The sequence below is a fragment of the Capricornis sumatraensis genome, chromosome 2, assembly GCF_032405125.1.
Source record: "Capricornis sumatraensis isolate serow.1 chromosome 2, serow.2, whole genome shotgun sequence".
In the NCBI taxonomy this organism is placed as follows: domain Eukaryota; kingdom Metazoa; phylum Chordata; class Mammalia; order Artiodactyla; family Bovidae; genus Capricornis; species Capricornis sumatraensis.
This window is the reverse complement of record NC_091070.1, coordinates 98,226,819-98,370,997: the sequence shown is the minus strand read 5'-3', so window position 1 is coordinate 98,370,997 and position 144,179 is coordinate 98,226,819. Positions and strand designations below refer to the sequence as shown.

At 38.1% G+C, this 144,179-nt stretch overlaps 1 protein-coding gene across 2 annotated transcripts; it reads left to right on the top strand.

Annotated features, from left to right (window-relative positions):
- Positions 1-49,548: 49,548 nt before the first annotated feature.
- YTHDC2 (YTH N6-methyladenosine RNA binding protein C2) lies at positions 49,549-120,184 on the top strand. Of its 2 annotated transcripts, XM_068963694.1 has the most exons (30): positions 49,549-49,732; positions 51,503-51,593; positions 58,142-58,338; positions 59,644-59,843; positions 61,000-61,166; positions 65,827-65,929; positions 66,747-66,903; positions 71,110-71,217; positions 73,620-73,768; positions 76,081-76,216; positions 79,786-79,912; positions 80,299-80,364; positions 85,285-85,463; positions 85,707-85,803; positions 85,878-85,965; positions 86,052-86,132; positions 88,489-88,571; positions 91,447-91,552; positions 93,229-93,348; positions 93,667-93,939; positions 99,415-99,541; positions 100,589-100,794; positions 101,128-101,323; positions 101,906-102,015; positions 103,575-103,867; positions 108,052-108,229; positions 116,133-116,336; positions 117,060-117,242; positions 118,290-118,377; positions 118,489-120,184. In XM_068963694.1, exons 1-29 carry the CDS (start codon positions 49,549-49,551, stop codon positions 118,368-118,370), a joined length of 4,290 nt encoding a protein of 1,429 aa, XP_068819795.1. In that variant the 3' UTR covers positions 118,371-118,377; positions 118,489-120,184. The 2 variants fall into 2 exon arrangements, with proteins under 2 accessions (XP_068819795.1, XP_068819794.1); XM_068963693.1 differs by having other exon boundaries at positions 118,290-120,184.
- Positions 120,185-144,179: the final 23,995 nt, after the last annotated feature.

The window sequence follows — 144,179 nt, the reverse complement described above, 5'->3', positions numbered from 1 at the left end:
TGGGAAAAAGAGGCAGACTCCCCCAGCTTGGTGGCGGCAGTTTTCATAGGCAAGGAAGCTTACAGAAGAGGCTGGTCTCGGGCGCCTGTAAGACTAGTGCACTTCCCAACCTGGAGGCCTCACAGTCACATATACCTTCCGCATAATCTCTCGGGGCTGCATGCTGGAAAATGGCTCCAGCTGTGGGAACGGTGGGTGGGCAGAATGTATATTCCAAGGAGGGGAAAGGGATGGGGAGCCTCCATTTGCCTGGGTTCAACTTACAGGTCAACAGACAGTCATGTCCACTTGATGACGCTCTCCAATAATAATATCTAGTTTGAATATGTGTCAAGAAATCTGCTCCAAGGTATTAACAAGCTGAAAAGTTCTTAATAACCTTTGCCATAACTTGGAATGTTAGAAGTGCACTTTTTCCCAAATTTATTTAATTATATTCAAATAAGAGTTGAAATAATAGATTTTTTAAAACTGTAAGGCACTTGAAATATTCCTTATTACTTACCACCGTTACAGATGAGAAGACTGAAGCAAGAAGCATCTCACAGCTAGTTTGTGCAGAGCTGTTGTCTGCCAAAAATCCTGCCTCCTTCCTCTTCCCTCTGCTCTTGAGTGGTTCTCCTCCTTGGCCCCTAAAATTGTAGAATTTTTTTCTGACTGGTTGGGTGAACTTCCAATTGGTCAGATAGCCTTCTGGTAAAATGGACTGAAAACAAAGAGAAGATATACTTCCTAAATTTTCAGAGCACTATGTCCTGAGGGACAAGTAAAATTACCGCAGGCTTATCCATTTTACTTTTTATTGTATATAGAGCTAGAGAAAACCTAGAAGGGAAGAGGTAAGAATTGCTTTGTTTGCCTGCTACACTCTGGATACCCCCATTTTACCTCAAAATTTGGTTTGGAGAAGTAACAGTAAAATGTGATAATGATTCAATTTTAAAATCAACTGAGGGAAGTATTTCAGGAGAGGCAAATAAATTCGTTGTAGGGAAAGAAGCTTTCCAATGAAGTAGGGGGCTCGATGTTGGAAGAAATCAATTATAATTGAGTTACCCCTATGTCTAACTTGGCTGTACCTTGGCTTATGAGTGGGCTCTACTTGTATGGATGCCAGCTGGTAACTGGCAGTTAATGTTCAGTGAATGAATGACATTCTTGCCCTATAAAATGTCAACAAAAACTTTTAAGAGTATGGAGTGATATCTCATTTCAGTATGAAGAAGAATTTTCTTAAAATAGTCTTGTTTAAAAGTGGAAAAGGAAAACTTAAAATAAAAAAAAAAAGAATGGTGTACCTTGCAGAATATTTACTCTCGTATTCCTGTGCTAGCAGAGGCCAGAAAAGCACTGATAAGGAATCTAGTGGGTGGCATAAATATACAAAATCTAGGATCCCTTCCAACTCTAAGATTCAAAGATTCTATGGTAAATATGTTATCTTATATTGTCTCACATCTTTAAAATTATTCAAAATTTATTCTCTTGTTCAAAACTTTATTTATGTCTTCAATTTCTATCTTTCTTAAGATATTTAAATAACAAGATTTCATAAAAATATTGATGAAATTTGATGTAGCTATGCTATATGAATATATATTATCTCTATCTTATTTCTATCTGTCTATCCACTACTGCTGCTGCTAAGTCATTTCAGTCGTGTCTGACTCTGTGTGACCCCACAGACGGCAGCCCACAAGGCTCCCCCATCCCTGAGATTCTCCAGGCAAGAACACTGGAGTGGGTTGCCATTTCCTTCTCCAATGCATGAAAGTGAAAAGTGAAAGTGAAGTCACTCAGTTGTGTCTGACTCTTCGTGACCCCACGGATTGCAGCCCACCAGGCTCCTCTGCCCATGGGATTTTCCAGGCAAGAGTACTGGAGTGGGGTGCCATTGCCTTCTCCGATCTATCTATCTAAGCTAGGATAAATATTCATATATATGTCACATATATTCATGTACTCCTATGTATGAAATGATTTGAGAAACTCTAAGATCTCAATTATGTAATCAATTGATTTCGGTATCAATTGATTTCTTTCATCCACCATGAATGACAAGTGCCAAAGAGTGATATGTGGTTATTAACCTCAGCAAAATGCCCTAAGTGACTATCTCTTATTCCATTTACTACCATAAGGGATTGATTATTTGGTGATTCCATCTACAACTTGGCAATGATTCTATCCACCTTTTAAATTTATGTAAATATGCATCTATAAGCCTCAAGTATATTTCATATTTGAACATTTTTTCACATTAGCCTTTCTCTCAAGGATATAATAATGATAACATGATAAGTATTTGTAAAGGAATTTGGAGTTTTTAAAGAAATTCTACATACATATTTGATATAGTTCATTTTGTACCTTGTTACAGCCTGAATACAATCCTACTGTGATTGTGTGTATATGTGTGCTTAGCCATGTCTGACTCTTTGCAACCCCAAGAACTGTTGCCCTCCAGGCTCCTCTGTCCATGAGGATTATCCAGGCAAGAATAAAGGAGTGGGTTACCATGCCCTTCTCCAAGGGATCTTCCCAACCCAGGGGTCGAACCCAGGTCTCCTGTATTGCAGGTGGATTCTTTACTGTCTGAACCACCAGGGAAACCCTACTATGATTACCATTTTATAGATAAAGACACTTAGAGTCAGTGCAGTTGAGTGTCTTGCCCAAAGTTACCCAAATAGTAATGACTGAATTGGAACTGAAAAACCAGTTTCCATGATTCGACAATCCTTCCCCACTATACTAATATTGATAAATGTTCTCAGAAATTTCTTCAAATAGGTAATTGAGTTAAAATGGGGTTCTTTGATTACTGTTTGAATGCTCTTCATTGTACAATGTAGGAATGTGATAAATCTAAGTACTAGAGAAATAGGCCCTGCAGAAACAGACTGATTTATAGAATTTTTCAAAGCCCCTTTACAAAATTGTATAACTTTTTAATAAATATAATTAGGAAGCATTTAAACGTTGGCAAGATCTGCTACTATATAATGAAGTGACAATCAAACTGTGGTATAATCTCAAATAAGAATATATAATGACGCTATCTATATAATTCCAAAATAACTGCTTTTTTAGAAAATGACATTGCAGAGCCTAACTTTTCCATTCATTGGTCACATTTTTGACATAATAGAGGCAAAGTCTCTATTTAAAAATATAAATACTCGTATGAAAATTGAAGAATTCAGTCCAGCATATCTGGCTTTTCTTGCAGTCATTTTTATATTTGATTTCAGGGTCTGCTCTTTGATCTTAAGCTTCTTGAGCACAAACTGTATCTAGATTATATTTTTCTCAAGACACTGTTAGCAACAGAGGAGTGTTCTAATGAACGTGTACTGAGTTGAATAAAACATGAAACAGATGGGCTTCCCCAGTATTCTACTCTATGATCTGTGGAAAATTTCCAAAGCTGTTCAGGTTTCTCGTCAAAACGAGAACCATTGCTTTCAACATAGACAACCACTCCTTTCTTAAAATCATTTCACCCCATAATTTGAGAACGTTTCTCTCCTGGTTTCCAGCTCTCCCTTCTGCTTTGCCTTTCTCTTTAACGTTGGTGCTTCCCGGGGTCCTCTTTTCTACTTCCTTCCTTCTCTTTCCCCGTTATCCCTGGGGATCTTCATATACGAATACTCCCCAGATCTATATGAGCAACTCCTGTCTTTCAGTGGAGTTCTGGATCTATACATCTAGCCTCCCACTGGATAGCTTCACATCTGCACTTGAATACACAAGCATCTAAAACTGAGTTTATTCTCTTTCTTCACGGGGGCCTCCTCTTACCATGTCCATCGTTTACTTAGTCTTCCAAGCCAAAAACCCTAGAATCCCTGCCTCCCTCTGCCCCTCACTTCCCATCTTCTATGAGCCCCAATACCATGTCCATGACATATTCACAGGCTCTGGGGATTGGTATGCGGATATCTTGAGGGCCATCATTCTGCTTACCACATGATCCATCAGCTTAGCTTTACTAAACTGAAGTGGCTATATCTTTCTACCTTTGTCTCAATCATCCCATTGTATCCAACCCGTTGGAAGGATTGAAAGATTGTGACCTGGGTGAGCGCTCTGCAGCAGAGTTGGTTCCTGACAGGCTGATTGCTCAGGGTTGTCTGCTGACAGCACTCTTAGAAGCTGGGGCAACAAGCTCCTTTCTTGAGGGAAGAACTGTATGGTGTACTCCAAGTTCATCAGAGTTCACTCTTTGAGCCATTTGGATTCACTTCTTCAAAACTGCTTTGGAAACAGCTCCTCTTGGATTCTGGTGAGTCTTTCTGTCTGGGAGAGTTTCAGAACAAGAGGTGGGAAAAAGCACAATTCTGACCACTGCTGCAGGTCCCAACTGACACTCATCTTCTCCCTCCCCACTAGCAAGCCTAGACCCCTGTCAGCCCTGGCTCACCTCATGGCACAATGTAGATCCTGCTTTTTGATCAAAGCACTTGTTCATTTAATGTTATAACTGAACAAGGGAGTATGAAATTGGTGCCCACATGAATCACTCAACATATTCTTTGCCCCTGGTGTATACTTGTAGCCCTGCTTCTTCTGAATAACTGGGATCAATTACTTTAGCCAAGATGGTGACTTCTCTTCTTTCCTGCTGATATCTGTATCCCTTGGTGGAAGAGTTCTTCCACTGAAGATCAAGATTTCTAAGCCTGCAAAGCCAAGAGCCTTATGAACAGGAGGCACCCATTTCTCAAATGGGTCACTGATGTCAAGGTAAGTGTGGTCACTTCGGCTTCTACCCCTTGGCTGCTAGATCTTTTTAGTCTTCTGAATGAGGATGCCACACTAAATGAAGCCTTTGATTCAAGATATGTCCTGTGTCCTGGAGGGTGGTCCATCAGGCTCATGAAGTATCACCCTCCAGCTGGCATTTTAGCTGTATTTTCAGGAGGCTATCCTACTTTGTTCCCAGAAGCTTCTTAGTGTGGAGTATGAGATGGGAACAGTGAATCCCATGGTCATGGGTGCTTCCTGTGCTTCAGGTAACATGAGTTCACTGATTTGTCTTAATGTTTTATGGGGCTCCTGGGTCCATAGAACAAATACACTGCAAGCTCTTGGTTAATAACACTGGCTGAAGCCCTGCAGGTTGGAGAGGCAAGCCCACACCAGGAATATGTGTCTAGTATGATCATGAATCACTGGCCCTTTCAGACTAAAAGTGGCCCAATGTAGTCAGCTTGCCAGCAGATGGTCAGTTCACCTCCTCAAAGGATGGTGCCATATCGGAGTCGAAGCAGTAGTCTCTGTCCATGGCAGGCTGCACATCACGCAGCAGTCGCAGCAGTGCCAGCCTTTGTGGAGGGGGTGCCTGGCTGGCTGGGCCCGGGCATAGCCTCCGTGTCTGTCTTCATGACTGCTTCATGCATGTGTCTGCGGTGTTGGCAGTGGAGTGGCCGATGGCACAGCCTTGCTGGTGCTGCCAGGCTGAGTCATTGTGTCTACTTTGTGGCTGGCGCCTCTTCTGTGTCGCTGGCGCCCTTTGGTGGACTTTGCAGTGTGCTAGAATGCTCTGTTTTGCCCACTCCCTTGGGTGCTTTCATGTGTCTCCACCTAGTCCTCCTTGTCTCCTCGTTTTTCTAATCTTCCTGCTTTCATGCTCCTGGCCATCTGGCTGGGCCATTGGCCTCTACCTGCGAGCTGTGCATATATTCTAACTTGGGTCATTTCTCTCTATACAAAGTGGATGACCCCTTGAAGTTTTGGTTATTGGAAAGATTTTGGCTTGCCACAGTTTTGGTTCTCAGGAAAGGTGTGCAGGAAATCTATTAGGGAGTTTCCTTGATTTCCTTGCAAGGACTGTGGGAAAAAGAGAATGGAAGCAAGATTAGGTAGGGGGAGAAGGACAGCTTGTTATGGGCCTGATGGCAATCTGATAGGAAACTAAAATGAACTTTTAAAGTTGTGCTAGGCTGTTCTGTCATGGGTGGGGCTTCATATCTCTGTCTCAATTAGTCACCCGGTCTAGGCTGCTCTGAGAAAGGCATGATTCTGTCAAGGAGTTTCTGTGAGGCTGAGTCAAACTCTGAACAGTTAGACAGCTGAAGGTTGCAACTGCTGAGACTCCCAGAATCTGAACAAGTCTTCTTTTGTAGGGGGATCGGGTGGCACGTTTCTGTGTCCACACAGGATCAGAGAGCCTGGACTCAAATCCTGTCTGTCTCATTACTTCCTGGGTGATCTTGGATAAATTAATTAACTGTTCTGTATTTCAATTTCCTCATCTGTAAACTGGGAGTCACCGTGTTACTTATTTCCTAGGGATATTGTGAACTTCTAGGACATAATTCATGTAAAGCACATTATATGGGTCACTAGGAAGAGTCCAGTGAAACTCAACTATTATTTTTTTTAGTTAGAAGACTAGATCAGGCTGTGCATCATAGTGCTTCCAGAACCTTAATTGTTGGATAGCTAACATCAGACCTTCTCCTTTTAAAATGTGTTCTATTTTTCTTTGAGTTTAGATGTAGGGAGTTGTTTTTGTTCAGTTTCTCAGTCATGTCCGACTCTTTGTGACCCCATGGACTGCAGCATGCCAGGCTTTCCTGTCCTTCACCATTTCCTGCAGTTTGCTCAAACTCATGAATCAGTGACGCAATACAACCAGCTCATCCTCTTTCATCCCCTTCTCCTCCTGCCTTCAATCTTTCACAGTATCAGGGTCTTTTCCAATGAGTCGGCTCTTCACATCAGGTGGCCAAAGTATTAGAGCTTCAGCTTCAGCATCAGTCCTTTCAATGACTATTCAGAGTTGATTTTCTTTAGGACTGACTGATTTGATCTTCTTGCTGTCCAAGGAACTCTCAAGAGTCTTCTCCAGCACCATAGTTTGAAGGTATCAGTTTTTTGTCACTCAGCTTTTTTTATTGTCTGTTCTCACATCTGTATTTGACTACTAGAAAAACCTTAGCTTTGACTAGATGGACTTTTGTCAGCAAAATAATGTCTCTCCTTTTTAATATGCTGCCTAGGTTGGCCATAGCTTTTCTTCCAAAGAGCAAGCAACGTTTAATTCTATGGCTGCAGTCATCATCTGCAGTGATTTTGGAGCCCAACAATATAAAGTCTGTCCCTGCTTCCATTGTTTCCCCATCTATTTACCATGAAGTGATGGGACTGGATGCTATAATCTGTTTTTTGAATGTTGAGTTTTAAGTCAGCTTTTTCACTCTCCTCTTTCACTTTACAGAGGCTCTTTAGTTCCTCTTCATTTTCTGCCATAAGGGTGGTGTCATCTGCATATCTGAGGTTATTGATATTTCTCCCGAGAATCTTGATTTCAGCTTGTGCTTTATCCAGCCCAACATTTTGCAAGATGTACTCTGCATATTTGTCAAATAAGCAAGGCAACAATATATAGCCTTGACATACTCCTTTCCCAATTTTCAACCAGTATGTTGTTCAATGTCTGGTTCTAGCTGTTGCTTCCTGACCTGCATACAGGTTTCTCAAGAGGCAGGTTAGGTGGTCTGGTATTCCCATCTCTTTCAGAATTTTCCACATTTCTTGTGATCTACACAGTGCTCAAAACTCCCCAAGCCAGGCTTCAGCAGTACATGAACTATGAACTTCCAGATGTTCAAGCTGGTTTTAGAAAAGGCAGAGGACCCAGAGATCAAATTGCCAACATTCGCTGGATCATTGAAAAAGTAAGAGAGTTCCAGAAAAATATCTATTTCTGCTTTATTGACTATGCCAAAGCCTTTGACTATGTGGATCACAATAAACTGTGGAAAATTCTGAAAGAGATGGGAATACCAGACCACCTGACCTGCCTCTTAAGAAATCTGTATGCAGGTCAGGAAGCAACAGTTAGAACTGGACATGGAACAACAGACTGGTTCCAAATAGGAAAAGGAGTATGTCAAGGCTATATATTGTCACCCTGCTTATTTAACTTGTATGCAGAGTACCTTATGAGAAATGTTGGGCTGGAAGAAGGACAAGCTGGAATCAAGATTCTTGGGAGAAATATCAATAACCTCAGATATGCAGATGCCACCACCCTTATGGCAGAAAGTGAAGAAGAACTAAAGAGCCTCTTGGTGAAAGTGAAAGAGGAGAGTGAAAAAGTTGGCTTAAAGCTCAATATTCAGAAAACTAAGATCATGGCATCTGGTCCCATCTCTTCATGGCAAATAGATAGGGAAACAGTGGAAACAGTGGCTGACTTTATTTTTTTGGGCTCCAAAATCACTGCAGATTGTGATTGCAGCCATGAAATTAAAAGACACTCCTTCGAAGGAAAGTTATGACCAACTTAAACAGCATGTTAAAAAGCAGAGACATTACTTTACCAACAAAGGTCCATCTCGTTAAGGCTATGGTTTTTCCAGAGTCATGTATGGATGTGAGAGGTGGACTATAAGGAAAGCTGAGCACAGAAGAATTGATGCTTTTGAACTGTGGTGTTGGAGAAGACTCTTGAGAGTCTCCTGGACTACAAGGAGATCCAACCAGTCCATCCTAAAGAAAATCAGTCCTGGGTGTTCATTGGAAGGACTGATGTTAAAACTGAAACTCCAATATTTTGGCCACCTGAAGTGAAGAGCTGACTCATTTGAAAAGACCCTGATGTTGAGAAAAATTGAAGGCAGGAGGAGAAGGGGACAACAGAGAAGAGATGGTTGGATAGCATCACTGACTCAATGGACATGAATTTGGGTAAACCCTGGAGTTGGTGATGGGCAGGGAGGCCTGGCGTGCTGCAGACCATGGGGTCACAAAGAGTCATACACAACCGAGCGACTGAACTGAACTGGCACAGTCAAAGTCTTTAGCATAGTCAAGGAAGCTGAAGTAGACATTTTTCTGGAACTCTCTTGCTCTTTTGATGATCCAACAGATGTTGACAATTTGATCTCTGCTTCCTCTGCCTTTTCTAAATCCAGTTTGAACATCTGAAAGTTCTCGATTCCTGTACTATTGAAGCCTAGCTTGGAGAATTTCGAGGATTACTTTGATAGCATGTGAGATGAGTGCAATTGTACAGTAGTTTGAACATTTTTGGTGCTGAAATGAAAACTGACCTTTTCCAGTCCTTTGGCCGCTGCTGAGTTTTCCAAATTTGCTTACATATTGAGTGCAGCACTTTAACAGCATCTTTTAGGATTTGAAACAGCTCAGCTGGAATTCCACCACCTCCACTAGCGTTGTTCACAGTGATGCTTCCTAAAGCCCACTTAAGCTCACACTTCAGGATGTCTGGCTCTAGGTGAGTGATCACACCATGGTGGTTATCTGGGTCATGAGGATCTTTTTTTGTACAGTTCTTCCAGGTATTCTTACCACCTCTTCTTAATATCTTCTGCTTCTGTTAGGAGCATACCATTTCTGTCCTTTATTATTCATTATTCATCTTCCCATGAAATTTTCTCTTGATATCTCTGATTTTCCTGAAGAGATCCCTAGGCTTCCCGGTTCTGTTTTTTCCTCTATTTCTTTGCATTGTTCACTTAAAAAGGCTTTCTTATCTCTCCTTGCTGTTCTTTGGAACTCTGCATTCAAATGGGCATATCTTTCCTTTTCTCCTTTGCCTTTCACTTCTCTCCTTTCTTGGCTATTTGGAAGGCCTCCGCAGACAAACATTTTGCCTTTTCTGCAGTTCTTTTTCTTGGGATGGTTTTGATCACTGCCTCCTGTACAGTGTTATGAACCTCTGTCCTTAGTTCTTCAGGCACTCCAAGAGATCTAATCCCTTGAATCTATTTGTCACTTCCACTGTATAATCATAAGGCATTTGAATTGGGTCATACCTGAGTGGCCTAGTGGTTTCCCCTACATTCTTTAATTTAAGTCTGAATTTTACAATAAGGAGTTAGCTATACAGTATTTAGATTCACATCTCTGGAGCAGTCTTTTATTTTCCTTGCACACACGGCTTCTCTTATATGTAGGAGGCTTGCATTTCTTCTCACTTTCTCACTGTTAAAGGATATGGCAAACACAGTATAGAATCTTGGGGCAGGCTGAGTGTGGGGATGGCTGGACATCATTATTTTCTCATGACCCCAGATGATGACTGGCTCTCCAGCAACCTGCACCTCAGCTGTCTGTGAAGAGGAACCTTCTATTGGGCATGTACTCAATGTTGGTTGATTTTAAATAATCCCTAGCTAAATATCACCTTTTGTAAGGAGCCTAGGCACCTTAGATTTAAGCTGAGTAACCATAATTTGTTGAGGGATCAGACTGGCCCCTCGTGAAGGAAACAGTGAGGCCAACTGCCCCAGAGAGGAGCACGCCAATCCAGCATCTTAGGTAAAGTCCCTAGGGCAGCGGCTTTGGACTGCAACCCATAAAATGCAAAACCATTTTATTTATTTAAGTGGATGTGACCAGCTTTTTTTCCCCTTTGAATGAGCTAAAGAAATATAAAATATCTGAATGTATTAATGTGTAACTTAATAATCTTACATTCTTCTTACATAATCTTACTATTTCAGAAAACGTTTTCATTTGTTCATGTATTGTCTTTTTCTGGAATACAATGTAGAAAGAGTGTGTATTTGTTTGTGTGTCTGGTTGAAATACACAACCTTAGGGAGGAGAGACATAATAAAAACAATTACCCTGACACTCTTAGTCCAGAAGTAATTTTCTTTCTTTCTTTTTTTTTTTTTTTTTTTTTGAGGAAGGGTTTGGGACATTTATCTTAATCCTGTCCTTTTCATTCATCTTCTGTTCATCCTACTTGGGATAATCAAGGAAGAAAACATTTTCCTCTGCTCCTCCTATGCTCCTTCTCAATTTCAGGCAGTGCCCAGGCAGGTCTAGAAGGCTAGACTGCTCCATTTCTCTCTCCTCTGGGGCAAAGCAATCAAGAGTGAGGTGGACTGCTGGGTTCTGGAAAGGGGTTGGAGTAGCCTTCTTACCTGAGATAGATGACGTCAGTGAAAAAATTACAGAAAATCTCCTTTGGATCCTCAAACCTAGGTTGCTAGGCAGAAATCTGGAGCCAATGTGCAGAGACAAACAGTGTTTAAAGCAAAGTAGAGGAGGAAGGGTTGATATTGCAGTGTTGAAATGGGAAGAGGGGAGGTTAAGGGGAAGAATTCCCCAAATGAGAAACAGCCATAGTAATGCTTCATGATCTGAAAATGAGAAAAACTAAAAGTCTGTAAGCTCTTTCCTTATCTACATATTTACATATTTTAAATATGAACAGAAGAAGATGATGGAGGTGTGTGTTACATGGGCATATCCATTTCCAAATTATGTAGCTAACTGTGCATTTCAATGCATATACATTTTACTTAAAAAAAAAAAAAGTAGATCCCTCCCACCATGTGAGGGTACAGTGAGAAGGCTCCAGCTATGAACCAGGAAGGAGGTCTTCACCAGAGAAGGAGACCATGCTGGTACCTTGATCTTGAACTTTCAGCCTCCAGAACCATGAGAAATAAATTTCTGTTGTCATATATATGTCAAATTTATATATATATATGTCAAATTTATGTATATATATATATATATATATATATATAGAGAGAGAGAGAGAGAGAGAGAGACAGAGCAACAGAAATTTATTTCTCATGATTCTGGAGAGGACCATGAGAAATAAATTAGACATCAAGAGGTCCTCTTAATAAATTTAGACCTTGAGGTCCTCTGGTAAAGACGTCCTACATATATATATATGACAACAGGAATATATATGTAAAATTGAATGAGAATGGGAAGTGTATGGGCCTTCCCTGGTGGCTCAGATGATAAAGAATCTGCCTGCAATGAAGGAGACCTGGAAAGTGTATGGTGGTACATATGGGTCAAGAACGGTTGATTATAAGGGCTGGGTGATGAGTACGTGGGGATTCATGATATTATTCTGTTTACTGTGTGTTTGAAAATTTCCACAATATCTTGAAGCTGTTAGTAGTCTTCCTTGTTATTAATCCGTCCAAGGGCTGATATTATGTTTTTCTCCATAACCTCTAACCAACATGGAAGCAATGAATGGGCTACGCTTTTCCACATTCTTAACTGCTCCCAACAGCCAAGTCCTTGAGGTCAAGATGGACAAAGCTCTCCAGGAGAGGCATAGCTACCACATTTACACTGGACAATCAGAAGAGATCTAAAAGAGACAATAGATTTGTGTCTGAAAATTTATTACATCCAGCATTTCTCCATTGACTCTACAGATCTCTTTATGTATTTTAACTGGAGTCAGACACGACTGAGCGACTTCACGGAATTACTTTACAAAATTGTATTGATTTTGCCATACATTGACATGAATCAGCCATGGGTGTACATGTGTCCCCCATCCTGAACCCCCCCTCCCACCTCCCTTCCCATCCCATCCCTCAGGGTCATCCCAGTGCACCAGCCCTGAGCATCCTGTCTCATGCATGGAACCTGGACTGGCCTCTTTAAAGTCAGACCTTTCCAGAAGTCTGCGGAGGTAAGAAGAGACTTGTGCTTGTTATATCTGTTGTGCCTTGATAATTAAGGAGGCAATAAGACCTGTAGCTACCTAGCAAGTACCTGATGTTGTAAATGATGACAGAGAAGGTGGGATGGCAACACATGAGGTTTGCTCTAACAGGAAGCCACAAACTAATCCTTGAGACCCAACACAGCATGAAACTTGCAGAATTGCTTTCTCAGCGCTAAGAATATAAAGCCTTGCTCGTAGGGAAGTGGTCCCCCTCATCTACCTCCTCATTAACAGGTCCAGAGTAGGGTGTGCTGCCAGAGGCCGATCTGGATGTCTAATGACATGCAGCAGAACTGAAGCACTGGTGTGGAATGATGTAGCAGAAAGGCGTTCTAGTCTTGGGTCTTCTAGTAAATGTACACTGTTGGGCAATCCATTCAGCTAAGTTATACTTTCAGGAGGAAATATGGTTGTATTTTAACAGTCCCTTTTATTCTAAAATTCCATGATTCATTTGCCATAGTTAAAGTTTCGCTCACCCATTACATGGGTGAATTATCAATAAGGCAAAATCGTTCTCTGCTCATGTGTGACCTAATTTTTTTTGTTGAAGTATAGTTGATTTATCAGTTCAGTTCAGTTCAGTCGCTCAGTCGTGTCCGGCCCTTTGCGACCCCATGAATTGCAGCATGCCAGGCCTCCCTGTCCATCACCAACTCCTGGAGTTCACTCAGACTCATGTCCATCGAGTCCGTGATGCCATCCAGCCATCTCATCCTCTGTCATCCCGCCATCTCATCCTCTGTCATCCCCTTCTCCTCCTGTCCCCAATCCCTTCCAGCATCAGGGTCTTTTCCAATGAGTCAACTCTTTGCATGAGGTGGCCAAAGTACTGGAGTTTCAGCTTTAGCATCATTCCTTCCAAAGAAATCCCAGGGTTGATCTCCTTCAGAATGGACTGGGTGGATCTCCTTGCAGTCCAAGGGACTCTCAAGAGTCTTCTCCAACACCACACTTCAAAAGCATTGATTCTTCGGCACTCAGCCTTCTTCCCAGTCCAACTCTCACATCCATACATGACCACTGGAAAAACCATAGCCTTGACTAGACGGACCTTAGTTGGCAAAGTAATGTCTCTGCTTTTGAATATACTATCTAGGTTGGTCATAACTTTTCTTCCAAGGAGTAAGCTGATTTATACTACTTGTTAATTTCAGATAAGAGTCAATCTCACAAGGAGAGAAAATAATAATTACTTCTATGTGGTGATTTAGGGCACAATGAGATAGAATCTGAAGTTTGCAAATCCCCACTATCTCTAGCATTTCCTGATATTACATTAGATTTGTCTCTTTATACTTTGGAGATTCCTCAAGACTTTGTTATTAAACAGAAATGCACTTGGAAGAATATTCAGCCCTTAACACTGATTTAAAACTTTATGAGAGTAGTCTATTAGGTAGGTCTTTTGGGCAAGAGGAGAGGAAGGGGTGAAGAAGAGTAACACCAGTGTGAATCCAGTACACTTCCTGCACCCCACTACTCGGAAGGATGGATTAGTTGTTATAGGAAAGGGAATATAGGGGAATTAAGGTGAGATAGTTGTCTGGGGGTACTTGAACCAGCTGGAGTCAACATGAATTTTAGCACCCCACTCTCGAATTCCTTTCATTTCTGTTATGGACTGAATATCGGTGTCCCCTGAAATTCACATGTTGAAACTCTAACTTCTAATGCTATGGTATTTGGGAATGGGGCCTTTGGGAGGTCATTTGGGTTCAATGAGGCCATGTAGGATGGGGCCCTCATGATGAAATTAGGAGACTTGAAAGAGTTTACTCTCTCCCTCCATACACACAGTTTACTCTCTCTCTCTCCATACATATCAAGGAAAGGCCACGTAAGCGTACAGTGAGAAGGTGGAGGTCTGCAAACTGCAAAAACAGCTCTCACCAGAACTGGATCCTATTGGATATAGATTTTAGGCTTTCCAGCCTCCAGCACTATGAGAAACTAAATTTCTGGTTAAAGCCTCAGTCTGTGCCACTTTGTCTTGTCAGCATGAGCCAGCTAATAAAATCTCCTTATAATCATGTAGCCCCTTTCCCTTCCAATGTTAGCCAGAGTGCACATGAAAGAAATGGCCTTAAGACAACTGTCCAGGATTGTTCTCGAATGTTATTCCTCAAGCAGAGGTTGCCAGGCTCGTTTTCTTGTGGTACTGTTGCTGACATTGACTACTTTCAGATAGTCTATTCAAACATGGTGGTTGCATTTCTTAAAGAAACTTTTCTCTCTTAACCTGTCCCACATGTGAAGTGGGTTTATTAACTTGATATCTGTTGGAACTGAAAAGACTTACAATTATTTTGTTTAAAATCAGCATTTTCAAACATGTTCCAAAGTAAAGAGAATGGTACAAAGAGAACCCATATACCAATTACCCAAATTCAGTGATTACCAGGATTTTGCTGCTGAAGATTTTAAAGAAAAATACCAATGAGTGACAAAGGATTGTATTTATTTGTATTATATTTAAGCATGATATGGGGAAAGTAAGCTCAGTATTTTGTGGGATTTGAATATACTATCAAGTTAGAGAAAAAAGCATATATCTAATTCTTCTTCAACTATATGCAAGGATAAATTTGGCCTAAGCTCTAAAAACTTAGATGACCCTGTATGCAAGATAGCAAAAAAGACACAGATGTGTATAGCGGACTTTTGGACTCAGAGGGAGAGGGAGAGGGAGAGGGTGGGATGATTTGGGAGAATGGCATTGAAACATGTATACTATCATGCAAGAATCAAATCGCCAGTCTATGTCCGATGTAGGATACAGCATGCTTGGGGCTGGTGCACGGGGATGACCCAGAGAGATGTTACGAGGAGGGAGGTGGGAGGGGGGTTCATGTTTGGGAACGCATGTACACCTGTGGTGGATTCATGTCAATGTATGGCAAAACCAATACAGTATTATAAAGTAAAATAAAGTAAAAATAAAAATTTAATTAAAAAACACCTTAGATTCGTTAATAAAATGCAAACATTACAACTCAGTGATAAATCTTTTTTTTTTTCTTAGTCCCCTACCCTCAGCAGTGAAAGTGTGGAAGCATAACCACTGGGTCCCCAGGAAATTCCCAAGAAATCTTTTCTCCGTCAGTAGGTTCTTGATATTTTTTCCTCTTTAGAAGATCCTAGGAGAGGGTTTCCAGGAGAGGGTTGCACAAATAGATAGGTTCTCTCTCTTCATATCGGAGTTCATCTGAACACTCTTCTGAGGGAGAAACCTAGGGGCATTCATTCTCCGACTCTCTGTGACCCTGTGCACTGTAGCCTACCAGGCTCCTCCGTCCATGGGATTTTCCAGGCAAGAATAATGGAGTGGGTTGTCATTTCCTTCTCCAGGAGATCTTCTCGATCCAGGGATTGAACCTGGGTCTCCCACACTGTAGGCAGATGCTTTACCGTCTGAGCCACCTGGGAAGTCTCATTCTCCCCACCGTACTGCATTCTCTCATAGATTCTATCTGATTCTTTTTATAATCACAACTAAATCCTAGCTTGATTTTTACATTCTACTCTTACTGGCCCCCCTAACAGCATCATTTCCTTAAAATTCAACAAAGATGTGTGCCAAGGGACATATTTTTATCACTTCTATCTTCCGAACAGTATAGGGTTTCTACTTCCCAGTAAACTCGATTTCCTCTGCTTCAAGACCACAGATTGGACTCATATGTCTCCCCTTGGCTCACTGCTTTCTTCCTTGCTTCCTTCAACCTGCCTTGCTTTGTTCCCAGAGGGTAGTCTTCAGGGTTGTGACATGGTACTTTATCTTCAACACTCCTTTGCTTAGAAAGTTCTTCCCTGTGAGCTTTTCCATACCTCTTCTTCCCCTTTTACTGTGTGTCTCTTTAAAATTACAACTACTTAAAAAACTAGCAGTCATATATGGATGTAAGAGTTGGACCATAAAGAAAGCTGAATGCTGAAGAATTGATGCTTTTGAATTCTGGTATTGGAGAAGACTCTTGAGAGTCCCTTGGACAGCAAGGAGATCCAACCAGTCCATCCTTAAGGAAATCAGTCCTGAGTATTCATTGGAAGGCCTGATGCTGAAGCTCAGCCTGGGAGAGGTGATCTTCCTCTTCTCAGGCAGCCTCAGCATGAGATAGCATATGCTTTGTGAGGTATACAGTGCATTTGCTGGCCTAATGTGTTCACATTTTGGTGCTGAGCTTTAGTGTTTGGGAGAGGTTTAAGGGTGTCCTAGATATTTTGGAGGAATATCCTGTAAAATATTCATTTAAAATTTACACTCTGAGACCTAAAATGCCATGCATATTTCAATTTTCCTCCAAGTGCTAAATATATAGTGTTTGATATTTCAGGTAACAGTTGGGATATTCTACAGTACAGTGATATGATAGTAGATAAGAAAAAGAAGAAGAATACAAAATAGCTGCTATCAACTTTATAAGAAAAAGAACAAGAATATAAAATAATTGATAGCAGCTTTCATAGAGAGTTTATCTTTTTATTTTTAAGTATGAGCGTTGCCTCACATGAACTCAGTGGCTGCCATCTCAACCTCTGCTCTGATTACTGCAATTACAGTTGTTCACAGTTGTATTGATAGGTTGAAACTAATGATAGGCAAGGAGGGGCTAGGGCAAAAGATAGTTTTCTAGTACCACCTTGTGGCCAACTTATTGATATACATTTTAAGCTGATTGCTATGTAGGCAGGAAGGTAGATACATATAGAGAGAATTAGCAAAATAAATATTTGTGATGTATATGTAAATATACTTGTAATAAATGATAGAGCTGGAAGAAATTTCACAATTACTGAACACAGGTATTGGGGACAGATTTCATTACATCGATTTTGACATGCATTTTTAATTTCTTTTTAATTAACTTAATTTCAGTTAAGTCAGCAGCCCCTATTCCACCCCTAGGCTTGCTTTTAAACTATGGAGGACTTAAGGGGTGCCATGGCGTTAGAAAATGTGGGAACAGTTTCTGATCTTTTGTCGTCTTATTACTTGTTCTGAGCTGCACAATACCTGCAGGTCTGGTGTATATCTCAGCCAATTCTGGGCTCCTTTTGGACACCAGGTATCTGGTGTTCTGTGCCACATTGAGTCCCACCTGCCTGGATACCCTGTACCACCACTCTTTCCCAGGCTGCCTCCCTGGGGCTCCACCTGAGAAAGGAGCACAGGTCAGGCTCGTCTAGGGTCTCCCAGACCATGTGGAGTTTCTGTTTTGTCCTCCTCTAGGAGGATAGAGCTCAAGATCCTTTTTATTTCTTACTTTCTTATATTTTAAAATTAAAAAAATACTTTTGTCCGTGTTGCGCAGCATGCTGGATCTTACTTCCCAGACCAAGGATTGAGCCTGTGCCCGCTGCAGTGGAAGCATGTAGTCCTAACCACTGGAACTCCAGGGAATTCCTCCAGGATCCTTTTTAGTGATTCACTAGCATGTTAGTATGTGACTTCTTCCTCCCCCAAGTCTCCCCATTTCTTGCACCTCCCAGCCACTAACAACCACCTTTCCACTCTCTGTTTCATTGAGTTTGACCTTATTTTTTTAATGTCTTTAAAAAAAATCACCTTTAAGTGCTTATAATTCCACAAGCAATGTTTGTCTTTCTCTGTCTGGCTTGTTTCACTTAGCTTAACGTCCTCCATGTTCATCCATATTGTTGCAAATGATAGAATTTCCTTATTTTTTAAAAAAATTTTTCCTTGTTTTTTAAAAAATGTGAATGACATCCCATTTTGTATATGTATGTGTGTGTGTGTGTGTATATATGTATATATATATATATATATATATATGTACATATACACCATATTTTCTTAATCCATTCATCCATCGACAAACATTTAGGTTGTCTCCTATGATGAAGGATGTTTCAGTGAACATGGGAGTACAGATACTTTTCCACGTAATAGTTTTGTTTCCTTTGCATTTATACTTAGAAGTAGGACTGCTGGATCATCTGGTGTGAAAAGTGTGTGAAAGTGCTAGCTGCACAGTTGTGTCTGACTGCGGCCCCATGGACTGTAGCCTGCCAGGCTCCTGAGTCCATGGAATTGTCCAGCCAAGAGTACTGAGGTGGGTTGCCATTCCTTTCTCCAGGAGAACTTCCCAACCCAGGGATTGAACCTGGGTCTCCTGCAGTGCAGGCAGATTCTTTACCATCTGAGCCACAAGGGAAGCCAAATTGGTATTTCTGTTTTTAATTTTTGAGAGGCACCAATTGTCTTGTCCACAGTGACTGTACCAGTTTATATTTCCATCATTCATGTACCTGCTGGCTGTTTGTATGTCTTCATACAAATGAAGAAATGCTTTTTCAGGTCTTCTGCCCATTTTTTTTTTTTAATTTTAAAATCTTTAATTCTTACATGTGTTCCCAAACATGAACCCCCCTCCCACCTCCCTTCCCATAACATCTCTGTGGGTCATCCCCATGCACCAGCCCCAAGCATGCTGTATCCTGCGTCAGACATAGACTGGCGATTCAATTCTTACATGATAGTATACATGATAGAATGCCATTCTCCAAAATCATCCCACCCTCTCCCTCTCCCTCTGAGTCCAAAAGTCCGTTATACACAGCTGTGTCTTTTTTCCTGTCTTGCATACAGGGTCGTCATTGCCATCTTTCTAAATTCCATATATATGTATTAGTATACTGTATTGGTGTTTTTCTTTCTGGCTTACTTCACTCTGTATAGTCGGCTCCAGTTTCATCCATCTCATCAGAACTGATTCAAATGAATTCCTTTTAACGGCTGAGTAATACTCCATTGTGTACATGTACCACAGCTTTCTTATCCATTCATCTGCTGATGGACATCTAGGTTGTTTCCATGTCCTGGCTATTATAAACAGTGCTGCGATGAACATTGGGGTACATGTGTCTCTTTCAATTCTGGTTTCCTCGGTGTGTATGCTCAGCAGTGGGATTGCTGGATCATAAGGTAGTTCTATTTGCAATTTTTTAAGGAATCTCCACACTGTTCTCCATAGTGGCTGTACTAGTTTGCATTCCCACCAACAGTGTAGGAGGGTTCCCTTTTCTCCACACCCTCTCCAGCATTTATTGCTTGCAGATTTTTGGATCGCAGCCATTCTGACTGGTGTGAAGTGGTACCTCATTGTGGTTTTGATTTGCATTTCTCTGATAATGAGTGATGTTGAGCATCTTTTCATGTGTTTGTTAGCCATCCGTATGTCTTCTTTGGAGAAATGTCTATTTAGTTCTTTGGCCCATTTTTTGATTGGGTCGTTTGTTTTTCTGGAATTGAGCTGCATAAGTTGCTTGTATATTTTTGAGATTAGTAGTTTGTCAGTTGCTTCATTTGCTATTATTTTCTCCCATTCAGAAGGCTGTCTTTTCACCTTGCTTATATTTTCCTTTGTTGTGCAGAAGCTTTTAATTTTAATTAGATCCCATTTGTTTATTTTTGCTGTTATTTCCAGAGTTCTGGGAGGTGGATCATAGAGGATCCTGCTGTGATTTATGTCTGAGAGTGTTTTGCCTATGTTCTCCTCTAGGAGTTTTATAGTTTCTGGTCTTACATTTAGATCTTTAATCCATTTTTAGTTTATTTTTGTGTGCGGTGTTAGAAAGTGATCTAGTTTCATTCTTTTACAAGTGGTTGACCAGTTTTCCCAGCACCACTTGTTAAAGAGATTATCTTTACTCCATTGTATATTCTTGCCTCCTTTGTCAAAGATAAGGTGTCCATATGTGTGTGGATTTATCTCTGGGCTTTCTATTTTGTTCCATTGATCTATATGTCTGTCTTTGTGCCAGTACCATACTGTTTTGATGACTGTGGCTTTGTAGTAGAGCCTGAAGTCAGGCAAGTTGATTCCTCCAGTTCCATTCTTCTTTCTCAAGATTGCTTTGGCAATTCGAGGTTTTTTGTATTTCCATACAAATCTTGAAATTATTTGTTCTAGTTCTGTGAAAAATATGGCTGGTAGCTTGATAGGGATTGCATTGAATTTGTAAATTGCTTTGGGTAGTATACTCATTTTCACTATATTGATTCTTCCGATCCATGAACATGGTATATTTCTCCATCTATTAGTGTCCTCTTTGATTTCTTTCATCAGTGTTTTATAGTTTTCTATATATAGGTCTTTAGTTTCTTTGGGTAGATATATTCCTAAGTATTTTATTCTTTTCATTGCAATGGTGAATGGAATTGTTTCCTTAATTTCTTTTTCTACTTTCTCATTATTAGTGTATAGGAATGCAAGGGATTTCTGTGTATTGATTTTATATCCTGCAACTTTACTATATTCATTGATGAGCTCTAGTAATTTTCTGGTGGAGTCTTTAGGGTTTTCCATGTAGAGGATCATGTCATCTGCAAACAGTGAGAGTTTTACTTCTTCTTTTCCAATTTGGATTCCTTTTATTTCTTTTTCTGCTCTGATTGCTGTGGCCAAAACTTCCAGAACTATGTTGGATAGTAGTGGTGAAAGTGGACACCCTTGTCTTGTTCCTGACTTTAGGGGAAATGCTTTCACTTTTTCACCATTGAGGATAATGTTTGCTGTGGGTTTGTCATATATAGCTTTTATTATGTTGAGGTATGTTCCTTCTATTCCTGCTTTCTGGAGAGTTTTTATCATAAATGGATGTTGAATTTTGTCAAAGGCCTTCTCTGCATCTATTGAGATAATCATATGGTTTTTATTTTTCAATTTGTTAATGTGGTGAATTACATTGATCGATTTGCGGATATTGAAGAATCCTTGCATCCCTGGGATAAAGCCCACTTGGTCATGGTGTATGATCTTGTTAATGTGTTGTTGGATTCTGATTGCTAGAATTTTGTTAAGGATTTTTGCATCTATGTTCATCAGTGATATTGGCCTGTAGTTTTCTTTTTTTGTGACATCTTTGTCAGGTTTTGGTATTAGGGTGATGGTGGCCTCATAGAATGAGTTTGGAAGTTTACCTTCCTCTGCAATTTTCTGGAAGAGTTTGAGGAGGATAGGTGTTAGCTCTTCTCGAAATTTTTGGTAGAATTCAGCTGTGAAGCCATCTGGACCTGGGCTTTTGTTTGCTGGAAGATTTCTGATTACAGTTTCAATTTCTGCGCTTGTGATGGGTCTGTTAAGATTTTCTATTTCTTCCTGGTTCAGTTTTGAAAAATTGTACTTTTCTAAGAATTTGTCCATTTCTTCCACGTTGTCCATTTTATTGGCATACAACTGCTGATAGTAGTCTCTTATGATCCTTTGGATTTCTGTGTTGTCTGTTGTGATCTCTCCATTTTCATTTCTAATTTTATTGATTTGATTTTTCTCTCTTTGCTTCTTGATGAGTCTGGCTAGTGGTTTGTCAATTTTATTTATCCTTTCAAAGAACCAGCTTTTAGTTTTGTTGATTTTTGCTATGGTCTCTTTTGTTTCTTTTGCATTTATTTCTGCCCTAATTTTTAAGATTTCTTTCCTTCTACTAACTCTGGGGTTCTCCAATTCTTCCTTTTCTAGTTGCTTTAGTTGTAGAGTTAGGTTATTTATTTGACTTTTTTCTTGTTTCTTGAGGTATGCCTGTATTGCTATGAACTTTCCTCTTAGCACTGCTTTTATAGTGTCCCACAGGTTTTGGGTTGTTGTGTTTTCATTTTCATTAGTTTCTATGCATATTTTGATTTCTTTTTTGATTTCTTCTGTGATTTGCTGGTTATTCAGAAGTGTGTTGTTCAGTCTCCATATGTTGGAATTTTTAGTAGTTTTTCTCCTGTAATTGAGATCTAATCTTAATGCATTATGGTCAGAAAAGATGCTTGGAATGATTTCGATTTTTTTGAATTTATCAAGTTTAGATTTATGGCCCAGGATGTGATCTATCCTAGAGAAGGTTCCATGAGCACTTTAAAAAAAGGTGAAATTCATTGTTTTGGGGTGAAATGTCCTATAGATATCAATTAGGTCTAACTGATCTAATGTATCATTTAAAGTTTGCGTTTCTTTGTTAATTTTCTGTTTAGTTGATCTGTCCATAGGTGTGAGTGGGGTATTAAAGTCTTCCACTATTATTGTGTTATTGTTGATTTCCCCTTTCATACTTGTTAGCATTTGTCTTACATATTGTGGTGCTCCTATATTGGGTGCATATATATTTATAATTGTTATATCTTCTTCTTGGATTGATCCTTTGATCATTATGTAGTGGCCTTCTTTGTCTCTTTTCACAGCCTTTGTTTTAAAGTCTATTTTATCAGATATGAGTATTGCCACTCCTGCTTTCTTTTGGTCTCTATTTGCATGGTATATCTTTTTCCAGCCCTTCACTTTCAGTCTGTATGTGTCCCTTGTTTTGAGGTGGGTCTCTTGTAAGCAGCATATAGAGGGGTCTTGTTTTTGTATCCATTCGGCCAGTCTTTGCCTTTTGGTTGGGGCGTTCAACCCATTTACGTTTAAGGTAATTATTGATAAGTATGATCCAGTTACCATTTACTTTTTTGTTTTGGGTTCGGGTTTATACACCCTTTTCATGTTTCCTGTCTAGAGAATATCCTTTAGAATTTGTTGGAGAGCTGGTTTGGTGGTGCTGAATTCTCTCAGCTTTTGCTTGTCTGTAAAGCTTTTGATTTCTCCTTCGTATTTGAATGAGATCCTTGCTGGGTACAGTAATCTGGGCTGTAGGTTATTGTCTTTCATCACTTTAAGTATGTCTTGCCATTCCTTCCTGGCCTGAAGAGTTTCTATTGAAAGATCAGCTGTTATCCTTATGGGAATCCCCTTGTGTGTTATTTGTTGTTTTTCCCTTGCTGCTTTTAATATTTGTTCTTTGTGTTTGATCTTTGTTAATTTAATTAATATGTGTCTTGAGGTGTTTCGCCTTGAGTTTATCCTATTTGGAACTCACTGTGTTTCTTGGACTTGGGTGATTATTTCCTTCCCCATTTTAGGGAAGTTTTCAACAATTATCTCCTCAAGGATTTTCTTATGATCTTTCTTTCTGTCTTCTTCTTCTGGGACTCCTATAATTCGAATGTTGGAGCGTTTCAGATTGTCCTGGAGGTCTCTGAGATTGTCCTCGTTTCTTTTAATTCGTTTTTCTTGTTTCCTCTCTGATTCATGTATTTCTACCATTCTATCTTCTATTTCACTAATGCTATCTTCTGCCTCCGTTATTCTACTATTTGTTGCCTCCAGAGTGTTTCTGATCTCATTTATTGCGTTATTCATTATATTTTGACTCTTTTTTATTTCTAGGTCCTTGTTAAACCTTTCTTGCATCTTCTCAATCCTTGTCTCTAGGCTATTTATCTGTGATTCCATTTTGATTTCAAGATTTTGGATCATTTTCACTATCAATATTCAGAATTCCTTCTCAGGTAGATTCCCTACTTCTTCCTCTTTTGTTTAGTTTGGTGGGCAACTCTCCTGTTCCTTTACCTGCTGAGTATTCCTCTGTCTCTTCATCTTGGTTATATTGCTGCGTTTGGGGTGGCCTTTTTATATTCTGGTAATTTGTGGAGTTCTCTTTATTATGGAGCTTCCTCACTGTGGGTGGGGTTCTATCAGTGGTTTGTCAAGGTTTCCTGGTTAGGGAGGCTTGTGTTGGAGTTCTGGGGGTGGAGCTGGGTTTCTTCTCTCTGGAGTGCAGTGGAGTGACCAGTAATGGGTTATGAGACATCAAAGGTTTTGGAATAATTTTGAGCTGCCTGTATATTGAAGCTCAGGGGAGTGTTTCTGTGTTGCTGGAGAATTTGAGTGGTATGTCTTGTTTTGGAACTTGTTGGCCCTTAGGTGGAGCTTGGTTTCAGTGTAGGTATGAAGGCATTTGATGATCTCCTGTTGCTTAATGTTCCCTGAATTCAAGAGTTCTCTAATGTTTTCAGGCTTTGGATTTAAGCCTCCTGCTTCTGGTTTTCAGTTTTATTTTTACAGTAGCCTCTAGACTTCTCCATCTATACAGCACCGATGATAAAACATCTAGGTTAAAGATGAAAAGTTTCTCCACATTGAGGGACACTCAGAGAGGTTCACTGAGTTACAAGGAGAAGAGAAGATGGAGGGGGTAGTTAGAGGTAATGGAAATGAGATGCGGTGAGATCAAAAGAGGAGAGAGCAAGCTAGCCAGTAGTCACTTCCTAATGTGTGCTCTATAGTCTGGACTGCTCAGAGGTATTTACGGGTTTATACGGGGAAGAGGAGAGGGAGGAAGTAGACAGAGGTGACCAGGAGGATAAGAGAGAGGAATGAGAAGGAGAGAGACAAATCCTGCCAGTAACCAGTTCCTTAGGTGTTCGCCACCGTCTGGAACACACAGAGATTCACAGAGTTGGATAGAGAAGAGATGGGGGAGAAAAGAGACAGAGGCCACCTGGTGGAGAAAAAGGAGAGTCCATAGGAGAAGAGAGTGGTCAAGCCAGTAATCTCGCTCTCAGGTAAACTTGGGTAGTGAAGTTTGGGTTTTTAAATGTACAAAATTGACAACAAAAACCTAAGAGTAAAGATTAAAAATCTAGAGTAGAGGTTGGATTTTCAAAAATACAATATTAAAGAAAAGAAGCAGAAGGAAAAAGGAAGAAAGAAAAAAAAAACAAGAATTATTAAAAACAAACAAACAAACAAACAAAAAAGAAAAGAAAAACCACCAACAACCATCCAAAGGCTATATATGGTGTTTGCCTTAAAAAAAAAAAAGTCTTTTTTTTTTAAATAGTAATAGTAGGTTATAGCAATAAAAATTAAAGGAGAAATAGAAGACTTAACAATTAAAAAAAAGTTAGAAAAAAAAGAAAAAAGAAAAAAAAAAAAGGAATGATTTTAAAAATAGTAAAAATATATCTGGCCCTTCTCTGATGTTTTGGGCTGTGTGGGATCACTTCCAAGGTGGTTCCCTCTGTTTAACTTCTTCTGTTTGCTGGTTTTTTAGGTTCACTAGTTCAGTCGCGCTGTGGGGAGGGGGGATGCTGCAAACAAATAGCACTGTCGTGTGCACACAGTGTCTCAGCCCCGCTTGACCTGTCCCTTCTCGCGGCGCACTAACCGCTCCGGCTCTACGATGCTCAGCCGGGAACCGTCTGGGGCCGGCCCTAGGCTGCGTGCACTTCCCCGGTCCAAGCCGCTCAGGTTCGGCGCTCAGGCAGCCCTCAGAGGCACAGATTCGGCTGGGACTGCGCTTTGTGCCCTTCCCAGGTCCGAGTAGCTCAGGAGTTTGGCGAGCACGATCGCCGCGGCTTGTCACCTTTTTTGCCGCTGCTGCTCAGCTTTCTGGGGGGACCGCTGGCCTCCCCCGTGAGGCAGACTGTGACTGTCCAGCACCCCCAGAAGTCTTAGCAAAGAAGCCTGCTTGCAGTTAGGTAAGTAAAGTCTCTCCGGGTCTGCAATTGCCCCTTTCCAGTCCTTACGGCTCTGGCTGCCTGTCCCCGGCAGGGGATGGTCTGCAGCCGGCTTTTCCATTCCATCCTTTGTTCTGTGCTCGGTCCTGGCGGTGTCTTATGTTCGAGCTTTTCAGGCGGTAGCTATCACACAGTCTGGTTTGCTAGCCCAAGTTAGGTCGTTCTGGTTGCGCGTGGGGCGTTCCTGCCCGATTCTTACAAAGCACTGCAGCCCATGCCTCCCGCGCATCCCTGCCCTGCCCCCACTTCCCAATGGCGGATGCAGGCGTCTGTGCTGCTTTTCTGCTGGGGGAGTTACTGTTGGGCTTGTAATCTCTTGCTTTTAATTACTTCTTTATTTTTCCTTCCTGTTATGTTGCCCTCTGTGTTTCCAAGGCTCTCCACAGACTTGGCAGGGAGAGTGTTTCCTGGTGTTTGGAAACCTCTCTTCTTAAAATTCCCTTCCCGGGACGGGCTTCCCTTCCTGGGACGGAGCTCCCTCCCCACCTCCTTTGTCTCCTTTTTCCTCTTTTATATTTTTTCCTACCTGTTTTTGAAGACAATGGTCTGCTTTTCTGGTTGCCTGATGTCCTCTGCCAGCCTACAGAAGTTGTTTTGTGGAGTTTGCTCGGCGTTGAAATGTTCTTTTGAGGAATTTGTGAGGGAGAAAGTGGTCTTCCCGTCCTACTCCTCCGCCATCTTTATCGAGTCTCCCTTCTGCCCATTTTTACTTGGGTATTTGTTGTTTTGCTAATAAGCTATGTGAGCTTTTTATATATTTTGAATGTGAACCCCTTATGGAATATATGATTTGCAAATATTTTCTCCCATTCCATAGGTTGCCTTTTCATTTCATTGATTGTTTCCTTTGCAGAGAAGAAGATTTTTAGATTGATGTGGTTGCACTTATTTAATTATTATTTTTGCTTTTGTTACCTAATTCAAAAAATCATTGCCAAGGCCAATGTCAAAGAGATTAGTCCGTGTGTTTTATTCCAGGAGGTTTATAATTTCATGTCTTATGTTTAAATCTTTAATCCATTTTGAAATAGTTTTTCTGTATAGTATAAGATAGGAATTTAGTTTCTTTGTTTTGCTTGTGGTTGTCCAGTTTTCTCAACACCATTTATAATTAGAATACTCCTGTAAGGAAGAGCTGTCCTTTCCCTCATTTATTTATATATTCAATTATATATTAATATTACTTTGGGATAGCGGACGTTTATTTTATGGATTATATTCTAATACCATCATTATTTTATCAGTCAAATTATACCAGCACTCTTAGGAAGGAGCTCCTTGAGGTTGTCTCCTGCATTCTTTTGATAAGAACCCTGTTTTGAGCAATTCCTTACTTTCTGATACATAAAGATGTTTCAGGTGCATCTTGTTCTGTCCTTTCCATGCCCTAGAATCAAGCCTTTTTCTCTTAGGGAGCCTTGGTTCCTTTTATTGGAGAGTGGTATTTAGAAACTAGGATATGAGTGCTAGGTGCACTCAAAGGTATTGGGATGTCATTGCTTCTAGGCCATCTCAATGTTTACACTCACACACACACACACTTATTTTTGTCTATCTATCCCTCTGTGTACTCTTCCTGGAAAATCCCATGGACGCAGGAGACTGGAGGGGTGCAGTCCATGGGGTCGCTGAGGGTGGGACACAACTGAGTGACTTCACTTTGACTTTTCACTTTCATGCACTGGAGAAGGAAATGGCAACCCACTCCAGTGTTCTTGCCTGGAGAATCCCAGGGAGGGGGAGCCTGGTGGGCTGTCATCTATGGGGTCGCCCAGTCGGACATGACTGAAGTGACTTAGCAGCATCCCTCTGTGTATATATATTAAGAGCCAGATACTGCCAGTTTGAATCCAATACCACAGACCTCATTCTGATTTTCCCTCTTATTTGTAACTCCTTCTTCCAAAATCCAGCTGTAGATTAGAGAAGAGGGAAAATCACAAGAGAGAGAAGGTAAATCACTTCTGTAAACATTCCATTGGCTAGAACTTAGCCATATGGCTTCACAATTTCAAGACAAAAATAGAGGCAGACACATGAGAGGATAGGGGAGAAATAAGGTCTAGTGTTCTTAGAAAGAAGAGGAGAAACATGACAATTTATGAGCATGAACATTCTTTGCCATATACATGGTGCCACACAAATATTGTAATTTTCAAAGTGTGCTATGAAGTGGAAAAGTTTGGAAAGTACTAATCTAGAGAGACTCAATGATTTGTAAAAATTAAGGATCCACTAGATTTGTTCCAATTAAATGATGTTATCTAATTAGGGCTGAGCGCAACAATTTTACTATTCAGTTCAGTTCAGTTCAGTCGCTCATTCCTGTCCGCCTCTTTGCGACTCCATGAATCGCAGCACACCAGCCCTCCCTGTCCATCACCAACTCCCGAGTTCACTCAAACTCATGTCCATCGAGTCGGTGATGCCATCCAGCCATCTCATCCTATGTCATCCCCTTCTCCTCCTGCCCCCAATCCCTCCCAGCATCAGGGTCTTTTCCAATGAGTCAACTCTTCGCATGAAGTGGCCAAAGTATTGGAGTTTCAGCTTCAGCATCACTCCCTCCAATGAACACCCAGACTGATCTCCCTTAGGATGGACTGGTTGGATCTCCTTGCAGTCCAAGGGACTCTCAAGAGTCTTCTCCAACACCACAGTTCAAAAGCATCAATTCTTCAGCACTCAGCTTTCTCTAGAGTCCAACTCTCACATCCATACATGACCACTGGAAAAACCAGTGGTCATGTATGGATTATTATTATTATTTTTAGGGAATATTTTTGAAAACTAAATAATAGAGTTAGTGGAAAAACATCAAAACTTAAGTGTAATAAGTAGCTCAAAGTTTCATTTCAGAACACATATTTTTACCTTAATCTCTAAGACAAATAGAAATCTGAGTGTTTATGTATATAAGTCTATTTGTTGTGTTAGGTTTTTGGGTTTATTTTCTAAAGTATCATTATTTGTGACTCTGTGACAGCCTGTGAAATCTGTAAGAAAGTGACTAACATGGTAGAATAATAATTACTGTTTAACAGATACTGGGTTGCCAATTCAAATTCTATGTGGATGTATTAGGAGTTGTGTGGTCTTTTCTACTCTAGTGAAGGAGACAGTTACTTTCTGTGGCTTACTTTCTAATTTCTTATGAAGTCTTAATGCACCTTCTGGGAATTAAAATATTCTACCCTCAAAGATAGCTGTTCTTCCCCTTTTCGTGTGACCATATCTCTGTTATTTGCTTGTGGAAAATTGGACATATTTACTTGAGATAAATTAATTATCTGAACTAAACAGAGCTGCAAGTTAGTACCTGGTATAAGGGACTATGTAATTAATAAAGAATATTTGATCATTCAATTTGAACTGAAATTATATTTTATTTTAAAACATAAAAAAATCACGTAACAACTCTGTTTATCTGGAGGTCCAAGAATGATTTTTATGAAGAAGGAAAACCAGTATACCTATGCCTTCTGTTATTATGTAGGAAAAAATAGTATTACATTCTAAGTCTTGTAGGTTTTTTTTTAAAAAAAAACAAATTTACTGAGGTATAATTGACATACAATAGTACATATATTGACAGTGTATAATTTTAAAAGTTTTGATATATGTATACATAAGTGAAACCATCACCCAAATCAAGGTAATGAATATATCCATCACTCCAGAGTTTTCTCATGTCCCTTTGAAATTCATTCCTCTCTACGCTATCCCTAGGCAACAACTGATCTGCTTTCTGTCACTGTAGATTAGTTTACACTTTCTAGAGTGTTGCATGAATGAAATTATATAGCTGTACTCTTTTTGTCTGACTTCTTTTATTTGGTGTATTTATTTTGATGTTCATCCATGTTGCTGTGTGTAACAATAGCTCACTCTTTTTATAGTTGGGCAGTATTGCACCATATGCCTGTATCACTATTTCTTTATCCATACACCTGCAGATGAATGTTTGTATTCTTTCCAGTGTTTGGGCTATTATGAACAAAGCTGCTATGAACATTTGTGCTCTTGTCTTTGTACAGATACGTGCTTCTGTTTCTCTTGGGTAAATACCTAGGAATAGAATGGCTGGATTTTTTGGTAGCTATATGTTTTGTGTTCTAGTTAATTAACTTCTGGCTATGCTCAGGCTTTGTTGCTATGCATGGGTTTTCTCTAGTTGCAGAGAGTGGGGCTTCCTCTCTAGCTGTGGCATGCAGGCTTCTCACTGTGGCGCTTCAGGAGTTGGCGGCTCTCAGGCTCTAAAGCACAGGCTCAGCAACTGTGGCACCCAGGCTTAGCTGCTGCGCAGCATGTGGGATCTTCCTGGATCAGGGCTCGAACTCATGTCTCCTGCATTGGCAGGCAGATTCTTCACCACTGAGCCACCAGGAAAACCCTGTGTTTTATTTTTTAAAGAAACTGCCATACTGTTCCAAAGTGGTTTGTTTCCCATCTTAGAGTATGGAAATTCTAATTCCTTGGCTTGCTCTCTGATAATCTGTAAAATCAGTTAATTTTAGATTTAGACATACTGATCAGTATGTAGTGGCATCCCTTGGTGGATTTAAGATGCATTTTTTAAATGATTAATGATATTTAGCATTTTTATTGTATTTATTTGCCACCCATATAACTTCTTTGGTCAAGTGTCTATTCAAACTTTGACCAGTTTAAAATATTTGGTTGGCTGTTTTCTTATATGGTATTTGAGGGTTATTCATATATTCTGGACATATCTTTTATCAGATATATGATTTGTAAATAGTTTCCCCCAGTCTGTGTTTTATCTTTTAAAAATGTCTTTGAAAGAACAAAAGTTCTTAGCTTGGATAAAATCCAATTTAGCAGTTTTTTCCTTTAATGATTTGTGCTTTTTGGTGTTATATCTTTAAAAAATCTTTGTCTAACCCAAGATCACAAAGATATTCTTTGATGTATCCTTAGAGAAGTTCTATAGTTTTAGTTTTTATACTTAGGCAATGCCTATGACCCATTTTGAGTTAATTTTTTATATGGAGTGAGATAAGGTTTGGAATTATTTGCATTTGGTCATTCAGTTTCAGCACCATTTGTTGAAAAGCTCAGCTTCCCTCCAGTGTGTTAGCTTTTACCTTTGTCAAGAATCAGTTGTCCAAATATATATGGGTTTATTTTTAAACTCTATTTGGTAGCAATGATCTATTTGTTCACATTTAGATCAGCATCACACTATCTTGTTTTCACAAGATAGCTTATTGTAGCCTTTTAATAAGTCTGTAAATCAGATTGCGGTGGCCCTCAAACACTTTTTTCTACTTAAAGTTGTTTTGGATATTTAGTGCATTCCCATATGAAGCATCAGCTTGTTACTGTTTTAGAAAAAAATTATGCTGGGTTCCAGAAAAACATTTATTTCTGCTTTATTGACTGTGCCAAAGCCTTTGACTATGTGGATCACAACAAACTCTGAAAATTTTTGAAAGAGATAGGAATACCAGACCTCCTGACCTGCCTCCTGATAAATCTATATGTAGGTCAGGAAGCAACAGTTAGAACTGGACATGGAACAACAGACTGGTTCCAAACAGGGAAAAGAGTACATCAAGGCTGTATCTTGTCACTCTGCTTATTTAACTTATATGCAGAGTACACCATGAGAAATGCTGGGCTGGAAGAAGCAAAAGCTGGAATCAAGATTGCCAGGAGAAATATCAATAACCTCAGATATGCAGATGACACCACCCTTATGGCAGAAAGCAAAGAAGAACAAAAGAGCCTCTTGATGTAAGTGAAAGTGGAGAGTGAAAAAGTTGGCTTAAAGCTCAACCTTCAGAAAACTAAGATCATGGCATCTGGTCCCATCACTTCATGGCAAATAGATGGGGAAACAAGGCTGACTTTATTTTTGGGGGCTCCAAAATCACTGCAGATGGTGATTGCAGCCATGAAATTAAAAGATACTTACTCCTTGGAAGGAAAGTTATGACCAACCTAGACAGCATATTAAAAAGCAGAGACATTACTTTGCCAACAAAGGTCCATTTAGTCAAGGCTATGGTTTTTCCAGTGGTCATGTATGGATGTGAGAGTTGGACTATAAAGAAAAGTGAGTGCCAAAGAATTGATGCTTTTGACCTGTGGTGTTGGAGAAGACTCTTGAGAGTCCCTTGGACTGTGAGGAGATCCAACTAGTCCATCCTAAAGGAAATCAGTCCTGAATATTCATTGGAAGGATGGATGCTGAAACTGAAACTTCAATACTTTGGCCATCTGATGCAAAGCACTGACTCATTTGAAAAGACCCTGATGCTGGGAAAGATTGAAGGCAGGAGGAGAAGGGGATGACAGAGGGTGAGATGGTTGGATGGCATTACCGACTTGATGGACACGAGTTTGAGTAAACTCCAGGAGTTGGTGATGGACAGGGAGGCCTGGCGTGCTACAGTCCATGGGGTCGCAAAGAGTTGGACATGACTGAGCGACTGAAATGAGCTGAACTGAACTGATGCTGATAAGAGGAGAATTGCTATCTTATTTCTACTGAGTTTTCTCATTCCTGAACACAGTATATGTTTTCATTTGTTTAAGTGTTTAATTTTTCTCAGAAATATTCTTTTATAGTGTTAGGGTTTTTAAACAACTTGGAGTAGGATAATTTTCTTTCTTTCTTAGGCATGTTTTGTTAGTTGTTTGCAGCTAATTGCAGTGAAAAGTGAGGTCAAAATGAAAGTGAAACATAGCACTTCAACTCACCCCTCACTGGCCTGAACTAATCAAATGTTCCCAGCCAACTGCAACAGGGCCAGGGAGGACAGTTATGAGACATCCCTGGAAAGGAAGGAAACCAGAAGTATTTAATGAAATCATTGTTGACTGACATACTATCTTTTGTTGCCTACACAACAGTCATTCTCCACCCTTTTTTAGTTGCTACGAGAACATAAATTTAGTCCATTTTCTGCTAGGTGACCACCTTGTTCAACATGGACCAGACCTTCCACGCTCGTTGTTCAGTCGCTCAGTTGTGTCCTACTCTTGTGACCCCATGACTGCAGCACGCCAGGCTTCCCTGTCCTTCTTTATCTCCCAGCGCTTGCTCAAACGCATGTCTGTTGAATTGGTGATGCCATCCAACCATCTCATCCTTTGCCATGGTAATCCCATTTTTCTTTGCTGGTTATTGGTTTAGCCATGTTGTGACTAGGATACATAAGCATATATATTTCTGGAACTTCTAGGAAAGTTTATCTTAAAAAGAAACATCAGACAGGAGGCACTTATCTTGTCTTTATCTCGGGCTTTGTAATGATTTGCTTACTTGGACCTACAACCAAAACGGTAGTGTCAAGCCCTAAGGAGGCAGGCTGGTAAGGTGAACAGATTCTGCATGACTGACAACATTGGTATACAATGTTGAAATAATCAATCCTGGAATCACCCTATCCTGTGACTTTGTGCTACCTTAGATAAGAAATGTCCTTATTTGGGGCCTTTTTTTTTTCTTTTTAACTTGTGTTTCCTGTTACTTGAAGTTAAAAGCATCTAGCTGTTAGTGCTGACTGTTAAGGATAATCCAAGAATTGTACTAAGTACTTCATTTGCATAAAGGTAATGTAGTCTAACTGAATTTCTATAATATTAATAACAATGTGGATCAGGAAGATCCCCTGGAGAAGGAAATGGCAACCCACTCCACTATTCTTACCTGGAAAATCCCATGGACAGAGGAGCCTGGTGTGCTACAGTCCATGGGGTCACCGAAAGTTGGACATGACTGAGCAGGCGCACACATAGGGAAGTTTAGTCCTTCCACAGACCATAACTATACAACAGCAAAATCAAACACTAAAACTTTAGGTCTGTCTACACTAAGTTCAACTTGAAATCATTTGTAAATATTCCATATCTTCTCTAATTTTAACTTTTTTCACAAATCATATGTATAAAGTAGAATTGCAGTGTTTCACCCTAAGCAACAAAAATTTCTCAGTCAGTTCAGTTCAGTTCAGTTCAGTCACTCAGTCATGTCCGACTCTTTGTGACCCATGAATCGCACCATGCCAGGCCTCCCTGTCCATCACCAACTCCCAGAGTTCACTCAGACTCATGTCCATCGAGTCAGTGATGTCATCCAGCCATCTCATCCTCTGTCATCCCCTTCTCCTCCTGCCCCCAATCCCTCCCAGCATCAGAGTCTTTTCCAATGAGTCAACTCTTCGCATGAGGTGGCCAAAGTACTGGAGTTTCAGCTTTAGCATCATTCCCTCCAAAGAAATCCCAGGGCTGATCTCTTTCAAATGGACTGGTTGAATCTCTTTGCAGTCCAACGGACTCTCAAGAGTCTTCTCCAACACCACAATTCAAAAGTATCATTCTTCGGCGCTCAGCTTTCTTCACAGTCCAACTCTCATACCCATACATGACTACTGGAAAAACCATAGCCTTGACTAGATGGACCTTTGTTGGCAAAGTAATGTCTCTGGTTTTCAATATGCTGTCTAGGTTGGTCATAACTTTTCTTCGAAGGAGTAAGTGTCTTTTAATTTCATGGGTGCAGTCACCATCTGCAGTGATGTTGGAGCCCAGAAAAATAAAGTCAGCCACTGTTTCCACTGTTTCCCCATCTATTTGCCATGAAGTGATGGGACTGGATGCCATGATCTTTGTTTTCTGAAGGTTGAACTTTAAGCCAACTTTTTCACTCTCCACTTTCACTTACATCAAGAGGCTCTTTAGTTCTTCTTTACTTTCTGCCATAAGGGTGGTGTCATCTGCATATCTGAGGTTATTGATATTTCTCCTGGCAATCTTGATTCCAGCTTGTGTTTCTTCCAGCCCAGCGTTTCTCATGATGTACTCTGCATATAAGTTAAATAAGCAGGGTGACAATATACGGCCTTGACATACTCCTTTTCCTATTTGGAACCAGTCTGTTGTTCCATGTCCAGTTCTAACTGGATCTTAGTTTTCTGAGGGTTGAGCTTTAAGCCAGTTTTTTTTCTCTCCTCTTTCACTTTCATCAAAAGGCTCTTTAGTTCTTCTTTGCTTTCTGCCATAAGGGTGGTGTCATCTGCATATCTGAGGTTATTGATATTTCTCCTGGCAATCTTGTTTCCAGCTTGTGTTTCATCCAGCCCAGGGTTTCTCATGATGTACTCCACATATAAGTTATTTAAGCAGGGTGACATTATACAACTCCTTTCGCTATATGGAACCAGTCTGTTGTTCCATTACAGTTCTAACTGTTGCTTGCTGACCTGCATACAGATTTCTCAAGTTACTTTGCTAGTGTGTGAGATGAGTGCAACTGTGTGGTAGTTTGAGCATTCTTTGGCATTGCCTTTCTTAGGGATTGGAATGAAAACTGATCTTTTCCAGTCCTGTGGCCGCTGCTGAGATTTCCAAATTTGCTGGCATATTGAGTGCAGCACTTTCACAATATCATCTTTTAGGATTTGAAATAGCTCAGCTGGAATTCCATCATCTCCACTAGCTTTGTTCATAGTGATGCTTCCTAAGGCCCACTTGACTTTGCATTCCAGGATATCTAACTCTATGTGAGTGATCACACCATCGTGATTATCTGGGTCATGAAAATCTTTTTTGTATTTCTTCTGTGTATTCTTGCCACCTCTTCTTACTATCTTTTCTTCTGCTAGGTTCATACCACTTCTGTCCTTTATTGCACCCATCTTTGCATGAAATGCTCCCTTGATATCCCTAATTTTCTTGAAGAGATCTCTAGTTTTTCACATTTGTTTTCCCTATTGTTTTCCTCTATTTCTTTGCATTGATTGCTAAGGAAGGCTTTCTTATCTCTCCTTGTTATTCTTTGGAACTCTGCATTCAAATAGGTATATCTTTCCTTTTTTCCTTTGCCTTTTGCTTCTCTTCTATTCACAGCTATTTGTAAGGCCTCCTCACACAACCATTTTGCCCTTTTGCATGTCTTTTCCTTGGGGATGATCTTGCCTCCTATACAATGTCCTGTGTTCTATACAATATACCTGTGTTCTATTCCTGGGTTGGGAAGATCCCCTGGAGAAGGGAAAGGCTGCCCACTCCAGTATCCTGGCCTGGAGAATCCCATGGACTATATGTAGTCCATGGGGTCACAAAGAGTCAGATACAACTGAGTGACTTTCACTTCGTTATACAATGTCATGTACCTCTGTCCATAGTTCTTCAGGCACTCTGTCTATCAGATATAATCCCTTGAATCTATTCATCACTTCCACTGTACAATTGTAAGGGATTTGATTTAGATCACACCTGAATGGTCTAGTGGTTTTCCCTACTTTCTTCAATTTGAGTCTGAATTTGGCAATAAGGAGTTCATGATCTGAGCCACAGTCAGCTCCTGGTCTTGTTTTTGCTGACTGTATTGAACTTCTCCATCTTTGGCTGCAAAGAATGTAATCAATCTGATTTTGGTGTTGACCATCTGGTGATGCCCATGTGTAGAGTCTTCTCTTGTCTTGTTGGAAGAGGATGTTTGCTATGACCAGTGCATTCTCTTGGCAAGTCTGTTAGCCTTTGCCCTGCTTCATTCTATACTTCAGCCAAATTTGCCTGTCACCCCAGGTGTTTCTTGACTTTCTACTTTTGCATTCTAGACCCCTATAATGAAAAAGACATCTTTTGGGGGTGTTAGCTCTAGAAGTGTTGCAGGAAGGCAGACCCCTTCCAGGGCCCGGAACTGGGCTCTTATCTAACATTCGGAAATTAATTGTCTGAGGAGACACATCTGCTGACAAAGCAAGAGATTTTATTGGGAAAGGGCATCCGGGTAGAGAGCAGAAGGGTAAGGGAACCCAGGAAAACTGCTCTGCCACGTGGCTCGCAATGTCGGGTTTTATGGTGATGGGATTAGTTTCCGCGTGGTTTTTGACTAATCATTCTAATTCAGAATCTTTCCTGGTGGCGCACATATCGCTCAGCCAAGATGGATTCTAGCGAGAGGGATTCTGGGAAGTGGACGGACATGCAGTGTCTCCTTTAGACCTTTCCCGAACTCTTCCGGTTGGTGATGGCTTATTAATTCTGTATTCCTTATCAGGATCTCCTGTCATAAAACAACTGATGCAAATGGTTACTATGGTACCTGGCCAGGGTGGGCAGTTTCAATCAATGTGCTTCCCCTAACAACTCCCCCTTGAGAGACTTCATACTCAAGATACTTCTTGGGAATTGGGGTGAAGGTCTCTTTCTTCTGTAACCTCTTCCTGCTGTGCATGGGCATAGGCCTGCCTAGCAGAGCAGAAGTCTCTCTCTACCAGATCTCAGTCAAGGTATTTTTTTGCCTGAAACCAGCATTCACCCTTGTAATAACGGCAATTTAGTTAGAAACTGTTGGCCCCTCTCAGAGATGAAATAGACAGGGGCCAAACAGGAAACCTAACAGGATAGTCATCTCTGGTCCCCAAAAACAGAAGGCAATATTTGGGGTGAAGGTTGCAGGGTTTGTGACTTTTTTTGATTGGTTGGTGGTGAGGCAACAGAGCTGTGCTCCGGGGAATCTTGTCTTCAGTCTGAAGTTACCATCCTTTACCGGGGGGTGCGGGGGGGGGGGGGGGGGAGGAGTGAGGGGAGGACCCTCCAGTTCTGTAGAAGAACTCAAAGACATTGTTATGCATATTTCTTTGAGTAGGAACCAGGACTCTGTCTGGAGGTTGTACCAACCTTTGATTGTTTCTCCTGTTCCTGTATCCCCTCCCTTCCCTGATTAGCAGTTGTTTGAATCCACCCTTTGGAACTCAGGGAAGGTCAAGGAGGCTGAATGAAGCCTATATCCTACAGATAAGAAATGGAGAACGCAGAACAGCTCTCTACTCTAGAGCCCCACAGAGTCCCACTCAGTTTTAATTTAGGGAACTAGGCAGCTATGACTTGATAACTTCCTGTGAAAATGGAGCATAGGACTGCCTCAGCTTGGGGTGTAGACACTGAATTGGAAGTATTTCTGTGTTCCAAGTTCTACATCTGAGTCTTGTATGATTAAAATCTCAATCCCTTGGTCTGCCATTTTGGTGTAACAGACCCAATTAGAAGTAGTTGGAGGAGTGATAACTGGAATTTAGTAGACAAAATAAATCTCATTTATTTTTAGAAGAATAGGCCTGAAACCCAGTCTGAACCTGGCACTTCAGGGAGACTTGTAGCCAGGTAGCCAATTGCCTAGTTTTATAAAAAGTAAGGTTGTAGTTACTAGCTTCTAGCAGATATTGTTTTGAGAATGGTGGCATCCAAGCCTGACACGACTCAGAAAACTCAAGTGTTCAGCAATACAAGGTCTAATCTGAAAGTACACCCATAGCATCACCTAGTTATTTCCCAGGATATCTGAACCATAGCTATTCTATTTTGACTTTTAATTGTAAACTTTTCCTTAATAGCCAAAGCAGATTTCACCATTAATGACATCAGTTTCTCTAGGTATGAGAAGATGCAAGAATTGGGACTCATAACATCTTCTCCTGAAAGATCTAACTATCTGAAGGCCTGTTCTGCCAGTTTTTCCCAGAGCACAGAGTGCCTCATTCCTGATTTTCATCCTGAACTCCTTTCAGGGGTGTTGAAAGTCAACAGTTGCAGCAGCCATGATTTAATCTTTGTAGATGTAGACAGCAAGTGTCAGTCTTCAGTTGGCAGAGCCCCTTTTTGCTCATAAACTTGACCATGATTTTGAGGGGGGCATTTCATGACCATTTTATCCCATGGTGCTGAGAACGTCCATTCTCAGGTTTGGCAAAGATTTTGTTGACAGGCCACTCAATGTGCTGTTACTGGACTAGGCCATAAAACGGTATCCAAAATTCTCTGGACCACCTGTCTTACTAGCCTCTTGGTCCAGGAAAATATTCCCTCTTGTTGCTTCTTCCCATATCTAGAATTACACTGTTACCATCATCTGTCTCATATGGGACTATATATCATTCTATTAGAGGCCTCAGACACACATTTGACAGTGTAAGAAATAGCAGTTTTGTAAAACAAGTGAAATACAAATAACATAGCCAGGTGTATTAGTAAAGTCACAAGTAAAACTTAAGAGCTTCCATTAGATATAGCCCAGTCATCTTAGATGTATCTCAGGTCATCTGACTTAGTCAGCTCTGTAGAATCTATATCTTCCAGGGAAATTATATATTGGCACCACCATCTTTAAGGCACATAGCCCAGTTTTTTAGTGTTACTAGACTGATTATCCTTAGTATGATTTAATTGTTTCCAATACAGAGGAGACTTTAAACCTAAATTACCATAGCCTGGTGTTATCTATATAAATCCATCCCATAATTCTGGGAGATTTTTTCCCTCCTTTGCTGAAACTTTTCTTGTTGCTCTGACTGAGCTTGGATAATATGAAAAAAGCTCAAATTTATGGCCAGAGTCAGAGCAGGCATTACTAATTGGCCTGGTGAGGGGATCCCATCTAGTAATATCACAGTGACCCAAAAATGCCTGTAATTTTTTTTTAAAAGTAAATTTCCTCAGGGCCAACCAGTTAGAGTCTTGTAGTAGAGAAATTTACCAAGGTAACCCAGAACTAGACACAGGTAATTGGCCACAAACACACAACTGAATTGATTTCTAAAACTAGCATAGAATCAGGCCTATGATAGAAAAGCATTTGATTTATATGCAAAGGTCTAAGAAGTCAAGAAAACATAAATGATCATACAAATCAGGTCCAGCACCTTGGGCAAGCTGTCTACCTCTGATGTCGTCGTCTTCTCATCCTGGCGTAGTGTAGTTTCTCCTGATAAAAAAAGTCCTTCCATCCAAGTTGGAGACAATCCCTTAAATTATATCTTTTTCTAGTCCTGGTTGCAGATCATGAGACATCCTGATCTTCATCCAAAGACAGATTACTGAGATGAGTTTCAGAAACAAACTTAGGGTGTTTTTAAGAATTCAGTTGAATTTCACATTAATATCACATAACAGGAAAGAACTATCTAAGAGATGAGTCTTACTAGATGCAGACCTTCATTAACAAACTGGGATTTAACATTTTTTGAAATATCTTTTTCTCCCTAAAGTTACCCTCATTTTTATCAAATATAACCAAATTAAGGCTAGTTTGTTTGCAAAATAGGTCTGTTCTCACTGATTTTGGTCTGATGATTTATATAACCATAATTGATTATAGACTTTTTATTTTGCTGAAACATTTATAAAGTCTCAGACTGAACTTTTAGAATAAAACAGGGCTGGGAAACTCACACCAAAGGCTTATCACAGATTTTGCCTAACAAATTTAGGTGAATTCTTCCCTTTTTAAGGTCTCAAAAGTTCTTGAGATTTTTGAACCCGTGAGATAATCTTCCTAACTCATTTGATAAACTTACTGGAAACCTAAGAATTTCCAATTTTTGGAGGAGTCAGAGAGAAAATATAATTGTTTTGTTTATAGCTTTTAATTTTACCAAAGTATTGTCATAATTAGTTTGAGAGGAAGGTTTTCCCTACTCCCTGAAAACCTAAGATTCAAACCCATGATTTTTCAGATAGAAACCATGAAAATTATAAGCACATTTGCTGGTTCATTCAGTCCTTTTGTTAACTTTTGTGAAGTCATCAGGTTTTCCATTGGAATACCAGGACATACCAGAATGTTAAGAACTCCATATAATTTCTAGGATATCTGTATTAGTAATTTTACCATACATTATAACATGAGCAGATTTATTACTCATTTCATAATCTTTTTCATGTAATTTAACCAACCAAATAAACACAGTTTAATATCCCTCTTTGGGATGTTTCAGGGGCACCCTGAAACATCTGAACCCTCTGAAGCACCCTAAAGTTAGCTAGAGGTAAAAGGAACTTCAAAAGAATTCGATTTAGGAAGTTTTATCAAAAAGATCAATTAAAAGCATTCAGAACATTTGGTCAGATTTAGTCAATGTTGATGGGTGTATCATTTAGCTTGTTGATATGTCACAATAATACCAAGGCTCAAGGTCTAGTGAAAGTCAGCTCCGCCATCTTGGACCTAGTTGACTCTAACCAGTTTTCTTATGGCTATGTCATTCCTAACAAAATCCATTTATCTAACTAATTGTAATCCAATTTTAGAAAATCTTGATCATGCATAACTCTTTAGTATTTTCCACAACTTTTTCTTTCTTTTTTTTTAATACTGAAAACACACTTCCTACTTTCCTTTAGCAACCAAGAACTAACTTTTATATTAGCATTTTATAGATTGGTGAGCATAAATACCACTGATAATTTCTAAAACCCTTGTTTTCTTAGAACATTTTAGGATGGCACCAAACATTATTCATTTATAGTCCAAAAACTCTTTAGTTTCGCTGTAAAAGGAAATTAGCGTTTAGTAGTAAATGTTTCAAAATCTTATTTTATTTGGAAATGACCTAACTATTCAATAGACTTCCAACACTTAGCACACTTAGCACAACCCTTAGAAATTTAAGTTATGCCAATCTGGAGAGACTATTTTAGACAAATATTTCTAAAGAATAACTATTCTTAATAGAGTTTATATAAAAGCTCTTATCTCATTTATATTTTTTTAGAAATTTCTTCACTTGAGGTAATTTCCTTGTTGACAAACTTGTAAAAGATATATTTCAGTTCAGTTCAGTTCAGTTGCTCAGTCGTGTCCGACTCTTTGCGACCCCATGAATCTCAGCATGCCAGGCCTCCCTGTCCATCACCAACTCCCAGAGTTCACTCAGACCCACGTCCATCGAGTCAGTGATGCCATCCAGCCATCTCATCCTCTGTCATCCCCTTCTCCTCCTGCCCCCAATCCCTCCCAGCATCAGAGTCTTCTCCAATGAGTCAACTCTTCACAGGAGGTGGCCAAAGTACTGGAGTTTCAGCTTTAGCATCAGTCCTTCCAAAGAAATCCCATGGCTGATCTCCTTCTGAATGGACTGGTTGGATCTCCTTGCAGTCCAAGGGACTCTCAAGAGTCTTCTCCAACACCACAGTTCAAAAGCATCAATTCTTTGGTGCTCAGCCTTCTTCACAACTTATATTAAACCTAGGTACAATGAAAATATTCTATTTAGTGTTAATTACTCTAAGACATGTCTGTATTAGATAGGTCAACAAACAAACATTAATATCAAGTATTTAATACTGAATATTTCCTAGTTCACATGAACCTGGAATTTATTGTTTACTTCAGAATTATTTGATTTGTAAGTGCTCACCTGACTTGCCTCTTGAGAAATCTGTATGCAGGTCAGGAAGCAACAGTTAGAACTGGACATGAAACAACAGACTGGTTCCAAATAGGAAAAGGAGTCCGTCAAGGCTGTATATTGTCACCCTGCTTATTTAACTTACATGCAGAGTACATCATGAGAAATGCTGGACTGGAAGAAACACAAGCTGGAATCAAGATTGCCGGGAGAAATATCAATAACCTCAGATATGCAGATGACACCACCCTTATGGCAGAAAGTGAAGAGGAGCTAAAAAGCCTCTTGATAAAAGTGAAAGTGGAGAGTGAAAAGGTTGGCTTAAAGCTCAACATTCAGAAAACGAAGATCATGGCATCCGGTCCCATCACTTCATGGGAAATAGATGGGGAAACAGTGGAAACAGTGTCAGACTTTATTTTTTTAGGCTCCAAAATCACTGCAGATGGTGACTGCAGCCATGAAATTAAAAGACACCTACTGCTTGGAAGTAAAGTTATGACCAACCTAGATAGTATATTCAAAAGCAGAAACATTACTTTGCCGACTAAGGTCTGTCTAGTCAAGGCTATGGTTTTTCCTGTGGTTGTGTATGGATGTGAGAGTTGGACTGTGAAGAAGGCTAAGTGCTGAAGAATTGATGCTTTTGAACTGTGGTGTTGGAGAAGACTCTTGAGAGTCCCTTGGACTGCAAGGAGATCCAACCAGTCTATTCAGGAGATCAGCCATGGGATTTCTTTGGAAGGAATGATGCTAAAGCTGAAACTCCAGTACTTTGGCCACCTCCTGTGAAGAGTTGACTCATTGGAGAAGACTCTGATGCTGGGAGGGATTGGGGGCAGGAGGAGAATGGGATGACAGAGGATGAGATGGCTGGATGGCATCACTGACTCGATGGACGTGGGTCTGGGTGAAATCCGGGAGTTGGTGATGGACAGGGAGGCCTGGCGTGCTGAGATTCATGGGGTCACAAAGAGTCAGACACGACTGAGCAACTGAACTGAACTGGACCTTTTTTTAAGCCAAATAAATAGAGCTCATTTACAAATTAACCTCAAAAATATTACCCAGAGACAAAGACATACCAAGACATATTTAGACAGACACTGCAAAATCTAGATTCAAGTCTTTTTTCCCTTTTTCCTCAGTGTCAGGAGTTAGAGATGGTCTAGATAAGTGTTCCTGAAAGCCCTGGTCTCAAGGCACAGGCAAAGAAAATCAAGTTCTAACAAAATGGCGGCAGGTCTAAACCAAATGGTGGCCAAACGAAGCAAAATGGCCATCAAAAATCACAACACAGAACACAGAGTTAACACACGCACATATAAACTTGGCAGTCCTCATCAACGTGAAAGTGAAAGTGAAGTCGTTCAGTCGTGTCCGACTCTTTGTGACCCGTGGACTGTAGCCCACCAAGCTCCTCCATCCATGGGATTCTCCAGGCAAGAATACTGGAGTGGGTTACCATTTTTCCTTCTCCAGGGGATCTTCCCGACCCAGGGATCGAAACCATGTCTTCCACATTGCAGCCAGACCCTTTAACCTCTGCGCCACCAGGGAAGCCCTTAAATACAAGAATACAGTCTCTCAGAAGACCTCAAAGATTTCAAGGAAGGAAAGGAAGCCAGGTTGAAAGAAGAAGGGGGAGGAAGCGGGAGAGGGGGGTGAAAGGGGTGGCCTTACAGATGTCTCCTGCCACCTACAGATACCCAGGAGTTATGGGACTTTCCCCTGGGCCTCCAGAGAAGGGAGGACTGGAACTTGGCCCTACCAGAAATCAGACCAGACCAGAACCAGAATTCGAGTTCTCTGCCAAGAGGAGGTGATCAGTCTCCAATCCTTAGGTCAGGCTGAAGGCCCTTCAACCAGATTCCTGGTTCCAGGACCAGGGGGCTAGAAAAACAGGGAAGGATAGGAAGGGTTAAGGAGAGGAAAGAGAGAGGGAAGGGGAGAGAGGTCAATAAAGTCTTTTGTTCCTTACCCGTTTCAGGCACTCTGGCCAGTTGTCCATGTCAGGAGGAGACCAGGGACAAAAGGGTCCCAGTTGCGGCCGCTAGGTCTGGTCCATTGGCAGGCAAGCTTGCTCCTTAGTACCCCGAGTGGTCAGGATGTCAGTTTCAGTGAAGATGAGTCCCCACCAGAGTCGCCATTTGTTGCAGAAAGGTGGACCCCTTCCAAGGCCTGAAACTGGGCTCTTGTCTAACACTTGGAAATGAATTGTCCAAGGAGACACATCTGCTGACAAAGCAAGAGATTTTATTGGGAAAGGGCACCCGGGTGGAGAGCAGAAGGGTAAGGGAACCCAGGAGAACTGCTCTGCCACGTGGCTCGCAATGTCGGGTTTTATGGTGATGGGATTAGTTTCCGGGTAGTCTTTGACCAATCATTCTAATTCAGAGTCTTTCCTGGTGGCGCACATATTGCTCAGCCAAGATGGATGCTTGCGATAGGGATTCTGGGAAGTGGATGGACATGCAGTGTCTCCTTTAGACCTTTCCCGAACTCTTCTGGTTGGTGATGGCTTATTAATTCTGTATTCCTTATCAGGATCTCCTGTCATAAAACAACTGATGCAAATGGTTACAATGGTTCCTGGCCAGGGTGGGCAGTTTCAATCAGTGTGCTTCCCCTAACAGAAGGTCTTGTAGATCTTCATAGAACCGTTCAACTTCAGCTTCTTCAGCGTTACTGATCTGGTCATAGACTTGGTTTAGTGTGACACTGAGTGGTTTGTCTTGTAAATGAACAGCAATCATTCTGTCATTTTTGAGACTGCATCCAAGTACTGCATTTCGGACTCTTGTTGACTATGATGGCTACTCCATTTCTTATAAGGGTTCCATGAATCAAGGCAAATTGGAAGTGTTTAAACAAGAGATGGCAAGGGTGAACTTCGACATTCTAGGAATCAGGGAACACAAATGGACTGGAATGGGTGAATTTAACTCAGATGACCATTATATCTACTACTGCGGGCAGGAATCCCTCAGAAGAAATGGAGTAGCCATCATAGTCAATAAAAGAGTCTGAAATGCAGTACTTGGATGCAATCTCCAAAACGACAGAATGATCTCTGTTCGTCTCCAAGGCAAACCATTCAATATCACAGTTATCCAAGTCTCTGCCCCAACCAGTAACGCTGAAGAAACTGAAGTTGAACGGTTTTATGAAGACCTACAAGACCTTTTAGAACTAACACCCAAAAAAGATGTCCTTTTCATTATAGGGGACTGGAATGCAAAAGTAGGAAGTCAATAAACACCTGGAGTAACAGGCAAATTTGGCCTTGGAATGCGGAATGAAGCAGGGCAAAGACTAATAGAGTTTTGCCAAGAAAATGCACTGGTCATAGCAAACACCCTCTTCCAACAACACAAGAGAAGACTCTACACATGGACATCACCAGATGGTCAACACTGAAATCAGATTGATTATATTCTTTTCAGCCAAAGATGAAGAAGCTCTAAACAGTCAACAAAAACAAGACCAGGAGCTGACTGTGGCTCAGATCATGAGCTCCTTATTACCAAATTCAGACTCAAATTGAAGAAAGTAGGGAAAACCACTAGACCATTCAGGTATGACCTAAATCAAATCCCTTATGATTATACAGTGGAAGTGAGAAATAGATTTAAGGGCCTAGATCTGATAGATAGAGTGCCTGATGAACTATGGAATGAGGTTCGTGACATTTTACAGGAGACAGGGATCAAGACCATCCCCATGGAAAAGAAATGCAAAAAAGCAAAATGGCTGTCTGGGAAGGCCTTACAAATAGCTGTGAAAAGAAGAGAAGTGAAAAGCAAAGGAGAAAAGGAGAGATATAAGCATCTGAATGCAGAGTTCCAAAGAATAGCAAGAAGAGATAAGAAAGCCTTCCTCAGTGATCAATGCAAAGAAATAGAGGAAACAACAGAATGGGAAAGACTAGAGATCTCTTCAAGAAAATTAGAGATACCAAGGGAACATTTCATGCAAAGATGGGCTCGATAAAGGACAGAGAGGTCTGGACCTAACAGAAGCAGCAGATATTAAGAAGAGGTGGCAAGAATACATGGAAGAACTGTACAAAAAAGATCTTCACGACCCAGATAATCATGATGATGTGATCACTAATCTAGAGCCAGACATCTTGGAATGTGAAATCAAGTGGGCCTTAGAAATCATCACTACGAACAAAGCTAGTGGAGGTGATGGAATTTCAGTTGAGCTGTTTCAAATCCTGAAGGATGATGCTGTGAAAGTGCTGCACTCAATATGCCAGCAAATTTGGAAAACTCAGCAGTGGCCACAGGACTGGAAAAGGTCAGTTTTCATTCCAATCCCAAAGAAAGACAATGCCAAAGAACGCTTAAACTACCGCACAATTGCACTCATCTCACATGCTAGTAAAGTAATGCTCAAAATTCTCTAAGTCAGGCTTCAGCAATACGTGAACCGTGAACTCCCTGATGTTCAAGCTGGTTTTAGAAAAGGCTGAGGAACCAGAGATCAAATTGCCAACATCAGCTGGATCATGGAAAAAGCAAGAGAGTTCCAGAAAAACATCTATTTCTGCTTTCTTGACTATGCCAAAGCCTTTGACTGTGTGGATCACAAGAAACTGTGGAAAATTCTGAAAGAGACGGGAATACCAGACCACCTAACCTGCCTCTTGAGAAATCTGTATGCAGGTCAGGAAGCAACAGTTAGAACTGGACATGGAACAACAGACTGGTTCCATATAGGAAAAGGAGTATGTCAAGGCTGTATATTATCACCCTGCTTCAAGAAGGCTCTTTAGTTCCTCTTCACTTTCTGCCATAAGGGTAGTGTCATCTGCATAGAGTCATAGTGCTTTTTCCATGATCCAGCGGATGTTGGCAATTTGAATGCGGAATGAAGCAGGGCAAAGACTAGTAGAGTTTTGCCAAGAAAATGCACTGGTCATAGCAAACACCCTCTTCCAACAACACAAGAGAAGACTCTACACATGGACATCACCAGATGGTCAACACTGAAATCATATTGATTATATTCTTTGCAGCCAAAGATGGAGAAGCTCTATACAGTCAACAAAAACATGACCAGGAGCTGACTGTGGCTCAGATGATGAACTCCTTATTACCACAGACTCAAATTGAAGAAAGTAGGGAAAACCGCTAGACCATTCAGGTATGACCTAAATCAAATCCCTGTTATTTACCTGGGGCCAAACTATGGTGAAGGTAATGAAGATAATGGCTTCCTCCTTCAAAAGGTCCCATGCAGGCCTTCTACACTCAGTGCCCCCAGCCCTGCAGCAGGCCACTGCCCACCCCTGCCTAATCAATCAAATTGATTAGGATTCCAAGAATTATGAAGAAAATTTCTAGAGGATAGAGATGACAAATCTTAATTACAGATTCTATTATATAATATGGAAAATCAATAAATAATTATTGTATGACCATATAGTTCTTGCTGCTGATGAAATATTGTCAGAGAAGATAAACAAGGTTCCTGGTCTTAAATGGCTTATGTTGTGTGGGAAGAGCAAATAATAAATATATAAATAAAGTAATTTCAAACAATAGTAAATGATAATGGATTACTGTGGGAGAGCCTATCTAGGTAAGGGATAATGATGATGGCTTTAATGATGAGAAAGAGGCATTCATATGAAGCATTGGGAGGGAGACTGTCATGTGCAGGAGGAAACTGTTCAAGTGGAAAGTTTCCCTGATAGTAATGAGCTTGATATGTTCAAGGGACAGGAATGAATCAGTGCATTTGAGCACTGTGAGGATGAGAATGGTCACAGATGAGCCTTATAGAGGTAGACAGATGCCGGATCATGCAGTCTTAAGGGTCTTAGTAAGGAAATGAGGGTATTTTAGAGTTGCAGTGGGGACTGATAAGAGTGCTTTGTGTAGGGATGTTATCCTACTTGGCTTGTACAGTTGTCTCTCTGTCTGCAGGCAGTTGGTTCCAGAACCCCTTGAGGATACAAAAATCCAAGTCCCTCATATAAAATGGCACTGAGTGAAAGTCGCTCAGTCGTGTCTGACTCTTTGTGACCCCATGGACTATACAGTCCTGGAATTCTCCAGGTCAGAGTACTGGAGTGGGTAGCCTTTCCCTTCTTCAAGGGATGTTTTGGACCCAGGAATCAAACCAGGGTCTCCTGCATAGCAGGAAGATTCTTTACCAACTTGAGCTATCAGGGAAGCCCTTAAAATAATAGTAGTATTTGCATATAACCTATAGACATCCTGTTATATACTTAGAATCATCTCTAAATCACATATAATACCTAATAGGATATAAATACTGTGTACATAGTTGCAATGCCTAGTAAATTCAAGTTTTGCTCTTTGGAACTTTCTGAATTGAAAAAAAAATTTGGTTTAGTGTTTGGTTGAAACAGTGGATAAGGAACTCAAAGATACTGAGAACCAAGATCTTTTTAATGTGTTTTTAAAAAGATCATTCTAGTTGCTTTCTGGAGAATGGATAATAGGAAAACCAGAGTGGAAGCAGTGTGGCTAGGTTTAGGTTTGTGTTAGTGTAACTGTATAAATGCAAACGGACATTCTCATAATCTTCCTTGACTTCGCAGACTAAAGGTTCCATCTTCCTATTCCATCACCTCACATAGCACTTACAATTATCATTTAATCATTTTTTTTTGGACTGTTTTTCCCATCTAGGGTTGCCAAATAAGGCCACTCAGTTGAATTCGCATTTCAGATACTGAGTAATTCTTTACTCCTAGTATTCTTGTGTTCTCAGTTGTGTCCAACTTAAGACTGTAGCTGGCCAGGCTCCTTTGTCCTCGGAATTCTACAGGCAAGAATACTGGAGTGGGTAGTCATTCCCTTCCCCAGGGTATCTTCCCAAGCCAGAAATCAAACCCCCTGCCTCCCAGGTCGATTCTTTACTGTCTGAGCCACTAGGGAAGCCCAGGGAATTCTTTAGTCTATGTGCTCCTAAATATTGCATGGGGAAGCCCTATACTAAAATTTTGTTCTTTATCTGACATTCAAATAAATGGGGCATCTTGTATTTTTATTTACTAAATCTGGCAACACTACCCCCAATAGAACACAAACTCCTTGAGGGCAGGAACTCCTTCTGTCTGGTTTCCCAATGTATATATAGGACACAGAGTAGGAGCCCACACATGCTTATTGAATGAATTAACAAAGGATTTAACCACACAGCGATCGAATAAGAGCTCCTCGGTGAGGGTGTAGCTGCAGACCTGAGACAACCGGGAGAAACACAGCTGTCGAGCTGGAGACTGGGGTGGAGCGCCCCCAGGCCTGGGCGGCCTGCGCGCTGAGGTCACGGGCGCCGGTTCCGGTGACGTCATCACGGCCGCGCTGTCTGCCGGGCTGGAGTTTCACTGGCGCCGGCACCTCGCCGGCTGTTGTGGAGACCGAGGGCTTTCTGGGGCGCCCTGCGCAGTGCAGGCCGCCTGTGCGGCCGTCCTGCCCCGGCAAGGGCCCGAGAGGCCCAGTCTGACTCTCGTTGGCTGTCAGCCGGCAGGCCTGGCGGCTCTATCGCGGGGAGACCGTCTTCTCAGGGCCATGTCTAGGCCGAGCAGCGTCTCCCCGCGGCCGCCGGCTCCCGGTGGGGGCGGGGGCGGCCCCGCGCCCTGTTGCCCTGGGGGCGGCGGCCGTGCCAAGGGGCTGAAGGACATTCGTATAGACGAGGAGGTGAAGATCGCAGTCAATATCGCTCTGGAGCGCTTCCGCTATGGGGACCAGAGAGGTGAGGTTCCTGACAGGGACCCCGCCGGCTGCCCCACCTCCCGGAAGCCCGGCCCCTCGGTGGGCAGGGGCTGCCTCCCGCGTGGGAGGAAAGACGGCCCGGCCCAGGCGAGGAGGGCGGGGGGCGGAGGCCGGCGTGGTCGCCCTCTCCCGGGGTGTGAGGGGCCGCAGAGTCCTGCGGGTTAGCCAAGTTTCGGGACCCTTCGTGGCGTCCGAAAGCGAAAAAATCAGGTTGCTCCGTAGCAGGAGGCATTTCTTTCCCTAGGGAGAGGCCTTCCGGTAGCTTTGCCACAACTTTTAGGTATTGTTTGCTGCTGCTGCCAAGCCGCTCCAGTCGTGTCCGACTCTGTGTGACCCCAGAGGTGGCAGCCCACCAGGCTCCCCCGTCCCTGGGATTCTCCAGGCAAGAACTCTGGAGTGGGTGGCCATTTCCTTCTCCAATGCATGAAAGTGAAAAGTGAAAGTGAAGTCGCTCAGTCGTGTCCGACTCTTAGCGACCCCATGGACTGCAGCCTACCAGGCTCCTCTGCCCATGGGATTTTCCAGGCAAGAGTACTGGAGTGGGGTGCCATTGAGCCCCTGCTTTTTTTTTTTTCTTTTTTCTAATCGAGGTAGGTTTAGTTTGAGTTAAGGAAGTAGAGGAGCGGAAGGAAACTGTACAGATAAATGAAGTGGCAACATGTAGTCCTTTGCTTAAATCCTGGAAGCATCACTCTATTAAACAGTTAAAAAAAAAAGGAGTTAAATTCCTGGTAGACAAAGCATCTTCCATACCTCTTAAGGTTAGAAAGCGACTTGAGTCACACAGTGCAGAACCAGCAGTCGACCTGTGATCAGTACAGTATAAAGTGCTCATTCTGATTTGCTGGTCTAAATGCAAGGGCCCCTTACTCTGGAAGCTTAGTTAAAAGCGTCTTAAAAAAAAGGAAGAAGAAAACAGATATGAAGCCCCAGAAATACGCAACATATCCCCATTTTACTATCTGAGACAGTAAAATATTAATTCTGTGCAGTTTTGAAGGCAAAGACAATGGAATCTGATGCTGAGCGTTCATAATTCTTGAGCATACCTCCTCACTGAAGGAAATAAGCATTTTGTTAATTAAACAAGAAGTAAGTTAAGATAGTAAACTTCGTCAGTTTTTATAGGAGCTCAAGATTTCAGCACAAGTAAGAGTAGTAATCTTTGGTGAACATCAGAGTCCTTTATCATATTTAGGTTTAAGTGTTACTGATATCAGAATTCTGGTAGACATTAAGTGATTAATTAGTACAGGTATAGCTGATTATTACACTTTATTTTACTTTGCAGATTTTTAAAATAGTTTTTTCTTTTTTAAACAATTGAAGGTTTGTGGCAATTCTGTGTTGTCAGATGATGGTTAGCATATTTTATCAATAAAGTATTTTTAAATTACTGTGTATACATTGTTTTTAAATACATAATGCTATTGCACATTTAATAGACTACAGTGTAGTGTAACCATAAATAGGCCCAGGAACAAACCAGGATAGGCCCTGGAAACTGAAAAATTTTGTATGACTTGCTTTATTATTTTTTATTATATTTGTTTTATTACAAGAGTCTGTAACCAAACCCACAATCTCACTGAGGTATACCTGTATCTACTTTTCACATAAAATATGGTAAATGTGCTTATATGATTTTTTTCAAATTTTATGAATATATGTGTGCTGAAATACTTTGAAAGAAATTTGCCTATCAGCAAATGATGCTTTGTGTTTTTTTTTTTTTTTCCCCCCCATGTAGAAATGGAATTTCCTTCTTCTTTGACCAGTACAGAAAGAGCCTTTATTCATCGGTTGAGTCAGTCTCTTGGTTTGGTTTCTAAAAGTAAAGGGTAAGCTGATAACTTTTCTTAATTAAAAAAACTTTATTGAAAAAGAGAAATGTTTTTGACTAAATAGTTAAACTGTTTTAGATTCACATCCTTAATTATATTGTATATAGAAGATCTGATTTATGTTTGTACCAAACTCAACTCTTTGCTTTTCTTCCTATCCACCTTTTTTTGTTTTCCCTGGTTGGGAGAGGGTGAGAGAAGAAGATCAATTTTAAGATGTTAGCAAAATGGTTTAAAAGTTGAAGTTGATTGCATTCAGAAAGGTATTTTCTTTTTTATAGAAACCAAAGCTCTTTTTTTTTCTTGAAGAATGGATAGCCTTAAAATAATAAATACAATTATTAACAGAACTTAACTCTTTCAAAGCTACTATACTATAATGGTATGCTTTAGAACACATGCTTATTGTTTTCTTTCATATCAAGTCACAAAGCTGATGATTAGAAATGATTAAATGAAATGGAACTTATGTTCACTCCTGAGTAAAGATCTTTTTTTTTAAAATTTCCTAGAATTAACTCTGTTAATTTAGCAAATTAGTCTTTCTCTTTTTTTTTCCCTTTTGTGCCTGGTATTATGGTTCCATTATACCTATTTGAGAGGTATGGAGAAAAGGGCAAGAAACCTGGATTCTACTCCCAGCCTCTCAGTGCTTCATTCTTTAGTTTGATCATGTCCCTGAACTTTAAATGCCAGTTTTTTTTTTAATATAAAAAAATGAAAGAGTTAATCTCTTTGTGCTAGTTGAGATTCTGTGATCCTGCAGTTTATTTTGAGCTTCTTACTTGAGTTTTAAAAACAGATTGCAGAATTCCTGTGTGATAATTTATAGTTGTTTTTCTGATCACTTTTTTTTTTTAATATCCTTTCTTTTGAAATGAAGCTATGTGTGTTGGATTTTGTTTTTTATCTCCTTTTAGAGAGTTGAATTTACTTTGAATTAATTTTTTTTTTTTAAATAACTGTTCACCTTTTGGTGAAAATACTCTTGTTAGAATAGCACTTGTTTTGTGTTCTTTACTATACTCTTATATTTTCTTAGAAATTCCAGTCAAGTATTCCTATACCCCAGATTTTACCTCCTTATAATTTGTTTCATTTTTCCTGAACTGGTATCACTATGTTTTGGTTCTAAGAGCACACTTTTCTGAGTCTTTAATTTGTTCATGAATAAAACAAAATTGTTTCCTATTCATCTTAGTCCAAGTTAGACAAAATGAAACTTACAAAGTGAACTCGTTAAAAACTTGTAGAGAGAATAGATATAAAGTATATGAAAACAGGTTTTCCAAATACAGGTTTTTAATTTTGTGATTGCTGAAGGTGCTGCTTAAGCAGGTATCCAAGTATTTCACTTGGGCTTCCCAGATGGCTCAGTGGTAAAGAATCTGCCTGCCAATGCAGGATATACAGGAGACGCTGTTTCGATCCCTGGCTTGGGAAGATCCCCTGGAGGAGGAAATGACAACCCACTCCAGTATTCTTGCCTGAGAAATCCCTTAGACAGTGGAGCCTGGTGGGACATGGAGTCACAATAGTCCAACATGATTTAACGACTGAGCACGCACACATGCAGGCATGCATGCAAGTATTTTTCTCAACCTGACCAGGAGTATGTACCCTACAACAAGACCTCCCTTTCGGATTTGAATTATTGCCTCCCTTACCTTCTGCCCTAAAAGATTGAATGCTGCACTCCCCCTCTCTTCCCCTAGCTAAAATAAGAAAATTGGGTTAAAAGTGAGGAACCCTGTTAGTGAAGTTTTGGAAATCCATTAAAACCCTGTGATGTGCAGAAATAATAGTAACAGTAGCTAACATTTATTAAGTGCTCTTGTGCGACAGGCATTGTGCTAGGTGCTTTAAATAAATTATCATTTGATCCTCACAACATTCTTGTATGGTAGGCTCTACTTTTTTAATATCTGGTTCCTATATAACAGATGAGGCAAGTCAAACTTGGAGATATTAGTTTTCCCAAGTTCACACAGCTAGCAAGCAGGAGAGCCAACAATCAAACATAGTGTTTAGCTAATTAATTTTTGTTGTTTGTAGTGAATTCATAGCAATGTTTTAGGAACTATGAGTAGTTAAGAGAGAAATATTAGATAATGCTCATTTCTAAGTTGTTTATAGTCCATTAAGTCACAAAAAGAAAAAGAAATGGTCACGAACATAGTGAGCATGACATGGAAATAATTGTGTTTAGTGACAAAATTAACTCAGTTTATTATTTCTGAGCTAATCATAAAAAAGCATAGATTTGTGTGGTGTAAACTTCAATAAATTTGTGTATTTGTATTGCAGTATTGAAGATAAAATGTTTTGGAGTTAGGTCTTTGCATCTGTCTGCCTGTGCTTAGTCGCTCAGTAGTGTCTGACTCTTTGTCACCCGTTGGACTGTAGCCCGCCAGGCTCCTCTGTCCATGGGATTTTCCAGGCAAGAATACTGGAGTGAGTTGCCATTTCCTACTCCAGGGGATCTTCCTGACGTAGGGATTGAACTGGCATCTCCTGTGTCTCCTGCACTGCAGGTGTATTCTTTACCTGCTGAGCCATTGGGGAAGCCCCTCTCTCTGCCTAGTGGAAGTACAGATTAAAGGGAAATGAAATCAGGTATTTGCTAGACATTAAACAAATGTGTATTATCTTAGTGAGGTGAAGGGAAAATCACTCAGTCGTGCCCGACTCTTTGTGACCCCTGGACTACACAGTCCATGAAATTCTCCAGGCCAGAATACTGGAGTGGGTAGCCTATCCCTTCTCCAGGAGATCATCCTAACCCAGGAATTGAACCAAGGTCTCCTGCATTGCAGGTGGGTTCTTTACCAACTGAGCTATGAGGGAAGACTTTGAATCTTTGTATAGAGACATTAATTCCTTGGTGGCTGAGAACTTTTAAGTAGTGATTTCAGATTTTGGCTCTTCATCAGATTTTCAAACTGTTCTCAGGTTTGTAAAGTGGGGAATAGCTGTATGGTTGTATTTGAGGTAAATTATTCAGTAACATACTATGTAAATGCAACATTTATGTCATGGTCCATGCACGGGTTGGAAAAGAATTTCTAGACATGAGACAGAATGAGAGGGAAATAAAGTTTATTAGAGTGGGGGAATGCTGTTAGAACAGTGGGCTGGCCCAAGGGAGAACGGACATTGAACAGGTCCATGGTCTATTTTTATAGCCAGGGCACAAGGAGCAGAATAGGGGCCTTGCAAGTCATTAGCTGATTGGATGAGGCCCGTATACTGAGTTGGGGAAGAATAAGGCAAATACCTTCTCCCTGTGGGGTAGAAGGGGAGACAGGTTATACTGCTCAGGAGGACCTGAAATTCGTTAATAGTTACAACATGGGTGTGGGAGGGAAGGACAATAAGGGTCTGGTTTTTCTGTTCCTACATTCCAAGGCCCTCCTTGGTTTTATCTGCTCTTTCATCCTTGGGTCACCACAATTTATTAATATTAAAATTGCAGTAGTTATATGCAGTTGATTAGTTATATCATCATTTGATATAATTAGTTATATCATTTCTTTAAAAGGAAGAAGCTATTGAAATAGCAGAACTTCATTATAATGTATGATTACTTTTCCCTTTGAAAGTTAGAAGTTACAATGTTCTCACCTGTACTTTCAGTCCATTTATACTTAAATATGACATATGTGGCTTGCATGTTACTATATTTTTAAAACTTCTTGTGAACTTCACTTATCTAGCATCTTTTCCACATTTTGCAGGTAGTTTCTAGTTAATTTTGCTTTGTAAAGGGACTACTAGATTCTCATGGTAGTGTGTTACGTTGAAATGAAGTCATGGTGAGATTTCGTTGTATTAATTTACCTAGGACAGCTGCTGTATAGAATGTTTTCATCTGCACAATAACAAAGTGAATATTTTGCCAAAATTTCACTAATTTTTGAATTATATATCAGTGCCACTGTGGTGTTGAATGGTATAGGAACAGCACTAATATTGACAAGTAGAATTTTTTACTAAAACATAAAAACTAGCAAGTTGGTATTATCTTTCTGTCCACCATCTGTTCAAACCGAATTTAGTAAATTTTAAATGGTAGTGGCTAAGTACTCCCACTGCTTAGTATGAGTTATTTTTATACATTGTTTTGTTGTCTTTTGCAACTCTATGCACTGAGGCCCACCTGGCTCCTCTCTCCATGGTATTTTCAAGGCAAGAATGTTGGAGTAGGTTGTCATTTTCTCCAGGGGATCTTTCTGACCCAGGGATCAGAGTGGCATCTCCTGCATCTCCTCTTTATCACTGAGCCTGCAGGGAAGCTCATTCTTATACATTAGTTCTGTATGATTATTAGGCAGTCTATGTTAGGAAAGTTTCAATCTAACCTATTAATTTAGTTGTGAGTTTACTGAGGAAAGAGTATATTCTCAACTTTGTAATCCTGGCCTCTAGCATAGTGCCTGGCATACAGTAGGTATTCAGTATATGATGAATGATTGAATAAAAGAGAATTAAAAGTAAAATCTAGGAAAATTTCGCTGAGATGATTTTTGAGAAAATTAAAACATCTTGGAACTGATAGACATATTCGAGATTTTAAAATTAATGGTTCTACTGTGTCAGAGAAGTAAATTAATTTATTTTTGATCACATTGTTACTTGGAAGATTATTACTAGGTGAACACAGGCCTCCCGACTCTTGCTCTAGTGCTCATTTCAGCACACTTCTGGCCTTCTAGTTAAAATTTTATGAAGTAAATGGGAGAGAAGGGGAGTGAGTGACTGATGGGAAAAGAACCTACTACGGAGAACATCTCTGCTGCTGCTGCTGCTGCCAAGTCACCTCAGTTGTGTCCGACTCTGTGTGACCCCACAGATGGCAGCCCACCAGGTCCCCCATCCCAATAATTCTGATTTACCGTGGAATTGACTAAAATTTCTAGATAAGATTAAATTTTAATAAGTTCATCTTTATGTCATCATTTAAGCATCACTAAGCACTTGTATGGGCTTCCCTGGTGGCTCAGAGGTTAAAGTGTCTGCCTCCAATGCAGGAGACCCGGGTTTGACCCCTGGATTGGGAAGATCCTCTGGAGAAGGAAATGGCAATCCACTCCAGTATTCTTGCCTGGAGAATCCCATAGACGGAGAAGCCCAGTAGGTTACAGTCCATGGGGTCGCAAAGAGTCGGACACGACTGAGCAACTTCACCTTCACCTTCAAGCACTTGTTCAGGAGTAGATGATGGCATAGAAAGGTTATGATTCATTGAGGAATTTTCAGAAATTAAAAATCTTGATAAATTGAAGACCAAGACTTAGAAGACTTATAGCTAAAACTATAGGTTAATCTTCGGTTTCATGTCATTTTATAATGAAGGTATTGTTGAAAAAATTTTAAATCTAGTGAGAATTAGAAAAATTATACATGTACTTTTCATTGTGGCTTTGTTGCTCATTTTTGTAAGGTGATAGTGGCATTAACAAATTGCAAAAATTTTATTATAAAGTTTTGGTGAACTTTTTTGGTACAAGAAATGATATTTTTTCCTGGCTATAGTATTTGCTTTCATTTATTATATTTAGTATGTACACAGTAACAGATACTGCCCTTTATGCATTATCTTATTTAATCATGTTAATAGTTCTTTGAGGCAGGTATAATCATCATCATCATCATCTTCTTAGACTCAGAGCTATTACATACTTTGCTTGTGGTCCCATAGCTAGTAAGTGGTAGAGGAAGGATTCAAATCCAAGGCTATGTGCTTTCAGAGCCTGAGCTCTTTACCAATACTACAGTTGTACTAGATTATAGACATGTATTATTAAATCCTTCAAGATACATCTGAGGACTTCCTTTGTGTGTGACATTGTACTTAGTACTCTTGAAGCTACAGAAGTCATCAAAAATATAATTAGGACTAGTTGAAGAATCTAGTAACTTGAGAACAGTTATAAATCATCATTACCTTATAATCAAAAGCTGGAGCCCGAAACTTTGAAAGATTTCTTTTTATTTATTTTTTCCAGTATACATCTGAAAATGCTTATCAATAATGCTGATTTTTTTTTGTTCAGCCACTAAACTTGTCTTTCTTAACAGGTATTTCATGGGAGTGTGACATTACCAGCATACTGGGAAAACGCTCAGTGGGATATATTAGTCTGGATCACTGTCATAACTGGATCACCATGGCATTTTCATGATCATTTTTAGTTGTGTTGTTCAAATTGATTTTTTCCCTCTGTATATTTCCCAGCATGTATTAGTTGGTGATGTTTCATCCACCATGAAGCCTGCTAAGACAAACTTTAAGGGTAAGTAAGCATTTTTTTGCTGATTAAAATTGGATTTGCAGCATTTTGAAATTTTAATTGAAAATGGTCTTGTGGCCTCTTTGGCACTCAATTCCTTTTACTGAAATTTTTGGAGATTTTCAGCATCTTATCTCAAAGCATTTTGATCTTTTTCAATGTTTTGCTTGAGACATGTTTTCTAAGTAGCCATACATCATATGTGAACAAATTGACTTATATAGTAAATAAATGATTTTTATTAATATTCAGAAAGGGAGCAAATAGATACCTAACTGTGAAGAAGAAAGATGGATCAGAAACAGCTCATGCAATGATGACCTGTAATTTGACTCATAATACAAAACATGCTGTTAGGAGCCTAATTCAGAGATTTCCTGTCACCAATAAAGAGCGTACTGAACTTCTGCCTAAAACAGAAAGAGGAAATGTGTTTGCTGTTGAAGCTGGTATGTATTTTCTGGGGAGATTCCTTGTTTATCCTTTTATTGAATGACTATTCTTTTTCCACTTAACATTAAAATTTTTTTAACATTTTAAAACAACATTAAGATTTCTCATTGTGAATAAGTTTGTTTGAAATGATTAACATTTGTAAAAATTTTGTAATGAAATGCAGTGTTAAAGCATGTCATTAAGTTAGACAGGGTTTTTGTTTTTGTTTCTTTGTTTGCATGTTACAGTAATAGCTAACCATTTATTGAGCACTTATTGTGTGCTGGACAGTATAGTAAACTTGATATAGAGCCTCATGGCAACCCTTCCAATGTAAGAATTTTCCCTATTTCACACGTGAAGAAACTGGGCTCAGAGAAGTTTAATAATTTGTTCAAGGCCGCTCAATCAGCTAGTAAACTGCAGAGCTGGGGTTTGACTCCAAATTCTGGACTTTACTATTATATATTATGCTGCCATGATACACTATGAGTGGAATTTTGAATTAGGGCTTCAGCTTCTGGGAAGAGATAGGACAGTCTTCAGTATATTAACTTGCTCAGAGGTAGATAAATATATATATTTAGGTTATAAAGTGAAGTTGTAATTATACTGTTTGGAAAAATAATTTTCCAAAGTTTATTTCTTTTATTATCTCCAGTGACAGAGTTTCTATTTGTGAAGTAGGTTTGCAGAATGTAGAAAATGCATGGTCCTAGCTATCAAGGAGTTTTATTAATAAAAATACATTCACACAAAAATATTTTATGTGAAGAATATAAAACACATCATGCCTTTTTTATTACTATCTGCTTAAATATAGATGTTGGCTAAAATGCACAATTAGGAGATTTGTTAAGCATTAAGGCCTTAAATTTACACATGTTATTCTGTTTGATCACATAATCTTACATGCTAACTTCAAGAAGGGTATTTTCTTTTTCATACATGTTTTCATACTGCGTGTAATAGACCTTACAAGTATAATGTATATTGTTTCCTACTCCAAAATTTTGTTCTAATCAATAGAAACAAGTTTGAGAATCATTTTAGGATATCAAAATTGGATTTTATTTTTAATGATTTTTGTTCATTTTAAAACATTATACACTAGGAATACTTCTGAGAAATTTGCCTTCTAATTGATATCAAAATGTGTAAAATGTTCTAAGAATATTGTGTAGGAGTAAAGCAGGTATTGTTTGTTAATTTTATGTTGACTGAGTAGAGAAGAAACACTTAGAAGGTATTAATTACTTATGTTTTTAACTGTATTGTTGATATACATTTTTTTTGCATTCTCTTATTCATTTTCAAAGAAAATCGAGAAATGAGCAAGACAAGTGGGCGACTCAACAACGGCATACCTCAGATTCCGGTAAAAAGAGGAGAATCTGAATTTGATTCTTTCAGACAATCTCTGCCAGTGTTTGAAAAACAAGAGGAAATTGTTAAAATAATTAAGGAAAATAAAGTAGTTTTGATTGTAGGAGAAACTGGATCTGGAAAGACTACACAGGTTTGTTTCTACTTTGTTGTTTATAGAAGAAAAAATATTTTACTTCATGTGATAGTTTTGCATCAAATTTATACTACATATACAAAGTAAACATAATTATAGTTTTTAAACTACTAGTTTGGCTGAAATTTAAAAATTCATGAAATCCAGCATTTGCATAGGTATTGAGAAAACAGCGTCTTCTGCTCTTTTGATAAAAGTATAAATTGTTTTGAAGGGCTGATTGATCATTTTTATGAAAATTAAATTTACATACTCTTTGACTCAGCATATTTTTGTCTTTGCAAAAGTATTTGAGGATAGATACTCACTACAGTATTCTTTATAGCAAGCAACAAAATCAATAATAACAAACCTAAAAAAGCTGGACATTACTGTGTATGTAGTCATATTTGTTAAATTATAGCACATCCATTAGGTGGCATGTGCACATGTTAAAATGGAGTAGGTAGATCTGATATGCTGTTAAGTGATATCAGCAGATTACAAACATTAAGTATAATAATGACTGTGTGAATAAAAACCTGTTTATATACACAAATATTTTAAGTTGTATAAGCATATTTTTCCCCCAAAAGAGTTTATGAGAAACTTAACAGTAGTTACTTTTGTGGAGAGGACTGTTGGTAATGGTAGGGGTTGGCAAGACTTTTACCTTATATTTTAAGTCTTTTTGACCTGTTTGAATTTAATTATAGAAGAGTGTTTGCAGTCCTGGTATTAGGCTATTTCTGATTTCTTTATACTTTTCACTATTTAAAAGATTCCAACATTTTATTTCATTGACTTTATAGGATATTTTGGAGATAATTGACATTTTTGCAATATTGATTATTCCTGCCCAGGAATATGTCATATTTTTTTAGAATATCCCCATCTTTTATGTTTTTCACTAGTGTTTTATAATCTTTTTCATGTAAACCTTAGCTGTTTCTTTATACTTTTGTTTTTAAGTGTTTTAGTTTCTATTGTGAACAAAATCTTTCTAAATTACACTTTTTAGCTGATTATTAGCAGTTAATATGAAAGGTGTTTTTTTTTTTTTTTAATGTTTGGACCCATTACATAACTATTTAGTTCTAATGATTTTTCAGTTGACATGGATTTTCTGGATATACAGTTATGTCATCTTATAGTACTTCAAAATTTGTTTCAGATTCCTCAGTTCCTTTTAGATGATTGCTTTAAAAATGGTATTCCCTGCCGTATATTTTGTACTCAACCAAGACGATTAGCAGCTATTGCTGTGGCTGAAAGAGTTGCTGCAGAAAGGAGAGAAAGGATTGGTCAAACAATTGGATATCAGATCCGTTTAGAAAGCAGGTAAAGACAATTCACCTGTAACCTTTTATCATTCTTAGAAAAGACTAAATATTTGTATTTCACTAAACAGAGAGAATATGTTTGGAGAAGGCACTGGGGACCCACTCCACTACTCTTGCCTGGAAACTTACATGGATGGAGGAGCCTGGTAGGCTGAGTCCATGGGATCGCTGAGTCGGACACAACTGAGCGACTTCACTTTCACTTTTCACTTTCATGCATTGGAGAAGGAAATGGCAACCCACTCCAGTGTTCTTGTCTGGAGAAACCCAGGGACGGGGAAGCCTGGTGGGCTGCCCTCTATGGGGTCGCAGAGTCAGACATGACTGACATGACTTAGCAGCAGCAGAGAATGTGTTAGTTGAAAAATGAGGTGGTCATTTTGCTTCAAGTAAGTTTGCAAACAGAACATTGAGGTCATGTCTAAACTTACTGAGGTTTTGAATAAATAAATAGTTTGAAAAGAAATCCTGTTTCATAGTTTCATGATAAAGTGCAAGTTGTATCATCTCTTTGAGCCTGAGTTTCCTCATCTGTAGAATGCAGTTAATGAAACCATCTAGAGCACAAGTTTGATGTGAAGTTTACAAAAGTACTCAATAAGTGCTAGTGACTGAATTATTATTATTGTTATTGATATTGTACTACTTAGTAGTACCTACTTGACAAGTAGTACTGTTTCTTTGGTCATAATTATTTGCGTATAATGATTCAAAAAGTTGATTTCATTTATGATATACTCTTATCCTCAAATTAAAAATGTTTAAGATCTTAAAAACAATCTCTTTGAACTCTTTAACAAAATAATTAATAAAAGACTTAGTAATAATAAATTTGTGATATTATCAAACATAAAATATATATTTCATATAACTTTGCTAATAAAGCATATATACCAGTACACTAAATATATATGGATACCAATACACTACATGTATACCAGGAAACTAAAATGGATTGGAATGGGAGAATTTAACTCAGATGACCATTATATCAACTACTGTGGGCAAGAATCCCTTAGAAGAAATGGAGTAGATTTAACTTCTATGCAGAGTACATCATGAGAAACGCTGGACTGGAAGAAACACAAGCTGGAATCAAGATTGCCAGGAGCAATATCAATAACCTCAGATATGCAGATGACACCACCCTTATGGCAGAAAGTGAAGAGGAGCTAAAAAGCCTCTTGATGAAAGTGAAAGAGGAGAGTGAAAAAGTTAGCTTAAAGCTCAACATTCAGAAAACGAAGATCATGGCATCTGGTCCCATCACTTCATGTGAAATAGATGGGGAAACAGTAGAAACAGTGTCAGACTTTATTTTGGGGGGCTCCAAAATCACTGCAGATGGTGACTGCAGCCATGAAATTAAAAGACACTTACTCTTTGGAAGAAAAGTTATGAGCAACCTAGATAGTATATTCAAAAGCAGAGACATTACTTTGCCAACAAAGGTCCGTCTAGTCAAGGCTATGGTTTTTCCTGTGGTCATGATTGGATGTGAGAGTTGGACTGTGAAGAAGGCTGAGCGCCAAAGAATTGATGCTTTTGAACTGTGGTGTTGGAGAAGACTCTTGAGAGTCCCTTGGACTGCAAGGAGATCCAACCAGTCCATTCTGAGGGAGACAACCCTGGGACTTCTTTGGAAGGAATGATGCTGAAGCTGAAACTCCAGTACTTTGGCCACCTCATGCGAAGAGTTGACTCATTGGAAAAGACTCTGATGCTGGGAGGGATTGGGGGCAGGAGGAGAAGGGGACAACAGAGGATGAGATGGCTGGATGGCATCACGGACTCGATGGAGGTGAGTCTGAGTGAACTACAGGAGTTGGTGATGGACAGGGAGGCCTGGCGTGCTGTGATTCCTGGGGTCGCAAAGAGTCGGACATGACTGAGCGACTGAACTGAACTGAACTGAACTCAGTCAACAAAAGAGTCCAAAATGCAGTAATGGATGCAACCTCAAAAATAGCAGAAAGATCTCTGTTCGTTTCCAAGGCAAATCATTTGTATCATGATAATCCAAGTCTATGACCCGACCAATAATGCTAAAGAAACTGAAGTTGAATGGTTCTATGAAGACCTACAAGACCTTCTAGAACTAACACCCAAAAAAGATGTCCTTTTCATTATAGGGGACTGGAATGCAAAAGTAGGAAGTCAAGAAACACCTGGAGTAACAGGCAAACTTGGCCTTGGAATACGGAATGAAGCAGGGCAAAGGCTAATAGAGTTTTGCCAAGAGAATGCGCTGGTGATAACAAACACCCTCTTCCAACAACACAAGAGAAGACTCTACACATAGGCATCACCAGATGGCCAATACTGAAATCAGATTGATTATATTATTTGCAGCCAAAGATGGAGAAGTTCAATACAGTCAGCAGAAACAAGACCGGGAGCTGACTGGCTCAGATCGTGAACTCCTTATTGCCAAATTCAGAAGTAAATTAAAGAAAGTAGGGAAAACTGCTAGACCATTCAGGTATGACCTAAATCAATTCCCTTACAATTATACAGTGGAAGTGATGAATAGATTTAACGGACTCGATCTGCTCGAGTGCCTGAAGAACTATGGACAGAGGTTTGTGACATTGTACAGGAGACAGGGATCAAGACCATCCCCAAGAAAAATAAATGCAAAAAAAGCAAAATGGCTGTCTGAGGAGGCCTTGCAAATAGCTGTGAATAGAAGAGAAATGAAAGGAAAAGGAGAAAAGGAAAGATGCACCCATTTGAATGCAGAGTTCCAAAGAATAGCAAGGAGAGATAAGAAAGCCTTCCTCAGTGATCAGTGCAAAGAAAGAGGAAAAAAACAGAATGGGAAAGACTAGAGATCTCTTCAAGAAAATTAGAGATACCAAGGGAACATTTCATGCAAAAATGAGCTCAATAAAGGACAGAAATGTTATGGACCTAACAGAAGCAGAAGATACTAAAAAGAGGTGGCAAGAATACACAGAAGAACTGTACAAAAAAGATTTTCATGACCCAGATAACCACGATGGTGTGATTACTCGCCTAGAGCCAGACATCCTGTAATGTGAAGTCAAGTGTGCTTTAGGAAACATCCCTCTGAACAAAGTTAGTGGAGGTGATGGAATTCCAGTTGAGCTACTTCAAGTCCTAAAAGATGATGCTGTGAAAGTGCTTCATTCAATATGCCAGCAAATTTGAAAACTCAGCAGTGGCCACAGGACTGAAAAGGTCAGTTTTCATTCCAATCCCCAAGAAAGTCAATGCCAGAGAATGCTCAAACTGCTGCACAGTTGCACTCATCTCACACGCTAGTAAAGTAATGCTCAAAATTCTCCAAGCCAGGCTTCAGCAGTATGTGAACTTTGACCTCCAGATGTTCAAGCTGGATTTAGAAATGGCAGAGGAACCAGAGATCAAATTGCCGACATCAGCTAAATCATGGAAAAAGCAAGAGAGTTCAAGAACAACATCTGTTTCTGCTTTATTGACTATGTCAAGGCTTTTGACTGTGTGGATCACAATAAACATTGGAAAACTCTTAAAGAGATGGGAATACCAGACCACCTGACCTGCTTCTTGAGAAATCTGTATGCAAATCAGGAAGCAACAGTTAAAACTGGACATGGAACAACAGACTAGTTGCAAATAGGAAAAGGACTATGTCAAGGCTGTGTATTGTCACCCTGCTTATTTAACTTACATGCTGATTACATCATGAGAAACGCTGGGCTTGAATAAACACAAGCTGGAATCAAGATTGCCGGGAGAAATATCAGTACCTCAGATATGCAGATGACACCACCCTATGGCAGAAAGTGAAGAAGAACTAAAGAGCCTTTTGATGAAAGTGAAAGAGGAGAGTGTAAAAGTTGACTTAAAGCTCAACATTCAGAAAACTAAGATCATGGCATCTGGTCCCATCACTTCATGGCAAATAGATAGGGAAACAGTGGAAACAGTGTCAGACTTTATTTTTTTGGGCTCCAAAATCACTGCAAATGGTAACTGCAGCCATGAAATTAAAAGATGCTTACTCCTTGGAAGGAAAGTTATGACCAATCTAGACAGCATGTTGAAAAGCAGAGACACTAGTTTGCCAACAAAGGTCTGTCTCATCAATGCAATGGTTTTTCCAGTAGTCATGTGTGGATGTGAGAGTTGGACTATAAAGAAAGCTGAGTGCCGAAGAATTGATGCTTTTGAACTGTGGTGTTGGAGAAAACTCTTGAGAGTCCCTTGTAATGCAAGGAGATCCAACCAGTCCATCCTAAAGGAGATCAGTCCTGAGTATTCAATGGAAGTACTCATGTTAAGGCTGAAACTCCAACACTTTGGCCACCTGATGTGAAGAGCTGAGTCATTTGAAAAGACCCTGATGCTGGGAAAGATTGAGGGCAGGAGGAGAAGGGGATAACAAATGGTTAGATGGTTGGATGACATCACTGACTCAGTGGAGATGAGTTTGAGTAAACCCTGGGAGTTGGTGATGGACAGGGAATCCTGGCGTGCTGTGGTCCATGGGGTTGCAAAGAGTCAGACATGACTGAGCAACTGAACTGAACTGAACCAGTACACTGTTATGTTAGTAATACTTACTAAAATACTAAGGATACTAGCATTTTAATATGGCCATGTTTTAATTGTATAAAATATTTGTAATTGTACTTTTTTTTTAAAAAAAGGGTTTCTCCAAAGACACTTCTGACATTTTGCACAAATGGGGTACTGCTTCGTACACTGATGGCAGGAGATAGTACATTGTCAACTGTGACACATGTTATTGTGGTAAGTTATTTAAATTTAAATAGGTAATTAAGGTTTTGGAATAGGATATAAATGAGAACCAATTCTTTTTTAAAGCAGGCTGTTCTAATCAAGTTATTTTTTATTTTCCATAATTATTAGAAATAAATATTTATATTAAATAAAGATATTTTTGCCATTAGTTTTCATGAGTGAAAATAGATAGCTTTGTAAAAAGTGCTTCTTATATATAAAAATGATACATGTATTTTGAGAGTCTCCAGAATAATGAAAGTTTTCTTTTTTCTCTGTGCTTAGTCATCTATTTTCGCTTCCATATCTTAGGAGAATACTTTAAGTCAGCTAACTTCCTGGTATGCTGCTAAATTAACTAGCTGCTGATGAAATAAGTAGATGAATTAGTACCTTATTGAAGAATTCTAAGCTTTTATCCAGTTTGTGTCAGAAAACTTAGATTAAGTTTTATAAGCTTTGATAAGCAGCTGTTGGAAAGTTATTAGTCCTCTGCATTCAAACCACAATATGCACCTGGTCCTGATGCTAACAGAAGCATATTTAAATAGATTTTATATTTATTAAAAGTATATTAGACTGTACTAATTCAGAATTTGTTTTAGTTTCTGCAGTTTTACATTCTGTAGGAAAAAGGGCAATACGTTACCCACAGAGGATTGTTAATATCTGAGTATTTCTAAATTGTCCGTAAAACAAAATTTTCACTAATTGACTGTTTCCACATTTAACTTGATTTAGTGTGAAACTCAGCAGCGCCACAGTTTTAAAGATTTCACTTATTTTATGTTTTAACTGTTCCATGGTTTGTTTTTGTTTACTGCAGGATGAAGTTCATGAAAGGGATCGATTTAGTGATTTTTTACTTACGAAGTTAAGAGATTTACTGCAGAAGCACCCAACTTTGAAACTAATTCTTTCTAGTGCTGCCTTAGATGTAAATCTTTTTATAAGATATTTTGGGAGCTGTCCAGTGATATATAGTAAGTAAAATTATCAGATTTCTTCAGGATTTTACAAAAGAATTCTCTTTTGGCTTGATTTTATTTATTGAAATAGAAATATTAAGGAATATTCTGATGTATAGGGCATCCTTTTCTGTTTTCTCTGAGATGTGCTTAATTGGTCATCTCCGTATATTTTCATCCTCTCCTTTTTCACTCTTTGGTATTGTGTAGTGAGCCATTTTTCTAGTCTTAAAAGGAGATAACGTTTTAATTTTGTATTCCTCTTTAAATTCTGTCTTAAAAACAGCTTCACCTTTATTGCTAGACTCTTTAACAGAGTAGTTGTATTCCCATGTTTACTTCCAATGTACTTCTGAATATGTTGCCCCTGAACTTTTGTCTTTACCCTTTAATCATATCTGATTTTTCCACCAATCTTTAAAAAAAATTATTAATTTTCTTCTCAAAAATTGAAAAAGTTGTGTTTACTTCGGTGTGTTTACCTCAGTTCAAACATGTAGGATATAATTCATTATATTGAACAGCTGCTTTTATATTTCCTAATATGAATGTACCATGATTTATTTAACCATTTCTTAATTTATAGACATTCACATTGGTCCTGGATCCTTCCTTTTGCCAACTATAAACCATGTTGTTATGAGCATCCTCATACACATATTCTTTTATATGTATATATATGTGCTCTTATTTCTGAGAATAGATTCTTAAAAGTGAAATTGTTGAGTAAAAAAGTATGTCTATTTTTAATTTTAGCAGTAATATGGTTTTACCATTTTACTTTTCAAAAAGGCTGAAATGATTTACATTTCTGAAGTTTATGGGGCTGTTCATTTATGCATTCTTAACAGTGATGTTTTGAAACTGATTTAATTGCCAAGCCTGTTATTCAAATTTTATATAAAAATATTACTTAAAATTGCTATAGTATTTCTCGTAATCATTGCCCCTCTTTTGGTGGAGTGCTCATCTGTTTGCCAGCACTGCTTCCTAAGTCTCATTCTCTGTTATAGCCTGTACTTTCTTGGTCTCCTCTGTGGGCTTCTTTTGCATGGTGCTTAAATATTGGTATTTTTGAGGATTATTCCCATGATCCATTCTTTTTTTCTCTTCCTCTCTTCTTTTCCCTCCCCTTTCCCTCCTTTCCCTTCCTTTTTTGACTTCTTTGCTTTTTCTCTTTCCGCTCTATGCTGCTCTCTACTTGATTATGCTGCTCTCTACTTGATACTGGGAATGCATAGTTTGTTTCCCTGGAAGATCTCATTCTTGCCCTTGACTTCTACTTCCTCTTATACAGATGACTCCTGAATCTTTATTTCCCAATTCAACCTGTTCTCCAGAGCTTTGGACTTAGGAAGTTTATAAGCAGTTCACATCTAATATGCCCTAACTGAATACTAATCCTTTCTAAAAAATATACAAGCAACTCCTTCAGCTCAATTCCAGAAAAATAAATGACCCAATCAAAAAATGGGCCAAGGAACTAAACAGACAGTTCTCCAAAAAAGACTACAGATGGCTAACAAACACATGAAAAGATGCTCAACATCACTCATTATCAGAGAAATGTAAATCAAAACCATCCATCTCACGCCGGTCAGAATGGCTGCTATCCAAAAATCAACAAACAGTAAGTGCTGGAGAAAGTGTGGAGAAAAGGGAACCCTCTTACACTGTTGGTGGGAATGCAAACTAGTACAGCCACAATGGAGAACAGTGTGGAGATTCCTTAAAAAACTGGAAATAGAACTGCCATATGACACAGCAATCCCACTGCTGGGCATACACACCGAGGAAACCAGAGTTGAAAGAGACACATGCACCCCAGTGTTCATCGCAGCACTCTTTACAATAGCCAGGACATGGGAGCAACCTAGATATCCATCACCAGATGAATGGATAAGAAAGCTGTGGTGCATATACACAATGGAGTATTACTCAGCCATTAAGAATACATTTGAGTCAGTTCTAATGAGGTGAATGAAACTGGAGCCTATTATACAGAGTGAAGTAAGCCAGAAAGAAAAACACCAATACAGTATACTAACACATATATATGGAATTTAGAAAGATGGTTACGATAACCCTGTATGCAAGACAGCAAAAGAGACACAGATATATAGAACAGTCTTTTGGACTTTGTGGGAGAAGGCAAGGGTGGGATGATCTGGGAGAATAGCATTGAAACATGTATATTATCATATATGAACAGATGCCAGTCCAGGTTCAATGCATGAGACAGGGTGCTCAGGGCTGGTGCACTGGGATGACCCTGAGGGTTGGGATGGGGAGGGAGGTGGGAAGGGGGTTCAGGATGGGGAACACATGTACACCCATAGCTGATTCATGTCAATGAATGGCAAAAACCACTACAATATTGTAAAGTAATTAACCTCCAACTAAAATAAATAAATTAAAAAAAATATAAAGAATATATTAAAAAAATAGATAAAAAATCTGCTTCTTTTGTGTTGCCTGTTTTAGTTAATCATACCATTGACCAAATGACCTAGGTCACAACCTGTAGGACTTTATGTTCATAAGACCAACCTAGACAGCATATTAAAAAGCAGAGACATTACTTTGCCAACAAAGGTCCGTCTAGTCAAGGCTATGGTTTTTCCAGTAGTCATGTGGATGTGAGAGTTGGACCATGAAGAACGCTGGGCACTGAAGAATTGATGCTTTTGAACTGTGGAGTTGGAGAAGACTCTTGAGAGTCCCTTGGACTGCAGGGAGATTCAACCAGTCCATCGTAAAGGAAATCAGTCCTGAATGTTCATTGGAAGGACTGATGCTGAAGCTGCAACTCCAATACTTTTGCCACCTGATGTGAAGAACTGACTCTTTGGAAAAGACCCTATTCCTGGGAAAGACTAGAGACAGAAGGAGAAGGGGACGACAGAGGATGAGACGGTTGGATGGCATCACTGATTCGATATACATGAATTTGAGCAGTCTCCGGGAGTTGGTGATGGACGGGAAAGTCTGGCGTGCTGCAGTCCATGGCATCACAGAGTTGCACACGACTGAGCAACTGAACTGAAGGCACATAAAATTTATGCATCTGCTAATGGAAGCTCATTTTGGCAACTAACATTTGACATATATAAAACCAAACCCTGACTCCCATAAGCCAACTTGTTTTTCTTTAGCTTTCCTGTCAACCTTGGAGAATGACATCTTCCTCTATCCGGTTTTTTAAGCTAGACTTTTAAGAGCTGTGGTTGACACTTCCTTATCATTCCTCTATATTTAATCTAATGCTGAGTTCTGTGGATTTTACTTCCTGTCCATCTAGAGTTTGTCTGTCTCCTTCCATTTTTACTGTCACCAGTCTTATTCAGGTTATTGTCCTCTTCAGCCTGAACAATTGTAATTGCCCCTACCTGGTCTGTTCCATCTACTGTGCTCTCTTAAATCCATTCCCCAGGTTTCAGCCAGAGTGGTGTTTTCTGAAATGTAATTTTGATGATTTAAATACTCTCAGGAGTTTAAAACTTTGAACGACCTTTATCTCAGAACAAAGACCTAAACCCTTAATAAGACCTGTTTTTTTGGCCTCATCTTGAACTATAGCCCCCTCTACACACCACTCCTCGCATCATGTTCCAAATAGCTTGCCTTTTTAGATCCTTGAGAACATCATACTCTTTCACACGATAGGGCCTTTGTGCATACTGTTTTGTGTGTGTTTTTTTTTTCCTTCTTCATATTGCACTCTTTCCTCTCTGTGTAGCTTAATTATTTTGTTTACCTCCTTCTCTTGGTTCTCATTTTTCTCAGTGAAGATGTTTTTCTCGTCTCATTCAAGTTCTCCTATTATGTACTGTCATGGTATCTTGTACTTCTCTCTCACAGGACTTTTCACAACTTTATTTTTACATTGTTGTTCTGAATTACTGGATTAAGGTCTGACTCTCCTGCTATACTGCCGTCTTTAAGCTTCAGGAGAACAGGAGGAACTCTGTTTCTACTTGCCGTTTATATTCCTAGTACCTAGTATAATGCCAAACACACAAGTGAATAGCAAACATTGGAAAAAACATGCAAATAACAGTTGTCTATCAAAGTTATATTTAAAGGGCAATATGAGGATTACTTGATCTATGGAATTGCCTTTGGATTAATACTCAGATTTATTAATTTGAGAATCTCATGTTTTTATGCAAATTACCTCTAAAATGCAAGTTGACTGTTTAAAATACTCCTATTATTTAGTACAAGGAAGACCATTTGAAGTAAAAGAAATGTTTTTGGAAGACATTTTAAGAACTACTGGATATACAAACAAAGAAATGTTAAAATACAAAAAGGAAAAACAACGAGGTAAGCTCTTTATCAAACAAATAAAAAAGAAAATTACTATTGTTACTGACTTTTTAGAGTACTCCAGTCTTATACTGTACATTTACAAAGATACTTGAAAGTATTTCTCTCTGTGTAGAGTTGTAAAATATTATATTAGACTACTGTCCCAAATGGACCTTTTATATTGTGGTTTATGTCCAAAAGTTATAATCTATGGAGAGGAATTGAAAAGGAATGCCAGAGCTGGATAGGCCGAGTGTCTGCATCCAGAGATTCAGCCACAGTTTTAAGGAGGGAGAAGATTATATGCTGGCTGTCCCCCAGCATATGTTACAGAGTGGGAGCAAGAGGTGGGTGAAGAAAGAAGAGAGGTGTATGTGAGTGATGAAAGGCTCATCTTTCTTATAACTGTTGAGTTCTTCAAATCTTGAATTTGTTATCAATTGCATCTGAATTTTGAATGTAGCATGATCTGCCTATTAATACATCTCTTGTGATTTATGCTATATGTCCACTTTTGAATTAAGGTTAAGTTCCTTCTGGTTACTTTTAACTACATTATTCATGATGGAATACTTGACTTCAAGTTTTGATTCCTTTGTTTAGTTAGTATAACTTTGGACAAATAATCTTAGATTCTTTGGATTTTGCTAAAAAAAGCAATTAGCAATGCCTGTTTCACAGTGCAATGTTGAATCACTAACGCGTACATTATAAAATTTCTGGCTCTGATTATATAACTTGTATCTCAAACAACTAGCATGGTGGTAGAAGTTCAGTAAATGATTTCCTTCAAAGTGCAATGTGGATATTAGTCATTGGTTTAAACAATATTTGTTACATGGATAAAATACGGTTCATTAAATTTTGTACTTTTATAGAAGTAAAGTTCTTACCAGTAGATGAACAGATGAAGTTTTTTAAAGCAGTTTCATGTCTCCTTTTGGTTCAACATAACATGTTTTATTCTTTGGAGGCAATGCCAAAGACTGTTCAAACTATTGCACAATTGCACTCATCTCACACACTAGTAAAGTAATGCTCAAAATTCTCCAAGCCAGGCTTCAGCAATACGTGAACCGTGAACTTCCAGATGTTCAAGCTGGTTTTAGAAAAGACAGAGGAACCAGAGATCAAATTGCCAACATCTGCTGGATCATGGAAAAAGCAAGAGAGTTCCAGAAAAACATCTATTTCTGCTTTATTGACTGTGCCAAAGCCTTTGACTGTGTGGATCACAAGAAACTGTGGAAAATTCTGAGAGAGATGGGAATACCAGACCACCTGACCTGCCTCTTGAGAAACCTATATGCAGGTCAGGAAGTAACAGTTAGAACTGGACATGGAACAACAGACTGGTTCCAAATAGGAAAAGGAGTGTGTCAAGGCTGTATATTGTCACCCTGCTTATTTAACTTATATGCAGAGTACACCATGAGAAATGCTGGGCTGGAAGAAGCACAAGATTGCTGGGAGAAATATCAATAACCTCACATATGCAGATGACACCACACTTATGGGAGAAAGTGAAGAGGAAGTAAAAAGCTTCTTGATGAAAGTGAAAGAGGAGAGTGAAAAAGTTGGCTTAAAGCTCAACATTCAGAAAATGAAGATTGTGGCATCTGGTCCCATCACTTCATGGGAAATAGATGGGGAAACAGTGTCAGACTTTATTTTTGGGGCTCCAAAATCACTGCAGATGATGATTGCAGCCATGAAATTAAAAGACACTTACTCCTTGGAAGGAAAGTTATGACCAACCTAGACAGTATATTAAAAGGGAGAGACATTACTTTTCCAACAAAGGTCCGTCTCATCAATGCAATGGTTTTTCCAGTAGTCATCTATGGATATGAGGGTTGGACTGTGAAGAAAGCTGAGTGCCGAAGAATTGATGCTTTTGAACTGTGGTGTTGGAGAAGACTCTTGAGAGTCCCTTGGACTGCAAGGAGATCCAACCAGTTCATCCTAAAGGAGACCTTCATTGGAAGGACTGATGCTAAAGCTGAAACTCCAATACTTTGGCTGCCTCATGCAAAGAGTTGACTCATTGGAAAAGACCCTGATGCTGGGAGGGATTGGGGGCAGGAGGAGAAGGGGACGACAGAGGATGAGATGGCTGGATGGCATCACCGACTCGATGGACATAAGTTTAGGTAAACTCTGGGAATTGGTGACGGACAGGGAGGCCTGGTGTGCTGCGATTCATGGGGTTGCAAAGAGTCAGACATGCCTGAGCGACTGAACTGAACTGAACTGAACATGTTTTATTGAATGTTTCTAATTAATTGATTTTTAAAAAAGTAACTTTAAAATAAGGCCAACTTTTAGATGTTTTCAAATTCACTTAATTCTTTTAAAGAAATGTATTTCATAAAACAAAGAATGTATCAACTTATTTTCTTTGGTAATTAATTTAGAGGAAAAACAGCAAACCACACTTACAGAATGGTACTCAGCTCAAGAGAATACTTTCAAGCCTGAATCTCAGAGACAGAGAGCTATCCCAAATGTGACTGAAGAGTATGATTTATTGGATGATGGTGGTGACGCTGTCTTCAGTCAGCTGGTAAGACCTCAGTGGTTTTACACTGATAGTTTGAGTGCAAATTGTGTACTTTAAACAATATTTTATGAGATTATAAGTTTTATTGCATTATTAAAGCATAATTCCCTTTATCTTAGACTGCAACACATTTTTCAGAATAACTTTCTATAAACTTTTTTTCAAGTAATGTGACATCTTTTATTGTTTCATTCTGAGTGAAAATTATTTCAATATTTTCTATAAATTGTTTCAAGATATAGTTATGTATATGCATTATCATTGCTTGATATTTTGTCATGTCAAAAATTTAAGGACCTATGATCTAAACAATATAAGATTAGCTAAATTAGGAAAAAACTGAGAAAGGACTGTTGGTATTAAGGCAAGTATAATCAAGACCAGGGTTTCCACCAGAAAGCTATGTGACTGTAAAGTCAGTTACCCATTACAGAACTCAGTTTCTTCGTTTCTCCCTTTTATTTTGCCACAGAATCTTTCACAAAATCTTTTTTGTAGACATCCTGCCTGCTCATCCCTCACTCTCCAGCTCTAGCCCCTAGGTGGGGCTTCTGCTACTTTGGGTTCCATGGAGTCTGTTTGAAAACAAACTAATGAATTTCCTAGGTTCCTTCTGGTCTTTGATTGTGGTTTAGAATTCTAAAGGACTTCCCTGGTGGCTCAGATGGTAAAGAATCTGCAGGCAGTGCGGGAGACCTGGGTTTGATCCCTGGGTTGGGAAGATGCCCTGGAGAAGGGCATAACAACTCACTCTAGTATTCTTGCCTGGAGAATCCCCATGGACAGAGGAGCCTCACAGGTTACAAGAGTCGGACACAACTGAGCGACTTTCACTCAGAGTTCTTAAAAAGGCATTGGTGATTAGAGCAATGGCTGGGACTGTGTACTTTTTAGAAAAGGAATTAAACTGTATTGAGCATGAGAATGCAGATATGCTTGGCAGTTTTCTCTCATTGTTTAAAGTTCTGATGCATACTAATGAACTATTCTTGTAAAGAATGTATACTTTTAAAGAATGCTTGCTGCTGCTACTGCAAAGTCACTTCAGTCGTGTCCGACTGTGCCACCCCATAGACGGCAGCCCACCAGGCTCCCCCTTCCCTGGGATTCTCCAGGCAAGAACACTGGAGTGGGTTGCCATTTCCTTCTCCAATGCATGGAAGTGAAAAGTAAAAGTGAAGTCGCTCAGTCATGTCTGACCCTCAGCGACCTCATGGACTGCAGCCTACCAGGCTCCTCTGCCCATGGGATTTTCCAGGCAAGAGTACTGGAGTGGGGTGCCATTGCCTTAAAATTGTTATTTAATGTTGGGAATATCCATTTGGTTCAGTGAATGGCATTTTGATTCTGTAAATTAGTGATTCTTAAGCCTGGCTACATATTAGCATCTCCTGACCAACCTAGATAGCATATTTAAAAGCAGAGACATTACTTTGCCGACTAAGGTCTGTCTAGTCAAGGCTATGGTTTTTCCAGTAGTCATGTATAGATGTGAGAGTTGGACTATGAAGAAAGCTGAGCGCCGAAGAATTGAACTGTGGTGTTCGAGAAGACTCTTGAGAGTCCCTTGGACTGCAAGGAGATCCAACCAGTCCATTCTGAAGGAGATCATTCCTGGGATTTCTTTGGAAGGAATGATGCTAAAGCTGAAACTCCAATACTTTGGCCACCTCATGCGAAGAGTTGACTCATTGGAAAAGACTTTGATGCTAAGAGGGGTTGGGGGCAGGAGAAGAAGGGGACGACAGAGGATGAGATGGCTGGATAGCATCACTGACTCGATGAACGCGAGTCTGAGTGAACTCCGGGAGTTGGTGATGGACAGGGAGGCTTGGCGTGCTGCGATTCATGGGGTCGCAAAGAGTCGGACACGACTGAGCGACTGAACTGAACTGGACTGAGGAACATTTAAAATCCTGTGGAATCTGGCCTCCATCAGAGATTCTGATGTACTTGCTCTTTGGTGGGTCTTGGCTTCAGTGTTGACAAGCTCCAGGTGACATTTCCTCTGTGGGACAGTTGGGAGAAAAGACCACTAATCTGCAGGTATATTTAGCAACATTGTGTCAGAAGCACAGTTAATATTGTGACTAGATCATACTGCCTTGTTGACAAGCTTATTCTCAGGTAAAAGATGAATGTGAAAACAAGATACAGTATTGGAAATGATAATGTTTATGATGAAATGACAAACTTTTATGTCAAATCCTTTGATATTACACTGTATGACTAATAGTTCTTATGGTCATTATGGCCATCTTGTGTTCTTTGCCAGCAAAGGTTAAATAATTTATAATCTTTGTTTCTTTTTGAAGACAGAAAAAGATGTGAATTGCCTTGAACCATGGTTAATAAAGGAAATGGATGCTTGTCTTTCTGACATATGGCTGCATAAAGATGTTGATGCCTTTGCTCAGGTCTTTCACCTTATTTTAACTGAAAATGTTAGTGGTAAGTGTAAATTATTTCAGTTTTTTAAATTACTCTTGCAGCTATTTATTATGATAGAGATATAGTTTAATTAATAAAATTCAAGATTCACTTTTTGTTCACCACCAATAATTTGTTATTTTGGAGTACTTATTTCAGATGTACAAGTGAGGATTTTTCTTAGTAGCATAGTAGAATAGATATTGTGCAATAGAATAGTATTATATTAAATCAAGGATTCTTAACGTAATGTCACCAGAACAGTTTTATGGGGTCTGTGAATATATGATAATTATATTCAAAAGTGTTTTTATGTGTATAAGATTTGTGATAATTTCAAAACAGGGAAAAATGTTAATATCTTTTGCTCTCATTCATTCAATAAATGAAAAATTTTAGTATACCTTTAGTTGTTTAGGCTCAAGTTCTGAATCACATGTACCTGCATTATATCATGTTACATATTTTCATTAATGATTTACTCTGATTTCATTCATTGATTATAATGGATATTAATAATCAGAGGTGAGTTTTAGAACCCTAAAGGCTTTTAGGCAAAAGGTAGAATGATGGTAATGGAAGATCAGTACTGAAAGGGACTTAGTTGTCAAATTGAACTTCTCAGCATTATTATAATTGACCACTCCCTTCTTGAAACGTGTTCTTCAGTTTACTTCTGATATTCCATACTTGATTTATTTTTTTCTCATCTCTCTGACTGGTAGGTCTTGGTTCCCTTGGCAGGATTTTTGTCTTTTTCTTGACCTTCGAATATGGAATGTCCTAGCCCTCAGTCCTTAAATTACTTCTCTTTACGCTTACTCCTGAGTTGAATCTCATCTAGTCGTAGCTTTAAATATTTATTTAAAATGACTTCTAACTTTATGTCATCTCCAATCCTGACCGCTCCTCTCACTTCAATATACCTCACTACTTGACACCTCCAGTTGGAAGTCTGTTAGAGGAATAAAAATAGATTTACGCCAAACAACTTGATTTTCTATCTCCTAACCTCTCCCTCAACGTGCTATTTCGTGAATGTTCCTCTAGTGATCATTGTCAGTTTTAGACCCCATTAAAAATGCAAGTGCTTGGCCATCCCAGGCACACTGAATCTAACCTTAGGGTACTACCATTCACCTAGTTGCTAAGGTAACAAAATATAAAATCATCTTTGACTTTGCTCTCATACCTCACGTGTAATCCATTATCAAATCTTCTTAGTTTTACTTTATAAATAAATCCTGAATCTCACCATATTTTACTGCCTATACTGCTGCCATCCTAGCCCAAGTCAACATTTTTTTCCTGGACTGTTACACTGACCTATTAACAGCTTCTGTTCTTATGTTACTTATAGTCTGTTCTCCAGAGAGCAGTTGGATTGATCCTTTCGAAAAGGAAATTGGATCATGCTACTTCTCTTCTCTCAACTTTCCGATGGCTTTCAGTTATACTTTGAATAAAAATCAAAGTCTTTTCCCCTGATTTAGTCTCTGATATTCTTTTTAAATCTCATTTTCTACTGTTTGCCTTGTTCACTGTAATTTAGCCACTCTTATCTTCTTGCTCTTCATATATGCTGTCTCATTCCCATCTTTGGGCCTTTGCTTTTGTTGTTGTTTTTTGCTTGAAATGATCTAATATGCCTACTTCATTTAGGTTTCTATCCATAAGTTAGGAAATTTGAATTTTGAGACACATTGCTTTAAAACAGTTATGAAACATTTTAAAGTATGTTTGTATTCTCTTTGACCCTCTTTTTAGATATTTCTTTTGTGACTACTAGACTATTACTTTGATAATGGTCATTTCTCCTTTATAGTTTTATTGGACATTTTCCAGAGCCCAGTATTCTAATGTCTTAAGCCATGTGTAGTGAACTAAAATGTTAGCATATCTCTATGAACAGTAATTTACTTTCCATATTTTTATTTCTCTTCTAAAATCTCAATGCTTAATTTTAAGGCACCAGAAGTTGAAAATACTTGATGTGATCCAGGAAACCTTTGGCTTCATAGATTTCTTTTTAACTGTATCAATTTTCCTGTGTGATCTTGTGTAGCCAGGTAGTAATTAGCTGGTTTAGTAGGACTAGGCTTTCTGTGGAATGCTGCATGCTAGTCATCTATTGCTGCATAAGAAATGATTCCCAAACTTAGCAACCTAAGACATTTATTATTTTACATAGTTATTGAGAGTCAAGAATCTGGGAGCAGCTTAACTGATTGGTTCTGGCTCCTAGTCACTCATAGACTGGTAGTTAAGCTGTTGGCAGGGGTGCAGTGATCTGAAAGTTTACTAAGACTGAGGATCTGCTTCTAAGATGGCTCACTGTCATGGCTGTTGGCTAGAGAACTCAGTTTGTCACTGCTTTTGGCAGAAGGCCTCTGTTCTTTGCCATCTGGACCATCCATAGGATTGCCTTGTTCTTCTCAGAATGTGACAGCTGGCTTTTCCCAGCGTGCTTGATTCAAAAGGGAAAAAGGAAAAGCAAGCAAGAAATTGTAGGTACCTTTCATGTCCTAGTCTCCAAAGTTGCACACTTTATTCTATTTGCTAGAATGAGTTGCTTAGTCCAGCTCACACTCAAGGAGAGGGGAATTAGGCTCCACCCTTTGAAGGAAAGAGTATTAGTGAATTTTTGGTCATTTTCTAACTCCCATGCTTATCTGTACCCCTAATTGAATATTCCAAAATTCTCATATAGTGAACACAAATCATAATCTTTGCAGATCTTTTTAATAATGCATGTGCTTTCTCACCTGAGACTACTGAATCTGAATCTAGAAGTAAGGCATAGCTATCTGTGCTATCAGAAATAAAAAGCCTGAGGTAATTCTCTTATAAGTCCCCCTGTCTATCTTAAGAACCATTGGTTTATATTAATATTTGATACCATGTTTTAGAGGGTTGTTAACCTGTTTTACTATAGAGAGTTTTTCTCAGTAGTGATTTCTTTCTGAAATTACCAACTTTGTACTTTGTGAACATTAGTTCTAAGTAATTATAATACATTGCATTGCTTGAAATATATTTTAAGATGGAATTTAAATTCAATAAAAGTTTATTTTTTTTCTCATGGATGGTTTTTATGGGAAGTAATCTTTCTGCCAGTGTTACTCTCTTTAAGCATCTTATAATAAGACCCTGGATTGATGGGGGAATAAAAGCAAAATAAAAGCATGTCAAAAAATCATTTAAAATTTTTCATTTGCCCTTTTAACTTTCACTACCAGATTCTGATGATGATTAACTTTTTAATTATATCTTACCATTTGATTAAGGCAGAATCTAGATTTAAGAAGGTTACTTAAGAGTTCAACAAAGTTAGTAGCTTTCCTTTCTGCTTTGATTAACACTATCTTTCCTTCTCCTGCCTTTCAACTTGTGGTACTTATTTTATCCTGCTTATACTAATGACATATCAGTATCAGATCTTAGATGATCTGAGTTAAGGGTTATACAGTGCTGTTATATATTTAGGTAAATGACCATGTCCTAGGTTAATTCCCCTAACATTCAAAGAAATTAAAATGTATTTAAATAATTTGAAAATTTAACATTTACATGTCTTTTCTTTCTTTTAGTTGATTATAGACATAGTGAAACCAGTGCAACAGCTCTGATGGTTGCTGCAGGACGAGGTTTCTCAAGTCAAGTAGAACAGTTAATTAGTATGGGAGCCAATATTCATAGTAAAGCATCAAATGGCTGGTAATTTTTAATTGCATCTGTTCTTTGTATACCTTCGTATAGCTACATATATCTTTTTTGATTTCTTATATTTGCCTTTATATTAAAAGCTATTGTGAGGGGACTTCCCTGCTGGTCTGGTGGTTAAGACTCTGAGCTTCCACTGCAGGGGACATGGGTTTAATACCTGGTTGGCAACTAAGATCCCACAGACCATGCAACAACAGCCAATAAATAAATAAAGTTGCTTAAAAAAAGGAAAAACTTAAAAAAAAAAGAAAGCTGTTGTGTAAAATTGTTCATACATATCTACTTTAATTGATGAATGAATAACTTTGAGTAATTAGTTTCCTAATTTTGAGAACATGATTTGTCTTTTTAAATTTGATACCTTTGAATTTTGTCAGGATGGCTTTAGATTGGGCTAAACACTTTGGCCAGACTGAAATTGTGGATCTTCTAGAATCTTACAGGTAAAACATTTTGCTATTTTTAATTCTAACTCCTTTTGAAAAAGATTAGCCATATAAATCATAGAATGTGACCTATAAAAGCTATTTATAGTCTCTTTTCCAGCTATATATATATTTGTAGTTCTAAGAACTTTTTCTAATAATAGTTTTCAGTTACTTTGTAGGTTGCTAATAAGATTTCCAAGGCAAACCATTCAATATCACAGTAATCCAAGTCTATGCCTCAACCAGTAATGCTGAAGAAACTGAAGTTGCATGGTTCTACGAAGACCTACAAGACCTTCTAGAACTAACACCCCAAAAAGATGTCCTTTTCATTATAGGGGACTGGAATGCAAAAGTAGGAAGTGAAGAGATATCTGGAGTAATAGCCATATTTGGCCGTAGAGTACAAAATGAAACAAGGCAAGGGCTAACAGAATTTTGCCAAGAGAATGCACTGGTAATAGCAAATACCCTTGTCCAGCAACACAAGAGATGCTTCTACACATGGACATCACCAGATGGTCAATACCAAAATCAGACTGATTATATTCTTTGCAGCAAAAGATAGAGAAGCTATATATAGTCAGCAAAAACAAGACCGGGAGCTTTCAGTGGCTCAGATCACGAATTCCTTAGCACCAAATTCAGACTTAAGAAAGTAGGGAAAACCACTAGACGATTCAGGTATGACTTAAATCAAATCCCTTATGATTATACAGTGGAAGTGGCAAATAGATTCATGGGATTAGATGATAGGGTACCTGAAGAACTATAGACAGAGGTTTGTGACATTGTACAGGAGGCAGTAATCGAGACCATCCCCAAGGAAAAGACATGCAAAAAGGCAAAATGGTTGTCTGAGGAGGCCTTCCAAATAGCTGAGAAAAGAAGAGAAGCTAAAGCAGAGGAGAAAAGGAAAGATATAAGCATCTGAATGCAGAGTTCCAAAGAATAACAAGGAGAGATAAGAAAGCCTTCCTCTACGATCAATGCAAACAAATAGAGGAAAACAATAGAATGAGAAAGACTAGAAATCTCTTAAAATAAATTAGAGATACCAAGAGAACATTTCATGCAAAGATGGGCTCAATAAAGGACAGCAATGGTATGGACCTAACAGAAGCTGAAGATACTAAGAAGAGGTGGCAAGAATACACATAAGAACTATACAAAAAAGATTTTCATGACCCAGATAACCACGATGGTGTGATCACTCACCTAGAGCCAGATATCCTGGAATGTAAAGTCAAGTGGGCCTTAGGAAACATCCCTACGAACAAAGTTAGGGGAGGTGATTGCACTGTGTTGCACTCAGTATGCCAGCACATTTGGAAAACTCAGCAGCTGCCACAGGTTGAAAAGGTCAGTTTTCATTCCAATCCCTAAGAAAGGCAATGCCAAAGAATGCTCAAACTACCACACAGTTGGTGCTCATCTCACGTGCTAGTAAAGTAATGCTCAAAATTCTCTAAGCCAGGCTGCAACAGTATGTGAATCATGAACTTCCAGATGTTTAAGCGCATTTTAGAAGATGCAGAGGAACCAGAGACAAATTGCCAACATCCGTTGGATCATCAGAAAAGCAAGAGGGTTCCAGAAAAACATCTATTTCTGCTTTATTGACTGTGCCAAAGCCTTTGACTATGTGTATCACCACAACCTGTGGAAAATTCTTAAAGAGATGAGAATGCCAGAACCTGAAGTTAAAATATATTAAAATGTCTATTATTCAGGAACACAAAATATTTATTTGACTTGGGTTTTTGTATTATATTACATCTATAGATTAAGTCTTGAATATTTGTTGGGAATACCAGACCACCTGACCTGCCTCTTGAGAAACCTGTATGCAGGTCAGGAAGCAATGGTTAGAACTGGACATGGAACAACAGACTGGTTCCAAATAGGAAAAGGAGTACATCCAGGCTGTATATTGTCACCCTGCTTATTTAACTTGTATGCATAGTACATAATGAGAAATGCTGGGTTGGAGGAAGCACAAGCTGGAATCAAGATTGCCGGGAGAAATATCAATAAACTCAGATATGCAGATGATACTACACTTATGGCAGAAAGTGAAGAGGAACTAAAGAGCCTCTTGATGAAAGTGAAAGAGGAGAGTGAAAAAGTTGGCTTAAAGTTCAACATTCAGAAAACGAAGATCATGCCATCCGGTCCCATCACTTCATGGCAAATAGATGGGGAAACAGTGGAAACAGCGTCAGACTTTATTTTGGGGGGCTCCAAAATCACTGCAGATGGTGATTGCAGCCATGAAATTAAAAGACACTTACTCCTTGGAAGGAAAGTTATGACCAACCTAGACAGCATATTAAAAAGCAGAGACATTACCTTTCCAAGAAAGGTCCATCTAGTCAAGGCTATGGTTTTTCCAGTCGTCATGTATGGATGTGAGAGTTGAACTATAAAAAAAGCTGAGCACCGAAGAATTGATGCTTTTGAACTGTGGTGTTGGAGAAGACTCTTGAGAGTCCCTTGGACTGCAGGGAGATCCAACCAGTCCATCCTAAAGGAGACCAGTTCTAGGTGTTCATTGGTAGGACTGATGTTCAAGCTGAAACTCCAATACTTTGGCTACCTGATGTGAAGAGCTGACTCATTTGGAAAGACCCTGGTGCTGGGAAAGATTGAGGGCAGGAGGAGAAGGGGATGCCAGAGGATGAGATGGTTGGATGGCATCACCGACTCAATGGACATGGGTTTGGGTGGACTCCGGGAGTTGGTTATGGACAGGGAGGCCTGGTGTGCTGTGGTTCATGGAGTCACTTAGAGTCAGACACGACTGAGCGACTGAACTGAACTAAACTGAACTCCTTGGAAGAAAAGTTATGACTGAACTGAACATCTATAGATTTAGTCTTGAATATTTATTAGATGAAGTAAACATTTGATGGATCAAATTATTTTTGTCATTTTAATATCATTAAATGATAATGTAGTGTGTCAAAATTCTCTGCAGATCCAAATGCTAATTCTGGTGTGGTGAGTTTTGTCATTTCATTAATTGCACCCAGAACTTGCAGTCCTTTTAGTGCTAACACTTTGAAAGTTCCATTCTTACGGTGTTAGGTATAGCTTACTGGATACTACAGATTACCATGTAAAGCAGTTATCTGGATAATATTGTAGTATCCCAGCTAAGTCAGCTTTCTTTTTGTTCAATAGATCATGATATTATCAATTATACATTTAAAATATTTAAATTAAATTCATTATGTTTCCTGGATTGAGAAAGTTTATAGCTTTAAACAGCACAAAAGTAAAACAATAAACTTGAAATGGTTTAAATTGAACTTTAAAATTTTAAATACTACAGTTATAAAGTTGAAAAAGGTTCATGTTTTTCCTATTGAAAGCAGTCTTATTTTTCTCCTAAGCTCTTTAAGAGATGTTGAGCTGAACTGAACTTTCTAGAAATCATATTGATAATTTCTAGTGATGGCAGTAGTCTATATTTTTACATACAGCATGAAGAAACAAGTGGGTTATTCCAGTAATTTCTCCTGATGCTGGCTTTTGGGACATAGCAAAATCAACCTACTTTCAGTTTGAAGTGAAGTGAAAGTTGCTCAGTCATGTCTGACTCTTTGCAACCCCATGGACTATAGAGTCCATGGAATTCTCCAGGCCAGAATACTGAAGTGGGTAGCCTATCCCTTCTCCAGTAGATCTCCCCTACCCAGGAATTGAACCAGGGTCTCCTGCAATTCAGGCAGATTCTTTACCAACTGAGCTATTAGGGAAGCCTACTTTTAGTATAGGAGAACCAAATTAACAGTCATGTTAAGCTGGTACCTGTACAGTTCTTTTATTTTTAATGAGAACTATTTTTCAGAATATTGTTTATAATGAGTAGTTAGAAACAACCTATAAAAATATAAATGATGACCAAAAGTTTGTGTTTTTTAAGTTTTATTGATATTCAATTCACATATCATATAATTCACCTACTTTAGTGTGTATTCCAGTGGTTTTTAGTAGTTCAAAGAGTTATGCAGTCGTCACCACAGTCAGTTTTGATAACATTTGCATCACCCCAAAAAGAAACCTGTACTCATTAGAAGTCTCTTCTTATTTTCCTCAACTTTCCCAGCCCTAGGCAACCACTAATCTACTTCCATTTTCTATAGATTAATATTCTGGACAACTCATATAAATGGAATTATATAATCTGTGGTCTTCTATAATTGGCTTCTTTCACTTAGCATAGCGTTTTCAAAGGTCATCCATGTTGTGACATCCTTTTAATGACTGAGTAATATTCTATTTTCTGGGTAGACTACAGTTTGTTTATTCATTCATTAAATGATGAACAGTTCAGTTGTTTCCACTTTGGGGATGTCATGAATAATCACTGGTATAAATATTTGTGTACAGATTTTTATGTGGACAGATATTTTAATTTCTTCTTATATTATATTCCTAGGAGTCTAACTGCTGGGGCGCATGGTAACACTGTGTTTAACATTTTGAGAAACTGCCACATTGTTGTCCAAAGTGGTTACATCATTTTACATTTCCACTTGGTTCCAGTTTCTTCACATCCTCTCTCACACTTATTATTATTTGTCGTTTGATGATAGTCATTCTAGTGGGTATGAAGTGGTATTTCACTGTGGTTTTGAATTTCATTTTTCTGATGACTAATGATGTCATGTGCTAGTTGGCTGTTTGTATATTTGCTTTGAAGAAATGTCTTCAGGTTGAGCTTTTTAAAAAGCATCTGTTGCCAAGTTTTACTTTGAATAATATACTTGAAACCAAAATATGAATTATATTATAGCTAGAGCATTAATTGCCACTTCACCTCTTAGAGTATATTGAAAATGTGAAGGTGGACATAATGGGAATAATTGGCAAGGGTTACTCTTTTTAATGGAATTCAACTTGATCTTTTTTTTTTTTTCCTTCTAGTGCTTCTTTGGAATTTGGAAATCTGGATGAAAGCTCTTTGGTTCAAACAAATGGGAGTGATCTCAGTGCAGAAGACAGAGAACTTCTGAAAGCTTATCACCATAGTTTTGATGATGAAAAAGTAGACTTGGATTTGATTATGCATCTTCTATACAATATCTGCCATAGTTGTGAAGCTGGTAAATGAGTATTGTCTAAAAGAACTGGAATAGAAATATATTCTTTGATTTAGAAATTAATATTTTGTGTATATAAATTTTTATAAAATTCCATTGATAATAATGCACAACCTCTTTAAATGTCGTAAGTATTAGAGCTTATCAGTACTTGAAAACACATATATAGTTCATTATATCTAGTTGTTTTGATTGATTCTTGTTTTACAAAGAGATTGAATGTTAAAAAAGTCATTCTTCTTCAAGGTGCAATATTGATTTTTCTACCTGGATATGATGAAATTGTTGGTCTGAGGGATCGCATCCTGTTTGATGACAAGCGGTTTGCTGATAATACACATAGGTAAAAGCTAACACTTTGCCTTTGTTACTTTTAATAACAGTTAGGTACCACAGTATATTTTCTCTTGTCAACAGATACCAAGTCTTTATGCTTCATTCAAATATGCAAACATCTGATCAAAAGAAGGTATTAAAAAACCCACCTGCAGGTGTTCGGAAAATAGTAAGCTTCATAAAATCTTCATTTTTCCATTTTGTTAGTCATTGGTTTTGTGTTCATGTTAACTATGATATAATATTCCATTGCAGATCCTTTCCACCAATATTGCTGAAACCAGCATCACAGTCAATGATGTTGTCTTTGTTATTGATTCTGGTAAGGTGAAAGAGGTATGTATGAATACATTGTATTTTTACTTAAATGAAGTAGGTTAAGTTCCATAACAATAAATATTTTTATGAGCAGAATTCATCTTAATGGGGAAACTTCTGGTACTAGGATGAATTTGACATAGTAAATGTTAGTTTCACTGAAGTGAATATTCTACCTTAAACAATTCAGTTTGTAGGGTTTGTCTTGTTATTCTAACAGCTTAGCTTCTGCAGCTTCCCTGTGGCTCAGATGGTAAAGAATCCGCCTGCAATGCAGGAGAACCAGTTTTGATCCCTGGGTTGGGAAGATCCCCTGGAGAAGGAAATGACAACCCACTCCTGTATTCTTGCCTTGAGAATGCTATGGACAGAGGAGTCCATGGGGTTGCAAAGAGTTGGACACGACTGAGTGACTAACACACACACTAAATATTAGGAAGAAAATGAAGCATTTGGCTAGTAACTGAAAGTTTTGTCAATGTGGAAATTTGATTACATATTTTCTATGTTTTCTTTCTACTTATGGGCATGGACTGTGTCCTTCTTGTTCACTGTTACATTTCCAGTGCTCTGCATGTAGTTTTAATGGGTATTCAAAAAATGTTTAGTTCAAAAAAGCCTTCTTTAGTTCAAGAAAACAAACATAAAACCAGGCTTCAGCAAATGATGGCTACCAGAAGAATTGGGCCCATCAACTGCTTTTGTAAAAATAAATTTTATTTGAATAATGCCGTGTTCTTGTCCACTTTTACCCATTGTCTGACTGCTTTCACACTGCAATGGCAGATTTGAGTAGTTGCAACAGAGCCCCTCTGCAAAGGCTAAAAATTTCTGCTAACACCTGATATAAATAAAAGTCAGTGTTTATTTCCTTGTAGTATTTCTGCTACTGCTGCTGCTGCTAAGTTGCTTCAGTCGTGTCCGACTCTGTGCAACCCCAGAGACGGCAGCTTACCAGGCTCCCCTGACCCTGGGGTTCTCCAGGCAAGAACACTGGAGTGGGTTGCCATTTCCTTCTCCAATGCATAAAAGTGAAAGTGAAGTTGCTCAGTCGTGTCCGACTCCTAGCGACCCCATGGACTGCAGCCTACCAGCCTCCTCCATCCATGGGATTTTCCAGGCAAGAGTACTGGAGTGGGGTGCCATTGCCTTTTCCGTGTAGTATTGCAGTGCCCACCAATTCTCAGTATTCCCAATGTTGGTCAGTCCTTTCATGAAAGAGGGGCTTCCCTGGTGGCTCAGAGGTTAAAGTGTCTGCCTGCAATGTGGGAGACCCGGGTTTGATCCCTGGATTGGGAAGATCCCCTGGAGAAGGAAATGGCAACTCACTCCAGTACTCTTGCCTGGAAAATCCCATGGAGGGAAAAGCCTGGTAGGCTACAGTCCACGGGGTCGCAAAGAGTCGGACAGGACTGAGCGACTTCACTTTCACTTTCACTTTCATGAAAGAATTGAAAATTTTTGGTTTTCAACGAAATAAATGCTATCCATGTTGGGAAAACTAAATCATGTTTGCTCTAGTGGATATAAATGATCATTTTTAATGTGAAAAGAAGTTACCTTTGTGTGTTATTAAGAAAACTGATGGTAGTGTCAAAAGTTATTTTATACACAAAATTGATAAATGTAATATTAAAAATCAAAATAAGCAGCATCTTTTCTAAAAAAGTCATAATAAACTATTAAGAGAACCCATTTATATTTTTCTATGTAGTTATTTTATGAAAGGGATGGTATAAAGTCACTAGAGTATATATATTCTAGTTAAAAATGAATATTTCTCTATAGTAAATTTTCACTTTAGTAGTGAAAATATGGGATTAGTAGTGGTTCTTTTTTACTTTCTCTTTTGTCATTCTGGATAAGCTAATACATTAGTAGTTCAGCAAGAGATAAAGTGGATGGGGTTGAAAATTTTTCATTTGGGAATAGGATTATTTTAGTGATTATTACTGTTCTCTCCAATCAGCTTCCTGAAAAGTATGTCAGAAAATGTCTTTCCCTGATGACTCCTATTCCCCACAATGATGTAAATCTGATAGAAAATGACCTTAAGAGAATAGATCAGTTCTCTCCAATCTTGATGCTTTATGAGAACTGACTGCCATTTTTCAAGTGTAGTAGAGTAAAACAAATAGCTTAGCAAGGCACAGCATGAGGAAGTTCTACAGCTCTTCAGAGTTTAGTTTTCCTTTTTTTCCCTTAGAATGATTATAACCAGAAATCTGGATTTTTAAAAAAATCAGTACTCTGTGCTAATTAGTCAAAAGGGACTCTGAATTAAACTTGGCATGTTAAAATATATTCATAATGTTTTCTATTTTTTATTAAATACCTTTTATGTGTTAACATGAAGGTGATTTAAATATTACAGAAATCCTTTGATGCACTGAATTTTGTTACAATGTTAAAAATGGTATGGATTTCCAAAGCTAGCGCCATACAACGAAAAGGCAGGTAATGTATATTTAATTAACATTCATTCAATTCCCATTCAAATGGGAATATTTAATGTATATTCTACTTTCTATAAAATGTTGAAATCTTCATGTTTGTCTTAATTTTTATATTATTTTTTCAAAGCAGACAATTTTAATACTGATTTTAAAGTCAAATTTAGGTTATGTTAAAAGTAAAAATTTTTGCCTTGTATAACCTACACTCAGAACATGTAAAAAATTTAAAAAATGAAAATAAAAGCAATGTAAGATAAGATGAATTTCTGTACTATACAAAAAAACTCAGAATAAATCAGTTAAAGATCACTACATTAACCTCATGTATACCACATGTATCTCACATATATGTGAAGAAAGGCAAATTGATGAGGTACTAGTTTTTGCTTATCAGATTGGCATCAATGAAAATTTTTAAGTTGGAAAAAACATAGATCAGTAGGCTTTCATAGTTTGTTATTAAAAGTGTAAATTGGTGTGACTTCTTCACAGGATGATTTGAAATTGTTTATCAAGATCTCCCTTTTTGCAGTGGGTTCCACTTCCCATAATTTATCTTGAGTATACTTGCAAATATGTGCAAAGATACATGTTTAAGAATGCTTTTAGCAGTATATTATTAGTAGTGAAAAATCTGGGAACACTGTAATGTCCATAAATAGTGAAGTGGTTAAGCAAATTATATTATTGCCACATAATGTCTTACTAAGTAACTGTTAAAAGGAAATATGTAGATATATGTGTCTTATGTGGATAAGTTTTCAGAAACTCATATTAATTGAAAAAGTAAGGTATAAAGCATATATCTAGTATTTTCTTGTGCTAAAAAGTATCTGTATATGTTTATAATGTATTTAGACATGCATTGTCAAGTCAGAGAACAATATTAAAAAATAGCAGTTGTTGACTGAGAAGGAGGACAAAACAAAAGATTATATTATCTAAACTTAGTTGATAAAGCAGCAGCAGAGTTTGAGAAAATTGACTCCAATTTTGAAAGCAGTTTTGTGGGTAAAATGCTATCAAATAGCATGGCATGCTTCAGAGAAATCGTTTATGAAAGGAAGAATCCATAAATGTGGCAAACTTCATTGTTGCCTTATTTTAACAAATTGCCATAACTTCCAGCCTTCAGCTGATCAGCAGCCATCAACATCAAGGCATGACCCTCCACCAGCAAATAGATTATGACTTTGAAGGCCCAAATGATTGCTAGGATTGTTTTAGTGATAAAGCATTTTTAAAATTAAGATAGACACATTGTTTATTTAGATGTAATGCTAGTGCATGCTTAATGTACTACAGTATAGTGTAAAATAACTCTTCTGTGTACTTAGAAACCAAAACATTCTTGTGACTTCCCTTACTGTGTGTGTTATATTGTTTATTGTTGTTTGTTATTATGTTCATTATGTGTGCTTTATTGCCATAGTCTGGAACTGAACCTGAAATACCTCTGAGGTATGCCTGAGAATAATTCAGGAGTTACTCAGGAGAGTCATATTGGTGATTGTATGTTCAGGGGTAGGGAATAGAGTGGAATGAAGGATGTCTTACAGGTTTCTAAGATAATTTTGTAGATGGTAGTGCTATTGTCAGGTGAAATGTGAAAAGTGGTGATATGAGGACAGTTAATTTTTGATTGTGTTAAGTTTGAGTTGACTGTGGAAAATCCAGGGGGAGCTAAGAGGCTTCTGAAATACAGATCCAGATAGGATAATGAGACCTATATGGATGAAGTTTGAAGTTACGAGGATTATTAATATCACTTATGAGAGAGAGTAGAGTAAGGAGAGCAGAGATCTGAGGTCTGACCTCAAAGGAACATCAGCATTTAAGGACTGTGGAAGGATAGGAATTTCTTAGAGAATGCTAGATAGATGGGCAAACTAATGCGTATGTAGTCAGGGAAATGGTGAAGGAAGAAATGGTCCAACAATGTCAGATTTTCTAGCTTGTATCACACTGTATTATAGTTGTTTGTCTCTCTGGATTGTGAACTTTGTGGGAATAGGGATATTTCTGTATCTCTGTCACTTGGTATTAGCCTTGCTATTAGCTGATATAAGGAAATTAAATGAAATTAAAAGTCACTGCTTTTCTTCAAGGTATATTTCTGGTACTTTCCAGAAAATTATGCAAGTCTCTGATGATGGGGTAAATGACACTCCTTTAGAGTTATATAAATGCATAACTTCCACAACTCTAATCAGTGGACCTAAACCACAGCCTTGTCTAACTCAATGAAACTAAGCCATGCCCATGGGGCAACCCAAGACGGGTGGGTCATGGTGGAGAGGTCTGACAGAATGTGGTCCACTGGAGAAGGGAATGGCAAACTACTTCAGTATTCTTGCTTTGAGAACCCCATGAACAGTATGAAAAGGCAAAATGATAGGATACTGAAAGAGGTACTCCCCGTGGACAGGGAGGCCTGGCGTGCTGCGATTCATGGGGTCACAAAGAGTCGGACACGACTGAGTGACTGAACTGAACTGAACTGAAACACAGTGCTTGGTAGCAGCTTCATAAAACTGATTAAATTTGAATTGCTATATATTTATTCATAATTTATTTTTATTCACTTTTATTTGTGTATATATATGTATATGCATTAATTTTTATACTGTTTTCTAGAAGTATTACTTGTCAGGTAGATATCATTCATGAATCTCATTTGTAAATTAAATAATTGAATTTCACACCTATGAAGTGTCTTTTCAAAGGTTAGGGGATCAGTATTAGAGTACAGATTCAAACTCAGATGTCCTGATACTGGTTTATTGTTCTGTCTCCTAAATCACATTGCTTTTACAGTTTCCCTGTTATGGTTTTTATTCCTTGTTTGAGCCTTAATTTTGTGTTTTAATTTCAAGGGCAGGGCGATGCAGACCTGGAATTTGTTTCCGACTGTTCAGTAGACTTCGATTCCAGAATATGTTGGAATTTCAGACTCCAGAACTTTTGAGAATGCCATTACAGGTGGAAATTTACTAAGTTCTAAAATGCTATTTTTTTGGGTGAGGGAGGAGAGGGATCATTTCAACTTAGACCGATTGGACTTAAAAGTAAATCAATTTATAAAATAAAATTCTAAAATATATATTATGGAGGGTGATTATATAAAACTAATATTTTTTCTATAAGAAAATTTAATTCAGAAACCTCCAAAATTTTAAAGAGCTGCTTGAGTGCATTTCAGTTATGGTATAGTTTGTAAATATACTGTTTTTTACTGTAACATTTTAGGATTCTGTCAACCACATCCGTATTCACCTTTTAAATTCTCAATGAGAAGTAGAAAGCAAATCATTTAAGGTCCAAAAGATAATACCAAAATCTCAGTTCAAGTTGCTGAGCTTACCTTGTTAGTTTTGGAACTGAGTTCACTGAGATTTCCTAGTCTATATTAATTATTTTCCTTTCAATTTTCTGACTTAATGGAACAATCAAACACTGTGTAGTTTGTCAGGAAAACTATCAGAAGTATATTAATTTGATTCTTTGGTGTGCCAAGCTACATGCTGGCTTCCAAATCTTAAAGAGACACTGGATCATATTATTGGCATCCATATACCTGGATTACTTCCCACTTCTCCATGCTTATGTGCCATTTTCTGTTCTTCTTAGGATAAAATGCAGAATTCTTAACCAGAGCCTAAATCATCTTTCTTGCCTTGTGTCTCTGGTTTTAATTTTTAATTCATACCTTTCCTCTTCTCTCTACTCATACTAGTAGCTTCGATTTTTCAAACACATTTTGTTTCTTTGTATCTCAGGGCCTTCACATATGCTATCCTGTCTCCATAGAATCCACCCCATTATTCCTTTTCTGATTAACTAATCTTTACATGGGAGTTAATGCAGGGGACTTAAGAGATGCAGGTTTGATCCCTAGATCAGGAAGATCCTGTGGAGGAGGGCATAGAAACCCACTCCAGTATCTTTGCCTGGAGAATCCCTTGGACAGAGGAGCCTGGAGGGCTAGAGTACATAGGGTTGCAGAGTCAGGCATGACTGAAGCTACTTAGCACGCACAATCTTTACATCTTACTTTGTGTCATTTCTTTAGAGAATTGTCTTTGACTTCCCATGGCCACCTCCTCTTGCCATTTCTTGAACCTCATGTTTACGTCTTTAGTTCCTTTTATCCTTCATTATCACAACTGTAATTAAGTAGTTAATTATATAATTATTCTGTTTTTCACACACAATGAAAATCCATGAGGGTAGTGTCTGCTTATGCTTTTCTTTTTTTTTCCAACTTGATCTGTAGTGCCTAGCATCTATCAAGCACTTAAATATTTGTCAAATGGATAAAAGGTTGTAGAATGCAGTATAAAGGGGAAAGAAAGATTTTTGGACAGTGACTACTATTGTTATATATAAGGACTATGTGAGAAGACATTGCCAGCAGGGACAGTAGTAATCTTGATAGATGTTGATGGAAGATGATTATTAAGATTCTCACACTAAAATATGAGCTCATCTTTCATAGAAAGATCTTTCATGGAATGACATTGTTTACTTTGCTGTTCACTTTAATCAGGGACTCTCCTAGTCTCTGTTGGGGATCTATAATTTCTATGATTTTTAAAAAAATGAAAATCATCTATAAATGTCAACATTTCAAAATGATTTGCTCTTTTTATTTACAGGAACTGTGTTTACATACCAAGCTGTTAGCCCCAGTTAATTGTGCTATTGCTGATTTCCTTATGAAAGCTCCTGAACCTCCACCAGCTTTAATTGTAAGAAATGCTGTACAAATGCTTAAGGTTGGTATCTTTATAGACTTTTTTACCTGGCTATTTTACTTGAAATTTAAACCAGTTGATAATGTGTCTTAACTAATTTTGTACCTAAAAAAATTATCTTAATAATCATGTATTTTGAATAATTCTTTAGTGGTAATTAAAGTAAAACAGTAGGTATAGTTCATTTTTACATGATATATTTGAAGCAGAAATTTTTTTATGAGATGTAATAGCAAAAGAAAATTGATGTTCTTGTATCTTGCTTATGGATTTTTAAGTATAGGGTTTGATTAAACAGTTTTGATCATGTCAAGTTCTATTTTATATCCTTTTATTTAGACAATAGATGCAATGGATGCATGGGAAGATCTCACTGAACTTGGATATCATTTGGCTGACTTGCCAGTAGAGCCACATCTTGGTAAAATGGTCCTGTGTGCTGTTGTTTTGAAGTGTCTGGATCCCATCCTTACAATTGCCTGCACACTAGCTTATCGAGATCCTTTTGTCCTGCCAACTCAGGCCTCTCAGAAACGTGCAGCTATGCTTTGTAGGAAACGTTTCACCGCAGGAACTTTCAGTGACCACATGGCTCTTCTCAGAGCATTCCAGGTAATATTGTTGTCATTTTATTTTTGAAATGTTGCTAAACACATTTCTAGAGTAAGTGTAACAAATTTAAAAAAATAGATATGATTCCATTAATTTTATTTCATTATAAAGTCACATTTTATTAATAGCTCAGAAGAATATCTTCCTACTACTAATATGTTAAAATTATCATATTTTTCTCTAGTTTCTTTCATTTTCTCAACTTTCTCCTTGTGGAAATATGTGTGTGTATATATATATATATATTTTTTACTTTTATGTATATTTATTTTTTAAAAGCTCAAATTCCTTTAATCATATCTTATTCAGAAATGCTGTAAAATTTTAGTTAAGAAACAACTGTATGTTATTCCAAGTGTATAGAACAAAACTGAGAAGAAAATTATTTTGAATTTAACATCTATTTATTGATTTATTTAGAGTATATCTCTTTCTTGTGTACTTAGGACAGTATACTAAGAATTTAATTTTATAAAGCAAAATCCAAAAATCACTTACAAATTTTAAGATAATGTGAGAAATTGAGGAAAGTGATAAATGGGAAAGAAAGGATAAGAATAGTGAGCCTGAGTAAAGGAAATGATATTGCAATTTAAAAAACAACTGTAAGCTTTTTTGTGGGCATTACTGAACAGAAGTTGATGCATTGTTATTAATTGGGTATATTAGATTCTGTATATTATAATATTAAGTGATAATATTGTAACCGGAGAAAGATTTGGAGTAGAATTCCTATCTAGTCTGTTTTTTCCCCAGCTTTTCAGTTATATTCTGAAGCAAGATAACTCATTTTCAAAGAGAATCTTTACTGTACTACATATAGGTAATTTCTAGGAATCTCACTTTTCATTCTCACACAGAGTAGGAAGTTGATATGAGGTTATTTTTAGAGGCCTGGAGTGACAGGATTCTTAGATACAATGGTATTATGATGGCTTATTTGGAGATTTCTCATACTTTAGTGGAGGAAAATTAGCAGGGACATCTATAAAGGTGAATATTTTTACATAGCTAGGTATTTAGGTTACCTAATACGTCATTCTCGTTGGGATTTTATAAACTCAGTGGCTTTTATAGCATTGTAGCATTTGAGTATAAATTATCTAATGATAATTCTATTTGATTATAAAGTCTTAGATTTTATTTTTAAATTATTTATTCTTAAAAACTTAGATATAATTGAGATATAACATTATATTAGCTTTAGGTGTAGAGCCTAATGACAGTATTTGTATATATTGTGAAATGATCACCACAATAAGTCTAGTTAAGATCCATCACTATGTTGTTGTTGTTCATTTGCTAAGTCGTGTCTGACTGTGATTCCGTGAACTGCAGCATACCTGGACTCTCTGTCCTTCACTGTCTCCTGGAGTTTGCTCATGCTCATGTCGATTGAGTCAGTGATGGCATCCAACCATCTCATCCTCTGTTACCCCTTCTTCTCTTGCCCTCAATCTTTCCCAGCATCAGGGTCTTTTCTAGAGTCAGCTCTTCGCATCAGGTCCCAAAGTATTGGCGCTTCAGCTTCCACATCAGACCTTCCAATGAACACCCAGGACTGATCTCCTTTAGGACTGACTGGTTGGATTTCCTTGCAGTCCAAGGGACTCTCAGGAGTCTTCTCCAACACCACAGTTCAAAAGCATCAATTCTTCAGCGCTCAGCCTTCTTTATAGTCCAAATCTCACATCCACACATGACTACTAGAAAAACCATAGCTTTGAGTAGATGGACCTTTGTTATGTCTCTTCTTTTTAAAACATTGTCTAGGTTTGTCATAGCTGTTCTTCCAAGGAGCAAGCATCTTTTAATTTTGTGGCTGCAGTCACCATCCACAGTGATTTTGGAGCCCAAGAAAATGAAATCTGACACTCTTTCCCCATCTGTTCTCCATGAAGTGATAGGACCGGATGCCATTATCTTTGTTTTTTCAATATTGAGTTTTAAGCCAGCTTTTTCCTTTTACCTTCATCAAGAGGCTCTTTAGTTCCTCTTCACTTTCTGCCATTAAAGTGGTATCATCTGCATATCTGAGGTTGTTGGTATATCTCGTAGCAATCTTGATTCCAGCTTGTGCTTCATCCAGCCCAGCGTTTCAAATGATGTACTCTGCATACAAGTTAAATAAGCAGGGTGACAGTATACAGTCTTCTGCCCAGTTTTGAACCAGTCAGTTGTTCCTTGTCCAGTTCTAACTGTTGCTCCTTGATCTGCATACAGGTTTCTCAGGAGGCAGGTAATGGGGTCTTGTATTTCTATCTCAGAAAGAATATTCCATAGTTTGTTGTGATCCATACAAAGGTTTTACCATAGTCAATGAAGCAGAAGTAGATGTTTTATGGGAATTTGCTTGCTTTTTCTATGATCCCAGTGTATGTTGGCAATTTGATTTCTGGTTCCTTTGCCTTTTCTAAATCCAGTTTGTACCTCTGGAAGTTCTTATTTCACATACTGCTGAAGCCTAGCTTGAAGGATTTTGAGAATTACCTTGCTGGCATGTGAAATTAGTGCAGTTGTACAGTAATTTAAACATTCTTTGGCATTGCCTTTCTTTGGGATTAGAATGAAAACTGACCTTTTCCAGTCCTGTGGCCAGTGCTTAGTTATCCAAATTTGCTGACATAATGAGTGCAGCACTTTCATAGCATCATCTTTGAGGATTTGAAATAGCTCAGCTGGAATTCCATCACCTCCCCTAGCTTTGTTCATAGTAATGCTTCCTAAGGCCCACTTGACTTCACACTCTAGGATGTCTGGCTCTAGGTGAGTGACCACACCACTGTGGTTATTGCATCATTAAGAGCTTTATTGTACAGTTCTTCTGTATATTCTTGTTACCTTTTCTTAAACTCTTCTGCTTCTGTTAGGTCCTTGCCGTTTTTGTCCTTTATTGTGCCTATCTTTGCATGAAATGTTCCCTTGGTATCTCCAGTTTTCTTAAAGAGATTTCAAATCTTTCCCATTCTGTTGTTTTCCTTTATTTCTTTGCATTGTTCCCTTAAGAAGACTTTCTTGTCTTTTTCCTTGCTAAAAATTTTTTTCTTGTGATAAGAACTTTTAAGATCTACTCTCTAGTCTGTTAACTAAAATTGTGATCATTTCACAATATATACACGTGTTGAATCATTATATTGTGCACCTAAAGCTAATGTTGTAAGTCAGTTATGTCTCAATAGGAAAAGTTACTATTGGGGACTTCCTGGTGATCCAGTGGTTAAGACTCTGTACTTCTAGCGCAGGGGAGGCAAGTTTGACCCCTCATCAGGGAACTGAGACCCTACATGCTGTGTGGTGCAGCCATAAAACAAAAATTACTCTCAGGTGAACATTTACAAAACAGAAATAGAGTCACAGATGTTGAAAACAAGTTTATGGTTACCGAAGGGAAAAGGAGGAGGGAGGGATAAATTGAGAGATTGAGATTGACATGTATACACTACTATAAATAAAATAGATAGCTATTGAGAGCTTACTGTACAGCATGGCAAACTCTACTCAGTACTCTGTAATGACCTATAGGGGAAAAGAATCTAAAGAAGAGTGGATCAGTTCAGTTTGGTCGCTCAGTCATGTCTGACTCTGCGACCCCATGAATCTCAGCATGCCAGGCCTCCCTGTCCATCACCAACTCCCAGAGTTCACTCAGATTCACGTCCATCGAGTCCGTGATGCCATCCAGCCATCTCATCCTCTGTCGTCCCCTTCTCCTCCAGCCCCCAATCCCTCCCAGCATCAAAGTCTTTTCCAATGAGTCATCTCTTCTCACGAGGTGGCCAAAGTACTGGAGTTTCAGCTTCAGCATCATTCCTTCCAAAGAAGTCCCAGGGCTGATCTCCTTCAGAATGGACTGGTTGGATCTCCTTGCAGTTCAAGGGACTCTCAAGAGTCTTCTCCAACACCACAGTTCAAAAGCATCAATTCTTTGGCGCTCAGCCTTCTTCACAGTCCAACTCTCACATCCATACATGACTACTGGAAAAACCATAGCCTTGATTAGATGGACCTTAGTTGGCAAAGTAATGTCTCTGCTTTTGAATATGCTATCTAGGTTGATCATAACTTCCCTTCCAAGCAGTAAGCGTCTTTTAATTTCATGGCTGCAGTCACCATCTGCACTGATTTTGGAGCCTAAAAAAATTAAGTCTGACACTGTTTCCACTGTTTTCCCATCTATTTGCCATGAAGTGATGGGACCGGATGCCATGATCTTTGTTTTCTGAATGTTGAGCTTTAAGCTAACTTTTTCACTCTCCTCTTTCACTTTCATCAAGAGGCTTTTTAGCTCCTTTTCACTTTCTGCCATAAGGGTGGTGTCATCTGCATATCTGAGGTTATTGATATTTCTCCCAGCAATCTTGATTCCAGCTTGTGTTTCTTCCAGTCCAGCGTTTCTCATGATGTACTCTGCATATAAGTTAAATAAGCAGGGTGACAATATACAGCCTTGAGGTACTCCTTTTCCTATTTGGAACCAGTCTGTTGTTCCAGGTCCAGTTCTAACTGTTGCAGCATACAGATTTCTCGAGGCAGGTCAGGTGGTCTGGTATTCCCATCTCTCTCAGAATTTTCCACAGTTTATTGTGATCCACACAGTCAAAGGCTTTGGTATAGTCAAGAAAGCAGAAATAGATGTTTTTCTGGAACTCTCTTGCTTTTTCCATGATCCAGTGGATGTTGGCAATTTGATGTTGGCCTTTTCTAAAACCAGCTTGAACATCTGGAAGTTCACGGTTCACGTATTGCTGAAGCCTGGCTTAGAGAATTTTGGGCATTACTTTACTAGCATGTGAGATGAGTGCAATTGTGCGGTAGTTTGAGCATTCTTTGGCATTGCCTTTCTTGGGGATTGGAATGAAAACTGACCTTTTCCAGTCCTGTGGCCACTGCTGAGTTTTCAAAATTTGCTGGCATATTGAGTGCAGCACTTTCACAGCTTCATCTTTCAGGATTTGAAACAGCTCAGCTGGAATTCCATCACCTCCACTAGCTTTGTTCGTAGTGATGCTTTGTAAGGCCCACTTGACTTGAGTGGATATATGTATGCATATAACTGGTTCACTTTGCTGTGCAGAGAAACTAACACAAATTGTAAATCAACTATATTCCAGTAAAAATTACTTAAAAAATAAATGTTCTTGTCAAAAATGAAAAAAATTACTCTCTTAGAAACTTTACAATATACCATAGAGTGTTATTAACTATACATCCCCAGGACTTATTTATTTTATAACTTTAAGTCTGTACCTTTTAAACCCCTTCACTTGTTTCACCTACTCTCCACTCCTTTAACCTCCCCTCTCTTGCAGTCATCAATCTGTTCTTTATATTTATGTTTTTGTTTGCTTGTCTTCTTTATTTGTAAGAGAATTAGAAAAAGAAGAATTGACTTTGAATGGTTAATACAGTGATTTTCAGTTACTTTGCTTCCTAACTGAGAACTGATGTGTCTTTTGTGTAATTTTATTTTTATAGGCATGGCAGAAAGCTCGAAGTGATGGGTGGGAGCGAGCCTTTTGTGAAAAGAATTTTCTTTCACAAGCTACCATGGAAATAATCATAGGCATGAGAACTCAGTTGCTTGGTCAACTTAGAGCATCAGGTAAAGTTTTCCTCCAAAGAACTTATTTCAACTACTGGGAGTACCCTGCCTATGCCTTATAGTACTTCTTATGTTAACTAATGCCATCTTGCATTATCTTTATAACAGTATCATGTTGTATATCTTTTGTTCATGAACTGCTTTGTATTAACTTTGTAGACTTCTGCATAATATTAACTTTTGTTTGTTGATTTAAAAAATGATAATGTAGAAGCTGTGGGTGATGAATGATTTTATAATGTTGGCAATAAAAAATTTATAATATATTTTTTGGGAAAATAGATTTAGGTATGGTACTTGTTATATTTTATTGCTATTAATAGTTTTATGGAAGCGAAATTGCTAAAAATTAAGTAGATTGATATGAATGCTGTCCTTTATATTTTTGGAACATAAAACTAGTAAGCACATGAAGGCACTTGATTTTTTTTTTTAAGAGAATGCCAATTTTGCTATATCATTTTAGAATTGTTTCTTTGAATTTCTTTTTGAGTGACATTTTATCTTGAGGAAATAGAAGAAAAGTACCTGAGCCTGTATTCCTAGAACAGCTCAAGGGCCAAAGTGATATAAGACATGAACCAGAGGATTTAGAGTTGTTTCAAATATGGGGAGATATGAAGGACTATTGAAATTCAAGCAAGAATACTTTATGTTTATTTGACTTCACTTCCAGAATTAGTGTCTATCACAACCAACATATTAATACCATTCAGCGGAGTATTTTAGGTTTTTAGGTATGAATTTAGGATGCATCTGATAGCTGTTTACGGAGAACTTTATTGCAAGAGTGTGTTTTTTTTTTTTTAAGTCCACGACTTCCCAGTGTATCTATCTACTGCTTACTTTAGTCTAAGTAAACCTAAACTTTCTTAGAACATTGCTTCTATATGTTAAAACTTTTCAGAAGAAATTTTATGAATTATTGTGAAATTTGAATCATTAAACTTATGTCTGTTATACATTATTTTTTTTGTGAAAACCACAAATTTAAAAGTATATCTTGTGAAGTAGAAAAAGTTGGTGTGGTTTCTTTCGTCTTTCTAGGTTTTGTGAGAGCAAGAGGTGGTGGTGACATTCGAGATGTTAACACAAATTCTGAGAATTGGGCTGTTGTTAAAGCTGCATTGGTTGCAGGCATGTATCCTCATTTAGTTCATGTGGACAGAGAGAATGTAGTATTGGCAGGGCCAAAGGAGAAAAAAGTACGGTTTCATCCCACTTCAGTTCTCAGTCAGCCTCAATATAAAAAGGTAAAACTTTTTGAATGTTTTTTGGCCTTGAGGTAAAACTTGTCTAGTTTAAATAGTTGAAAATCAATGAAAAATGTTCCCAATACCAACATGCTTTGCAAAATTAATTAGTTATAAATGTACAGTTCAACACTGGAACAAAATTTTGATAGAATCGAAAGAAGTGATGTGTTAAGTATTAAGGGACTTTTGTGCAAAGTACGTGAACAATGATTTGCTTTAATTCTTGTTTGAGTAGTAATATATGCATCATCTATTTTGCTGAGGGACTTTGTACAATTACTGATAAGTGATAAATTCAGTTAACAGTTTTAAAATTTATTTTCCTAATAGATTCCTCCAGCAAACGGTCAAACTGCAGCAATCCAGGCACTGCCCACAGATTGGCTTATTTATGATGAAATGACTAGAGCTCATAGGATAGCTAATATTAGATGCTGTTCAGCAGTGACACCTGTCACTGTGTTGGTATTTTGTGGACCAGCTAGGTTGGCAAGTAATGCTCTTCAGGAACCTTCATCTTTTCGTGGTAAATATATTATGATGGAAATACAAATCTATTTGAGAGAAAAATCTGTTTTTTTCTTCTTATTAAACCAAACAAAATTTGATATTATAGAAATTTATGTGGTAGTAGTTCCCTTTTGATGTATTAAGACTAATTTAAAAATATTAAAATATACCACTATTCTTAAAATTGATTTCTAAGGTAGCTTGATATTGATTTGTGCATTTTTGATTAATCTTGCTGATAGGAAGTTTAGTTTTTTCTTCCACTTGAATTTAAATGATAGTTTAACATAAATAAAGGTAATTGTTTAAAGGAAATGTTACCCATAATCCTTCTACCTTTATGCACTTTTTAATATTTAATATTTGAGAAAAAGATTTGAGAAATTCTGATATTTAGAATTTGAGTAGAGAAATAAAGAATGGCCAGATGCTGAGTTTTAATTTGTGACCTGCTGTGTTTAGAGAACTCTCCACACAAATTGTTAGTATATCAGTAAGATTTGTGTAAATGCAGAGTATCTGTGTTGGCTTACTTTTTTTGCTGTGATGTTAGATAGTAAAAGTGAATTTCTTTTCCTTTCCATACGTGTTTGAACAGTGGATGGTATTCCTAATGACAGTAGTGATAGTGAAATGGAAGACAGGACTACTGCTAATTTGGCAACTTTAAAACTTGATGAGTGGCTCAGTTTCAAACTAGAGCCAGAGGTAAGTTGCTTTCTAGCAGTGTGATAGATTTTTTTCATTCAGTTGTATGAACTATACATGGTGTGATGAAAATTATCTCTTTAAAATTGAGCCCTTGGTGTGAGAGAATAGAATACGAATATGTTTGTGCATATAAGAAAATACTGAGTGCTGGGTACACAAGAAATTCTTTTATTTTATATAACTCTGTGTAAAGGGAAAGATATTAGGTCATTTTGTTTTCTCTTTACATCTATCTCTCAAGTAGAAAAGATGAATGTTTGTTATCAAATTAAAATTTTTCTTGACAAAGCCTTCCCTTGATTCTATCTTTACTTTTAAAGATCATTTTTTATCCTTTTGGAGGACAACATGAACTGTCAAAAGTTGATACTGGCTAGAGCTTACTTTTTTACATGCATTCCTTGATCACTTCAACCTGCTGCAGACTCATTTCCATTCCCATCCATTTTTCCCTTCACTGAAACTGTACTTGCCGTGGTCGATGCTGTCTCCTCCATGTTGTCAAAGCCAGACTGCTGTTCTTGATAAATGTGGCCTTTCTCTCATAGTTAACACTGTTGCCCATACCCTTCCCCATTTTCCTTCCTCACCCCTGTCCAACTTTTTGTCACTAGTTTCTTTAGTACTACTCTTCCTGATTCTTCTTCTATCTAGCGAGGCTGTTCCTTCTTAGGTGCTTTCGTGTACTCTTTTGTATGTGCTTCTACCTTAAATGTTGGATGTTCACCAGTGGTATGTTCTTTACACTCTTTACACTGTCTCTGCACAGTTTCTAGGGACCTTAACCTCTGTGTGTAGATTTAGTAATCATTCATACACTGATAACTTCCAGGCATATCTTATCTGTATCTCTAGCTTAGGATTTTCTCTGTATGAATTCAGCTGCTTTCTGGACATCATCATTTGGCAGTAAAATAAAGTATGAATGAAATTTAATGTATTTTTTCTTTATTTACCCTGCTGTTACTTTTCCAGTATTAATCACACTTTACCACACATTGTTTTTCTTTCTCTCTCATTGGACTGTGTAACTTGATTTTGTGTCTCTAGTGCCTCAAAATGGTAAAGAAATTTTATTTTTTTCATGCAACAAAATGAATGAAATTGATAATAAAGTGTGAAATGTGTTCTTTGGAAACAATTTCAGACTGAAAAATAATTGTCTTGCAAGTGTGGTACATATTTTGCTGTTACCGATTTGAACTGAGGGCTTCCCTGATAGCTCAGTTGGTAAAGAATCTGCCTGCGATGCAGGAGACCCCGGTTCGATTCCTGTGTTAGGAAGATCCACTGGAGAAGGGATAGGCTACCCACTCCAGTATTCTTGGGCTTCCCTTGTGGCTCAGCTGGTAAAGAATCTGCCCACAATGCGGGAGACCTGGGTTCAGTCCCTTGGTTAGGAAGATGCCCTGGAGAAGGGAAAGGCTACCCACTCCAGTATTCTGGCCTGGAGAATTCCACGGACTATAGTCTGTGGGGTCGCAAAGAGTTGGACACGACTGAGCGACTTTTACTTTCACTTTCATTTGAACTGAAATAAAGCTATTTTATTACAGGCAGCCAGTTTATTGCTGCAACTTAGACAGAAGTGGCACAGCTTATTTTTACGTCGAATGAGAGCTCCATCCAAACCTTGGTCTCAAGTTGATGAAGCTACTATAAGAGCAATTATAGCTGTTTTAAGCACTGAAGAACAATCTGCAGGTTTACAACAGCCATCTGGGATTGGCCAAAGGCCAAGACCTATGTCTTCAGAAGAACTTCCTTTGGCATCATCTTGGAGGTCAAATAATAGTAGAAAAAGTTCAGCAGATACTGAATTTTCTGATGAGTCTACTACTGCAGAAAGGTAAATTTATAGCATTTTATTAAAATGAGGTATTTTCTCTAGGAAATAGTTATTTATCATAGAATCACATGCTTTTATAATATTTAAAAATTACTTTCTTATAATCTGAGATATGCAAAAAGGTTACAATAAAATGGGAAGAATTTATTATTTTTAAAACATAATTCTTTTAAGTGTTAGATAATACAAAGAACTTCAAGCTCCTGGGGTCTCGAATTATTTAAAAAGGAATTTTTATTTTTTTGTCAGGAAAAGCTTGAAATGTTTAATTTTCAGAATTTACAAATTTAGGGTCTATGAAAAAGATAACAGCATTTTTTATTGTGCATTTTAGTTCATATATGTCAAGTCATATCTTTCCTAGATAACCTCACAGCAAAAAGTGTTGGCTATGGCCATTTAGAAGAACTGTCTCCTTCCAAGTCTTACCTAGGTATTAATAAAACTGACTGGTTTTTGTACAGAAACGTACTTTATTTATTTGTTCATACAGGGACATATTAAATGCTTAGTGTTCTTGGTGTGAGGTATATAGCAATTTATAACAAATAAAAAACAAATCTCTTCAGAAAGGTTACATTTTGTTGAAGAGAGGAATACATATATTAAAAAAGTAAATTTACTGTCTTGGCAAAATTTCTTACAATTTAGCTAAATTCTTTTATCCTTTCTATCATTTGGCAATTAGATGTGAATTTTTTATCATATGATTATTGAGAGCTCTTACATTGAATCATTTTTCCAAAATGTATTTGGTAATGTAGTATTTATAGTGAATGGTTGGCCATGATTTAGAAATATTTCTGGTTGTAAAAATGTTTGTTAGAACCCAATTTGTATTTCTTTATATCAGTTAAAAATTTTTTTTTTACCTTGATAGAATGGATAACAGAGACAACGTTCTTGCCTGGAATGCTAGTTTGAACAATATAGTAGATATTATCTTTGTGCTAAGAATATTATTTCATTGTTAAAAATTGAAAATAGAAATAATGGAGGCATAAAAGATATGTGATGCTTATTGTTTTTCAAGGTTCAGATGGAATATTTAGTACCTATCATCTTTTGATCAGATTTTACTTATTTGAATGAAGCTTAAAGGCATGTTATCAGTTAAGATTTCAGTAAAAAAGCAATAATACATGCTGGATTCCAAGTTTTTCATATACAACATTTTAGGAATAATTCAGCCAATTGCTTATAATAATGTGTGTCCCTAAACCATTTTCTCTTATGTAGATACTGCCAAGCAAAAAATAAAATAGTAAAAAATACATTTTCTACTTAGATACTCCTCTTTTTAAAAAGATTTTTTGAAAAATTTCCTTGAATAAGAGTGATTTTGAATACATGAATACATTTGCATAGAAATTATGTGGTAGACTTATTTATAGACTCCTCTTTAAAAAAAGTATATATATATATATATATATATTCAGAGGGACTGTTTATACACACATGTGTTTATATACATATCATACATACTATACACATGCATTTATGAGGAAAATTTTCCTATTTTCTTTATAAAAGTAATATATACTTGTTTAATAAAAATTAGAAATACAGGAGAAAATCATAATTATAATAAAGTATAATAATAGTTATGCTTTAGAAACTGATTATCTTATAAATTCATTTTTTCTCCTGTGATACCAGTATCTGCCATTTTCCTTTCCTTATAGGTTGTAGCTTTGCTTTCTTTATTCTCTTATCTGTTGAACAGTGAGATAAAGAATTTCATATACTTTTAGACTTTGTAGTTTTAATAGGCAAGGCCTGAAACTGATATAGCTTGGTGAGGAATAGATTAAGGACTCTTCTAAATAATCTTTCTTTATAATCTTTCTGGAATTGCTTCTTGAAGAAAAGGTATTCATAGTATTTATAGTTAGAGTTTTCACACTAGGATGGCAAAATATAGATCAGTTAATTTCTTTTAATAAAAACATTTTATTAGTTATTTTTAAAAGTTTAAGAAACTATTAAAACATGGAAAAATGCCCATATCCCATGTTAAAATTAAACCAATGTTTTTAAATTGTCATTTTTACATAATAATTTGCTTACAAAGAATAAACATCTTTTCTATAATAAAAATGAGATATAACTGAGTTATCAGAATTCTTTGTCTTAAATGAAATTGTAGGTGGAAAGGTTTATACAAATGCTTTGTTTCTACATGCATGAAATTTGAGGGGGAGCCAAAATTTGGGAAAGAAGAGAGAAAAGCTAGAATAGAGCACAGAATCAAAGATCAAATTGGAAACTGCAAAAATGGGCATTTAGTTCTATTGGAAGCATCATTTTTATTTTAATAAGATATTACCCTTAATTAAGTTCTGTTACCTAGTTTTCAGGTAAATAATCTGCTAGGGTAAGAATGATGGAATTTTAGAGGTATAACTTGATAATTCATTGAACTTCAATTCCTAAAGACAAAAGCCCTGAAAAGTTGGTTTTTTATATTTATCAAGTTCTTAATAATTATTCACATGTTTATTCATTATATATTTTTGTTAGCACTTTTAGGCTTTAGCTATTTTATTTCATTTGTGAAAGAAATATTGAATCCAAGATATTTATTGAAAGAGAAGCAAAATGTGGGGATAAGCTATTTTAACTCATTTTGAAGGCAGAGTAATTAAAATTGCAAGGCTCAGTGGAAGTTTATGAAATGTTTATGACTTATTCTTTTTATGTTTTGTTTATATATTATATGTAAACACAGCAAAGTAAATGATTGTTGTTTAGTTTCCCATTTGTGTCCAACTCTTTGTGACCCCATGGACTGCAATATTCCATGCCTCTCTGTCCCCCACCATCTCCTGAAGTTTGCCCAAGTTCATGTCCATTGCATTGGTGATGCCATCTGGGCATCTTATCCTCTGACGATTTTCACCTATTTGCTGTATCTACCCAATTATTTTTTTCTTGCTTCCTTTCTTTTTTTGTTCACATATTTCAAAATTGGTCTCTCACATCATGTCATTTTACTTCTCTGTATTTAGATTTGAATCTCTTAAAAAATAAAGGCATTTTTCCTACACAATCAAAATCCAATAATCAGTCCCAATAAAATAATCATTTCCCCAATTCTCAAACTATATTTATTTGAAACAGCATTCAGGGAGGACTCACTCATGCACTGTATTAGGGTGTCTTGTTTCTTGAATCTCTTGTGATCTAGAGCACTTAGTTCCTTTGTTGACTTTTCTTAGGAAACTAGGTCAGCGGTATTATGACATGTACCACATTCTGGATATGTCTCTTTTTATTGCTATACCCTGCGTATTTCATGGATGTGGTTAGCTCTCAAAGCTTGATTAGATCCAGTATTTTGGCAAGAACATTTTTTTTTCTTTTGGCAAGAATATTTATAGGTAATGCTGTGAACTTTATATTATACTGCTTTAGGAATTACTTAATGTCTTCTTTGTTTTTTAATGTCTGGTTTTCCACTGAGACGTACACTTTTAAAAAAACTATAAAATTCTTGACTGCCATTTTTGCTGCATTTATTCATAGAATTTTAAAACAGAAGAATCTTAGCATTTATCTAGTTTAATCCCTTTATTTAACAGCTACAGGATATTAAACCTCAGATAAATTAAAAGACTTGCCCAGGATCACCTACCTCATTAGTTGTAAATTTAGTTCTGTCTGAAAATCTTCCCTCCTGACTCTAGTCCAGTATTATTTCCATTTTGCCATGCTGTAATTTTTAGTATGCTTTTGAAATCTGTTTGGTTTTAAGATATATGCAAATAGAAGAGAGGTGGAGTAGGTGATTTTCTAGTAACGGCCATTAGCATAGATGTATTTAAATAATTTTAAAATGTTAAAAGACATTAGGCATCAATATATGACATTATAATTGTTTAGGATTTCTTATAGACTGTCATAAAAGAGGTTAGGAGTTTTGTAAGGGAAATAATACTTTGGTATCTAAATTAAAAATTTTTATAGGTTGTTTTTAATATATTTTTGTATTGTTTTTAAAAAATGCTATCTTTGCAAGTGTACCCTAATAGTACAACCCTTTCTTCTAAATGTAATAGAAGAATGAAATTGCCTTTTAAAATACTATTCCATAAATCACAGAATCATTGAACTTTGGTTTGAAATGGAGTCTGCTTGGATCTTATGTGTAACTGATCTTTGCTTCCTCCTTTTCACTCAAGAGTATTGATGAAATCTCCAGCTCCAACACTACACCAACCTCAGAAGTATAAAGATAGAGGAATTTTGCATCCTAAACGAAGCACTGAGGACCGGTCAGATCAATCTTCTGTGAAATCTACAGACAGCAGCAATTACCCAAGCCCTTGCGCTAGTCCTTCTCCTCCATCCTCAGGGAAGGTAGAGTGTCAGGGCTTTGTAGCACACCTGGTGTTACATGTTTAACACAATTATAGATAATTCTGCTTTTAAGTCACTAATCCTGGCCTCTGTTCTAGTTACAAATAAAAGTTTGCAAACAGCAAATTTTTTAGTTTCTCCTACTTGCCAGATATTTTTGGTCGGTATGATCCGGGAAAGTTTTCATACTAGTAGACCATTCCCTGATGGCATGTGGCTAAGCAGTTCATGATTCCCTTTCTGTATCTTTAGAACCTTTCTTTTGTTAAATACAAATGACAAAAGGAATTTCTTAAATTAATTTTGATTCATACTTTAAGAATTCAAAACAATGATTTCTTTCATTCTTAATTGATTTCTTCAATTCAGTGGTTCTATTAAAAATACAACACTAGATGGGGTTAGGAAGATAAGGAAATGTTGATAAAGAATTGAGAACTATGTATCTTTTAAAAAGTTTGTGATATGAATGATTTCAACTATTTAGAACAATTTTAATTTAATACTTGAATAAGTATTTGGTTAGTGTTTTTTAGCTATGTGATGTAGTTCTGGTGAAAATGTCTGCTAAAATACTATTGTTAAATAAGAGGAAAAGAAATGTTTTTGCAGATTTATATTCTTTGGCTTTAAGAGTATTTTTGTTTTTAATTTTAAGTGCCTTTATTAAGGCATAATTTACATGATAAAATTCACCAATTTAAAATACAGTATTGTAAAGTAAAATAAAGTAAAATTAAAAAAAATAAAAACTATATAAATTAAAAAAAATAAACTTCAATTCAGTGAATTTTGACAAGTGTATGTAATCATGAACTGTACTATAGTCTCATGTAGAGCAGTCCTATTACCCTCAGATTCTGGTAACCACTAAACTGCTCTTTGTTCTTAAAGTTTTGCCTTTTTTTGGAACTTCCTGTTAATAAAATGTATATAACTTTTTGTGACTGGCTTGTTTGACTTTTGAAATTGATTTGTAAATTATTGAGTTTATTATATTATTAGTTATATATAAAACATAATATTAATATAAAATATATATTATTACATAATATATATTATAATAATATAACATATAATATAATTATAGTCATATAGGTATTATATTGTTACTACAATATTTAATATTATAAATATAAAGTATTTAATTTATATTAAATTATATTTTATATAAACCATACATGTTATATAAATTATATATAATTTATATTAAATTATATTTAATTTAATTATTAAATTATATTAATAATCTACACCATTGTAGATACAAAAATATTAATATAATATCATATATTAATATTATATAATATATAATATTATATTATATGATATAATTATATTGATTATATGATATATAATATATTATAATATAAATATATAGAAATATATTTTATATAATATGTAATATATAATATAAAATAAAAAATATATATAAGTGATAATATATAAATATATAATATATGATACAATATATCATATTAGTAATATATTAATTATGCAAATGGAAGATAATATAAGTGGAAGATTAATATAATTATATATATTAGTTATATATTTCATTATTTTATAATTATTATATTATTAGTTTATTACTTGTTATTGCTGGATAGTAAGTATCCCATTGTGTGGATATATTGAACTATTCAGTTCAGTTCAGTTGCTCAGTCATGTCTGACTCTTTGTGACCCCATGGACTGCAGCACACCAGGCCTCCCTGTCCATCACCAACTCCTGGAGTTTACCCAAACTCATGTCCCCTGAGTTGATGCTATCCAACCATCTCATCCTCTGTCATCCCCTTCTCCTCCTGCCCTCAATCTTTCCCAGCATCAGGGTCTTTTCAAATGAGTCAGTTCTTCACATCAGGTGGCCAAAGTATTGGAGTTTCAGTTTCAGCATCAGTCTTTCCAGTGAACACCCAGGACTGATCTCCTTTAGGATGGACTGGTTGGATCTCCTTGCAGTCCAAGGGACTCTCAAGAGTCTTCTCCAACTTCACAGTTCAAAAGCATCAATTCTTTGGCGCTCAGCCTTCTTCACAGTCCAACTCTCACATCCATACATGACTACTGGAAAAACCACAGTCTTGACTAGATGGAACTTTGTTGGCAAAATAATGTTTCTGCTTTTTAATATGCTGTCTAAGTTGGTCATACATTTTTTTCCAAGGAACAGACATCTTTTAATTTCATACCTGCAGTCACCATCTGCAGTGATTTTGGAGCCCCCCAAAATAAAGTCTGTCACTGTTTCTATTGTTTCCCCATCAATTTACCATGAAACTGGATGCCATGATCTTAGTTTTCTGAATGTTGAGTTTTAAGCCAACTTTTCACTCTCCTCTTTTGTTTTTATCAAGAGGCTCTTAAGTTTTTCACTTTGTACCAAAAGGGTGGTGTCATCTGCATATCTGAGGTTATTGATATTTCTCCTGGCACTCTTGATTCCAGATATATCACAGTATGTTTATCTATTCACCATTAATGGACTTTTGGATTGTTTCTACTTTTTGACTATTATGAATAATATTCAGGTACAAATCTTTATGTACAGATATGTTTTCTGATCTTGGGTACATACTCATGAGTATGTTTGTTGGGTTGTGTGGTAAGTGTAACTTTACAAGAAACTACTGAACTGTTTTCCAAAATAGCTGTACTTTTCTCTGTCCCCTTCAATAATCTATGAGGATTCCATTTGCTCAATATTCTTAACAGTACTTGACATTACTAGACTCTTAATTTTAGCTATTTAGGTGTATAGTGATGCTCCATTGTAGTTTTAACTTGCATTTTCCCAATGATTAAGTATTATATTGACCATCATTTCACATGCTTCTTTCCATTTCTGAATCTTTGGTGAAAATATGTTCAAGTTTTTGTTTAACTTTTTAAAATTGTTTATTGGTTGTCTTTTTTTATTTAGTTGTTAAGAGTTCTCTATACAAGTTTAATTATCTGTGTTGTAAACACTTTTTTCAGTAGTCTGTGCTTGCATTTACATTTTATTAATGGTGTCTTTTTTGTCCTCATGTAACCATCACTTTATTTATTTAAGAGTGTTTTTAACTTTTTTTAGTTTTTAATTTTTTATTGAGGTATACTTGACTTACAATATCGTATTAGTTTTAGGTGTACAACATGATTCAGTATTTTTATGGATCATACTCCATTTAAAATTGTTACAAAATAATGGTTATATTTTCCTGTTCTATTGTGTCCTTGTTACTTATTTATTTTTAATTTTTATTTTATATTATAGTTGGCTTACAATATTGTGTTAGTTTCAGGTGTACATCAAAGTGATTCAATTATCTCTTAAAGAAAAATGCTTTTAATTTTGATAGAAGTCTATTTAATTTATTTTTTCTATTTCATCTATATTTTCTATTACAGTTCATATTTTTTGTGTCCTAAGAAGCCCTTGCCTAATCAAAGATTCCAGAGATTTTCTGCTGTGCTTTCTTCTAGAGATTTTATAGTTGGAACTCTTTGCATGCTATACCTCACTTGGTCATGATGTATTACCCTTTTAAAATATTGCTGGATTTGATTTTGTTCCATCAAAAATTTTATTAAATGAGGGATCTTTGTTTATGAGGAATGTTATTCTAGAGAATAACATCTAGTTATCTTTGTATGATTTTGGTATCAGGGTTGTGTGGTTATTTTATGGTTAGTGGGGAAGTGGTCCTTTAACTTCAATTTTTTGAAAGAGATGTATAGGCTTAATAGTATTTCTTCCTTAAGTGCTTGATGGAGTTCACTACTTAAGTCATTTTTACCTTATTCTAATTATTGGGGTCTTTTAATGGACTGGGACCTGGCGGTCCGGAGGTAACAATAAGAAAAGTGAAAGAGAGAAAGAGGCTGATACTCCCTGGTTTCCGCAGAGTCCTTGACACAGGACTTGCATCTCTCACAAAGGCACAGGGCGCCCTCTCGAGGGGGACGTGAAGACACAGGGTGCCTTCTCGAGAGAGTCTTAGAAGCCCAGGAAGGAGAGTGAGCAAGATGGGTTTCTGTTCTCCAGAGAATTAGCCGAGGAGAGAGAAAGACAGAAAGAAAGACAGACAGACAGACACAGGGACCCAAGCTCTGATGGAGCAAAGGTACTTTATTAGCAGAAAGGCAGGCTTATATATCTTTAGTAAGATGATTACTCAGCTGTTACACAGGATGAAATTTTATCAATAGCCACAATATGGATAGTCTAATACATACAAGGTCTCAGACGCTGAAAAGAGTCACTGCCTGTCCCATCCCATGACCTGAGTCCTGAGAACTGCATGCAGCTTTACTCATTCTTGGAATAGGAACTGATAAGGAACAGAGAATCCTTTAGAAATAGAAAACAGCATGCAGGAATCCTCCTGTTAAATGTTCCCTAACACCTAATGTATCTTGAATCAGTATTATGCCCTTTCAGTTATAGTTTGAGAACCTTGCAACAGTATGCTTATATTACCCTTCAGTCCTTTGTTGATATTGGTTTCTTACATTTTATTTCTACATGTTACAAATGTCAGAATATATTAGTTTTTATTTTACACAGTCAATTACCTTTTATCAAAAGTCAAGAAAATGTCTTTTATATTTACTCAATGTCTACCATTTCCTGTGCTTTTTATTCTTTTGTGTTGACATGAATTTCTATCTTGGATCATATACTTCTGTCTGAAAACCTCTTTTAACATTTCTTTAGGTACAGATCTGTGGGAAATGAATTATTTTAGCTTTTGTATAAAATTTTTTTCACTTTTGTTTTTGAAAGATATTTTTACTGTGTATATAATTCTAGGTTGACAGATGATTTTCTTTCATTACTATAATACTATCATATAGGCTTCCTTGATAGCTCAGTTGGTAAAGAATCTGCCTGCAATGCAGGAGACCTGCTTTTATTTCTGGATCAGGAAGATCCACTGGAGAAGGGATCAGCTACCCACTCCAGTATTCTTGGGCTTCCCTTGTGGCTCAGCTGGTAAAGAATCCGCCTGCAATGCGGGAGACCTGGGTTCAATCCCTGGGTTGGGAAGATCCCCTGGAGAAGGGAAAGGTTACCTGCTCCAGCATGGGGTTGCAAAGAGTTGGACAGGATTAAGTGACTTTCACTTTCACATTAGTAGTTTACATAGTTTCTGATGGGACATCTACTATCATTCTTATCTTTCTTTTTCCATATATAATTTGTCTTTTTCTGCCTAGCTGCTTTTAAGATTTTCTTTTTATCACTGGTTTTTTGACAATTTGATTTTTATATGACTTGGTCTGGTCCTCTTTATATTTCTTCCTTAATCTGTGTATGTATAGTTGCCACTGATTTTGGGAAATTTAACACCATGTATTTTTTTATATCTCACCTCTTCCCCACTTCTTTTCTAGAATTCTAGATATACAAATGTAAGACTATTGGATGTTGTTCCACAGGTCACTGATACTCTCTTCATTTTTTTCAGTTCTTTTTGTCTCTTTGCTTCATTTGAGATTGGTTCCATTGCTGCCTCTTTAATTTAAGTTCATTGATTTTTTGTTTGTAGTGTCTAATCTGATATGCATTCTTTCTAGTTTATTTTTGCTTCAAATACTTTATTTTCATCCCCAGACCTTCCTTTGAGTCTCTAAAAAAATACCTTCTATTTCCCCTCTCATCATATTTATGTTTCGTCTACCTTCTTAAACATAGTGCCATGTATTGAGAATAGCTTCTTTAAATTCTTATCTCCTAATTTCATCATCTGTCATATCTCAATTTGTTCCTGTTGATTAACTTTTTTCCTGTTTGTGGTCATAGTCCTGTTTGTTTGCATTCCTTAAAATTTTGTTTGGGTGTGAGATATTTGTTTTATTCATTTAAATAGTGTTAGACATTGTTCTGATACACAGTTAAGTTAGTTACAATCAGTGTAATCCTTCCAGGACTTACTTTTAAGCTGTGTTACGGTGGGTCTGGGCACAGGGCAGTTTTTATTCTGGTCCTAATTTATTTCCAGTACTAAGGTATGATTTCCATTGGCTGATGTGCTAGGTATTACACATTCTTTCCATTCTGCCTGGGAAAAAGGTGAAATATTCCCAACCATGTGTGAGCTCTAAGAACTCTTTTTCTTTGAATTTTTCCTTGCCTCAGTTCATCATTTCTTACTATGTTCAGGTCTTTACTTAGCCAGAACCTTGTGAGGACCCCTTCTGTAGTCCCCTGTTCTCTTCCTATGCAGCTCCCTTCTATCTGGTACACTGCCATGCAAAACCTAGTTAATGTGGCCTCTAAACTGCAAGTTCAGTGAGACCATTGGATTCTGTTTGTTTCCCTTTCTGCATTGTCACCTGGAAATTGTATCCAGGCAGTAAGCTGGAGCAGTTTTTGTTTTGTTTTCAGTCTTTGCAAGTTTATTAAGATATTTTCTGAAAGTACATTTGGAGTATAAATCAGAGTTGACTATTCTGAATGCTCTGAAAATCAGTACTTGGTTTTGGTTCTTTGACCTCACTTTGATTGAGCCTTGTGTAAGTTTTCAGCCATGATAGAGCTACCTATATTTGTTGCATATTTGGTAAAATATTATGGTTTATATATCTATAAGATGTTATTTAATTGAGCCTATTGATTTTGAAAGGTCAAGTTTCACTTCCAGAATTTATCCATTCTTTTTTTTAATTTAAATTTATTTATTTTAATTGGAGGCTAATTACTTTACAATATTGTATTGGTTTTGCCATACATCAACATAAATCTGCCACGGGTGTACACGTGTTCCCAATCCTGAACCCCTTTCCCACCTCTCTCCCCGTACCATCCCTCTGGGTCATCCCAGTGCACCACCCCAAGCATCCTGTATCCTGCATTGAACCTAGACTGGCGATTCATTTCTTATATGGTATTATACATGTTTCAATGCCATTCTCCCAAATCATCCCACCCTCTCCCTCTCCCACCGAGTCCAAAAGATTGTTCTATATATCTGTGTCTCTTTTGCTGTCTCACATACAGGGTTATCGTTACCATCTTTCTAAATTCCATATATATGCGTTGGTATACTGTATTGTTGTTTTTCTTTCTGGCTTACTTCACTCTGCATAATCGGCTCCAGTTTCATCCACCTCATTAGAACTGATTCAAATGTATTCTTTTTAATGGCCGAGTAATACTCCATTGTGTATATGTACCACAGCTTTCTTATCCATTCATCTGCTGATGGACATCTAGGTTGCTTCCATGTCCTGGCTATTATAAACAGTGCTGTGATGAACATTGGGGTACATGTGTCTCTTTCAATTCTTGTTTCTTCAGTGTGTATGCCCAGGAGTGGGATTGCTGGGTCATATGGCAGTCCTATTTCCAGTTTCTTAAGGAATCTCCACACTGTTCTCCATAGTGGCTGTACTAGTTTGCATTCCCACCAATAGTGTAAGAGGGTTCCCTTTTCTCCACATCCTCTCCAGCATTTATTGCTTGTAGACTTTTGGATCGCAGCCATTCTGACTGGTGTGAAATGGTACCTCATTGTGGTTTTGATTTGCATTTCTCTGATAATGAGTGATGTTGAATATCTTTTCATGTGTTTGTTAGCCATCCGTATGTCTTCTTTGGAGAAATGTCTATTTAGTTCTTTGGCCCATCTTTTGATTGGGTCGTTTATTTTTCTGGAATTAAGCTGCAGGAGTTGCTTGTATATTTTTGAGATTAGTTGTTTGTCAGTTGCTTCATTTACTATTATTTTCTCCCATTCTGAAGGCTATCTTTCACCTTGCTTATAGTTTCCTTTTGTTGTGCAAAAGCTTTTAATTTTAATTAGGTCCCATTTGTTTATTTTTGCTTTTATTTCCAGTATTCTGGGAGGTGGATCATAGAGGATCCTGCTGTGATTTATGTCAGAGAGTGTTTAATATCCGTTCTTTTTTAGGGCTCAAAATCTCCTTCACCAAAACCAAACATGCCTATTCGATACTTCATAATGAAGAGTAGCAATCTGAGAAACCTTGAAATTTCTCAACAGAAGGGTATCTGGTCTACAACTCCTAGTAATGAGCGGAAGCTAAATCGAGCCTTTTGGGAAAGCAGCGTGGTTTACTTGGTATTTTCTGTTCAAGGATCTGGGCATTTCCAGGTGAGCCATCCTGAAACAGTAAAAGGGCATTATTCTGGCTGTAGATTAGATCAGTTAAATCATAGAAGTTAAAAAGAAGCTGGGTTTTTATTGCATTGGAATGTAAGAATGCACTATGCTTGACTGAGGATGAGGAATATATTGCACCTCTTCAAAGGAATGATATATAGGGATCCCTTTGTTTTTGCCTTGTTTTCCCAGAGTCTCTCTAGATAAACATTTTTTCCTCCTGAGGACAACTTAAGATTTCTGGTGGATTAAAAGTAATGAGAAGTGTGACTTTTTGATAAAATGTTTATTTAAATAGTGCCAAAGAGATTAGTCTGACCATCAAGAAACTGTGTTTCTTAACTCAGTTTCTTAACTGTGTTCCTTGACTTGATATATATCTGAATTTATAAAATAATGGATTTATTATTTGATATAGTTACTATTTTTTGAACTAAAAACCTAGAAGTTACATAGTATTCATATGGTAATGGAATAAATGTGGGTTTAGAACTATGATACATTATTTAGAAAATATGTATTTGTATTTAAGATTACATTAGAAAGCTGAAATCGGTCTTTCCTCTAAAATTTTCTAATTCATTTTTTTATAAGAAATGCTTAATGAGTAGCTTTCTGGAATTTTGTTAGATATCTATTATTTTTATATTACATTGTTACCTTAAAAGTACAAAACCTCAGGGCTGTCTCATTTTTCCCTCATTTTACTCACAGGGATTTTCTAGAATGTCTTCTGAGATAGGAAGAGAGAAGAGTCAGGATTGGGGCTCAGCTGGACTAGGAGGAGTGTTTAAGGTGGAGTGGATACGGAAAGAAAGTCTTCCCTTTCAGTTTGCACACCATTTACTCAATCCTTGGAATGACAACAAGAAAGTCCAGATAAGCAGAGATGGGCAGGTATACGACGGCATTTAATATTTTTCTTCCACTGTTTGTTTTGTTTGGCTGTTATTCATTTGTTTGAGGAACAAATGCAAGAATACAAATTGTATATTCCATGTATACATGGGAAGATAATGGTTCAAATTTGTAGAAGAGTTAGTTAAAAACCTACTTGCAAATGTGTCTGACAGAGCTCTTTTTTTTTTTTTTAAACATTTTGTAAACCTGACTTTGCTCTGTCATTGTATATATAATCTTTCATGTTAGTTCTTAGAGGTTCCTATTGTCGACCTAACTTGATATGATCAAAACCTAGTATAATTCTGAAGTAATTTCAATAAAGTCTAAGGATAAGAACAGTATCTAAGTTCTTTATGGATATAACTGATATAAATAGCAATTTTATATTTTTGTGGCTTGTTTTATTTCTTTTATGCTTTGTCTTCATAATACTGCTGATAGGCATTTTAAACTAGTTAAGGTGATGGGAATTAACATATATATTGATGACTGTGCTAGCTTCTTTATATGAGGTAGTTCAATTCTTAAGCCTAAATAAGTTATTGACCAAGTTTTTTGTAGGAAAAAATAGATTCAGAGAATCTATTTAGAGAGTTATCTAGTCTTGCTAAGGCTATATCTAATACTTCATCTGAACAAGTGTGACTATTGAAATAACCACATGAAAACTGTTAAGGTCCTTTTTAAGTGCACATGATGTCACAAGAGGACAATAAATGACATTCTTTTCAATTATGTAAGAATATTTTAATTTTTATTTGATAATTTTGAAATAAATTTCATTCCTTAAGTGTATTATATAGTATCTAAGATGATTTCTTGAGGGAAAAAACACAAACATCTAATATGCTAAGTATTAACATAAACCTTTGGAAGTACAAAAGCTGAGTACTTTTGCTAAATCTTCATGAAAAGCATTAGAGCAGTGAAGGCATAACACATGATTTAGTAGAAATATGAAGTTTGATTGTCTTACATTTTTATCAGTATAGGTTTCAATCTAGTTGTTTTTATGTTTATTGTGACTTTTGGTTTCTCCAGGAACTAGAACCTCAGGTTGGTGAACAGTTGCTCCAGTTATGGGAACGCCTTCCATTGGGAGAAAAAACCGCAACTGATTAATATTCAGGTTATACCATACTTAACTTTGAGTACAGGCATTATTTGTTATCATTAAGGAAATCTTTCAGATTGTTTATATTTTCTTTTCTTCTTCTTTTTTTGTTTTTAACCCTTCCAGAACTCTTAGCTTCAGAAGAATATCACGCCTCCTTATAACCATTGAATGCACTGACGTTCAAAAACTGAGATGGGGTTGTGTTATGAATGAGCTTTTCTGGTTGAAAGTGTTGCTTGAGGACTACCATCTTCGTATAAAAGAGAATAGGATAATTTAATTTTTATTGTGATCATAGGGAATGATTATATGTTTGTTAATATGTTTATAATTGAATGAAATAGTTGTTTCTTTAACACAGCAGCAGTTAACGTATTTAATTTGAAGTTAACATTTGTTTGAAACACTGACTTAGATCTCTAATTGGTGATTTATTTTAATGCAAGATAAATTGTTTACTTTTAAAAAAGGTCTGATTTTATCTGTCCACCTGAGCACCATTATAGAAGAGTCAATTCTAAAGATTTATCGTTAGAAACAAGCAAAGAAAAGCAAATGACCAAAATCTAAAAATGTCCCTTTAAAAAAGTGTGTGCTAATTAAGGAGTATTCATTCTGCCATTTTTAACCTGAAGTACATTAAGGAAAAAAAAAAAGAAGAAGAAGAAAGAATCTTCTTTTTCCGCAGCTATGTGAAACACAGTAAAAACTGAAGAAAGGCAGAATTCCTTCCCGACTTGAATCAGATCAGATTAAGTGCTTAATCGAGGTGCTACCTCTATTAACCTGATGTGTCCAAACCATCCTTTCTCCTACATGACAATCTTCACTTATCTCTGATACAAAAACAGTGATTATGAACTCTTCATTTTGGCTAGAGAAACTTTATTTAGACAAGTTAAAAATTTAAGCAAGTTATACAAGTTGGAAAAAAATTGCTTGTAACAGTTAATGGTAACTTGGTTTCTGTATGTTTTCCAAACTGAAGCTCCCAAGCAACACACGTTTTCTAGTACTTTTTATCCTACTTATGTTTCTGGGTAAGATTTCTCTCTCACTCCTTTTTTTTTTGCGTTTGTGGTTTAATAAACGGAGAGTAACTCTTTGTAAACCCATGTTAGTGCCAACTCTTGCATTTCTTTGCCATCTCAGAATTATTTGGTTTGATCTCTTTACCACAGTTGTCTATAAAATTTCCTTAGAGGCTTTCTGAAGGGAAATGGAAGTTCAAGGAGAAATGAAAGAAATGTCTTGGTTACTGAGTTTTAAGTGAAACAGGGTTGATAGCACTTCTCATGATGCATTAGGGTCATTGATATGTAACAAAAAACCAACATATATCTAATTTAAACACAAAAAGAGTAAGTGCTCTGCTTCTTTATTTAAGAATAAAGAAGTGAAAAGTCATTCATCAGCATAAAATCTCGGGCCCTCTACTCTACTTTCTCTGGGAAAGCATTGTATGTTGGTGCATTAGTTTAAAATGCCGGCTGTAACTTTTGCCTGTACTTGTAGTTACTGGGATTTTGTTTGTTTTATACTTTGAAACATACCTGTAAATTGAGCCTGTATGAATTATGTTCCACTATATGTATATTACAGTTCTTTTCCTATTAGAGAAAGTTGTGGTTTTCTGATAATGTATACATTTATTTAGGTATATATTTAGCAGTTCACAGTATTCTAATCTGGAAGTAAGAATGTCTAAAAAATAGAACTTGTTTCAGTTTCCACCTGTTTTCTAATATCTATCCCTGTATGTAAATAATGAGTTTGTTGATATTTAAGATGAACACAATTTGAATGTAATTAAAATGCTGTTTTTTTGAGAGAGATGAACTTTCAATATACTTATTAAATGAAATTCTGTTAAATCATTTAGATTTTGTTATTTTTGACATTATCAATGATCAACAGTTGTCCCTTGAGATATTAATGAATTTCATACACTTTGAAGAACACTAAATTGCAGTAGAAGGTGATGGCCTCATATTAGTACCTTTCCCTAGAAAAAATTACCTTATTATGATAGGGGCATGAGAAAAATCCCAAGACAGGTTTTAACGTAAAATCTTCCAATTATTAATAGGATATGTAGCTGTCCACCTTCTGTTCTCAAGACAATGCATTATGTGCTGTGCCATTGTATCCAGCCTCACTCTACCAATTACAGCAAAGATAAGCAATAAGGAAAGGATAATCTCAGTTGAGTACTTCAAGGAAAGACATGTTCATTTAAGAATTTGTTCTCAGAGACTCATTCTTCACCGTTTAAAATCTTATATCCTGAGACAGAGAAAATGTTGAGAAATAAGTCAAATGAGCTTTACACCTGAATCAACACCAGAGTGAAAAACTGGACACATACTTCACAGGTGACCACATGTCTTGGTCTGAGTGTGCTTCTCATACACAGATCCTCACTGTGCTGCTGAAATCTCCATGATTGCTGTCTACCCAGAGGCCCACACAGTGCAGGCAGGCTGGCCAAGGCCACTGGATGCATCGTGGTCTTTCAGGCCAAATATGAATTTCTACTTGGCTGTCTAATAAAATCTCAGATTTGGTATATTCAAAATTTAGCTGCAATTCTTTCACCACAGTCTGTTCCACTTAAAGTTGTCCTGTTTTTTATTAATGCCACTTTCATTCTTTTAGTTGTTCAAACCAGAAAACTTGTAGTTATATGTGATTCCTTTATTTCTCTCAATCCAGTCCATCAGAAAATTTTCTTGGGTTCAGTTTCAAAATATATCTAGACTCCAGCTGTTTCTCACCACATGTGTCACAACTACCCTGGACTGAGCCACCTTCATTCCTAAGATGTCTTCCCTTTTCTACCCCTTCCTCATGCTACCAGTCTATTTTCAACACAGAGTCAGTCTTTAAAAACAGTGAATCAGTTTGTATTATTCTGTTTGCTCAAAACTCTGCAGTGGTTCCCTGATTCACTCAAGCCAGAGTCCTTATAGTGGCATAATGGTCTGGTCCCCTTCCATGATCTGGTCCCCTATTACTTCTCTGATCCTCTCTCCTCTGCTCTCCTCCTCTACTGATTCCACTTTAGCCACACTGACCTCTTCACTGTTCCTTCAATATCAAGTACCTTCCAGCATCAGAGACGAGTTTTCCTTCTTCACTCTCCCTGGGATGCCTTTCTCAGAATATCTGTTTGGCCAAATAGTTATATCATCATTTAGTGTTAGCTTTACTATAAAGTTTTTTTTTTTTTAAAGAAACTGTATCAATAACTAAATATGCAGATGATACCACCCTTATGGCAGAAAGCAAAGAGGAACTAAATAAAGATGAAGGTGAAAGAAGAGAGTGAAAAAGCTGGCTTAAAACTTAACATTCAAAAAACTAAGATCATAGCATCCAGTCCCATCACTTCATGGCAAATAGAAGGGGAGAAAATGGAAACAGTGAAAGACTTTATTTTCTTGGGCTCCAAAATCACTGTGGATGGTGACTGCAGCCATGAAATTAAAAGACACTTGCTCCTTGGGAAAAAAGTGATGACAAACCCAGACAGTGTATCAGAAAAGCAGAAATATCACTTTGCTAACAAAGGTCCATAGAGTCAGAGCTATAGTTTTTCCAGTAGTCCTGTATGGATGTGAGAGTTGGACCATAAAGAAGGCTGAGCACTGGAGAACTGATGCTTTTGAACTGTGGTGTTGGAGACTTGAGAGTCTCTTAGCAAGGAGATCAAACCAGTCAATTCTAATGGAAATCAACCCTGACTATTCATTGAAAGGACTGATGCTGAAGCTGAAGCTTCAATACTTTGGCCACCTGATGCAGAGACAACTCACTAGAAAAGATCCTGATGAAAGATTGAGGACAGGAGAGATGACAAAGGATGAGATAATTGGATGGCATCACCAACTCAAGGGACAGGAGTTTGAGCAATCTCCAGGAGATAGTGAAGGACAGGGAACCTGGCATGCTGCAGTCCATGGGGTTGCAAAGAGTCTGAATAACAACAGTTTAACTTTTAAAATTAACAAACAGTAAAATCAAATGTTTCTTAGATACGTAGCTCTGTGAGTTTTCATGCATGTACAAATATATGTAATCTATACCACAATGAGGATACAGGTCCATCACCTCCAGAACTCCCTCATGCTATCCTTTTGTAGTTACATATGCCTCCCACCTTTAACCCCTGCCAGCCATTGGTCTATTCGCTAACATTCTAGTTTTTTTCCTTTAGGAATATATTAAAAAATTATACAACGTGTAACCTTTTGAGTCTGTTTTTTTTTTTTCTCAGTGCCTTTAAGAATGATCCAAGTTGTGTATATCAAAGTTTATTTCTTTTTATTGTGAGTAGTATTGCATTGCATAGAATGTGACATGTTTTATTTTTAACCATTTATTTGTCAAAGGGTAGGTAGGTTGTTTTCCATTTTTTATTTTCATTTTTATAAGTAGAACAGCTAAACATTTGTGTACAGTATTTTGTGTGGAATATGTTTCCATTTCTTGAGTAAATACCCAGGACTGGAATTGCTGAATCATATCATGAGAAATGCTGGGCTGGAAGAAGCACAAGCTAGAATCAAGGTTGCTGGGAGAAATATCAATAACCTCAGATATGCAGATGACACCACCCTTATGGCAGAAAGTGAAGAGGAACTAAAAAGCCTCTTGATGAGAGTGAAAGAGGAGAGTGAAAAAGTTGGCTTAAAGCTCAACATTCAGAAAACGAAGATCATGGCATCTGGTCCCATCACTTCATGGGAAATAGATAGGGAAACAGTGGAAACAGTGTCAGACTTTATTTTTTGGGGCTCCAAAATCACTGCAGATGGTGACTGCAGCCATGAAATTAAAAGACACTTATTCCTTGGAAGAAAAGTTATGACCAAGCTAGATAGCATATTGAAAAGCAGAGACATTACTTTGCCAACAAAGGTCCGTCTAGTCAAGGCTATGGTTTTTCTAGTGGTCATGTATGGATGTGAGAGTTGGACTGTAAAGAAAGCTGAGCTGTGAAGAATTGATGCTTTTGAACTGTGGTGTTGGAGAAGACTCTCTTGAGAGTCCCTTGGACTGCAAGGAGATCCACCCAGTCCATTCTGAAGGAGATCAGCCCTGGGATTTCTTTGGAAGGAATGATGCTGAAGCTGAAATTCCAGTACTTTGGCCACCTCATGCAAAGAGTTGACTCATTGTAGAAGACTCTGATGCTGGGAGGGATTGGGTGCAGGAGGAAAAGGGGATGACAGAGGATGAGATGGCTAGATGGCATCACTGACTCGATGGATGTGAGTTTGAGTGAACTCTGGGAGATGGTGATGGACAGGGAGGCTTGGCGTGCTGCAATTCATGGAGTCGAAAAGAGTCTGACATGACTGAGTGACTGAACTAAACTGAACTGATGGTAAGTTTATATTTTGTTTTATAAGAAACTGCCAAAGTATTTTGCAGTGTGGCTATACCATTTTGCATTCCTATAAGAGCTCCTGGTTGCTCTGCATACTTAATAGCACTTATTGTTGCTAATACATTTATTTCTACCATGCTATCTGTAAAGTATCTGATCATCATTTTACCTTGTAGCTCTCTAATGACTATTAATGTTTGCCATCTTTTCATGTGCTCTCTTAGTCTGTTCAAGTTGGTAAAATAAAATATTACAAACTGTGTGGCTTGTAAACAACCAAAATTTATTTCTCACAGTTCTGGAGGCTGGAAGGCCAAGATCACGGTGCCAAGTGTACAAGCCCTCTTCCTGGTTGCAGGCTGCTGACTACTTGCTGTGCCCTCACATGTTAGAAGGGGATGAGCAAGCTCTCTGGGGCCTCTTTTATTAAAGCACTAATCCTGTTCATGAGGGCTCAGCCTTCATCACCTAACCACCTGCCAAAAGCCACTGAAATATTTCTAGTATCATCACATTGGATATTAGAATTTCAAAAGAAGAATTTTGGGAGCACATAAACATCCAGTCTCTAGCCATCATCCATACATCCTCTTTGGTGAAATGAGTGTCCAAGTGTGTTGACTATTTAAAAAGTAAATCAGTTTGTTTTCTTACTGTTGAGTCTGAGGCTTTCATTATGTTTTTAAAATACAAGTTATTTGTCAGATATGTGATTAATTTTTTTCCTTTATTTGTAGCTTGTCTTTTAATTCTCTTAACAGTAGTGGGTTGGGTGGTTTTTTTTTTTTTTTTTTGTATTTTTAAATTGTGATGAACTCTTACCAGTTCTTACCAGTTTTTCTTCTTTTATGTCATGATTTAGGTGTCATTTCTCAGAATTCCTTTACCTAATCCTGAGTCATGAAGATTTTCTCTTGTTTCCTTCTAAAAGTTCTGTAGCTTTATATTTAGATTCATGACCCATTTGGGGTTAATTTTTGTGCAAGTTGTGATATTTAGTTTGAGGTTCATTTTTTATGCATATGAATGTCCGGTGGTTCCAACACTATTGTTAAAGACTTTAATCTTTATTGTCTTTGCACCTTTAACAAAAATCACTTTGCCTATTTCTTTGGCTCTATTTCAGAACTCTCTATTATGTCCCATTGGTTTATGTATCTGTCCTGTCACCAATACTGAAGTCTTGATTATTGGTATTTTAGGGTAATTTTTAGAAATTGGATAGTGAGGAGTTTCACCTCTAAGATTGGGAGTAACATGGACCTTTACTTTCTTTCCTGAAACATTAAAAAAAAAAAAAAGACAAAATACATGAAGTTGCAGTTTTCAAGACACTGAACTTCAGGTTAAGGACAGTAATCCTGAGACAGGAAACAAGGTGAGTCCTACAATTGCCCAAGTTTAACTGCCTCAGAGGGTTTCCAAGTTGTGGCCCAAGGAGGGCAACTGAAGCAGAAGTTGAGAGTTTCTGAGTTGAGGAGACAAGAGGTTAGAGTGGGGAAACCCAAGCAGCTAGAGTTCCTAGAGCAGAATAGCAGAGAGGGTAGAACTGTACAGCAGGTGAGGCCTGGAAGCCGGCCAGTAGGCTCCCTGCAGTCCTCATCAGAGTGCTCCTCAGCGGATGCACACAGAGATTACCTGACGCGAGGAACTCTCTCAAAGGACAAAGGAGATGGTGCTTGGCCAGGAATAGTATCTCTTCCCACTAGCCAGACTTGTAAAAATACAAAAGAAGGCAGAGAAGAGGAAAAAGGAAAGAACACACAAAAATAGAAAATAGAAAACAAATAATGAGATGATAGAACTAAAAACATCAATAATCATATTGCCTCACAATCCCAGTTAAAAAGGGGAAGCTTGTCAGACTGGATTAAAAAAAGACTCAATTACATGATGCCTATAAGAACTGTACTTTAAAAATGAAGACACAAATAGGTTAAAAGTTTTAAAAAATGAAAGAAGTTATACCATGTTACTATTAGTTAAAAAAATTAGAAGGGCAGTAATATTCAGAACAAAGACTATAAACAAGGGATAAAGACAGTAATAATAGAATCAGTTGACATAATAATGCTAAATATTTAATCACCTAATTGAAAGTTTCAAAATACTTAAGTGAAAGGTGATAAAACTGAAAGGGTAAGTTCATAGTATTGTCAGATTTCAATACCTCTCAGTAACTGATACAGTAGACAAAATCAGCAAATATATTCTAGACTTAAAGAGCCATATCAACCAACTTGATCTAATTAGTATTTACAGAACTTATCACCCAACAGCAGCAGAATATATACTCTTCAAGTGCATGCAGAATATTTATCATGATAGACCACTTTATGGGTCATGACACAAATCTCAATACATGTATTTCTTAATTGATTTTATAAATGTGGTAAGAGCATTTAACTTGGGGTCTACCCTCAACAAATTCTTAAGTGCACAATACAACAATGTTAACCACAGGCACAGTATTGTGTAGCATATTTGTGGAACTTATCTGCAATTCCAATCCCCACCTAGTCCCTGGCAATCATTGTATTCTCTATGATTTTGTCTACTGTAGATACAAAGTGGAATGATGCAGTATTTGTCTTCCTGTTACTAGTTTATTTTATTTACCATAATGTTTTCCAGGTTCATTCATGATGTGTTTGGCAGAGTTTCCCCCTTTTTTCAAGGCTGAATAATATTTCACTCTAGGATGGACATTTTCTTTATCCATTCATCTGTGGATAGAAATCTGTGGATAAGTTGTTTTTGTATCTTGGTTATTGTGAATAATGATACAGTTATTCATAGACTGCACATATCTCTTTGAGATCCTGATTTCAATTTTTTTAATATATCAGAAGTGGGATTGCTGGATTATAAGATAGTTTTATCTTTAAAAATCTCAATAAATTTAAAAATGGTTCAAATCATGCAATGTTCTCTTACCAAAATAGACTTAAGTTAGAAATGAGTAACGTCCTACTTTAAACCAGCTGGAAGAAAACAATATTTTCTCACTAGCTTCCTCATAAGCTCCAGGATCATTCTCATTGGATCAGTTGGTCATTTGCTTCTCCTTCCACCAATTACTATGCTAATTGGCCAAATCTGTGTCAAATATTCACCCCAAACACATGGGCCAAGAATAGAAGAGAAATGACTCTCTAAAGGAATATCAAAGTAATGTCACCAGAGTAAGGACTGTGGGGAAAGCAAAATTATTAGCTATGCACTACCAAAAGCTACTAGGATTAATTAGTGAGTTTAATGAGGTTGCAGGGTACAAGGTTAGTATTAAAAATGTATTGCTATTAACAACAAACAGTTGTAAATTAAAAGAAATGCCTTACCAATAACATTAAAAATATAAAATACCTAGAAATAACTTGCAAGAGATGTGGGAAAACTTACACACTGAAAAGTACCGAGTAGAAGTGCCGGTAAGGAAATGATAAAATATGTTGCTTTGAATGAAAGTTACCTTTTGGGTCACCTCTAAAAATTTGGTGTGTGTATCAATCAAAAACTTCTATGTAACTTAATTGTAAGTAACACATTCTGCTTATACTGTAAAAGGATTTACAGGATGTCAAAGGGACTTCCCAGGTGGCATTAGTGGTAAAGAACATGCCTGCCAATGCAGGAGACAAGAGATGTGGGTTTGATCCCTGGGTGGGGAAGATCCCTTGGAGGAGGACATGGCAACCCACTCCAGTATTATTGCTTGCATAATCCTATGGACAGAGGAGCCTGGCTGGCTACAGTGCACAGAGTTGCAAAGAGTCAGACACAGCTGAAGCAACTTCGTACACACCCACGTCAAAACAAAGAGTTTAGAGAACTGATGAGATTGAATAACCAGATATGGAAATGGCCAGGGGAGTGGGTAGATGGAGTTCCAGCCAAAGAAAGGTCAGTCCAGGATTTTACTCCTGGCTTTGCTGCTACTGGACACTGACAATATAGATCCCACTTCTTTCTTCAGTGATTTTTCCAGTCTCCCCTGTATCTTTGCCACACCCTCTCAAGAATCAAAGTTGGTGGGATCAAATGACTGGCCAAGTGGGTACCCTTCCTGTCAAAGAATACAAAGCGGGAGGTTCTGGCCTCTTCTGCCACGGAAAAAGGGACCCTGCCTCCTACCAGCCCTAATACAATGAAGTATTCCTCCCAATAATACGGAGGTTTGAATTACGGTTATTATTATTATTTTTTAAAGGAGACATAGATCTGTTATAGCATCTTCTGATTCCTGATGATTACAGTATCGTTTCAAATTTTCCCAGTGGTTGAAATAATGCAAACAGTACAGGCTCTTATTAAACTGTGGCCCTTGCATGATTGGAGAAGTCTGGAGAGGGCCATTATGTTCCCTGAAATTGTATGTGGAATTTTGGTACATGTGGATTTTTCACTGGGGCGGGGGGAGGAATCTCGAAGGGGCCCACAATGTTTAAAAAAAAAAAATACTACGTGGAACGTGCTATACAATTACTTTCTCCTAATGAAATTTCCTTTTGTTTGTATTAATGGTCACTGGTATTACTTCCTTTATCCACTAGATGGCGGTGTTGCATGGCGTTTTCAAACCAATCGCAAGTATTACAGACAGGAGAGAAAAAGTGTATTTAAATGGCACGTTCTCAAGATGGTTTTAAGGTTGGAAAGAATTTAAGAAATCGCAAAGTTCATGATTCCCGTCCCCCCCCCCCTCCAACCCCGCCCCACACAGATGAAGAACCTGTTGCCCACAGGTTAAGGGAGAGATCTGACTGAAAACAGGTCTTTGGAAAAATCTAAAAAATTCCCTGAGGGGAAGGAACACTTGAAGCTTGGGCTCTTCAGTCATAACATACTGTACGGATGTGCCTCTGGCCGCCGAGGCACTGGAGTGATACTGGTTGTGGACTTTGACTCTTCGGCACTGAAACATTTGTATATGTTAGTAACATTTGTGACGAAAGCCTGTCTTTCTCCCCTGAGGCAGAAGGGATCCTAGTAATGCCTAGAGGCTTTGGTTGAGGAGGGAGCTGGCCCAGAGCCTTCCTTGACTAAGCTTCTTTACTGCCTTTGCATACCTTGCAGTTATGTGCTTGATGTTTTTTCCACAGCCAAAGGTAACCCAATAAACGTGCGTATACGGAATATTGATGACACATAAGGAACATACTATATACTGATGTTTGGATTCCTTCTCAGACACGAAGAGAGAGGAAACTCAAGTCAAATGGGCAGACCACTTGGGCAAGGTGGCTGTGTAGATTCTCTGTAGTATCCTTTGTATTCAGTTCAGTCACTCAGTCGTGTCTGACTCTTTGGAAACCCATGGACTGCAGCACGCCAGGCCTCCCTGTCCATCACCAACTCCCGGAGTCCACCCAAACTCATGTCCGTTGAGTCGGTGGTGCCATCCAGCCATCTCATCCTCTGTCGTCCCCTTCTCCTCCCGCCTTCAATCTTTCCCAGCACCAGGATTTTTCCAATGAGTCAGTTCTTCACATCGGGTGGCCAAAGAATTGGAGTTTCAGCTTCAGCATCAGTCCTTCCAATGAACACCCAGGACTGATCTCCTTTAGGATGGAATGGTTGGATCTCCGTGCAGTCCAAGGGACTCTCAAGAGTCTTCTCCAACACCACAGTTCAAAAGTATCAATTCTTCAGCGCTCAGCTTTCTTTAAAGTCCAACTCTCACATCCATACATGACCACTGGAAATCCTTGTGTACAGACCACTAAACAAATTATGAGGAGGAGCTATGGCATGTGCTCAGGACCCACCTCTGAGCACCCAAAATTCTTTTTTTTCCTGACCATGTTGTGAGGCTTACAAGATATTAATAATTACCCTATCAGGGGTCAAACCCAGGCCCATGGCAATGAAAGCCCTGACTCCTAACCACGGATTGGCCTGGGAACTTCCCTTTCCTCCCAGAATTCTTGACGTGCCTAAGTCTCCAAAAGATGTGCTAATTTCCCCTCCACTTCCTTATTTTCTTTTTTTCTCTGATCCTTTTTAATTTTGGTAATATCCTCAACCACACTGTAGCGGAGACCGGAAGGAAAGTGCTCACCATTTACACCTCTTTCCGCTAAAGCTAATAATATTGAGTCAATAAAGTATCTTTTAAAAGAGCAACCTTTTCATTTGCACTGATAAATATATGTAACTATATCTAAAATTCAATGTTGTGTCTTAAATTTCAGTAAGCTACTGTGAAGGTCACTATGATGGATAGTTCTTGACTCTACAGATCACTCTGCTTTCTGCCCAGGATGCTGGCTTTTATGTCCCCTGACTTCGTGCTGGGTTTGGCCAGTGGGAGGCAACAGCAAGAAACAGGAAGGTGAGAGGATAGAGAGCTGAGAAGTTACTTCCCTATGCCTGTCTTTTTCCAGGTGGCCCAGTGGCAGCAAATCTGCCTTTCCGTGCAGGAGACTCAAGAGACGCAGGCTGGATCCCTGGGTCGGGAAGATCCCCTGGAGGGAGAAATGACAACCCGTTCCAGTATTCCCGCCTGCAAAATTCCATGGATGGAGAAGCCTGGTGGGCCCAGTACATGGGGTCACAGAGAGTTGGACACAACTAAGCACGCACACGCTCTGCTAGGTCACTAGGTAGGTTCCCTGTATCCTTGATCCTTTGCTAGAAGTCGTACTTTCTGTCAGATAACTCTCTCCTGCAGTTGGTTAGCTCCTATCAAATCAGTCTCTCCTGTCGCTGGGACTTTGTGGTTTCCAGCAACTCCTTGTTCCTTTGGGTCTAGGGGTGGCAGTAGCCTCCTGCTCTGGCAAGTCATCAGGTGCTTCATTCTCCCTTGTTTTTTTCTAACCCTGCCTTCTCCTCTGTAAACAGACCCTTCAATTCAATCTCTTCAATCTTCTCATCTGTTTTTACCCAAAAACCCTGACCTGTTCAATGAAACTACTCAATTTCTATAGTATGAAATTCCTTATAAATGTCTGTTTGTGATGTTGAATTTATGTGTGAATTTTCAAGTTCGAATGTTAATGGTCAAGTTTTATTAGACTGAGTTTGAAAACATTTATTAACCTTAAACATTAACCTTTAACCTTAAACATTATTTAAGGTTAAATAATATCTTTGAGAGACAACATAATTTGAACTAAATTAGAGAGGGATGCTCAGAGCTGAGTCTTATGTCCTCTGATATTGGGAAAGGGACAGATTTCAAAATATAAAATAATGGATTAGAAAGAACCCCATTAGTAACTTTACCCTGATGCTATAAGGAGTAATCATATGAGTCCATCAAGGAGAAGTAGTAGACTGCACCACATTTCCAAAAGTGACATATTCCAAAAACAACAAAGGAGATGATGTTGAAAGGTACCAAGTGCCTACAAACTTTATTGTTGAAGATCTTAGCTTCATAACTATTAATTCAGTTGATCCTTAAAACAGCCCAGAGAGGTAGGGACTACCAGGACCTCCATTATTGTAGGTAGCCAACTGAGGCCCAGAGAGGTTGAGCCTGGGATAACTTTCAAAATGACCAGTATCCTAAGGGAATACTGCTGCTGCTGCTAAGTCGCTTCAGTCGTGTCTGACTCTGTACAACCCCATAGATGGCAGCCCACCAGGCTCCCCATCCCTGGGATTCTCAAGGCAAGAACACTGGAGTGGGTTGCCATTTCCTTCTCCAATACCTGAAAGTGAAAAGTGAAAGAGAAGTCACTCAGTTGTGTCCGACTCTTCGCGACCCCGTGGACTGCAGCCCACCAGGCTCCTCCATTCATGGGATTTTCCAGGCAAGAGTACTGGAGTGGGTTGCCATTGCCTTCTCTGCCTAAGAGAATACCAACATGTTTATATAACAGAGAGTTAATGAGTTTTGTAGGAAAAGAATTTATATTAAGCCTAGGTTTCTATGTAAAGGCCAAAAGAAAAAAATTAGAAAACCAAAATCTCCAAGAAGGGAAAGTGATTTTGTGTCAAAGATGCACTAAAGCAGGTAGTTTTGACAATAAAATGGTTAAGAAGTGAAATAGTCAGTGCTATAATATCTTGAGGAAATGTCTGATTTTGGTTTGAACTTAGAGAAAGAGGAAGAATGAAAATTTTCTGAAGTCATTTTCTGACATGCACCAGTTCAGTTCAGTTCAGTCGCTCAGTCATGTCCAACTCTTTGCAACCCCATGAATCGCAGCACGCCAGGCCTCCCTGTCCATCACCAACTCCCGGAGTTTACTCAAACTCATGTCCATCGAGTTGGTGATGCCATCCAGCCATCTCATCCTCTGTCATCCCCTTCTCCTCCTGCCCCCAGTCCCTCCCAGCATCAGGGTCTTTTCCAATGAGTCAACTTTTCACACGACGTGGCCAAAGTATCGGAATTTCAGCTTTAGCATCAGTCTTTCCAATGAACACCCAGGACTAATCTCCTTTAGGATGGACTGGTTGGATCTCCTTGCAGTCCAAGGGACTCTCAAGAGTCTTCTCCAACACCACAGTTCAAAAGCATCAATTCTTTGGCACTCAGCTTTCTTCACAGGCCATATATGACGATTTCTCACATCCATGCATGACAACAGGAAAAACCATCGCCTTGACTAGACGGACCTTAGTCGGCAAAGTAATGTCTCTGCTTTTTAATATGCTGTCTAGGTTGGTCATAACTTTCCTTCCAAGGAGTGAGCGTCTTTTAATTTCATGGCTGCAGTCACCATCTGCAGTGATTTTGGTGCCCAAAAAAATAAAATCTGACACTGTTTCCACTGTTTCCCCATCTATTTCCCATGAAGTGATGGGACCGGATGCCATGACCTTAGTTTTCTGAATGTTGAGCTTTAGGCCAACTTTTTCACTCTCCACTTTCACTTTCATCAAGAGGCTTTTTAGTTCCTCTTCATTTTCTGCCATAAGGGTGGGGTCATCTGCATATCTGAGGTTATTGATCTTTCTCCCGGCAATCTTGATTCCAGCTTGTGTTTCTTCCAGTCCAGCGTTTCTCATGATGTACTCTGTATAGAAGTTAAATAAGCAGGGTGACAATATACAGCCTTGATGTACTCCTTTTCTTATTTGGAACCAGTCTGTTCCATGTCCAGTTCTAACTGCTGCTTCCTGACCTGCATATAGGTTTCTCAAGAGGCAGGTCGGGTGGTCTGGTATTCCCAACTCTTTCAGAATTTTCCACAGTTTATTGTGATCCACACAGTCAAAGGCTTTGGCATAGTCAATAAAGCAGAAACAGATGTTTTTCTGGAACTCTCTTGCTTTTTCAATGATCCAGCTGATGTTAGCAATTTGATCTCTGCGCCTCTGCCTTTTCTAAAACCAGCTTGAACATCTGGAAGCTCATGGTTCATGTATTGCTGAAGCCTGGCTTGGAGAATTTTGAGTATTACTTTACTAGCGTGTGAGATGAGTGCAATTGTGTGGTAGTTTGAGCATTCTTTGCAATTGCCTTTCTTAGGGATTGAAATGAAAACTGACCTTTTCCAGTCCTGTGGCCACTGCTGAGTTTTCCGAATTTGCTGGCATATTGAGTGCAGCACTTTCACTGCATCATCTTTCAGGATTTGAAACAGCTCAACTGGAATTCCATCACCTCCACTAGCTTTGTTCGTAGTGATGCTTTCCAAGGCCCACTTGACTTCACATTCCAAGATGTCTGGCTCTAGATTAGTGATCACACCATCATGGTTATCTGGTTCATTAAGATCTTTTTTTGTACAGTTCTTCCATGTATTCTTGCCATCTCTTCTTAATATCTTCTGCTTCTGTTAGGTCCAGACCATTTCGGTCCTTTATCAAGCCCATCTTTGCATGAAATGTTCCCTTAGTATCTCTGATTTTCTTGAAGAGATCTCTAGTCTTTCCCATTCTGTTGTTTTCCTCTATTTCTTTGTAGTGATCACTGAAAAAGGCTTTCTTATCTCTTCTTGCTATTCTCTGGAACTCTGCATTCAGATGCTTATATTTTTCCTTTTACTCTAATTCTGTTTGATTATTTTTCCCTAAACACTTTTTTATACTAAATAAGGAAAGGAAGTGGTGAATCAAATCTGGAGTTTTTCCATGATTTTCATGGTTTAGGTAATTTCTGTTTTCTGTATCCTGAGATGATCAAGAGTTGACTGGAGGTGAAAATCATGTTTCTTTGTCACTGGGTGAGTTCTTTTTGTACTTCCGTGATTTCCAATATACGGAAGTTATATACTGTTTTGCCATTATTTCCTATAGAGAGTCTGTTGTCCAAAGATAAAGTATTAACCTCTGCCTTTACTTATCTGTGTGACTTGGGGCAAGTTTCTCAATGTTCTCAGGTTTTGCCCTTGTAAAATGCAGATAATGTATACCTCATAAGGTTGTTGTAAGGATTAAATAATATTTCACAGAAAACACCTGATTTAGAGTCTGGGACAGAGAGGATGTCCTAATAATATATTGTTGTTGCTAAGACAATGATGAGAACTCATAAGTACCACGATCATGCCAGAAAGAATGCTTCCTTCACTGAAGGATTTTGTCCATCCTAGGCGCTAGGCCACTCATGACATCTGTTACATTATTCTGCATTTTTAAAATTAGCTAGCATACCATTCCGCTGGACATTTTATGGATGGGAATAATTAGAAATTTTATTTTTGGCTCATATAATGGCCTCTGAGCATATGGAAGCCTCCTAATTCACTGGCAATGAGTTCATAAACCCTGCTGGATCTGCATCTGTGAACCTACAGTACACATCCTCTGGGCATTTAAAACAACTTTTACTTGGTGATAATTAATAAATTGATAATTGGAACTAAGGGAATGTAACGTATCATGCAAGGAGAAGCAGAAGCAGCAAGTCAGAAATTCATGTGGCTGTAAGGGACATGCTATTAGAGCAAAAGGGAAATTTGAAGGCTGGTGTGACCTTGGCTAACATGCTAGCATGTTAGATTGATTATCCCCACTCCTTTGTGATGATAAAATGAGTCTCCTTCACTAAAGCACTGATCACTGATGCTATGAACGTTATCTTGGTTTATCAGGCTAGTGGTATTATGGGAACTCCTGAATTATTAATGATTAGTGCTTAAATATTAAATTCATACAGAATACATCTGCAGCCTTTTAAGGAAAAGTGATGTTCACATTTTCTTTGAAAAATTGTTACTGTGCAAAGTCTTATTCCTCCATATAATCCCTCTCCTTTACTAAGGAAGATCTCTGTATATAGTTTCATAATCATTCTCAATAAATTATCCCGTGTTCAGTACAATTGTATGCACCCAATGATGAGTTCAATGCATACAGTGACTTTTAAAGGTCTTCTCCAAGTTGTTTTGCATTAAATATTTTATTACAATAATTAGTTTTAGTATTCAGGGACCAGGAATCTTTGTTTATCAGGGATTATAGGTTGTAGTGCCCTTCAGAAAGAGTCATGGCTTAAGAGTGAGTCTGTCCTAGTAAGAACAGTACCTCTGGCTTCATTAATTTCTTTTGAAAAATGGAGAAAGGAGTGAGAGAGGTATTTGAAAAGAATGTTGCTTTGATACCTTTTCTTTCTTTCTTTTTTTTCCTATGATAAACATCTAAGTGTGATCAGAGGCCATGTAAAAGTCTTAAGGTCCACACTGCCTCCTACCCACTATTTCCACTGGATGTCTCCAAGGAAACAAATTGCCATGTCTAAAACTATCAAGGTCACCATTTGGATTCCCCCTTCCCACACGCCTCACCCCCTTCCACTTTTGATTTCCCAGCTTAGCAAATGATACCCCAGTTTATTTAGATGCATATGCCAGGAGCTGGGCGTGATTCTTAATCTGGAGACATCCTTCTGCTTCACCTTCCACAACCACAACTGACCAATTTACTCCATATCTTTCAAATGTTTCTCTCCATTGTCACTGCCCTTGGTAAACCATCCTCACATTTTACCTGTACTTCAGTAGCCGTCTACTTGGTCTCTCTATTTCCACTTTTCCATTCTAATCCATTTTCTGCCACTCAAGTGATCCTTTAAAACCATGTTGGATTACATCACTCCCTATTTCAGATCTTTGCTGTGGGCACAAAGTGTATCTGATCTGGCCCCTTCTTGTCTGTCCACGTTTGCCGGACATCTCCTTTACGCTGGCCGCATGCTGTCTTGAAGTCCTTCAGCTGAGAGGTGTTCCTCCCCACAGCAGGGCTCACTTCAGTCCACATCTTCAGATCTCAGACCGAAAGTTCCTCCTGGAGCCTCCTCAGATAGTTCAAGCTTGGTCCAATCCCCATTATGTGCTTTTATTGCACCAGATATTTTTCCTTGGACATTTATCAGACATATACCTTGCGTAGTCTTTTTTTTTCAGGGTTTGCACAATTTCTCCCCTCTCTGCTTGTGCATTTCTAGGATAGTTCTAGGGGCTTCCGAAGTAAGAATGTGAATAGTAAGAGGACACCATTATCTCATCAGGCATCCCTAACACAATTCTTTATCTGTGCTAACCCTAAAATTAGGAAATAGAAGGAAACGAATGAACCACTTAATCAACTTTAAAGGATAAAAATAGACTCCAGGGCAGAATAAAATCTAGGACAACAGTGATTTAGAAAATAAAATCGAAGATAATAATGCCAAAGGCACACAGTAAATGAAGCCCTTTCCAAAGCAAAAAGCTTAAATTAAAACCTTTCAGGCAGTTCAGAGAATTTAAGAAGCATATCATCTTGCTGAGCAAGTTGTGACTGGGGGGAATTCAACATCTGTTTGGGAACTTTTTTTTCCATGTAGGTCTCATAAAACTAAGTGCTGTCATTTAAGTTTCAATCCTTTGAAAATGCAAGCCGTTAACAATAAAGGCGCTTTGCTCTATCAATCTCCTTTCACTTGGGATGGCACTCAGAGGGCAAATGATGTGTAAGGAGGCTGCAGTTCTCTCCTTAAGCTTGCTGCTGCTGCTGCTGCTGCTAAGTCACTTCAGTCATGTCCGACTCTGTGCGACCCCATAGACGGCAGCCCACCAGGCTCCCCTGTTCCTGGGATTCTCCAGGCAAGAACACTGAAGTGGGTTGCCATTTCCTTCTCCAAAGCATGAAAGTGAGAAGTGAAAGTGAAGTCACTCAGTCGTGTCCGACTCTTCGCGACCCCATGGACTGCAGCCTACCAGGCTTCTCCGTCCCTGGGATTTTCCAAGCAAGAGTACTGGAGTGGGGTGCCATTGCCTTCTCCGCTCCTTAAGCTAGTTGAAGATAATAAATAATGCCAAAGTTGGTTGTGTTTCCATGGGGTCACTAATGTGATCTTTAGCATTTTTAATTCTATCATGGATCAGACTGGGGAGGAGGAAAGGTAGATTCATTTTTTTTTTTCGTCTTGTTGTCTAAACTTAGATATGTCCCATTTCTGAAGCATTATCATTTTTGGAATTGAGGAAAGAGAGCTGAATTGAGTCATCTATGTTTACTTTCTGTTGGTTGGGTATAGAAGCCTGGTGCATGCCTGCCCTCAGTCCCACATCTGAGGTCATATCTGTTTGAGATTAATCCACTCTTACAGGCAGACTAAGCAACCAACAGACAAATGATCATCCCCATTCAACACTGCTATAAAGTATAGAAAATGCTTTACAACTGGTCTAATAAAAGAAGTTATCACTGTTTTCCAAGTTCAATCAAGTACTGAAATTGCACTAGGCACTGAGGTAGGTGCTGACACATATATTATTTCACTTCATTGTTAGTATCATTGTTTTCCCCAAAGTTCCAGTGGGAAATTAAATGATACGGTAAGCCGTTTGTGGGTGAAATTGCTGCCAAATGCTTCGAGGAGATTCAGAAGTTTAATTCAAGACTGAAGTGAGCTGACCTCAAATGCTTTTTCATTCCACTTCAACTTGTGTTGTTTTTGCCTCATTCATTGAATCTTCCACAAAAGGTCTCAGGTCTAGGACTTGTCACTGTGAGCACTAGAACAATGAAGACAAATTTGAAATCTACAAACTCTGAAAGATACCAGGACTGACTTACACTTGTCAAAAAGTCCATTTGTTACATTGATTCAATGAAGAAGTTTGCATCCCAAGAAGTTTGAAATTTACCAACTGCTTATAAAACCCTTAAGAAAGAATAGCCGGATATGAGGATGCACACAATAATATTTTATGACACTGGAGAAGTGCATCTCTGAAGCTTAACTCTTTGTCCCCCATTCAGATGAGATGTTGACAGAGGAGCCAGAGGAAGATCAGGTGTGGGGGGCTTTCTGGATGACTGGACCTCAATACCATTTCTCTCCTTTATTGAGCCCATCTTTGCATGAAATGTTCCCTTGGTATTTCTAATTTTCTTGAGGGGATCTCTTTCTCATTCTGTTGTTTTCCTCTATTTCTTTGCATTGATCGCTGAAGAAGGCTTTCTTGTCTCTTCTTGCTATTCTCTGGAACTCTGCATTCAGATGCTTATATCTTTCCTTTTCTCCTTTGCTTTTCACCTCTCTTCTTTTCACAGCTATTTGTAAGTCCTCCCCAGACAGCCATTTTGCTTTTTTGCATTTCTTTTCCATGGGGATGGTCTTGATCCCTGTCTCCTGTACAATGTCACAAACCTCATTCTATAGTTCATCAGGCACACTATCTATCAGATCTAGGCCCTTAAATCTACTTCTGACTTCTACTGTATAATCATAAGGGATTTGATTTAGGTCATATCTGAATGGTCTAGTGGTTTTCCCTACTTTCTTCAATTTGACTCTGATTTGGTAATAAGGAGTTCATGATCTGAGCCACAGTCAGCTCCTGGTCTTGTTTTTGTTGACTGTATAGAGCTTCTCCATCTTTGGCTGCAAAGAATATAATCAATCTGATTTCAGTGTTGATCATCTGGTGATGTCCATGTGTAGAGTCTTCTCTTGTGTTGTTGGAAGAGGGTGTTTGCTATGACCGGTGCATTTTCTTGGAAAAACTCTATGAGTCTTTGCCCTGCTTCATTCCGCATTCCAAGGCCAAATTTGCCTGTTACTCCAGGTGTTTCTTGACTTCCTACTTTTGCATTCCAGTCCCCTATAATGAAAAGGACATCTTTTTTGGGTGTTAGTTCTAAAAGGTCTTGTAGGTCTTCATAAAACCGTTCAACTTCAGCTTCTTCAGTGTTACTGGTTGGGGCATAGACTTGGATAACTGTGATATTGAATGGTTTGCCTTGGAGATGAACAGAGATCATTCTGTTGTTTTTGAGACTGCATCCAAGTACTGCATTTCAGACTCTTTTGTTGACCGTGACGGCTACTCCATTTCTTCTGAGGGATTCCTGCCCGCAAAGACTAGAGATCTCTTCAAGAAAATTAGAGATTTTCTTTTTACCAAGGGAACATTTCATGCAAAGATGGGCTCGATAAAGGACAGAAATGGTATGGACCTAACAGAAGCAGAAGATATTAAGAAGAGGTGGCAAGAATACACAGAAGAACTGTACAAAAAAGATCTTCATGACCCAGATAATCATGATGATGTGATCACTAATCTAGAGCCAGACATCTTGGAATGTGAAGTCAAGTGGGCCTTGGAAAGCATCACTACGAACAAAGCTAGTGGAGGTGATGGAATTTCAGTTGAGCTGTTTCAAATCCTGAAAGATGATGCTGTGAAAGTGCTGCACTCAATATGCCAGCAAAATGGGAAAACTCAGCAGTGGCCACAGGACTGGAAAAGGTCAGTTTTCATTCCAATCCCAAAGAAAGGCAATGCCAAAGAATGCTCAAACTACTGCACAATTGCATTCATCTCACATGCTAGTAAAGTAATGCTCAAAATTCTCCAAGCCAGGCTTCAGCAATACGTGAACCGTGAACTCCATGATGTTCAAGCTGGTTTTAGAAAAGGCAGAAGAACCAGAGATCAACTTGCCAACATCTGCTGGATCATGGAAAAAGCAAGAGAGTTCTGGAAAAACATCTGTTTCTGCTTTCTTGACTATGCCAAAGCCTTTGACTGTGTGGATCACAATAAACTGGAAAATTCTGAAAGAGATGGGAATACCAGACCACCTGACCTCCCTCTTGAGAAACCTACATGCAGGTCAGGAAGCAACAGTTAGAACTGGGCATGGAACAACAGACTGGTTCCAAATAGGAAAAGGAGTACATCAAGGCTGTATATTGTCACCCTACTTATTTAACTTCTATGCAGAGTACATCATGAGAAACGCTGAGCTGGAAGAAGCACAAGCTGGAATCAAGATTGGCGGGAGAAATATCAATAGCCTCAGATATGCAGATGACACCACCCTTATGGCAGAAAGCAAAGAGGAGCTAAAAAGCCTCTTGATGAAAGTGAACGAGGAGAGCAAAAAAGTTGGCTTAAAGCTCAACATTCAGGAAACGAAGATCATGACATCCGGTCCCATCACTTCGTGGCAAATAGATGGGGAAAAAGTGGAAACAGTGTCAGACTTTATTTTTTGGGGCTCCAAAATCACTGCAGATGGTGACTGCAGCCATGAAATTAAAAGATGCTTACTCCTTGGAAGAAAAGTTATGACCAACCTAGATAGTATATTCAAAAGCAGAGACATTACTTTGCCGACTAAGGTCCGTCTAGTCAAGGCTATGGTTTTTCCTGTGTCATGTATGGGTGTGAGAGTTGGACTGTGAAGAAGGCTGAGTGCCGAACAATTGATGCTTTTGAACTGTGGTGTTGGAGAAGACTCTTGAGAGTCCCTTGGACTGCAAGGAGATCCAACCAGTCCATTCTGAAGGAGATCAACCCTGGGATTTCTTTGGAAGGAATGATGCTAAAGCTGAAACTCCAGTACTTTGGCCACCTCATGTGAAGAGTTGACTCATTGGAAAAGACTCTGATGCTGTGAGGGATTGGGGGCAGGAGGAGAAGGGGACAACAGAGGATGAGATGGCTGGATGACATCACTGACTCGATGGACATGAGTCTGAGTGAACTCCGGGAGATGGTGATGGACAGGGAGGCCTGGCGTGCTGCGATTCATGGGGTCGCAAATAATCAGAGATGACTGAGCGACTGAACTGAACTGGACCTCAATATATATCTCTAGTCATATTCACATTCCATATTAAAAAGAAAAAAAAAAAACCTTTTTAAGGCTGCAAGTCAGAGGACTTACTACCTCAGTTTTTAACCTTTACTCCAACTCACTTGGAAAGGCATTTGAGCCGAGAGGTTTTATATAATACTGCCAAGACAGGTCAGAGCCCAAGCCTGAAGGCACGCATATGATCTGGTGTAAGGACAGGAGATGAAAGTATAACTAGAGGAGTCTCTAACATAACCATCAGGTCCTTCCACTCCCCTTCCTCGGTAAGGAGTTGGGGTGAGCGCCACGAGATGTTGGCTCTTCTGTATCCCTGCTTCAAAGTGTAAAGCTTCAACCTCTTCCAAATGTTTAATACAAGTCCACGTGATACCATCTCACTGTTAGGATGTTTTCCGAGGGGGCAAGGAGCTCACCGAGTTCAGCTGGCACCAAGAATGGAAGTTATCCCCTGCGGAAAACAGGGAGAGTGCCCCAGCGCAGTGGATGTTTCCGTCAGATGTGCTCAGGTCCTCGGGTCCCCTCTGCCTCCTCCAGTCCAGGATGAGGGTCTGGCTGCCCAGTGTGCGTAGCCACAGACCACAACCTCGGGGCACAGAAGGGGGTTCACAGCTGGTGAAGGTATGCCACACTTTTTCTAACAAGAAAATCAGGTTTTTAGTAGTACAGAATCTAGGAGTATGGATAAGGAACGTTTCATATTTAGATCAAGCACAGCTCTGCTTGTGCGCACATGCATGTGTGCATGTGTGTTTATGTTGTGGTAAAATAATACATAACATAAACTCTTCCATTTTAATAGTTTTTCAGTTACAGCTCAGTGGCACTGGATACATTCACAATACTGTGCAACCATTACCACAGCTTTTCCTCATCCCAGATTGACACTCTGAACCCATTAAACACTGACTCCCTGGTCTTCCCTTTCCTCAGTCCCTGGCAACCAGCATTCTCCTTTGTGTCTATATGAATTTGACTCTTCTAGATACTTCATAGAAGTGGAATCATACAATATTTGTCCTTTTGTGGCTGGCCTGTTTCATGTTTTTAAGTTGTATCCATGTTGTAGCGTGTGTCACAATTTCCTTAGTTTTTAAGGGCAAATAATATTCCAGTTTGTGTATGTGTGTGTGTATACAAATATAAACACATATATATATATATATGCATCACCATAATTTGTTAATGCAGCTATCAATAGATACTTGGTTTGCTTTGGTCTCTTGGCTATTGTGAATACTGCGGCTATGAATACGAGAGTGCAAATGTCTGTTTGTACCGTGAAAAACTACACGTCTACAATTTGGGGTTGGAGCATTATGTATTCCTATTTGGATTCGCATTATTCATCCTTGAAGAATGTCCCAGCATGAGAGAAAGGAGGATTCTCAACTGTTTGACTAAAAAACTGGGCCCGGCCTGGTACTCTGAAGCACTGAATTCATGAATTAATGCTAGTTTCAAAGGTTTCTCTGATGAGAAAATCTTTCTGAGTAGTATGCTGCTTTTGAACATGTTGGTTGGTTTGATTTTCCTAACCCTAACCAATGTTCTTGACGTTTGTTGGGCGGGAGGTAGTTTAATCAAGATAAATTGCCTTCTTCTGGGGACGATGAGGCGGATGCCTCCGGGCAGCCGGCACCACCTGCAGTACCGGATTTGGAGCTTCTTTTCAGCGTGGTGTTCTTCCGAAGATGCAGGACACCCTAGACCAGGGCGTTGGCCGTAGCTGGGCAGCTTGGGGTGCAGAGGTCTCCCTGCACGATGCAGCGCAACCCCGCACCAGGGAGCAGCAGGAGCGGTAGTTGTCGCTTCTGGTGGCGCAGCTCCAGTGGACACGACGCACGAAGGTCTGGCATCTGGTTGCAGACCTGGCCGGGCACAGTAGCTGTCTCGCTGGTGAGCCTCCCGGGCGGGAGCATCACGGGGGCTGGCATGGAAGATCTCTCAGAGGCGGTCTCCTAGTGGACCGCGGTGTGAGCCTATTTCCTTGGGCAATGGGCTAACGTGTGATAGAGACCTTACATAAATGTAAGGATTTTTGTACATTTTCTATCTCTGGTTCCAGGAGCACATGATGTTTAACTATTCATCTACTGATGGGCTATGGGTTCTATGCCTTTGTTTCTGTGAATAATGCTGCAGTCAATATAGGCGTGGTGGGTATCTTTTTGAATTGGTGTTTTCATTTTTCCGTGGATAAATACTCAGAAGTGAAACTGCTAGGTCATAAGCTAGTTCTATTTTTAATTTTTAGAGGAATATCCACACTCTTTTGGCACAGTGGTTGTGCCAGTTTACATGACCATCAGCAGTGTACCTGGGCTCCCTTTTTCTGTGCATTTTTGCCCACATTTATGCTTCGTTGTCTTTTTGCCGCTAGCCACTCTGACAGCATGCAGTGATCTCACTGTAGTTTTCATTTGCAGTTCCCTGATGGTTACTTACATGGATCACACTGCTTCTGTTTGGTGTGTTGTATTCCTTTTTCTGTCTTCAGGAGAGCTGAGATCTTAGGCATTTGCTTCTGGCTTGCTGTTGTAGCTGATACCAGGAGAAAATGGGAAGATAGTTTATCGCCCCTGAATGTCCACACAGCTAAACATACTGTAAATGACAGTGACCATGGTAAAGGTTTCTCAGAGAGGAAGTGACACCTAAGCAAACTGTTGCTAAATGGTGGACATAAAATGAAGAGCACTTTCTGACATTACGGTAATTATCCCTTGTAGTTTTGTCTTAGTAATAAAGATGTATATATGTGCAATGTGTGCCCAGTCACTTCAGTCGTGTCTGACTCTTTGTGACCCTATGGACTCTACCCCACCAGGCTCCTCTGTCCATGGGATTCTCCAGGCCAGAACACTGGAGTGGGTTGCCATGCCCTGCACCAGGATATCTTTCTGACCCAGATCCACTATTAATCAAGAGAAAGGTCAATTTAACAGCTCATGGGTGGCATATGTTATAAAAGGATGTCTTAAAGATTGAATAAGAAAACATTTTTTTTTAACCTCAGGGGCTTTAATGAACTTAATTTATGCATCAGACAGTTTTACATAGGTATTGGAGTATAGTTGCTTTACAGTGTTGCATTAGTTTCTGCTGTGTGGAAACATGTTTTCTAAAAAGTAGAAGCAATATTTGCATGTAAGAATAATGGAAAATATTCACATACGTGTTGATGTTAAACATGAGTGCAACTGGGGTAATATTCTTAAAAGTGTGTTGTATTTTTCTGTTTTTGTCTCCCTGCATGTATTTTTCTTCTACAGCCTGAAGGATTCATATGGCTGATGGTGGGGATGAGCTTATAGGATTGTTACAGTAGGAATATAAAGAAAAAGAAGGAATTCACATTCAATTTCCACTATATGAAACAGGATTTTGCATTAAGGCAACAGGCTTGTAAAACAAACTTTAT

Excerpts from the sequence above, each read along its gene's own strand:
- YTHDC2 (XM_068963694.1), top strand. The coding sequence starts at position 49,549 with ATGTCTAGGCCGAGCAGCGTCTCCCCGCGGCCGCCGGCTCCCGGTGGG. Across the intron at positions 93,940-99,414 it reads CTCTTCTCAGAGCATTCCAG|GCATGGCAGAAAGCTCGAAG; the intron begins GTAATATTGTTG and ends TTATTTTTATAG. Across the intron at positions 102,016-103,574 it reads GTTTCAAACTAGAGCCAGAG|GCAGCCAGTTTATTGCTGCA; the intron begins GTAAGTTGCTTT and ends ATTTTATTACAG.